This window comes from Talpa europaea (assembly GCF_964194135.1).
Source record: "Talpa europaea genome assembly, chromosome: 16".
NCBI lineage: Eukaryota > Metazoa > Chordata > Mammalia > Eulipotyphla > Talpidae > Talpa > Talpa europaea.
The window spans coordinates 44,118,843-44,246,254 of NC_140084.1; the positions used below are offsets into that span (position 1 = coordinate 44,118,843).

Consider the following 127,412-nt stretch of genomic DNA (forward strand, 5'->3'; position numbering starts at 1 on the left):
TCTCCTGTATCCCTTCCTTAATCCGGGACAACCCCCCCCCCCCCCCCCGTAGTCACCCTACTTCCGCTTTGGCCTCCCATCTGGTAGCTTTCTGGTGGCAGCATACCAAAAAGAATAGGGGCCTGGCAGTGGCCTCGGCAACAGGTGGTGCTGACCCAGAAGCCATCGCCAAATCCATTGGTGAAAGCAGAGATGGAGTTTTCAAATTTGCAGTCACGAGAGGCCACGCAGGAACCATTTCTCCAGGAAACACGGGACTGTTCACCTAAGACTGGGGAAATGTGGAGGGCAGGCTGGTGAGGAAAGACAATCCCAAGCGACCACCAACTGAAGTCCCTAAGTCCCTCTGGGTCTCATTGTTGGCATTCACCCTATCTGAGATCCCCCAATACACTCAAAACCTGTCATTGTTCATTTGGACACATATTTCAGAAAGTCTTTCTTCCCCTACCTTCTCCTCCTAGAGTTCCAAAGAAAGAACAGGATGGTTCTGGACCTATGACTTATAGGTAACTTATCTATACGTCTAACTTATCTATATATTTAACTTACCCTTGAGCACCTTGTGGGCTTAGCCAGAAACCTCTCTAGGATCCCAGAAATGTTCAGCACTATCCTATTTAATAAGGACATTATCCTTCTATTCCTATTCACACTGTTGGAAGACAAAGAGCTGGTTTCTAGTTCAATGCCTCTTCCCATTTACTCAAGAGTCCATTGTTTCCCTTTATGGGGGAGATCAACAGAGGTTTTTGAGAATTCCTGGCCCTGAATGTACAAGAAGATACCAAGATGGTATAACTATATCTCCCTTTTTTTCCCATGTGATCTTACCACTTTTTCATCAAGAGGTGGGATCTTCCTCACCCATTAAATCTGAGCTGGCCTTTTTTTTTTTTTTAAGATGTATTTATTTATGCATACAAGATTTGGGGTGTAGGCCAGAGGTGCAGGGGTGTGGGGGTTGAGCAAATTCACCAGAAACAGAGTTGGGAGCAGGACAGGCAGATCTACTGAAATACACTGCTGAGGGGAGCAGCAGGTGAGACAGGAGAGGTCTGCTGCGCCATGTGGGTCAGCTCCCTGGTGGGGATCGAACTTGTGCTGCAGTAGCTATGGATTGCTTCACAGTGCTGAGACTTAACCCATTGTGCTACCAGGGAGGTCCCCAAACCAGAGTTTGACTTGCTCTGATCAACAGACTGTGGCAGAAGAGACACTGCCTGTTCTGAGCTTATCTCTTAAGAAGCTGGTGGTTTCCAGGTCTTCCTTATCAGATGTCAATTGCCATATTGGAGGGAAACTCAATTAGGCTGCTAACTGATGGGAGCCACACGGAAGGTGAAAGTCTGAACTGAATATTCTAGCCCCAGTCGAGCTCCTGCTGAATGCAGCCTCACAAGTGACCTCAGCCTTCACCACTTGGAACAGAAGAACGTAGCTGAGCCCAGTCAACCCACAGAAAGCTGAGAAATAATAAATTATTGTTGTTTTGAGCTATAAAGTTTATTTTTTAATTCAGGTAAAAAGCACATAATATAAAATGTATCTTCTTACCTATTTTTAAGTGTACAGTTCAGTAGTGTTAACCGTTGGGTAACGGATCTCTAGAATCTTCCTTTTGCAAAATAAAAACTATCATCATTCCATTTTCTTTCCATTTGATTTTAACTACTCCAGATTTTATTTAAAAAAAAAAAAGGGAGGGCCTCCCCGGTGGCGCAGCGGTTGAGCGCTGGGTTGCGAAGCTACCTGCGGCCTCTGCGGCGCCGGTTCGATCCCCGGCTGCTCCCTGGCCACCGGAGGAGGGTCCCACACGGTGTGCAGACCTCTCCTGCCGCCCGCTGCTCCCCTCAGCAGTGTACTTCGGTCCTTCTGCTTGCTCTGCTCCCTGCTCTGGCTCTGGTGAATTCTCTCACCCTCCCGCGCTTCTGACTGTACCCAGTGCATGTATAAACCAAACAAACAAACAAATAATAAATAAATAAATAAGACATGCCTCTAGAAAATTAAAAAAATAATAATAATAAAAAAAAGGGAGATCATACCCATTTTTGCCCCTTTGTGACTAAGCCACGACATCTTGAACCAATATGTGTATAATTCAGCCATAAATAACTAAAACAAACATGTCACCAGACCAGATTTTAAACTGTCCTGCCCAAAGGGCCTCCCCGGTGGCGCAGCGGTTGAGCGCTGGGTTGCGAAACTGCGCGCGGCCTCTGCGGCGCCGGTTCGATCCCCGGCTGCTCCCCGGCCACCAGAGGAGGGTCCCACATGGCGTGCAGACCTTTCCTGCCGCCCGCTGCTCCCCTCAGCAGTGTACTTCGGTCCTTCTGCCTGCTCTGCTCCCCGCTCTGGCTCTGGTGAATTCTCTCACCCTCCCGCGCTTCTGACTGTACCCAGTGCATGTATAAACAAAACAAACAAACAAACCAGCAAACAAATAAATAAAGCATGCCTCTATAAAAAAAAAAAAAAAAAGTTTAAACTGTCCTGCCCTGCAATCAGCCTCTATCCTCTATGACCAGGAAAAAGCCACAGTGGCTGGAGTGGAGGCTCAAACAGGAGGACTAGGAGAGGTCTCATTGCACCTCAGATCCTGTCTCGGCCTCCCCTTCCCAATCTTGACTCCAGGGTCACTCACCCGTGATGCCGGTGTTCTGAAGGCAGTAGTTCTTATCTTCTGGGCAGTGGAGAGGGACGCAGTGGTAGGGGTCTGAGCAAGTGAAACAGCTGGTGATGCTGGCCTGGTCGTGTGTCTTGGTTGTATTGGAGTGAGTCACTGTTGCCCTGGTGTGGGACTCAGTTGCCCCAGTGTGGGACCTAGTAGCCTCGTGGTTCTCAGTTGCCTCGGTGTGAGGTGCAAGATAACCTGGGGAGAAAGGAAGATAAGCTGGCTGGAGGACAATCTGTGTGCGTGTCTGTATTTCAGAGGTACATGCCTTTGAGTGTGCAAATGTACTGTGCAGAGTGTGCATGCCTGCAATGACACAGCTTGCGTGTGAAAGCATCCATTTCTCTGTGTATGCACATGGTTGCATGTGTCTCTGTTGGACAGTGTGTTCTGGAACTGTCTGCAAGAGGTGGGGATGCACTTGGATCCCTGCTCAAGCAGGTATCTACATGCATATCTGTGTGAACAGACCACATGTAGTATGTACACATTTGGTGCTTATATGTAACTATGTATCTTTTTCTGGGTCTGTATGTTTCTGTGTAAGGGTGCGTGTGTGCTTTCAATACAATTTGGGTTCTTTGGGGTAGATACATTGGTGAACAGATGCAAACCTCTGTGGATGTCAGTAATGCTTCAGCATATCTGTGTGTGTTGTATGCTTTTGTATATTTGTGCATTTGTCTCTGTCTCTTTCCCAGCCCGTGTGTGTGACTCTGACAACTGATGTGTGCCTGCACAAATGTGTTAGGTGTCTGTAAAGATTATACACACAAAGGCCCTCCCTGGTGGCGCAGCGGGTTGAGCGCTGTGCTGTGAAGCTGTCCGCAGCCTCCACAGCAGGGGTTCGATTCCCGGCCAGCCAGGGAGATGCCCACATGGTGCCACAGAGCTCTCCTGCCTCACCCGCTGCTCCCTCAGCAGTGTCTTTGGTCCATCTGCCTGTTCTGCTTCCCACTCTGTCTCTGGTGAATTCTCTCACCCTCCCACACCTCTGACCTATACCCCAGTTCTTGTATAAATAAATAAATCTTTTTTTTAAAAAAAGATTATACACGCAAAGATCCCATGCCCCAGATTCCTTTCCTCTCCATATTGTACATTTTGAGTTCCCAGGTTTTTTTTTTTTTTTTTTTTTTTTACTGTGATCATTAGTTTACTCCATGATTTGGTTTTGAAAAACAAAATTCCTGGCAGCTGGTCATTGGAGGACGCAAAGGTGAGAATGTTCCCGCTTTGCCTGCAGATTTGGCAAGCAGATCCTCTTCTGCCTCACACAGCTATCTTGACGGCGCTTTTAACAAGCGTGTCCTGCATCCCCGCAGCTGTGGGAATTGCTGCCAGGTTTGAAAGCTGCCTTTCTCACCTCTAAAACGTCAATAATTCTGTTCAGTGACCTCACTTATCAAGCTGTTGCCCCAGTAAACACTATCTCAATCAGCATCTCTCTTTTCTGAAAAACAAAAATGATTGTGGATGTTCTCTGTGAGGCCAAAAGAAGATGGTTGGCAATTCGGTCTTCTTTCATAAGCAAGGAAGTGAAGAAAGAAAAGGACTGTCAAATTTCTTATTTAAACCCAGGGCAGAGCTTTCCTCTCACTTACATAACAGGATGTTCGCATTTAGAAATTCGTGCTCTTCTGTAGGTGGGTCTTGGGTGCCAGGATATAAATGTGGCTGTTTGTGAATAAGTGTGGATATGTGTCAATGAGATATTCTGCTTCCCAGTGTGTCAGGCATGGTGTGTGTGTGCACCCAAGCGCACATGCAAGGGTAATTGCACTCCCTGGGAGCATTATGGTTGGGGGAGGAGATACCCTGGGGACATATAGGCTTAGGAAGGACATGTGGGGCCCAGGGAGGGTGGGGTCTCAGGAAGTTGAGGGGTTCAAAGCACCTGGCTGGGCGGAAGGAGCCACAATGCTGCATTCAGGCTGGGTGCTGAGATGAAATCCAGAAGCTACCGGGCCCAGGATGGTGTTTTCTGGCAAGTGGCAGATCTCTGGGGTAGCACAGCCCTTCAGAGTTTGGTGATCACCTGCAGAAATAGGGAGAAGCTGCAGGGGGAGCTCAGAGTCTGAGCCTCCCATCTTCACATCTGTCTCTGTCTTAAAGCTCTTGTTTCTGTAAACAACCTCTTGAAGGGCATCCTTACCTCCACTCCATGTCCCATTGAGGATGGCGCACACAGTCTGCTTCCCGGTGCAGTTCAAGACCAAACCAGAGCCACAGGGAGCCGACTCATTCACAGAGCAGTAGGGGCACTTCACCCCATTGGGCTGGGCCTCGGTCTCTGCCCCTGGGTGAGTGGGTGAAGTCAGGGTGGGATGGGATCTGAGGAATGCCCCAGCAGGTCGCTGATCTCCTGCCTTCCCTTTCTTGCCACCTCTGCCCACCACAATCCAGAACATTTTCCTCTAGGATGGGACCAGCCTGGTCTCAGCCATCTCCTCCCAGCCCCCAACTAAAAGAACATCTCACTGAGTCCAAGATCAGGCTGGCCTCCAGCTCTTCCTTTTTCCTGAACAAACCTTCAAACTGAATCTTAAGAGTTCTTTTATTCATTTCACAAACATTTCTTGAGCATCTACTATGTGACAGAAACTGTTGTTGAAACCCTTCACCCAGACCTGAATGAAACCCTCCCTTAAAGATCTTAAAATCCAATAGTGGTTTTCAGAGAATGATCTTGTTATTTTAGGTTTTAAGATGATGTGGCATTCAGCAAAAAAGGGGGAACACTGATTTTTTGATACTCCATCCGCTGTTGAATTTTATGGGCTTTCTTAGAGATCTGAGAAATTTAAGTGCGAGTTGTTTAGACCGATTTCTTCTGGATCAAATCTAAACCATGAATCATTTTAATGTGGATTTATATCGAAAGATTGGAAAATTGCAGGGCCTCTCTGGTGGCCTACAGGCTAAATCTCAGTGCAATCACCTCTGTGGTCTGAGTTCTATCCCAGCCAGGAAACTGACCTCTCCTGTCTCACCCACTGCTCTTCTCAGCAGTGTATTTCAGTAGATCCACTGTTCTGCTCCCCACCATCTCTGGTGAATCCTTTCATCTCCCCCCATTCGCCTCTGGCCTGCACTCCAGTTCTTCTAAGCAAAAATAAATTAAAAAAAAAAAAAAGGTTGGCAAATCGCAAAAACAGACTATAAAATGAGTTACTACCCATTAACGGTGCTCTGTGACCACTGTCCACACTGGGCACTTGGACTGTGGCTGGTTCCTTTTGGGATATGCTGTGAGCAGGAATTATGCCCTAATTTTCCAAGGCTTAGTTGGGAAAAAGAAGGAAAAAATCTCATTCATAATTTTGTTTTGATTATATATATGTCGAATAATCTAAAGTAAGTAAAATATATTATTACAATGAATTTCAGGGGCCTCCACCGTGGCACAGCAGGTTGGGCACAGTGCTGTGAAGCTGTCCACAGGCTCTGCAGCGCCAGTTCGATTCCCGGCTGGCCAGGGAGATTCCTACATGGTGTGGCAGACCTTTCCTGTCCGGCCCGCTGCTCCCCTCAGCAGTGTATTTCAGTCACTGTGTCTGTTCTGCTCTCTGCTCTGTCTCTGGTGAATTTTCTCACCCTTCCGCACCTCTGGCTTGCACCCCAGTGCTTGTATAAATAAATAAAAAATAAAATAAAATGAACTTCACCTATTTCTTGCTACTTTTCAATGTGGTGACTGGAATCATTTTAATGATGACTCATATATTTCTAGTGAACAACACTGCTCTAATCCGCTAACAGAAGACTCCAAGTATTCCTGGGTATAATCTTTCATTACCCACAGGAGTTTAATGCATTTATAATCATAACTCACATTTGACATGCATTTAATATACACGCCCACCTCTTACCTTGAACCTGGATTTTTTTACTTGATTGAGGTGCACAATTTAGGAGGAGGAAAAGTCCCAACTGTTTAAAAGGATGGGATGTGGAGCAATCTCAGTGTCCCTATTGCTATACCTGTATCAATTAATGGCCTTTCAGTAAATAACAGACCACATGTACAGCGGTGGTCCCAGTAGGCTGTGCCCTTAATTACACCTGATGACCTTTGCACAAGGACAAAATCGCCTAAAGAGGCATTTCTCAGGATGTATCCCTGTTGTTAGGTGACATGTGGTTGAAAAAATTCCTTTTTTGGTTGGAGAAATAACCAGGTAACAAACTCAGGTCCATGGCTAGGGTGTGGCCACCCAGGAGGGTCTCTCTTCCAGGGTCATGCAAAGCAGGATCAGCAGCCCCCTTAATTTTGCACCTAGAGGCCTTGCTGGTCTTATCCTAGATCTGGGCCTGTCACCACCCATAATATGTCTTGTTCTGCTTGACTAGCCTCAGAGGAACCCCTCTCCTGAGGAAAAATGAGTCTCCTCTCCAGTCTTCCCAATAACTCACAGTTACAATTTTTGCAGCGTCTACTATAGCCAAACTTGCACTGGGCACACCCCGCAAAACTCATTTCATGTCCATAATCTAGATGAGAAAACTGAGGTTCTTCTTGCCCCAACCAGCCGGCAGAGCTGGAAATCAAGGCCACATTCCCATGACCCACCCCCCGGGGGGTGGGACCCCCAGGGACTGAGACAAACCTTGGTGAAAAGCTTTGCTGCAGTTGCTTTCACAGCATCCCTTGCTGAGCCAGGAATAGGGGCCAAAGGTCAGCATGTAGACACCTTTTGGGCACTCCTCAGCTGCCACACATGATCCATTCCTAATGAGAGCCCCATTTTCTGGAGACAAAGGTTGAGGAGGAGATATTAGAGACCCCAAGCTCTCCTGCACCTCTGCCCATAGGCAGCTATCCCCAGAGGGCAATCTAGGTACATTGGGACCACTCCCCCCCAACCCATGGCACCAAGTTGAGTGACTCATCCATGCCTCTCCCCTCCAATCCTGCTTCCCCTCCCCACTTTGCCCAGGCCCTACCCAATCCCCCATTGAGGTACTTCTGGCTAAGCAAGCAGGACTCCTTCGAAGATGGACAATTTATCTCGGTGCATTTTCCCAGTGGAGAGCAGGTGGGACACATCAGGGAGGTCCCTGTGGGGAGATAGGAGGAATCAGAACCTGCAATTTAGGAGGAAAGAACACACACAGAGAGAGAAGATTCAAGAATAGGACTAAAGGCTAGGGAGGGGGTGCTTTGGGGAGAATTCTGGAGGCGTGTAGGACTGACATCCGGGTGGGCGAAACAGCATGGGCAAAGGTTTGGAAGTGGGAATCACAGCTTCTCGGAGCTACAGATGTTGGCAAAGTTCCTCTAAGCTACCAGTTCTATCACAGCACTCCCTCCCCACTCAACAATCTCTCCCTCACAAGCCCAGAATCGAACAGAGAACTGAAATTCCCTTTCTCAGGCTGGTTGAGTGCAATCACGCTCCATCAATCAGATGTCTTCTTGACCTCCAAAGAGGCCCCAGTTCTTAAGAAGTCTGTCTGAAAACTGCTGACCTTGGCTCCTTTCTTCTCATTGCAAATAATGCAACTGACGCCAGAAGTGCTGAAGATCCCACATTAAGACCCTGGCGAGGTTCTTGGCCACTCAATTCCCAGCCTGGGTGGAAGGTGGCAGAATTAAAACCCAAAGATAGGGCCTCCCTGGTGGTGCAGCAGGTTTAACACTGCGCTGTGAAGCTGTCCGCAGCCTCTGCAGCGCCGGTTCGATTCCCGGCCAGCCAGGGAGATACCCACATGGCGCAGCAGACCTCTCCTGTCTCACCCGCTGCTCCCCTCAGCAGTGTTCTTCAGTCCTTTTGCCTGTTCTGCTCCCTGCTCTGTGTCTGGTGAGTTCTCTCACCCTCCCGCACCTCTGGCCTGTACCCCAGTGCTTGTATAAATAAATAAATCTTAAAAACCAAAAAACAACCAAGGACAGAGAGGCAGGGAAGGAGAAGGAATAATAATGACTGCCCCTTGATCAGTAAGAGCTCCCTGAAAGACAAGGTCACTTATGCCTGACATAGTTCTAAGCACCTAAGCTCTTAAAAAGCTCCTCAAACAGGGCCTTCCCGGTGGCGCAGCGGTTGAGCACTGGGTTGCGAAGCTGCCCTCAGCCTCTGCAGCGCTGGTTTGATCCCCGGCCACCGGCGAGGGTCCCACATGGTGCGCAGACCTCTCCTGCTACCCGCTGCTCCCCTCAGCAGTGTACTTCGGTCCTTCTGCCTGCTCTGCTCCCCGCTCTGGTTCTGGTGAATTCTGTCACCCTCCTGCGCTTCTGACTGTACCCAGTGCTTGTATAAATAAATAAATAAATCTAAAAAAAAAAAAAAAAGCTCCTCAAACATATGAATCCAGTGAATGCCCCCAACAGCCCTCTGAGGCGGGGCCATTCTCACCTGTATTTCACAGTTGGGAATTCTCCTGCTCAGGCTGGCATAGACCGAGAGGTTAAGTGGCTGGCCCAAAGGGCACACAGTTAAAAAGCAGCTTCGCTGAGATTTGAACCTAGCCCCAAACCTTCCCTTCAGTAGTCTCTGCCAGATGAAAAGCCCGAGTAGAAGGCACTGGGGTTGAGACTCTGAAACGGATGCCCACCACCCACCCACAGGACTGTGGATTAATCCCCTCCCTTTTGGAGGGGGCAGCATAGGACGTGCCTACCTGCTGGTGCAGCCAGTGCTCCCAGGAGCATCAGAACAGGGAGGAGCCCGAGCATGATCCTAACCGGAGAGAAGGAAGCTGGATGGGGGTGGCCTGGCCTTTTATTCAACGACCTTGGCTAGGGTGGCAGCCCCGTATGTGGCAGAGCAAACAGGCCCCGGGAGATAGGCGGCCCCACCCACCATCCTAGTCACAGGGATACAGCAGGGGTTGGGGTGGGGCTTATGGAGCCTGAAGGTGGGGAAACTGAGACTTGAGAGGCCTGTGGGAAAATCCTGAGGCTACTCTGTGAAGCCAAAGTAGGATGAATGTGCATGTTGTTGTTGTTATTATTATTATTTTTAAATTATTATTATTATTATTATTATTATATTGTTTGCCTATTCCTTAGAGAGATCAACTCACTGAATCCTCATGATAGTCCTAAAGTTGTTACCATTAACACTAGAAGGGGCATTTTCAAAATATTTGATCAGTTGTCAGCATAAGCCAAACTTTGCAGTGGTAAAACTCCACACCAATTGCCATAGCAGCACCCAGTGGCTGCCACTGATTTGGTGTTTCTCTTACTTGCTGGAACATGGCAGTATCCAGGAAGACCCAGATAGATATGCCGTGGGGGCACTCAGGGTCTTGAGGCAGTGGATTTTTACCAATCAAATCTGGAAGACTCCATATTTTAACAATTGGTACATTTGTTTTTTTTTTTTTTTTTTTTTTAAATATTTATTTATTTATTTATTTATTCGTGCAAGCACTGGGTACAGTCAGAAGCGCGGAAGGGTGAGAGAATTCACCAGAGTCAGAGCGGGGAGCAGAGCAGGCAGAAGGACCGAAGTACACTGCTGAGGGGAGCAGCGGGCGGCAGGAGAGGTCTGCGCGCCATGTGGGACCCGCCTCCAGTGGCCGGGGAGCAGCCGGGGATCGAACCGGCGCTGCAGAGGCTGCGGGCAGCTTCGCAACCCAGCGCTCAACCACTGCGCCACCGGGGAGGCCCCAACAATTGGTACATTTGAAATCATCCCCATGCCCCCAATTTGTAACAGGGAAGCTAAGGCTTAGCGCCATCAAGGCCCTGGTCCAAGGCCACAAAGTGAGGATATTGGCACAACTAGGGTTTGAACCCAGGCCTCTCTGTCTTGATCTGGGCTTCCCCAAGAGGAGAGAGGAGGACCTCTGTGTTGGCCTAGGGGTTAAATCTTAGCCCTGTCACCTCTGTGGCTTGAGTTCCATCGTGGCCAAGGAGCTGACCCACATGTGATGCAGCAGACCTCTCCTGTCTCGCCTGCTGCTCCCCTCAGCAGCGTATTTCAGTAGATCTACCTGTTCTGCTCCCCACTCTGTCTCTGGTGAATCTTCTCCCTCCTTCCCTGAACCTCTGGCCTACACCCCAGTTCTTATACACAATCAATAAATAAATATAAAAAAAAAGAAGAGAAAGGAAAGAAAACTATGCCCCCATCCTTACCTAAAAATTGGCCTTCCCTGGTTGGATAAGGCCTATGCTGCTCTCCTGCCCCCTCTGTGACTGGGCAGCCTTGATTTGCACAACTTTTTTTTCAAGATTTATTTATTTTTATACAAGAACTGGGGTACAGGTCAGAGGCACAGGAGGGTGAGAGGATTCACCAGAGACAGAGTGGGGAGCAGAACAGACAGATGGACCAAAATACACTGCTGAGGGGAGCAGCGGGGGAGACAGGAGTGGTCTGCTGTGCCATGTGGGTAGTTTCCTGGCTGGCCAGGAACTGAACCCTCCCTGCAGAGGCTGCGGACAGCTTCAGAGCGTTGTGCTCAACCTGCTGCACCACCGGGGAGGCCCCAAATTTGCACAACTTTTCACTGAGAATAAGATGGATGTAATCCTCCCTTCCAGCCCCATGCTTGGCCTCTGTCAGTCACCTCTTCATGGACTCTTCATGTCTCTCCCTACCTGCCTCTCCTTTGAGGTGTGTCTCTGGGAATGTCATTTCCCCTGTTGGGGGTCTCAGTGTGCTCATCCATAACATGGGCAGAACTTGGGTCAGCAGGGAACATTTGATGATTGGGACTTGTTAACCTAGGGGGCACTTGTACTAGTAGCCTCAAGAGAACCACCACCCCCAACCAGAGGGGGATGAACGCCCAGAGCTAGGTGGCCAGAGGTCAAGTTCCAAGCTGGGTAGCCTTAGACAAGACTCTTCACCTGCCTGAGCCTCAGTTTCCTCATTTGTCAAATAGGGCAATTGGAAAGACCTGCCTCAAAATGATGCCTTGAGGTTTACGTTGCCCAGAACAGTCGGTAAATTCTGTCAGATGCTCTGCTTTGTTTTCAACCACTAAATCTCTCATGTCACTTTCTTGCTGCCAGTGCTGCCATCATCATCATCATCATCACCATCACCATCACCATCCTCCCATCATCATCACTGAGCAGTATGCCAGGCCACACGGGGGTTGGCCTCTCCCCTTGGCTCAGAAGTGACATCCCAAGCAAGAGAAAGGTTGAGTCCAAAGTCATGCCACAGGCCTCCTGGGCTTCCCAGACCCCAAGACAGGGCCCTCAGGTCTGGTATACGTCAAGGAGCTGGCTTTGCAAGGCGCCAACCCTAAGGGAGAAAGACAAGCACCTAAGAGTGGCTTTTCATGATAGGGTGCTGTGGTCCAGAGCATTTTGGGTGGAGGGGTCCACATCTGTCCTGGGTGCACCCATGGGAAGGTGGGAGAGCAGGTTCCCCCAGAAGTCTGGAGTCCAAGAGGAGGGAGAGGCTCCCGGGGCTTCGTGACTAGAACCCAGTATCCCAAAGGTGAGCAGATAACTCAGGCTGGGTAAACAGACCAGGCGCCAGCACAGGCGCACCAAGCACAAGGCTCTCCAGGTAGAGTGTGAAGGGCTTGAAAACAGGGAAGGGATGTTCTCCTGCCTTTAATTTGAAATGGGGACTGGAGGAAACCTCAGAGGAGCAAATATGAACCCCCCTCCCATCCCCACGCCAGTGTTTGCCACCTGGCTTCTTTTCTGCACCACAATTTCCCTACTTCTCTGTAATGCAACCTGCATTTCATGACTTCCTCTTTCTCTTTTCTGTTAGAATGATGTACGTCTTGTACAGGGTAGATTTTCCCCTCACTTGGTTTTGCAAACTCTGTTGCAAAGAAAAGTGTTCAGCCATATAATTTCATACATCTGTGTTTCCCCTGTAAACACAAGTGGTTTTGCTCTGTCAAAACCTAGGAAGATTTGTCATGTGTAATTTTGAAACCTCCAAGGGATTATGCGAATTTCCACTTGCACCAGGCATGGAGGGGATTGTCTGTTCCCCTACGGACCCACCCACTGCTTGTATCATCAAATGGGCCTTTTCTTTCTTGTCAGTCTGTAAGTGACAGGTGAGTGTCAGGAGGCAAATGTCTGTGAATTCAGGGCAGCTCCTTCCATCAAGAGATCAAGGTTGAAGTCACCATTGCAGATGCTCAAATCAACCTTTTAAATAACCTGATGATCACTCAACATATATATAGCAAAAGAGACAGAGTCTCTTATAGCAGCATTATTGCCAATACTAGGACATGGAAGCAACCAAAATGCCCATCAACAGATGTTTGGGTCAAGATTCTGTGGTCTGTCCACACTCTAGAATACTATTAAACCATAGGGAAAGATGAAATGTTGCTATTTATAGCAAAATGGAGGGAGTTCAGGGGAAAGAGGTGGAGGAAAGCAAGTCAGAATGACAGAGACAAATGCTGGACATTTACATAGAGGATGACTAGACAGAGTAAAATACAAAAACTGATGGAAATTCATAAACACTGTAAGGGCTCTGAGGTTGAGAGGGAGGGGGAAGGGAGAAAAAGACAAGGGAATACAGGGGAGGGGAATTTAAAAAGAGATGGAATTTCTTTTTCTCCTCAATGCTGAGCCAAGCTTGGAATTTGTTTAGTCCCTAGAATGCGCCAGAAGGGATATCATGTGAGTTCTGAGTCATGGCTACCAGGGAACTTGTCATTTCTGGTATCATTTTCCTGTTGACACCTTGCAAATAAGCTTGCCACCTGCAGGAGGGGAAGCCATTGCAGGAAGGGAAGCATCCCAGTTTCGGACCTGTGAGTGAGACCAGCCAAAATCCACCAAACCAGGAGAACCCATCCGGACCAGTGGGCCGCGCCAAACCAGGAACCCTGCTGCAAAATGTATATGATTTTCAGCCACTGCACTTTGAGGGTGGGAATACAATGATACAGCGTTAAAATACACAGCCCTCCCTAACTCGGAGAGGGACAATCCCTACCTCCTTCAGGTTTAGCAAACCTTGATCTATATGCTAAACTAACACTTTGCTTTTTTTTCCTCCTTGCATTCTGAGGACAAAGGGTCTTACTTCAAAAAAACTTCAAAACAAAGCCAAGGAATCTTGCAAAAATAATATCAGAATTGCTGACCACCAGACACTGATGTTTCAAGGACAGGGATGCTACCCCTCCACCTTTTTTTAAAAAAGATTTATTTATGCGTTCAAGAACTAGGGCACAGGACAGAGGTGTGGGGGGTAAGAGGATTCACCAGAGATAGAGTGGGAACAGAACAGGTAGATTGACTGAAACACACGGAGGAGGGGAGCAGTTGGTAAGACAGGAGAGGTCTGCTGTGCCATGTGGGTAGCTCCCTGGCCAGGGAGCAAACTTGTGCCGCAGTGGCTGCGGATAGCTTCATAGTGCTAAGACTTAACACCTTGAGCCACCAGCGAGGCCCTACACTCCCCCTTTTGATCCACTCATGACTACTTAAATACCCATGTCCCAGCCTTTCTGGTGACGTAGGGGTTAAGTTTCAGCACTATCATACTATCACCACTGCGGCTTGACACCAGGGAGCTAGCTCACCTGGTGCAGCAGGCCTCTCCTGTCTCACCCCCTGCTCTCCTCAGCAGTTTATTTCAGCATATCCACCTGTTCTGCTCCCCACTCTGCATCTGGTGACTCTCCTCACCCCTGGCACCTCTGGCCTACACTCCAGTTCTAGTATGCATAAATAAAAATAAATAAATCTAAAATAAATAAATAAATAAATACATACCCCTGTTCTCTGCTAATGAGCAGGACAGTAGTCTTTAGACTCTAGTCTGTTACCTTCCTCATTTGTTGACAAACAAATGAAACTATTTTCCTCCTTCTCAGAATTCTTATTGCTGAAGCCATTCCCGTATCAATAACACAGCATATGCGAACTGAAACAAATTGAGTGTTAGTGTCCTTTTCAGGAACCTTTTGTGCTTCCTCTCTGTCCTTTACCAGTTCTTCTGTTGACTCAGGGCAGTGTTTCTCGTTTCTGGTGGCAACCACAACAAAGGGTCACAAACCCAGCAGTTGAAACAATCGAACTTTATTACCTGGAGGCTGGATTCTAAACATAGGGACCTTGTTCTCTTCTGGAGAATCTTAGGGGAAAACATTCTTCGCCTCTTCCCAGCTGCTAGGGGGGTTGCTGGCAATCCTTGGCACTGCTTGGCACCCCCTACTCTGTCTTCACATGGCTGTCTTCTAGGAAAATCACTAGTCACTTTGAATTTGGGGCCCACACCCTACCCCTCTATGACCTCATCTTATCTAGTCACATCAACCACAACCCCATTTCCAAAGAAGGTCACATTCTGAGTCTCTTTTTTCTCTTTTTTTCAGGGGTGGGGAAGCAGGCAATAAACCATCCCTAACTGGAGTTCCATGTCTTCGCCACATGGATGCTTGAATGGCAATTATTTCTACTATTGCAACTCAGGGGAGGACCCTGAACTGTGAATGTTCTAAGACGTGGAAAGCCGGCTTTTCTGCGCAGACACTACGAAGGTTTGCAGCTCAGGATACTCTCTTTGCCCCTGTTCACCCCTAAGCCCATGAAACCAGAGAGAAACACGGCAAGGAGGACCAGCAGATGGGAAAAGGCTGTAATTCTAATTTCTGGTCCTTGTCCTCCCAGGGCAGCAACCTGCCAGAGCTGTTTAAATGGAATATGGCAGAGCCAGACTGCAGAGGACCAAATCCACTCCATTTGCAGAGCCCCCGTTCTGGTTTGGTTTCCTGTCACTGCTGTGACAAACAACCACAAACTCAGTAGTTTAACATGACGGGATACAGTCACTTACAGCCCTGAAGTCAAAATGAGTCTTGAGGGCCACAATGAAGGTGTCAGCGGGGTAGTGCTCCCCTGGGAGACTCTCGGGGTGCATTGGTCTCCTGCTCCATTCCTCATATTCCTATGTGCTTGGCCTCTGCTTCCGTCTGCAGAGCCAGAGTTTAAATATCTCTCTCTGAACCTGTTTTCTATTGCTCTGTCTATACTGTTACCAGCTCCCTAACCACATTCCAAGGTGGTGGTTCCCCATGGCCGTACCTTCTAGCCTGGGGTGGGGCGGGCAGTGTCGGCCAGGTGTGTGCAATCACATTCCACGATATTCAGACAACGATGAAATGACATCATGATGGATTTCTCAGAGTGGATTCTGGTTGTCCAGTACCACAGCTGTACTCAAATGTCCTTGTGCGGCCCACTGATAAGGACACTTGCTGCTACCTTTCAGGCCCATGGAGTTCATCAGATAATGTCCCTATCTTATGACCTTTGACTTAAATCACATCTGCAAGATCCTTTTTCACATGAGGTATCGTGCATGGGTTCTGCGGCTCAGGACTTGGATATCTTTGGCCCTTCAGCCAACCAGGCCCCTCTAAACCTGTTTCCTCAACTGTAAAATGGGATACTGTGGGGACCAAATTATATTACAGATGAAGTGCCTGGAGCCGGGGGCCCTTCATCAGGCTTAGAGGCGTAGAGTTTCAGTTAAAGTCTCTAAGCACCTCAGTTTCTCTGCCTGGAAAAGGAGGGAGAGAGGCGTGGACTCAAGGGTTTTCCCAGGGCTTCTACTTTCGGGTGTTTCCTCCTCTAGTCCCCTTTTCCTCAGGGATATCCCCACAGAAGACAGCGGGGGCTGCCAGGAGACTTCCCGCATGGAAGCAGGAAAGGGACAGTCACATAACTGCTGCCTGTTAGACCTTCTGGAGCCATTGAGGAAATGGGCACACCCTGGCCCCACCAAGAGCCAGGCTAGCGTGGGGGCACGCCTCAGGCAGGTGGGGGTCCCAGCATGCACTCACACACACTCACACAGACTGTCTCTCGGTCTCTGCTTTCCTTTCTTTGCTCTCTGCTTTCCTTTCTTGGAAGGCAATTGGGTCATTCTAATTTCCTCTGTCAATCTCTCTCTCTCAGCTCAGCGCCCCCATCTGCCCTCAGTCCCCTTACACTCAGCACCCCTCTCTGCACCCCTTCTTTCCCTCTATTTCTCACTGTTTCTGTCCTCTCTCGGTTTTCATTTTCTCCATCTCTAGAGCTCTCCCTCTCTGATTTCCCTGAGTCAGTGTGTCTGTATTCTCTCCTCTCTTCCCCTCTCTCCTTTCCTCTCCCCATCTCTACCTCTAGCTCTCGCCCTGTCTCTAGCTTCTCCTCAGGCCAGGAAGGCCAAAACCCCGAAACCCAAAGTCCAAACCCTAGGGATTCCCCCAGGGAGTCAGGAGCCCAAGGGCAGGCAAGGCCCAGGTGAGTCACAGGAGGGAGGCGCTGCATTCCTACCTGCCACTTTCCCGAGATTGTGCTCTGCCAAGCACCTCGCTCACCCCCTCCAGAAACGTGTCACCAGACCTCCCTGGGGTGTGTCACTTGAGGGAGAGAGAGAACAAGTCAGAGAGAGAACGAAACTTAGACACAGAGGGGAGTGATGGAGATTTTGGGAAATCAGAGCAAGCTGAAGTGGGGCTGACCACACCACTCTGTCACCCCCAGACCCAAGCCTTTCTTTCCACTGACAGATGCCTCCCCCTACTCTGGATCCATGTCATACCTGAGAAAAGCAAGACTCTGAGCAGTTGGCCACTGGCCCAGGGCCACTGAGGAGCAAGTGGTTGAGCTCTATCTCAAGCCTGCATGGGCCAACATCCCAACTTTCTGATTGCCCAGCTCATATGCATCAATATCTCCACCAGTCTATACCACCTTCCTAAGAGGGACCCTCTTTTCTACATGAGAACACTGAAGCTGGGAAAGATGGCTCTGTGTTGGCCCAGGGTGACCCAGCCTGAGTGCTTTCCAGTCTAGCAGACGTCAGCATGACAAGAGCTGACCTCAGACCCATGACATGGCTTCCCCTCCCTTGCCATCCCACAGAGAGGAAATAGAGTCGGTCATGACCACAACAATAAGACCGGTTCATTTTCTCTTGAGCACTTGAAGTAGGTGCCAGCCATTGCAGCCAGCACCTTGGGTACGAGCACACCAACCTTGGAACAGAGGCACTGATTATCTCTATTCTCCAGATAAGTGGCTTATGGCATAGAAAGGTTAAGTAACTTACCTAAGACCACACAGCTAGTGAGTAACTTCGAGGTTGTCCACGTACGTGTTGCGCAACAACATTTTGGTCCCGATAGGTGACAGGTTGTGCCAGCTAGCCTAGGTGTGAGGCAGGCTCCACCATCTAGGTTTATGTGATCATACTCTGTGACGTTGCATGTAACAATGAAATCACCTAAGGACACATTTCTCATCCTAAGCAAAGAATGCCAGTACTGCCTCTTACAAAGAGGTTTTCTTTGGGACTTTTCTTACCTTAAATGATTAACTCAAGGCTTCAATGAATTAGTCAGAATAATAAGTGTATAACACATCACCAGAGAGGAAGAGGCAGCTACTAGTTACTTCTCGCTTACTATACCCTCCCCTATGCTGTTCCTAGATCATCTCATTCGGTAACTCCCACCTCAGGGTCTTTGCACAGGTTATTTCTTCTCTCTGGAACTCTTCCCTGTCTTCTTCCCTTATGGCAGGCAGCCTCTGTTCAAATGCCACCCACTCAGGAAAGTCCTCCCAAGCATCTAAAATTGTTGGCTAAAAGATTTCCAGATAAGGGCAAAATCCATTGACAAAACTAACCGTACCCGAAACTGAGCAGCCTGCCTGTATACTCGCACTTCCTTCCACGTGGTTTGTTTTTCTTATTTATCACAGCCATAGATTAGATAACACTTATCCACTCCCCTCTGTCATAGGGCTGGGATTTTGCTTTGTTTCCTGCTGCTTCCCAGGCCCTTGGATCCGTGTCCAGCAAATGTAGGTCCTTGGTAAATGCTGAGGAATTTGTTGAGCCTTCTACGTGGGGCAGCAACTGTGTCAGGCAGTGCACCTGCTTTCTTATTTTTTTTTTAAAGATTTATTTATTATTTATACAAGCACTGGGTACAGTCAGAAGCCTCGGAGGGAGAGAGAATTCACCAGAGCCAGAGCAGGGAGCAGAACAGGCAGAAGGACTGAAATACACTGCTGAGGGGAGCAGTGGGCAGCAGGAGAGGATCTGCGCGCCATGTGGGACCCTCCTCTGGTGGCCGGGGAGCAGCCGGGGATCGAACATGCGCTGCAGAGGCTGTGGGCAGCTTTGCAACCCAGCGCTCAACCGCTGCGCCACTGGGGAGGCCCTGCTTTCTTATTTTTTTAAGGTTTATTTTTTATTTATTTATACACACGAGAACTGGGGTGTAGGCCAGAGGTGTAGGGGGTGAGAGGATTCACCAGAGACAGAGTGGGGTGGGGGCGCAGAACAGGCAGATCTACTGAAATACACTGGTGAGGGAAGCAGCAGGCAAGACAGAAGACATCTACACCATGTGGGTCAGCTCCCTGGCTGGGGATCGAACTCATGTTGCAGTGGCTGGTGCTAGCTTAATAGTGCTGAGACTTAACCCCTTGCACCTGCTTTCAATGGCTCTGATTAGTCAGAAGTATCCTGACCTGGAGAGATTATTTCCTCTTCTGATTATGAACCTTTTCAAACACAGAAAAGGAGGCAGCATGGCATATGTTACCTTGGTATAATTGCTACAAATATTTTACTCTTTTATCTTTTATCCTAAAATATTTTAAAGTAAATGCAGAGCTCAATGACATACACCTCTAAATATTTCAGTAAGTATCTGTAAAAAAATAAGCACAATTTTCCCTGCAGAACTGCAAAACCATTGTCATAACATCTACTTTGTGCCTGATTTGTTCTAAGGTAGAGACATGATATTGTTTCACTCCCAAATATTCCACCAAGCATCTAAAGGATGACATTTTCCCAGATAACCATTATCCCTCTTAAGCGAAACAAATAAAAATCTCACACTATCTAATAATAAGCCTATCTGGACAAGTTTTAATCCTAGCTTAAACAAGCTCCTTTGTTTAAGGTCCCATAGCAGGAAGAGAAAGAATAGAATTTGCACCCCGGGATCTGGGGACCAAGGTCCCATGAGTCAGAGAAGAGTCAGCCCCCCTACTCCGAGCAGACCCGCCCTGGTAAAGGATATTTTTGAAGAGAGGGGGTGACTTGGGGGAGAAGGGGGAAGCGCCCACGCATCTGGAGGTGACTCGCTCTTTCGAAAAATTTCTGGGAGGAGCCTGTGTTACAAAACTGTCTCCTTAAGAGAAGTTAGGCTGAGAAGTGAAGCGAGTCTGCGGACAGGAGCCGCTGCCGGACATGGGCCGCCTGGGGCTGCTGCTGTGGCCGCTGCTGCTGTTGGTTCAGATCTGCATTCCGGGTAGGGGTCGGGGGCCGCGCGCCTGCCTGCAAACTGGGTCTGATATCGGCGGATGGGGCAGGGTCCTCGGAGTCCGAGGTGTTGCAGGAGGAGGGCTCCTCCCCAACACCCCAACCTTTGCCAACAGCCACCGCTTACGGGGAGTGCTCTCTTTACTCCAGGGGCTCTTCTGGGCGTCTTCCCAGTAATTTGAAAATGGGCGGGGGTAACAGTTTTAACCCCGTTTCACAACGGAAACTGAGGCACAGAGCGGTTAAGTGACTGGTCAAAGGTCCCCCAACCAGTCCTTTTTTTTTTTCTTTTTTAAAAGATTTATTTATTTATGCATACAAGAGCTGGGGTACAGGCCAGAGATGTCGGGGGTGGGGTGAGAGGATTCACCAGAGACAAAATGGGGAACAGAACAGGCAGATTGACCGAAGTGCACTGCTGAGGGGAGCAGCAGGCGAGCCAGGAGGGGTCTGCTGTGCCATGTGGGTTGCTCCCTGGCCGGCCGGGGATCGAACTCGTGCTTCAGAGGCTGCGGATTGCTTCATAGTGCGGTGTTCAACCCCTTGCCCCACAACCAGTCCTTGAATGAGTGGGATTCTGACCCTGCTGGGGCGTCCACAGCGCTCTCCACTTGGTAGGGTCCCGCACCCCGCTTGGAAGACAGGGGGGGACAGCGCCTCATTTTACATAAGGTCTAAAGAGAGCTACATAAGGACCGAGAGTCGCAGAGCCAAGGGCTAGGGAGTGTCCCGCGACGACACTTGCCTCTCACTGCGCCCTAGACGACATGACTCTCGGTTCCTTTCCAGGGAAAATTTCAAGCTGGGAAAGAGTTAAACAAAAGAGAGGAAACTCAGCGGGAACTGAGTCAGGGCGGCCGGAGCCGCGCGGGGCCGGCGTGGTTGGGTAATGCATAACCCGACAATGAATAACCCTGAAAGTAACCGCCGGCACCGCTGGAGGCCAAGAATGAGCAGACTCCGAGGTCTCGGGGTTTGGGCTGGGGAGTGACCGCAGGCGCCCGGCCAGCGGGGCTCGGTCCCAAGGAAGAGCTCCGCGCTAGTTGCTATAACAACGCAGAGTCGCTGGGGGCGTGGCCAGGATCTGGGGGCGGGGCTAGACGGCTCCTGGGGAAGGTCCGGGAAAACCACGGAAGTTCGGCTTTGGATCTCCTGAAGGCTGTTGGGTCCGAGCTAGAACTTCGGCATGACTGACGGGCGAGAGGAGCACGTTGGGGAGAGGCTAAAGACGGGGTACACTCCGAGGGGGAGGCATGGCGGGGGGTGTGGATAATGAAGGAGGCATCTGGAGTGGAGGCAGAAGGTAAGCGTGGACTGGAGTCTAATGAGGCTAGAAACCCCCTAGGAGAGCTTGCGAGGTAGCGGAGACCCAGGACCAACAGAACTGGAACTGGATTAGAAGGTTCCCCCCAGGTCGACCCCAGGGGGCGAGGTGGAGGTAGGCATGGGGGATGAGACTTTCAGGATAGGACCGAAGTTGACGGGAAAACCATCAAGGACAGGACTTTAAGGCGGGAACAGAACTATAGATTAGAAGTTCCTTTGGACCCAGCGTTGGAACCCAGGGACTAGCAGAACGTGGAGCAAGAACCTAACTGAGCCCACTGGGTATATGTGTGTGTGTGTTGAGGGGAGAGCTATAGAGGGAGACCCAGGCACCGAGTTTAACAACCTCCTCTCTCCTTCTCCCTCCCCCAGCCTCCTGGGGCCTGCGCTGCATGCGGTGTGAGAGGACAGGGTACTGCCTCCAGGAGGAGTGTGCCCCTGGCCTGGAACTCTGCAGGACCACAGTCCTGCGGGTATGGGAAGGTGAGTTACCCCACTCCAGCTCCACAGGGAACCTTATCACACTACTAATCAGGGAATTGCAAATGAAAGAGATCAGAGATGCTGTTTCTTGCCAGATGGGCAAGCTTTTGAAAATATGACAATACCCGGGGAGGATGTGGATGTGGAACTGCAGACCCTAGCTGGTAGGGGGTTAAATTGGTGCATTCGTGGCACAGAGCGATTTGGCAACATCTAGTAATCTAGTACAGATGAAAATGAGCATCCCTACAGCCTGCGGTTTAGCTCCTAGGAATATAGAAATCCCAAAGAACCTTGGCCAGGTGTGCCCAAGGTCACACGTGGCAAGGTCACATGTGTAAGAATATTCTAAGCAGTAATGTTTGTGCCATGGAAAAATGGGAACAACCTGCAGCAGAGGAGAAGCATGACATAATCACATAATGCCATGCTCTGCAGTAGTTTAAATGAAGGATCTGGAACTGCAGGTATTAAAGTGGATACATCTCAGAAACATGAGAGATAAAAACATTTTGCAGAGTCTACTTTTTAATATAAAGGGTAAAATATGTAAAACAATAATGTATAATATTCTATATACATATTGTAAGAATTACCTGCCAGTGGTTTTCCTCTGGGCTTGAAATAAGGGGAACAGGATTTGGGGGAGGTGACCAGGAGTCTTTAATTGTACCCTTTAAGTTTAGTTTCTTTTTTTAAAAAAAATTTGAAATTATTTGAAACATATATTGCAAAATGCTAATATTTTTTACAAAGTTGGGTAATGTATACATAGTAGTTACATCATTCTCTTACAGCTTGTTTGTAGGTAAGCTTGATGTTCTAATAGATATATTAAAGTATCTATTAAAGGCATTTCCTTGCTGAGAACACTAAGCTGTGAGGGAAAGGCTGATGGTTCTGGAAAGTTCCAGTGATAATGTTGGCACTAAGAGAGAGTAGGCTCCCTGTGGGAGAGGGGAGGGTGGGAGAGTGAGGTGGGAAGACAGCTCTACAAAAGACTGTTGGACCCTTAGAGAAGATGCCTAATAGCAATCAGCCCTGGGAATGAATGACCATAAGACCAGGAGTGTCAAAGGCTGGTTGCACCCAGGGAAGCCTCTGGAGTGATGATAATACCTTCCTCACAGGTGAGGACAAGCTGGAGGTGGTGGAGAGAGGCTGTGCCCACCCAGAGAAGACCAACAGGACCATGAGCTACCGGACTGGGATGCAGATCATCACCCTGTCAGAGACCGTGTGTGGGTCAGACTTGTGTAATCAGCCCCACTTAGGTAAGTAGGCTACCCCAACCTTGCCCCCCAGCCCCAAACCATGGCTGACTCAGCTTCGTGGTCATTTCAACCCTATGCCACTTCAACTCCAGCTCCACGCCTTACCCCAGGATCAATGCAGCGACACAAACCCTTCTCCCAAGCACATCTCCAGTCCAGCCCAACCCCATCCCCATCCCCATCCCCAATTCAACCTCACCTCCAGCGCTCCCCCCAGCTATTGATACACTTTACCCCCAACTTTTTCCAACTCATAGTGATCCTTATTCCAAATATTTCTAAAGTCAAATCAACACCATCTCATGGCAACTCTCCCCCAATCCCAACCCACCACTACAGATTCAAAACCCATCCCTAACTCAATTGTATCCTATATGTAAGCTACATGCACACATAAATGGTGAGTTACCCCATCTACTTGGGTATTTTTTAAGATTTATTTATTTATTTATATAAGCACTGGGTACAGTCAGAAGCGCAGGAGGGTGAGAGAATTCACCAGAGCCAGAGTGGGGAGCAGAACAGGCAGACTGACGAAGTACACTGCTTAGGGGAGCAGCGGGCGCAGCAGGAGAGATCTGTGCACCATGTGGGATCCTCGCCTGTGGCCGAGGATCTAACCGTGCTGCAGAGGCTGCAGGCAGCTTCGCAGCCCAGCGCTCTACCGCTGTGCCACCAGGGGAGGCCCCCCATCTACTTCTGGGTGAGGTATCTCACCAATGTTCTGTGATCTCATTTTTCCTTGGGCAGGAGATGGTTCAGCAATAGCTGCTAAGGGACCAAGATACTAGAGAGAGAGACTGAGACTTAAAAGTCCTTAAGGAAAGTGAAAAGAGCATAAGTGAGCTCAGAAAATTCCTGGGAGTAGGTAGCACTTGACTTGGGCAGTAAAAAGGAGATGTGAAGAAACTCTCATAAGCCTTTTGTTCAATCGCATGACTTTAGCTTCTGGTCTGTTTAAGAAAAAGATTGTTTGAAGGGCTCAAAAATTCCCCCAAGTTCTGACAGGAGAGGAAAGAGAAAGGGGAAGGATAAACCCATGTAACTCAGTCAGGCAGAAATTCCTCTTCCCGGGCTTGGTAAGAAAGGAAATGGTTTAGGCCATTTAGACGTCACAATGACGTCTGTAAGCAGAACATCTGTGTATGCACTATTTTTTTTTCCTTGTTCTGCATCCACCCTGATTTTCATCTGTTGGCAGAAACTGAATAAGGAATTTATTTTCAAGGAAGTGGCAAGAGAGAAGACACCAGCTTCCTCTCTTGGTTACACATGCTTCAAGAAATCACTAATAATTGAGTCTAAGTGTTGCTTCTAATCAGAAATAATGTTAAAAATATTTAACAATATTAGTCAGTAAAAAAGGTATTGATCAAACAGAACAGACCTTTGGAGGGCCCCTGTTGAGTCTGGTATTATCCCTTTTCCTGGTGGATCTCAGGACATGAAGATTCTAGTGAGGAAGCTGGCAATGGGCAGAGGGAGCATGGGGGAGCATCTGTCATACAATAATTCAACAATTGATATGCCTATATCAGGCCCATGTCTAAGGCCATTTTACTCTGTTTATGGTGACTAGATAGTTGGTTAAACCACATCATGTACTTATATGACACTGAGGACACAGCAGTGAAAGATAGCCTTGGGTCCTGTCCCCACACGACCCACAGATTAGTTTTTGGTGGTGGTGGGGTGCAGCAATGATAGACCCATCTCCAGGCAGCAACTGCTCCGATTATTTAGGGCTGGGATGGGGGATGCAGAGGATAGAGGAGTTAGAAATGGGATGAGTGAAGTGTAGGAGCCCTAGAGAAGACAGCCTGACTCAGAGAAAGGAGAATTTTCTAGAAGCAGCAGCAGCTAAGCTGGATTTTGAGGGATGAGTAGGAGTTCTACTGTTTAAGCAACAGTGGAAAAGGTCTTCTAGGCAGAAGGACTAACAGATACAAAGATCCAGAGGTGGGTGAAAGTATGACTGGAGGAAAGAATAAATGGGCTAGCCAAGCCACTGAAATTAACAGGATCATGTTATGCAATGCTTTATAGACCATAGTGAAGAATATAGACTGTCCAGGAGTGTTTTAAGCAGAGTATCATGATCTGATTGCATTTGACAAAGCATTCCAAGCTCAGAGTGGAAAGCAGATGGGTGGAAGGTAGATGAGGGGAAACCAACTTGAAGGTGAGGGAGGTTATTCAGATAGAGAAGAGGGTGGCTGTGTGGCAGCCCTGAAGATAGAGATAAGTGGTGGACTGAAGAACTGTTCAGCAATTAGATGAGCAGGGCATGGTGATGGATTCAATGTGATGGGTGGATTTGTAGCGCTGGTCATGATGGAATTACTTGTGTTAGACAAACTCCCCTTGCAATGACAACTATGAAAACTGGACAAATTATAAATGAATATTTGAAATCACTCACTAGAGAATAGCTAATGAGAGAGAAAACTTGAGCGCTGCAATCTTTCAAATGAGGGAAACACAGAAGTCCAGTTCCACAGAGACAACCTGGCTTTTTTTACCTTGTGTGCCCTTTCTACTTCACTACTGTGCATGGGAAACAGATCCCAAGCAGAAAGAGGTTGTCACGAGACCAAGAAGATAGTGGTCGGAAACTATGTCTGGGGCTACCAGGGTGTCTGGAAAATGAAAGGTAAAATCCTAGAATAGATGGAAGCTCAGAAAAGGGAGTTCCTATATCTGCAAATTTTCCTCAAGTCATTGGCAAGCTGTACATGCAAAGAATTAGATGCCAGAAAATAATAGCTGGGAAGCTATAGCCCAGAGCAAGGATTCCAGCAGGCATGTGATGCCAAGGAGACTAAGGTTGCCAAGTTGGCAAGGTCCCTCAGGCTTTCCTCTTAGATCATACCCTTGTAGTAAGGGCAAAACTGAAATAAACCAACCCTAAGGAAGCTTAAGTCTGATCCTCAACGGAAGAAAACCTAACCCTCTTTGGAAGGTGATAACATCATTTAGAGCCTTTACAAATGTTCATGCGTAATTCTGGCATCTGATAAAAACTTATAAGATAGCCTAAAGAAAATAAGGAGAACCAGTCGACCAGAAACCAAGAGAAAAATCCAACAATAGAAAAAGCCTCATAATGATTCAGATGTTGGCATTATTAGGGAAGGACCTTTGAAACAGCTATGATCAGTATATTCAGTATAATAGAGGAAGAACTACATTTTGGCAGAGATCTGGAATCCATTTTTAAAAAGAATAAAACAGGAAATACAGAACAATGACCGAAATTAAGAAATCAATGGACATACTTAATAGAGATCAGAAATAGGGAGAGCCAAAAGATTGAAAAACTAGGAGATAGAGCAGCAGAAGTATCCAGATTAATAATTGATGGTACATGTGGAATATGCCAGGATTCTGCCCTGTGGGGTGGGATGGAGCCACTTATAGATGTGAAATTCAGGAGAAGTGGGTCAGGGAAGAAGATAGAGACTTTCACTTGGAGGGGGTGGGGTAGAGATTCAGGGAGCATTCAGGAAGTTGTGGGGTCAGAGAGAAGTCTAGGCTGGAGGGGGATTTTGTGAGTGACCTGTGGATAGTTGGGAATGAAGCCCTGTCACTGGATAAGATCCCCTAGGATGGAGTGTGTGCCTTGAGAAAATTAAAGGGCCTAAGACAGACCATGAGGATCACCCACATTTAGAAGAATTCACAAAGGAGACTCATGAAAGGTGTGAGGCAGCAGAGCTTTTGGCATGATGGCAACTCATGTTTGCATTTTCATGAAAGTTCATGTAAAAAGACATGGGTGGTTGGCTTTTTATTAATTTCAATTTTGGTGGGGACAAAGCCTTTGGGTGTAAACAATTCATTAATTGCCGATGCCAGGTTGCTAGTTGACTGCTGTGGCTGAGATAGACCTTCTCTCTCTCTCTCTCTCTTTTTTAAAGATTTATTTATTTATGCATACAAGAGCTGGGGGGCAGGCCAGAGGTGTGGGGGGGTGGTGAGAGGATTCACCAGAGACAGAGTGGGGAGCAGAACAGGAGGATTGACTGAAATACACTGCTGAGGGGAGCAGCGGGTGACGCAGGGGATTGAACTCCTGCTGCAGTGGCTGCAGATAGCTTCACAGTGCTGTGCTTAACCTCTTACACCACCAGGGAGGCCCTGAGACAAGCCTTCTTGAAGACTTGGCCCACACTCAATTTGAGTATCTGCAGTTAGGTAGGGCAGGGTTTGTCACCATGGGAAATGGTGTGAGTCAATTGTTCCTCTGGGCAGAGGAACAATTCTAGTCCATTCGGCCTAGATGGGAAGAGCTCTGTGAAAGACAAAGTTATCACAGATCAATCACGTAAGGCTTTGGCCCCTGACACTATTGAGCTGTGTATTAATGACTTCTTGCTGCATTACTGATTGCCCCCAAAGCTTAAAACAAAAATAAATAAGTATACATCATTTCAAAAAGTTTCTGAAGAGCAAGAATCTAGGAGTGGCTTAGCTAGGTAGTTATGGCTCTTTCATCTGGAGGCAGTCAAAATGGTGGCTTGGCTGCAGACACCTGAAGGCTCTCAATGTAGCTTCACTTATGTTGGGAGACAGCTGCCCTAAATGGAGTTGAGTTTTTGGAGAATACCTGTTTACTCTGCACGCGGAGTTCCAGGTCGTTAGAAGTTCTGCAAACAGAACTTTTTCCCAGAATTGACTCTTGTTGTCTGAGGACATACTGGCTTGTGCACATGTTCCCTACTAACGAGAAAAACTGGTTTTCAGTGGTAATTTATTAATCTGTATAAGCAAAACCACAATTGTGTGCTATTTTCATGTTCCTTTTTTCATATCTTTAGTGAAAGCTTGGACTGGGAGAGTGAAAGTGAGAGTTGCTCTCGATGGCACTCCTAGCCTTCCCCTGCTGCAAATTCATTTAGACTCCAAGTCTTCATGAATGGCAGAGAACCTCATCGGCTGTCCTGACTGCAGCACACTTACATGCACGGTCTGCCATACAGACCTCGCCATGGGGCTGCTTGAGCCTCTTTACAACATGGCAGCTGACGTCCTCCAGCTCAAGAGAACCAGGAAGAAGTTGAAGTGTCTTTCAAAATCTAGTCTGGAAAACTCACAGCATCTTTACCATAATATCCTATTGGTTATATCATTTAGTTCTATTCTTTTTGGAAAGGGACTGTATAAGGGTATGAATACCAAGAAGCAGTGATCATTGGAGGCTCTTTTGGAGATTAACTGTCGTGGGGAAAAACAGAAGGATTTTAAATAATTGTTCATTCACTCATTCAACAAATATTTTTTGGATAGCTTCTCTGGCTCTAATCCTGTGCTACCTGGTATTGGAACAAAGTAGTGGCCAAGATAGTCCTAGTCCCACCATGCTGGGGCTCAGAGCCCATTCTTAAATTTTACTCTGAGGGCAGTGGAGAACCTTGGAGAGGTTCTTGAGAAGAAGAGGGATAGGGTCAGATCTGAGTACTAGAAACATCTTTTAGGGCCAGATGAGCATTCACATTTAGGGGTGGGCGCAAGAATGGAAACTGGGTGGCTGGGCTTAAGCTGGTAATGAGGGTGGTCTGAGCTGAACCTGGTCATGGGGCTGTAATGATGGGAATGGATTCTAGAAAGAATCACAATGGGTTGTGATTGGCTGAAGGGTGGTTGGCTGAAGGGTGAGGTGAGCCCTCAAGGAAGATGGATCTTTGGCACTCTCTCCATGGAGTCTTACCCTCCTCCTGCTTCTCCCCAAACAGGCCGGGCACCTACTTTTCCCCGAAGCCGTTACCTTGAATGTGCTTCCTGTGCCTCATCAGACATGAGTTGTGAGAGAGGCCGGGACCAAACCCTACAATGCCGTAACCCTGGAGAACAATGCCTGGAGGTGGTGACCCACCGGAGCCTAGAAGGTAAGTGCCAGCCTGCTAGCAGCTCCTCCTTACTTTGCTCCTTCCCCAGCCTTCAGTTAACAATGACACCCAAATAGTAGGGATTTAAGCAAGATAGAGTTAGTTCTCTCACACAAAATGTCCAGCAATAGGAGCTTCAGGACCACTAGGCCAGTTTCACAGCTACCAGGAACCCATTTCTTCCATATTCATTCTATTCCCAAAATTGCCTTATAGTACAAGATGGCTGCCAGAGCTCCAGGCCTCGTGTACAAGTTCCAGGAAGGAGGAAGCGGGAAAGATGGGGGAAATAAAAGACCTTTTGTAAAGGTTCTTTTTTTGGGAAGTCTCATATAACACTTCTATTTCTATCGTATTGGTCAGGACTTAGCCACATCACTATACCCAGGGAGACTAGAAAAATGTGTCTTTTGGCTAAGTGTGTGGCTGCCTCAAATAAAACGAGGGTCCTATAATGAAGGGTGAAGCAGAGAACAGGTGGATGATAACTGTGGTGGGCAAATTTCAGGCTCTCTTTAATCAGACTTATCTCCTCTGCCCCCCACCACGATTCCAGGAAGTCTAGCAGATGAGCAACACTCCCGTGGCTGTGGCTACCTTCCTGGCTGCCCAGGACCCACTGGCTTCCACAACAACCAGACCTTCCACTTCCTGCGTTGCTGCAACACCACCAAATGTAACGCGGGCACAGGTAAGGAGCAAGGCACCCCGAGTGGGAGGCCTGGGATGGGGGCAGGGAGATGACAGAGGCAGAAAGCACCATGCTTGTAGGCAAATCCCTCCTCTCTAGGTCTCCATGTTCACCTCTGAAAAAAATGGAGATATCAAACCCCTCCCCAAAGAAGGATTTGGCCTTCAATGAGAACTTTTCAAGCCTACAGGAAGACCCTCACTTTCTACTTCCTACATTCCCTGAAATCTTTCACTGCCCACCTCCACTGTCTCCTCCATGGTTGAAGCCCCATGACCTCTCACCCCATGATCTGCCTCCACTGCTGCCATCCTAACTAGAGTTCAACACAGTCAGCAAGAAGGGTTTTTTAAAAATGTAAATCAGATCATATCACTGTCCTTTTCTTTTTTTAAAAGATTTGTTTATTTATTTATACAAGAACTGGGGTATAGGTCAGATGCACAGGAGGGTAAGAGGATTCACCAGAGACAGAGTGGGGAGCAGAACAGGCAGACTGACCGAAGCACACTGCTGAGGGGAGCAGCAGGAGAGACAGGAGAGGTCTGCTGCCCCACGTGGGACCCTCGCCGGCTGGCCGGGATTGAACTGGCGCTGCAGAGGCTGCAGAGAGCTTCACAGTGTGGCGCTCAACCACTTGGGCCACCAGGGGAGGCCCTCACTGTCCTTTCTTAAGAATAAAATCCCTCCAGGGCCTCCCCAGTGGCGCAGCGATTGAGCGCTGGGTTGCGAGGCTGCCCGCAGCCTCTGTAGCACTGGTTCGATCCCCAGCCGCTGGGCGAGGGTCCCACATGGTGCGCAGACCTCTCCTGTCGCCGGCTGCTCCCCTCAGCAGTGTACTTAGTCAGTCTGCCTGCTCTGCTCTCCTCTCTGGCTCTGGTGAATTCTCTCACCCTCCCGACTTCTGACTGTACCCAGTGCTTATATAAATAAATAAATAAATCTTTAAAAAAAAAAAAAAAGAATAAAATCCCTCCTTAGAATAAACTCCAGGGCCTTCCCGGTGGCGCAGTGGGTTAAGCGCAGCACTGTGAAGCCGTCTGTAGCCTCTGCAGTGCCAGTTCAATTCCCTGCCAGCCAGGGAGATTCCCACATGGCGCGGCGACCTCTCTTGCCTCTCCTGCTGCTCCCTATGCTGCTGCTCAGCAATGTACTTCGGTCCTTCTGCCTGTTCTGTTCCCTGCTCTGTCTCTGGTGAATTCTCTCACCCTCCAGCACCTCTGGCCTGTACCCCAACGCTGTATAAATAAATAGATCTTTTTAAAAAAATCTTTAAAAAAAAATAATAAACTCCAGAGACCATGCTGTGGCCTGTCATCTACCACGTGGCTGCCTTTCATTTCTAAGGCTGGTCTTCCTTTCATTTCTAAGGCTGTCAAACTCCATCCTGCCTCAGAGTCTTTGCCCAGGCAGGACCCTCCCCCAAGAGATCATCTTGGCTAGCTACTTCCCATTCTCAAGTTTAAAGGATTGTCTTCAGGGAAACAATTTCCCTGCACTTCCTCTCCTCTCCTCCCAATATAATCTAGATCCTTTGTGCTATTCTTATTCTGTCTCTGTAAGCTGGTACTGTCCAACAGAACTTTCCACAGTGATGGAAATGTTCTGTATTTGCACAGTGCCATGGGGCAGCCACGAACACATCTGGTGACTGAGCTCTTGAAATGTGCTCAACTGATTTTTAAAACTCTATTTAATATGAATTCATTTCAATATAAATGTAAATAGCCACACGTGATCAGTGGCTACCATATTGGGGAATGTAGCTCTAAACTGTGCATTCTGTGAGGGTAGGGACTGTTTGATCTTACACAGCTGCTTTCCCAGTGCCTGGTCAGATAGGGACTCACTGGGAGGTGGGAATTGGAATTTTTCTCAAAGGCTCTAGAGAAGGCCCCACCTCCCCTTCCAACCCTGACAGAAAGTGTAGTTCCAATGCCTGACCACAGTGGGGCTCCAGGACAACTCAAGCTGGAGTTTGGGGGATAAATGCAAGGAAAGGAAAAATGACACCCCTCCATCCCTCCACCATCCCCACCCCCATGCTAATTTCCTTGGTCTATCACTTTTCTTTTCCAAAGTCCTGGAGCTTCAACACCTGCCACTGAATGACGTCCAGTGTTACAGCTGTGAGGGGAACAGCACCCATGGATGTTCATTGGAAGAGACCTCCCTGATCACCTGCCAAGGCCCCATGAATCAATGCCTGGAAGCCACAGGCTCTGCTGGTGAGGCATACTTGGGGGTGGGGTAGGGTTCCCCTTAAAAACCCTTAAAAAACAGGTTTTTGTTTTTTAAGATTTATTTATGCATGGAAGAACTGGGTGTAGGCCAGAGGTGTGGGGAAAGGGGGGGGAGAAGATTCTACAGAGACAGATTGGGGAGCAGAACAGGTGGATCCACTGAAATACTCTGCTGAGGGGAGCAGTTGGCAAGACAGGAGAGGTCTGTCGTGCCCTGTGGGTCAGCTCCCTGGCCGGGAATCGAACTCAGGCCACGGAGGTGATAGCATGAGAGTGCTGAGACTTAACCTAGTTAAGGTGGATTTCATTGAGGTGGAGCTTCCTGTGGGAAAAGTTACCTTCAAGGAACAGGCAACCAAGCCAGAAGAAATCTGAGAAATCTGACTGCAAGAATTGAGGCTACCAGAGGGGGAGTGGAGGGTTAGATGCTAAGTGTAGAAGATCCTCAAGGGACTATGATGGAGGACAGTGTGTGCCTTGGTGGTGGGTATGGTGTGGTAACACGCATCTGAAGAGGTATGAACCTATACCTCTGAATCATACACAGTGTTGTAGACTAACATTACCTCAACAAAATATAATACATTTTGTATAAAGAGGTACCTTCCTATAGGAGGGTGCAGATGATAGTAAGGGATGAGAACTTGTCTGTTAGGAAATGGCCATAAAACTGTTGGCTTTTTTGGAGGGGGGACTTCCTGTGAACAGCACTGGGTTGTCATCCTATGATGACCTGGGAAGGTCTCTCTCTTCCAGTTGTTCTCAGAATTTTTGGTCTCAAGATTTCTTCATGCTCTTAAAAAATCATGATGTGTGTCAGTTATATCTATAGACATTTACTGCATTAGAAATTAAAACTGAGGGCCTCCCTGGTGGCGCAAGGGGTTAAGACACAACCTATGAAGCTATCCGCAGCCACTGCAGTGTGAGTTCAATCCCCGGCTAGGGAGCTACCCACATGGCACAGCAGACCTCTCCTGTCTCCCTGCTGCTCCCCTCAGCAGTGTAGTTCAGTCAGTCTCCCCAGTCTGTCTCTGGTGAATCCTCTCACCCCCACCCCACACCTGTGGCCTGTACCCCGTTTCTTGTATGCATAAATAAATAAATCTTTAAAAGAAAAAAAAAAGAAATTAAAACTGAGCACTTTTGCCAAGATACATTTATTCATTCATTTTAAAATAAGAAAAACTCATTACATGCGAACAGAACATATTTTTATGAAAAAAATGACTGTGTTTTCCAAGTGAAAAAAATAAGTAACAAGATTGGCCTTGTTCTACCTATTTGCAAATCTCTTTGATGTCCTGCTTAGACGACAGCTGGGTCCTCATAGCTGCTTCTGTTTTCAGTCTGTTACACCAGTGTATGTCCTGGGGTGTCTGCGAAATTTCATCAAATGCTTATGAGAGCAAAAAAGGTCAAATGACATTTTAGCATTATTGGGAGAATAATTTTGACTTCACAGTTTCCCTGGAAGTGTTGGAGGTACCCTCAGGGGTCCCTGGACCATACTTAAAACTGCTGCCCTCTTCAGGTGGTATGTCACTTGGTGAGAATTCCAGGCCTAGGTCCAAGTGCTGAGACTCACAGTCTTCTTTCTCTTCCAGGGCTGGGGACCCCAGGCTACATAGTCCGAGGCTGCGCAACCCCCTCATGGTGCCAAGGCCTCCATGTGGCTGAAGCCTTCAGCCTGACTCATGTCAACGTCACCTGCTGTACTGGAAATGGCTGTAACCACCCAGTCAATGATGTTCAACCCCGCATGGGGGGTGCCCCCCGGGCTGCCCCTGCCCACCTCAGCATCGCCTTCACCCTACTTATCATGGTCAGACTATGGGGAGACACTCTCCTCTGAACCTGAACCCCCATTCACCCTACCCTGGCTGGATCCAGAGGACGCCTTTGACCTTCCCTCATCTCCCAGTCTTGCAGACTTGCTGTGTGACCTCAGGCCAGTGTGCCACCCTCTCTGGGCCTCAGTTTTCCCAGCTTTGCAAACAACTATCTCACCAACTTTTGAGAACTAAAGGGAAAACCTGGAAAAAGTCTATGGGCCAGTGGGAGAGCTCTTATTGTTAATATTGTTGCCACTATTATTATTATGTATTATTTAATATTTTATACATAAATATTGTTTTTTTACTAGTGAACAAGACCAGATCTTTCCTTCCCCATAGCATCTGTCCTTGAGAGGATAAATGGGGGGCACCCTTCTGCAGGTTCCTGGAATTAGGCCTCACATTTTAGGATCTAAGCATTCAAGTACCCCACCTCGGAAGTCATCCCATGTCAGCTTCCACCTTAAGCCACCTCCATATCTACTTTTTTTTTTTTTAAAGATTTATTTATTTATTTATACAAGCACTGGGTACAGTCAGAAGCACGGGAGGGTGAGAGGATTCACCAGAGCCAGAGCGGGAAGCAGAACAGGCAGACTGACAAAGTACACTGCTGAGGGGAGCAGCGGGCGGCAGGAGAGGTCTGCTGCGCCATGTGGGACCCTCACCGGCGGCCGGGGATCGAACCGGCGCTGCAGAGGCTGAGGGCAGCTTTGCAGCCCAGCGCTCAACCGCTGCGCCACCAGGGGAGGCCCTATATCTACTTCTGGGCTCCAAATGCAACCTTCCAAATCAGCCACCTAAACACTAACCTTCCAATGTCTTCACCAAACTCCAGAGGTCAGGACTACTTTGTCATTCTAAGGAGACATGGCTGCATTTCCAGTGGGGCTCTGAGACAGGAGATAAGCACATTCCTTTGATACACTTCCATGAGGAGTAAGGATGGAACTACATTTGCCCTGATGCTCTGGGGGCAGGCGATAAAGGCTGGGCTGTTTGTTTCCTAAGCTGCCCTGGGACTGATTGAGAAAAGACATTTCAGTGCACAATATGGGGAAGAATTCATATTTCCATGTTCAGGGAGGCAACCCGCAGAGACAAAATTATAGACCCCTGAGGCCCTATAGCTAATGAAAAAAAAGAAAAGAAAAAAGATAGGACATCTTCCATGGGGGGACAGCTGCAGGACAAGGTTTCTTCCTAAGACATCCTCAAATCCTCTATCACCAACTGTCACTGTGATGGCTTAAAGAGGTGAGGCCTTTATCTCCACTTCTTGGGGGGGGGGGGTGGACGGATTGGGGGAGGGGGTTGGGGGGGCAGGCAAGGAGGGTGACTATATGCTTCAACCAACAGAATGTGGAGGAAATTATCCTGTCCCATGTGAGGGTTCAGGCTTGAAGAAATTCTGTTTAGGGAAGCTCACTGCTATGCAAAAGACATCCTGCCTTGAGCCTGCCATGCTCTGAAGAGCCCCAGGTAACTGGTGCCTGCATGGATGCCACATGCAGAGGGAGCATCACCTCTGCCCAGCTACCTCAGCCCAGGTGCCAGCTGGATGAGCAAAGGAACCACGATGGACGTTGCCACCCCAAGGGCAATGCGATACCCAGTTGTTTTCATTTCTTGGGCTGAGGTGACACCACATGTTGGCTTTTACTAACAGAAAAGTATCCTCACAGAGTTCTGGATGCTAGGAGTCAAAAATCAAGGTGTTGGTAGAGGTATGCTTCTCTTCTCTGGGAAGAGAAGAACCTTCTCTGTCTTCTTCCTAGCTTCTGGGGCTTGCTGAGAACTCATGGCTTGCAGCTGTGTCACTCCAATCTCTGTCCCTGTTATCCCAAGGCCTTCCTTGTCCCTGTGAATGTGACTATGTGTCTCCAGATCTCTCTAGGACACCAGTTATTGGAAGTAGGGCCCACCCTAACCCAGTAGGACTTAATCACATCTGCAAACATCTATTTCAAAATAAGGTCATGTAGATCCTAGGGGCTAGGACTTCAACACATGTTTTAGGGGGACACAACCCAACCCACAATGCCAGCCAACAGCCCAAACCCAGGTTTCAGTTTTATGGCCCCAAATGAACCATCCCATCCAGCTCCAGCTGTGTGAGCCAGCTCCCTGCAGCCCTGTCATTGTGGAGCAGATATGTATGGATCCTGCTGTGCCTGCTCAGATTCCCCACCTGCAGAATCACAAAATGAAAAGGCTGAGCCTTGGGATATTTTGGGATAGATTGGGATATTTTGTTGTTTTTTTTTTTTGTTATGTTTTTATGTTGAAGCAGTTAACTGAAAACAGCCATTCATTTGTGTGTGTTTTTTCCCCTAAATCTCTTTACAATAATTTCCATAAAGGGCAAAGCCTTTTATTTGCTCATTTTTTTACTTCCAGCACCTAAATTAGTGCCAGGGACATGACCTGTGATGAACGAAGAAGGAAGGGGGAGAGGCAAACAGGAAGGAAGGCAGGCAGGAAGGAAGGGGGAGAGAGCAAGAGAGGGAGGGAGAGAGGAAGGTCCGGAAGGGGAGAGGGGAAGAAGATAGTGATGGAGAGAGGAAGAGAAAGGAAAGGAGGAAGGGAAAAATCACATCTTCTGTGATGTCTTACAACAAAGTCTGGGCTAGGATCCTATCACTGTGATGCACTTTAGCAGAGAAGAGGCCAAGATGACATCTGAGATATCCTCCATTTTTGTTTTTATTTATCTATCTATCTATCTATCTATCTATCTATCTATCTATCTATCTATTTATTTATAAAGTGATTTTTTTAAAAAAAAGATTTATTTATTTATTTATTTGTTTGTTTGTTTGTTTGTTTGTCTATTTATTTATTTATTTATTTATTTATACAAGCACCCGGTACAGTCAGAGGCATGGGAGGGTAAGAGAACCCACCAGAGCCAGAGCAGGGAGCAGAACAGGCAGACTGATGAAATACACTGCTGAGGGGAGCAGCGGGCACGGCAGGAGAGGTCTGTGCGCCATGTGGGACCCTTGCCGGTGGCTGGGGATCGAACCAGCGGTACAGAGGCTGCGGTCAGCTTCGCAGCCCAGCGCTCAACTGCTGCACCACCAAGGGAGGCCCTGTTTTTGTTTTTAAATCAAGGTACCATTGGTCTACAACACTATATGATTTAGGGGAGTAGGTTCACAGATGTATTTTACCACAGAGGTAGTTCACCACACCCATCATCAAAGCACCCATAGTCCTTTACCATAGACCATGAGGACCCACTCCCCCCTTTCCTTCCTGCCTTCTCTCCCCTCTAGTAGCCTTATTCTGCAATCATATTTCTAGAGTTTGTTTTAGTTTAGTCAGTTCCTTTGTTTTATTTCTCTTATATTCCACAGATTCCAGAAAATTAAAATCGAGGATCCTTTTACCTTTCCCACGACTCCCTTCAATAGATATTGGAGTTTAGAATTGCATCCACCACAATGCCTTACAGCAGAGATTGGAGGCTAAGGATACATTTTCCATGCAGCAGGAATTAAGCTAGGACTGCATCTTCCATGAGACCTCATGATAGAGGTCAGAGGCTAGGATTACATCTTCCAAGATGCTCCATGGCAGAGACTAGGGATGAATTTCTTATAAATTGAGGCTAGGAATAAACGTCCTACACCAGCACTTGTGATCAAGATCTCATCTTTAACGGTTCCTAAGTTTGCATTCAGGGATCTTGGTTACAAGAAATAAAATCTATTTAAGCTGACTTAAGCAAAAACTACAATGGTTATTGGAAGTTTAGAATCCAAGCAGGAGCTAGGTCTCTGGGCCTCACTAGGGCCAGGAAACAGCTGAAAATCAAGGATGTCTCTCTGGATGTATAGTTTCCCTCATGGGCTACCACTTTATTATTCTTTCCACAGACTGCCTTCTTCTACTTTATGTGTTATAGCTAAATCTGCCCTTGAAATGTCATGTACCAAGAACTATTGTGCCCCACTTCTAAAATTTTAGAGGGTAAACTCTGATGGGGTCAAGTTTGGGTCAGGGCTCTGCCTATGATCCCCTCTGCTACAGTCAGGGAAGTGCACACCAAAGTCACTATATACAGTTGCTCAGGTTGCTAACAGACATCCAGTGCTCTGGAAATGCTCGTGGCATACAGCCCACTTGGCAGAGCTTGGAAAATAACCTCTGTGAAAGAGATCCTACAAGAGGATGAGGGAGCACTTGAAAAAGAAAAATACCACTCAGAATGCTTTAACCTGCAAATAGGGCTCCCTCTGTGTAGTATATGTGAATCACAGGCAAAATGGTGGCAAAGGTTGGCTAAAACAGGATTCCCAACTCAAAATGGTTGAAACAAAGAGAAGCTATCTCACATACTGAGAGATCATGAGTTAAGGCAGTTGCTGGGTTGATTAATTCAGTGTTTCTACCATGTCCAAAAGGATCAAATCAAGCTTGTCTAACTCATGGCCTCAAGCTGGCTGCTGAAGAGCCAGACATCACACCTACATTCAGAGGCAATAACAAAGCCCATCTTTCAGTAGCCTATATTTTTTTAAAAACAAAGAAAGCTTGGGGCCTCCCTGGTATTGCAAGGGGTTAAGACGAAACCTATGAAGCTATAGGCAGCCACTGCAGCACAAGTTCGATTGCTGGCCAGGGAGCTACCCACATGGTGCAGCAGACCTCTCCTGTCTCGCCCGCTGCTCCCCTCAGCAGTGCATTTCAGTCAATCTGCCTGTTCTGTTCCCCACTCTGTCTCTGGTGAATCCTCTCACCGGCACCCCCCACCCCACCCCGCACCTCTGGCCTGTACTCCAGTTCTTGCATGCATAGATCAATAAATCTTTCAGGGCCTCAGTGCTGTGAAGCTGTCCGCAGCCTCTACAGTGCCGGTTTGATCCCCGCCAGCCGTGGAGATGCCCACTTGGCGAGGCAGACCTCTCTCCTGTCTCACCCGCTGCTCCCCTCAGCAGTGTATTTCATCAGTCTGCCTGTTCTGTTCCCGGCTCTGTCTCTGGTGAGTCCTCTCACCCTCCCACACATCTTGTATAAATAAATAAATCTTTTAAAAAAATAAAGAAACGTGGATGTCTAAGTAAAATCAGGACTTTCTTAGGAAGAAACAAAGGGGGAGTGAATGATACTGAAGGACCAACTAACAAAGTCTGTATCATCTAGAGATTTCCAAAACTCAAGAATGATTAGTTGATGATGTGCAATCCATTCCCTCCTTCAAAAACATCAAACACAGCAGCTGTCTCTCCAATATCCATGTCTGTTTGGGAAAGATGATTTCATTTCTGACCTGGGGAGGAGGAAGATGCTCACATCTAACTTACTCAGCATGGTTACATTACCTGGCCATTGATAGAGGTTCAGCGATAGACAGGTGACATCATCTGGACCAATGAGACCCTTAAAAGGTTTTCCAGAAGTTCTGGGGGAAAGTGTTTTCCTACTTTTCTGAGGGAACTTCTTAAAGTCTCTTTGTTCTCTCCCCCTCACCCCACTCCTCATCCTACCTCAATCTGTCTGCCTTTTTCTCTCCGCCTTTCTCCAAATGTGAAGGAAAAGTGGGGCCACAAGGGTTTTTGCTAGCTAGCTTGCACTGTGAGGAGCATCACTTATCCATAGGGCAAAGGGATGGACAGATCACCCGAAGTTAGCCACACTTGGCACTTTTTTACATATAAAACAATTCTCTTCCTCTTAAACCAGTTGGGTTGGATTTGCTGTCACTTACATGAAACCCCTTGTGGATAAAATACTGTGGAGTGGGATGGGGACAGAACCACCATTCTCTTTCTAGAAGAAATGGTGGGACTCAAAGAGAACAGATGAGACCCAAACCAATATCTCCCAGGGTGTCATGCAGCTGGAACAGGAGACATTGAGTAGAGTCATAAGCAAGGGGACCTATAGTTAATGATTAGCTACCCCCCCCTTCAAACCAGTGTCCCAAATCCAGGTCAGACACCTCCAGGTCAACTCCTCTCTGCCACCTATCCTAACTCACAGAATGTGAGCTTGCAAGGAGGGTGATCCAGCCTGACTACCTCATCCCCTAACTTGCAGAAGGGTAAGCGAGAATGGTAAAGGCAAGGAGTCGCTCCAAGCTGTGGTCTTGGAGATGCAGGGGTTGATGGGCCCTTGGGTCCCTAGGACAGAGAAGATAGAATGCTGGGAACCAGGGAATGCAGCCAGAAAAGATGTCAGGAGTTGAATTTCCTTGGGGGCCCAATGTAGAATTTTTGGTAGTGATGGAGATAAAGAGCAAGGGTTTTCATATCTGGCACATCTCCTTGTACCCAACTGTCAAAGCAACATAGGGGAGGTTACGGTCATCTGCCTTCCATGGTTTCTAAAAGTAATAATCCTGCACCAGGTATACAGATCCACTCTCTAGGAGGCAGACAGCACCCATCCATGTCTGGAAGAGCATCAACATCAGTGATGGGAGAGCAGGAAAGGGAACATAGAGAGATCAGGTCACAGAGATGGGGCAAGAGCAGGGAAGTGGGGTGGGGAAGCTGAACCTAGGGCCAGGGAGGAGTCCACAGGAGCCTCTCCCTCCTGGGAGTGATGCAGAAACTCTGAGTTTCCGGTTCAGGAGTGGAGGGAGGGTGGCACCCGACCCCAGCCCAGCCCAGCCCAGCCCAGCCCTGCCCTGGAGATCCTGGACTTTCCCAGACAGACACTGGGCTGCCGCCTTCCCTCTCTCGGTGGTTCCGCTCACAGCCTCTAACGTGAGACCTTCACCCTCACCTGTCCACAGAACACCTCTGGCTCACCTTTCCCAGACCACACTCCCCCCTCCAGGCTCTCACCTTCGCATACACTCCCTCTAGAGCCCGGGCACACCTCACCCAGGCCTTCACCCACGCTTGCCCGCGACAACTTCACTTTCGCTCACCTGTCCGCAGAACACTCCCGCACTCACCTTTCGCCCTAAACAGCGCGCCCCCATGCTCAGGCCCTCACACCCTCTCCTTCCCTTCACCCCGCCCCGCGCCTCCGCGCAGCTTCCCCCCCCCCCGCACCCTCACCCCCTCACCTTTCCTGACACACAGCCGCCCGCACACCCCCACCTCTTCGCACAGCCCCAGCCTCGCGCCCTCACGCAGGGCCCTCAGCCTCCCCCTCCCCGCCACGGCCACGCTCACCCACGCCTCGCGCGCCCTCGGCCCCGTCCGCCGCTTCCCACCGGGGTGCCGCAACCCCAGCGGCGCCCCGCATTGTCCAGCGGCCGCTCCGGGGTCCCGGGGCCCCGCCCCTCCGCGGCCCCGCCCCCGTCGACCCGAAGCCCCGCCCCGGCCCAGAAGCCCCGCCCCGGGCGGGCAGGGGGCGGGGCGAGGGGCGGGGCGGGCGGCGCGGGCGGTGCAGGTGCGGGGCCGGGAGCGAGCGGCGGCGGCGGCGGTGTCGGCGGCACCATGGGCCGGGCCCGGCGCTTCCAGTGGCCGCTGCTGCTGCTGTGGGCGGCCGCGGCGGGGCCAGGTAGGGTCGGGGTCCGGGGCGGGCCGGCCGGGCCGGGGAGGGGGCGCGCCGCGGTCGCCGCCCGGTCGCCGCGGGGCCGCAGAGGCCGAACAATGCGCGCGGGGCCGGGCCGGGCCCCCTCCCCGGGACAAAGCGCGGCGCCGCCGGGAGCCGGGGCCGCGGGCGGGCGGGGGAGGGGGCGCGGGCCCGCCGCCGTGCCGCAGCACCCCCACCCCGCGCAGGCCCGGCGCCCGGCGGGGACAAAGGGCCGGAGAACATCCCCCCGCAACCCCAGTCCCCAGCCCGCCTCTCCCGCCCGTCCCGCTGTCCTTCTGTCCCGTCTCTGCGTCCCTGGGCCCGGCTGCCTCTGAGTCCCCCAGTCTCTCGCCTCGTCCCTCCACCGTTGTCCTCTGTCCCCCGGTATTGAAGTCCTCTCCCTCTGTCCCCCCTGTGCCCCCACCTCCCCGGCTCCCACCTCTCTGTCCTGTCTTTGTCCCCCACCTCTGTCCCCTGGTCTCTGTCCTTTTTTATTGGGTCACTCTGTACCCCCATCATCCTCTATGCCCCTTTTTCGTCCCCTTGTGTTTTTGCCCTTCCTCGTTGCCCCGTTCTCCCTCTCCTAGTCCCGCTGTCACCCTGTTTCTCTGTCCCCTGTCTGTCCCGTACCGTGGTCTCTGTCCCCCTATCTTTCTGTCATGCCTGTTTCTCTCACTCCCCTGCCCCATGGCTCGCTCCTTCTATCCCCCTTCTTTCTGCCCCACGGTCTCCCTGTCCCTGTCTGTCTGTCTGCCCTCTCTAGCCTTACAGCCTCCATCCCAGGATCCCCCGTGCCATCCTTCATTCCTCCATCTCCCTATCCCTCTGAGCTCCTGAGGAGAGAAATGAAGTCAGGAAGGGCACCCTAAAGGGCCCTGGAAGGAAGTGTGTGTGTGTGTGTGTGTGTGTGCGTGTGTGTGTGTGTGTATGTGTGTGAGTGTAGGAGTATGTGGGAACCTCAGCATGTGGGCACACATGGATTCAGCAGTTGCCTCCCGAAGGCTGCCCTTCCCCACCCATTCACACACCCAGGCCCTGACTTTCAGAGAAGTCCCCTTCCTGCACATCCTGGGAGTCATACACAGACCCTTTATCACATGCTGTGAGAAGCTGGAGACCTCCAAGATAGGGTGACCCTGAGACTGGGGACAAGGTCAGGAAATGTCACCCACTCATTCACACTCTCACACTGTGTGAACCTTGGACCTACCACAGGTCACCCTCTCCCTGGTGGGCAAAGTCACTCTTGAGAGGAACGGATGATGGGGAGGTGGCAGAGCAGAAGCAAGAGGTTCCAAAGAGATGTGGGAGAGGAGTGTAGCCTGATGGCACAGGGCTGGGAGCCGGGATCACATCCTAACTGTGGCTCCTTGACCTAGCGATGGATGACCCGCTCTCGGGGTCGGCTTCCTTTCCTGTAAAGTGAAGAAGTTGAATTCAGTGACCTGAAAGGGAACTCCAGCTTCTGGCATGTTGGGTGTGGTTATCTCTTTCCCCTCCCTTTCCCATCCCTGCCCAGAGATGCACTCAGCAGAAAAGGACTCAGGACCAGGAATTGGATGGGACAGAGGAGCCAAGGGAACAGGGTAGGGTTTGATACAGAGCCTCCCTCCTCTCCTCTGTGGACAAGGCAAGGGACAAAGCTGACCTTGCCACCCTCTGACCTTTCTTCCTTCTATAGTCTTCTGCCATTGCTTCAGAACTTTCATTAGCTCCTTTCTTTGAGGCAGCCTTGGCATCATTTTCCAGATCAGCGCTTTGGTATCTTAGCTACATTTTCATCCAATTTTCTTTTGTCTTTATTTTCTAAGTCTCCCACCCCACCCCAAGCCAGGCTTCTAGAATCCGAGACCCAGTGAACAAAGACCCTGACAGTATTTTAGGATGTCGACATCTTTAGGATACCAGAATCTCAAAGTCTTTAGAATAAAGACACATTTGCAGTTCTAGAACCTTGATGGCATTAGCATGCCAGCCTCTTGGACAACTTTAAAATTCTGAAATCTTGACCTCTTAGAGATGCAGAATCTTGACATCTCTGCCAACTAGCATCTTGACAGCTTAGAATCATGGGCCTTTTAGGTTTTCCAAATCAGAAGACAGCCTAAGAGGACCACCCACCAAGTTCCAGCATCTTTTCTCCAGCACTTTTGGAAGGTAGCTTGCCTCTTGTGTAATTTTCAAGTCACTGCTTTTAAACTGGCCCCCCCAATCCCTTCTTTAAATTTTCTCTAAATTTAATGGCGTGGGGCTTTAAATGTTGGGCAAGAGAGCTACTGTCATGGAGGCACTTGGCTGGGAGGCAAGGGTGTAATTTTATGTCTACCCCTGCCCTCTCTGGGGCTCACTTTCCCCTTCCATAAAGCCTGGAGAGCTGGAGTACATGGTCTCAGAGGGCCCTGCCTCTTTTTCCTTTCTGTTGGCCTTGGCCACCAGATTTTAGGGGATATCGATGGTCCCCTCATTTTCCTCTTAGTCACCCCTCTTTCTCACTCACCTTGTCCAATCAGCAGGTCTTGGTTTGGGACATGAGGTCAGAAACTTACTCTGTCTTTCCTGGTTCACCCATACATCCGCCAAGAATATCAGAAAAGAGTATTGAGATTTATGCCAGAAGAAGGAAGTGTCCAGGGCAGGCAGGCGAGAGGAGGTGAGAAGGATCTGGCTCCCTGCCCAGAGATGTACCCAGCAGAAAAGGACTCAGGGCCAGGAATTGGATGGGACAAAGGAGCCAGGGGAAGAGATATGAAGAAAAGATAGAGAAGCTCTTAAGAGTTGGGGTGGCTTTGTAGAGGGAGAAGTTGTTGATCTAAGGAATGGTTTCCTCCCAAATGACTCACTTTTCCTTAAAGTGCTAAAGTTCGGACAGGCTGATCTGAGATTAGGGGGACCTTCTCCCCATCGGGAGTCACCCCAAAGTACAGGTCTTGGGAGGTTTCCATCATGGACCCCCATTTAGCCATGAGCTAGAGGCCTGAGTCCTCAAGAGCCTGGAAATAGGGCTCAGGTTCTGTAATAAGGATCCCAGGATCTTACACACAGCAGGGCTGGGGCCTGGGGTGGGTTAATGTTGTGCGAGCCTGGCCTGTCCCCATCTTGGGGAACACAAAGGCAGCTTTCTTTCTCAGGGTGGGGGGTGGGGGGGCCTTGGAGGCAGTCAGACTCGCCAGTGCCCAATGGCCTGTGGCACCAGGACCCAAGCACCCACTGGTTCCCACCCAGGCAGACTCCAGGTCCATAGATCCTCAGGAGCCAGGCACCAAGGCTCCTCCGCACACACCCAGTGGGACCAGAGGCAGCGGCAGAGCCTGGGCCTTTCTGGGAAGGGGTAAATAGAGGGCACTGGGGGTGGAGGAGAGGACAGTGGGAGCTCAGTGCAGGCTTGCACCCTTCTCAGAGCAGGAATTCCTCTCCTGACCCCATGTCACAGGGGAACCTCCGAGGACTCCCCCACCCTCTGGCTGGGCCTGAGGCCCAGAATCCAGGGAGTTCTGAATATCCCAGGAACGTGTGCCCACAGGGGGGGCTTTGTGTGTGAGGCTGCTGACTCACCCCTACACCCCCCACCTGATGCCTGGGCCCCAGAGAGGAGGGGGCCAGAGGGCTAGGGGAAGGCAGGCTTGTGGTTCTGGGGGTTGAGGACTGTGAACCCAGAGTCAAAGTTTCTAGGAGAGGAGGGACCTAAGGGCCTGGATTCCTAGTCTGAGGAAGAAGGGGCAGTGGGGTGGGGGGAGGTTGGGGGCCTGGACTCCTGGGTCTGAGGGAGGAAGGATGGGGGTGGGGAGGGGGGGGAAATGTCTGGAATCCTGGGTCTGAGTAAGAGGGTCTTGGGGGTCTGGACTCTGGTCTGAGGGTGGAGTGGCTGGGGCCTGGGATTATAGGTCTGAGGGAGGAGGGATGGGGGGTCCTGCACATGTGTGTCAGTGAGAGTAGGGGACTGGTGTCCCAGACTTCTGGGTCTGAGGGAGGAGGCTGTGGGTCTGAACTCTTGGGTCTGAGGGAGGAGAGAGCTGAGGGTCCATAAGCCTAATTCTCGAGGGAGGTAAAGGGAGCGGGGGTGGGAGCACAGTCTCCTTAATCCTAAGAGAGGAAGGGGCTGGGGGTCTCACTCTAGGTTTCTGCGGGAGGAGGGGCTGGGACCTTAATGCCTAGGTCCTGCGAATACAGGCTCCTTCACAGGCTTGAGCTGGGGGAAGAATTGATGCTTTGTGCGAGGATGTTCGGACTCCGCCATTGATGGGGGGTTGAGAGGGGGTTCGATCAGGATGTAGGGATGTACCACCTCCCTAGGGGAGGAAGTGGGGGAAGGAGGCAGGATGCCATGAGCCCCCTGGGAAGTGGATACTAAGGGGGTGGCTGTGACCTTCGCAGAACTGTGACCTTGAGACTCCCTTGGGTATGCGCTGACTCAGGACCCAGGAAGTGCTCCCCCACCTCTCTTAGTCTCCGTGGAAACATCCACCAGCTGTGTAGTCTGGACCCCTGGCTTCTGGGTCCTTAAGGAGGAGGGGGCTGGAGGCCCAGACTCCTGGGCTTGAAGGGGAAGAGGGTAGGGGCTTGGAATTCTGGGCTGAGGGAGGAGGATGCTGGAAATCCAGATTCCTGGGTTCTGGTGGAGGAGGTCCCAAGGGGCCTGGACACCTAGATCCTGGGAGAGGAGACAGCTGGGGATCGCATTCTTAGTGGAAGGGAGGCGAGTGCTGGATTCTGGGTCTCCACATATCACCTGCTTAGCCACTCTTTCCCAAACCTTCCCTTATGCCTTTTTCCAGGCACCATTCCCATGACCGACTCTAGGCTGTCAACACAGTTTAAAGGGCCAGTGCCCCAATCCCCAAAGCTCAGCCCCTCTCTGACCAGCAAGTCCCGCCTCACCACCCCCCAACCCTGAGACAAAAGCTCCTGGGACATTAATATTCCAGGCACAAACACTGTTGGTTACTGACTCCTCGGGAGGGGGAGGGAATAAGACAAAAGCCCCCCACCCTCACCCCATGTGCACCCTCAAGCTGAGAACAAGGTATAAATTGGGGGGATCAGATCTAGAGGTCCTGATGGCTTCCAGGAGATGTTGAGCTTCTGCCACTGACTTGTTTGGGACCTCAGAGCCTCATTGTCCACATCTGTAAAATGGGGGGTTAGCACTGGACTAGCCCTGAGGTTCAGGATCCATGGATAGGCTTCGAGGTGTTTTTAAATGTGCCAGAATGTGCAGGCTGGTCAGTTTTCATGGGTACAGGCGTGCTTCTGGAGGTTGTAATAACAGCATTATTGTTATTACAACCCTCCCTGAGTTTGGGCTACTGGGCAACACTAGCATCATCCCCATTTCACAGATTGGGTAGTCAAGGCTCAGAAAGGTGAGATCACTTGCCCAAGGTCACATAAATGGCCAGTAGTCCAGCTGGGATCAAACCAGGTGTTTGGGAGAAGAAGAATGATGTCACAAAGTTGTTGTGAGGCTGAATGACATACTGCCTGATGTGTACTTGATTCACTGAGATCCCCAGATATTTATTGAGCACCAGGTACTCTTCTAGGAATTAGGAATGCCACAATAGACCTGATGGATGATGTCCCTACCTTCGTGGACTCTATGTTCTAGTGATAGAAGACAGACAATAAACAAGTAAGCAAATTAGTGACATTTCCATAGAAGAAATAAAACAAAATGATGATGTAGAACGTCTTCTGGAGGTGAAGGGATCGGGAGTAAGAAGGTCACTAAGGAGGTGTTGATATGAGCAGAAATCTATGAGAACGGGAGGTGGTCCTGGGATGATCAGGGCAGAGGGAAGAGCAAGTGAAAAGGCCCAGTGGTAGAAATGAGCTTCAGTGTGTTTGAGGGACATCAAGGCTGGTGAGCCTACAGTGAAGCCAGTAGAGGAGGGTGGCTGGAGCTGTATTCAGAGAGGAGCCAGGCCATGCAGCACGTGCCGTGAAGATCCAGGGAAGAAGTCTAGATTTTATTCTAAGTATAATGGGCAGTTTTTAGAGGCCTTAAGTAGAGAGGTGACTTGATTTGATTGATCTTTTTGATAAATACGTATGATTACTGTGTGAAGAATGGCTCTAGTGGGGGTCAGGAGAGGCAAGCATGGAAACAGGGATACCCAAGAGAAGACTCTTAAAGGATCCAGATAAGAGATGTCGTTGTTGGACCAGGGTGATGGTAGAAGAGGTAGACAAGTGTGAAGAGATTTGGCAACTGTTTTGGAGGAAGAATAGATAGCTGTTACTGATGGAATGGATGTTAAGAGGTGAGGTGAAAGGTGAAAACTTGGATGATTTCTAGGCTTTTGGCTTGAGCAATTGGCTGGATGATTGGCACCGAGATTGGGAAAGCATGGGAGAGGCAAGGATTAAATGTATTAAACTTGATATTCCAGGAGGTGCTAGATAAACCCCTAATTGTGGCTTAAGTGCACAGAGCATTATATGAAAACATAAAGGAAGTCCAGAAGTAGGCATCCAGAACTTTTATGTCAGCTCCACATCATCACCAGAGACCTGTGCAACTTACAGTTCTTGGCAGCCCTACTGTCCTGGTCCTCAGGTCCAAGATGGCTGTTAGAACTCAGGCATCACATCAGAGTTCCAGGCAGCCAAAGGTGACCTGGTGGAAAAGGCCTTTCCCCTTTCTCTAGGAATTCCTCCCAAAATTACTACATGACATTTTTCTTTATATCCAATTGGACACAAGTTTATCACACAGTCCCACTTAACCATAAGGGAGTCTGGGAAGTATCTTTCTGCAGGACATAGGGTAACTATAAAATACAGTTATTTTACTAAGGGAAAAAGGAAGCATGGATATGGGCGTAGAAAGCTCACTGTCTCTTCTTCCACCCTCCAGAATTAATCATTTCCATCCCTCAGCTCCCAAATAAGATTACCTATGCTTTTATAGGGAACACTTTTGGTGGGATATTACAGTGATTTCTGTCTACCGCCTCATAAATACTGAAGGCCTTCCAGGGCAGGGATCTCATCTGACTCATCTCTGGGCATACATTCCCTGAAAACCTATCTACTGTTCAGGAAATACTTGAATGAATGAGACTCTGAGCCAGAATATAAGATACACGAACAGGTAGTTATCCCTGTATTTAAAGGTCAATCACCAGATCTGCTCAAGGCACTGTCCTGCCTTGGAAGCTCCACTGACTTTGAGGACAAGAGCTAATAGATTGGCACCTGAAATCTCTGGTCAGGACATCTCCCAGTGCCTCACCGATGCTGGACACTTTTTACCCAGGCAGCCTAGAGTAGATGTGGATGCAGAATATGGCATCAGAATGGTTTGGATGCAGATGCTGGCTCTGCTACTCTCAGGCTGTGGCCTTGGGCAAGTCATTTTCTCTCTCTGGGCTAATGTTCTCATCTCTAACATGGGAATTGGAAAAAAAAGGGGGGGATTGATAATAGTGCTTACCTTATTTAGGCATTGTGATGAATAAATTGCTAATGCCCTTAGCACAAGGTCTGGCATAGCAAGTGTCTAATAAACAGTAGCCATTGTGGTTATTGCTTAGAAGGTGATAGTGACAATGATGATGGCGATGCTGATGCTGATGGGTCTCAGCTTTGACCTTTACTCGAGGCTATAAATCTAATCTCCTACCTTGTTGCTCTAATGGATCAATCAGAGTAGGTTAACTGCTGTAACAAACAGCACTGAAATCTCAGTGGCTCATGTTACATTCCTGCGTAGGCAGGTCACAAGAGACAGTCACACAGGACTCTGGGCTCTGTGAAGGCCTCTCCATGCAGCCAGCAGGAAGGATTGTGAAATGAGGCAAGCTAGAAGGTGTATTTCTTTCTTCCACCTATATCCCCTTGGCCAGAAATCAGTCACATGGCCCCACCTAAAGACAAGGGATGCTGGGAATGGTAGCCTAATTGTGTGTGATACCAATTAGCTTTGGTGGTGTAACAGAGCCTCCAAAACTCACAACTCTGGGGGTCAGCAATTTCAGTTGGGCAGTTCTGGAGGGAGGGGTATGTGTGAATGTAGTCACTTGGTGGTGCCACGGTGGTGGATGATCCAGGAAGGCCTCACTCACATGGCTGATTGTTAGTGCTGGCTGTTGGGTTGCTTTTCTCTCCATGTGGTCACATCCTCAAAGAAGCTGCTCTGGGCACCTTCACCTATATCAGGGCACAACAGGAGTTGCCAAGCCTCTAGAACTCACGCAATATATCACTTCTAGCAAATTCTGTTGCTCAACGTGAGTCACAGGCTTACTCGGATTCAAGGGGCTGGTGTGCAAGGGCAAGGAGCAGAACAGGCCATATTTGCAGGAAAAGTGTAACGTGTACCCGGGTATGGAAGATGGGGTGTGTTGAACACATAGTGATACCCTACGCAGGCTGAACAACTGCTCACTCTATAATACCTGAATGTAGCAGATCTTTCTTCCAGAATCTTCTCTGACCAGAAGTCTTCCCTTCCTCTGGGCTCTCAGTGTGCCCCTGTGCTGCCTCCATAAGAGCACATGCCCCTGGCTCTTGACTCCTCTAGAGCCCCAAGTGGAGTTTCTCCAGCTGCAGACTCCAGCTGCAATTGTTGGGTGTAATGAACTGCATGGGAGGGGAAGGAGAGGGGTTGGAGGTTTGGTGGGAGAGGGAGAAAGAAAAGACAGAATTGCAGCCCTCCATGAGTCTCCTATGTTCTCTCTCTGCTGGTCCAGGGGCAGGACAGGAAGTGCAGACAGAGAATGTGACAGTGGCTGAAGGCGGGGTGGCGGAGATAACCTGCCGTCTGCACCAGTATGATGGCTCTATAGTTGTCCTTCAGAACCCAGCCCGGCAGACCCTCTTCTTCAATGGCACCCGAGGTGAGTCTTGAAGAAGGAGAGGACTGGGGCTTGACTCCAGAGTCCTAAAAGAAAACAGAGCTGGGAATCCCAGGTTCCTGTGTCTGAGGGAGGAAGGAGCTAGGGGCAGGAGGACTGGAATCATTCTGGGTCACCAAGGGAGTAAAGAGGTAGGGGCCTTAGACTTGCAGGTGAGTCTGGAGAACAGGTGAACTCCTAAGGCCAGGATTCCCGAATTCACTCCTGGTCCACTCTCTCCAGCCCTGAAGGATGAGCGTTTCCAACTCGAGGAGTTCTCCCCCCGCCGGGTGCGGATCCGGCTCTCCGATGCCCGCCTGGAGGATGAGGGGGGCTACTTCTGTCAGCTGTACACAGAGGATACCCACCACCAGATTGCCACACTCACTGTGCTGGGTAATGACTCCCCTCTTCTCCTGCCCAGCCCCTCCTTTCTCATCTGCTTATTCCTTCTTCCTGGACATTTAACCCAGTAAATAACGCTGGCTTTCCCGACCTCTGCCACCCCTGGGACTTGACCCTGCCACCTGGGACTCTTGTTCCCTTCGGTCCCCGGAATCCCATAGCCTGGTCGCTTAGAGCCCACCTCCGACCCTGCCTTGATGACCCTTCCTTACGCCCTCCCCGCCGCAGTGGCCCCGGAAAATCCCGTGGTGGAGGTTCGGGAGCAGGCGGTGGAGGGCGGTGAAGTGGAGCTCAGCTGTCTGGTTCCGAGGTCCCGCCCAGCTGCTGTCCTGCGGTGGTACCGGGACCGCAAGGAACTGAAAGGTACTGCCTGGGTTGGGGACAGTAGGGGCGGGCCTTGAAAACAGGCGGGGCTCTGGGCGTGGTTAAGGAAGATTGGTTTTCCTGTGGGTTTTCCTGTGGAGAAAAGCCCTGGTCTGACAGACGGGCCTTTCCACCTGCAGCTACAGAAAGAGCTGGTAGAGGAGGGGGCGGGGCGGTGAAAGGGGGCGGGGCTGTGGGCGGGGCGGGGCTTGGAGGACAGGTGACACCTGCGGCCCAGGGGTGGGGCTTAGCAAATAGCCTGCTTTGGGATTGGCGGGGGAGGAGCTTATCCCCTCGACGGGCGGAGCCTGGATTCGGCTTTAACTCTGGGCTGGCCTGGCGGGGCAGGCATGAGCAGCGGCCAGGAAAATGGCAAGGTGTGGAGCGTGGCGAGCACGGTGAGGTTTCGTGTGGACCGCAAGGACGACGGCGGTATTGTCATCTGTGAGGCGCAGAACCAGGCGCTGCCCTCCGGGCACAGCAAGCAGACGCAGTACGTGCTGGACGTGCAGTGTAAGTGCCCGGCGGGTCGGGGCCTCGGAGAGGGGGGTATCCCAACGCCAGCTGCCCGCCCCTGGGAGGCTTCCTAGTCTCTTGGGGTGACCTGGACAACCACGCTCCCTTCTCACTTGTGCCCGCAGACTCCCCCACAGCCCGGATCCATGCCTCCCAGGCTGTGGTAAGGGAAGGCGACACCCTGGTGCTGACTTGTGCTGTAACAGGGAACCCCAGGTGAGCAGTGGGTCCTGAGACTGCTGGATCCTGAAGAGGAGTGGACTGGGGGTCTGGACCTGTGTCTCAGGAAAGGGGAGTGTTGGGCAGAGGGTCCCGGACTTCCGAGTCCTGAGGGAGGAGGTTGGGACTTGGACACCTAGATCTTGAGGAAAGCGGCTTTGGGAGTCCCCACTCTTGAATTTTGAGGTGCAGGGACTAGGAAGGCTAGGATTCCAGAGACCATGGCCATGAGTGGAGACTGAACTTGGGACTGTTGGTCTTCCACAATAGGAAGGGGTCGGGATAGGAGGGGACTCTCTTATTTGGAGAGCTGCACGTCTAGATGCACAATTGGGTGGTGGCACCTGTGTCTCTAACTCACTGTTCTTTACCCCCGCCCAGGCCAAACCAGATCCGCTGGAACCGTGGGAATGAGTCTTTGCCCGAGCGGGCCGAGGCTGTGGGGGAGACACTTACGCTGCCGGGGCTCGTGTCTGCGGATAACGGCACCTACACTTGCGAGGCGTCAAACAAGCACGGCCACGCGAGGGCGCTCTACGTGCTAGTGGTCTACGGTGAGGGCAGGGTGCTGCCGGCTAGGAGGCGGGGCGGGGCGGGGCGGGGGGCGGCCTCCCCTGGCCCTCGTGGGCGCCCCTTGGGAATGGGCTTGCTGGATAGGACGATCCTAATGCAGTGGAGCTGCGGGCCGGGTCTGGGCAGAAAATTATTCCGGAATAACCAGCCGAGTTCTTACAGTATCTGGGTTCAGATTTGTCTCTGCGGCGTCCTTTTGCGGGTAGCTGTATACGACTTCGTTTCCTCTTTGGTAAAATGGAAATAAACAATAGCACCTATCTCATAGGGCTGTTGTGAAGAGTATATGAGCTACATAAAGTGATTCGACCTAGAACAAAATAAGTTATATGTTTATGACGTGGGGTAGGAATTTTGGAAGTGGTTGGGTCTTAGCCCAATATTTTAAATACCTGGAGCATTTTAGACGAGATGGGAAAGGATTTGGACCTGAGGTTCCCCCAAGAGAAATGAGTCAAAAGAAGAGATGTGGGCCGAGGCAGGTGGGGAAACGCTTACACTGCTGGGGCTGGTATCAGCGGGAAGTGGCACCTACACTCTCAGGCGTCAGACTAGCATGGCCACAAGCTCTCCGTGTGCTGGTGGTCTGTGGTGAGGGCAGGTTGCGGCTGTCCTGGGGAAGCAGGAGGCTCGAGAGAGGCAGGGCAGGTATTAGCAAAATGGCTCAAGGGTGCTTTTGTATTTCTTGAGTAAATGGATTATCTGGAAAGAGTGGAACCCTGAAAAGGGGCTACTAGGTGGCTATACTTTTTGAGGGGTGTGGCATGGTGTGATGTGGTGTGTAGACATGGGGCCGGGACTGTCCTTGATGTGCTGGTCCTGTGCCCTCTCCCTCTGGCAGACCCTGGTGCGGTGGTAGAGGCTCAGACGTCCGTGCCCTACGCCATTGTGGGCGGGATCCTGGCGCTACTGGTGTTTCTGATCATATGTGTGCTGGTGGGCATGGTCTGGTGCTCAGTACGGCAGAAGGGTGAGTTGGGCAAAGGGTGAAATCGGCGAGGGGTGTGGTTGGTTGTAGCTTTCGGAAGGGGGAGGGGCGTACAGTCGGGATTCGAAAGAGGGAGGGAATAAAGCTGCCATCAGTAGCAAGGGGGAAGCTCAGAATCAGGAATTAAAAGCCGTGGCACTTGAGGCCACGATTCCAAGAGGGGTGCATTTTTCAGCCCTTGACTCAAAAAGTGGTGACAGTGGAAGCTGAATTAAGTTCATGGGTTTGAATAAATTTTATTTCCCAATGCTGGATTCGTTGGGAGCAGGGACATACCATCAAGGGAATGAATATGGGTTGATATTTCCAAACTTTTGATGGAGTCTTCCTAATTATGCTTTTATCTATTTCTCTGCTCCTGTGTTGCCATTCCCTGGACTTGATTCCCTCTCCCTGTGTGTTCTGTCTATCCTTTGTCTTGCCTGCCTTCCTCTTCCTTTATATTTGGGTCCAATGCCTGGGTCCACATGTATGTTACTTCTTTGTCATCCCTGGGGGTCTGTCACCCCTCAGGCTCTTATCTGACCCATGAGGCCAGTGGCTTGGATGAGCAAGGAGAAGCAAGAGAAGCCTTTCTCAATGGCAGCGATGGACACAAGAGAAAAGAAGAATTCTTCATCTGACCCCACATTCACCCCAGGTCTGGGCCTGGGCAGGGGTCCACCCCACTGCCAGCTGCAAAGACATTTACCAGAGTCTGGGATGGTGGGCATCTCCCCCCACCACTAACACCTCAGACGTTTGGGCAGGAATGGGGGTGTCCGATGCCTGGGTCTCTGCAAGAGCCAGAAGCAAGGGCCCAGAGGTCTGGGTCCTCCAGGGGGCAGGGGCCAAATGTCCAGACCCCCTAAGTCCAGGGAGGGCACTAGGGATTGGGTTTGGGGAAGATAACTGGGGGAAGGCCAGAGCCCCTAGCAGCAGAACCAGGTCTTGTGGGGAGGGGGTCAGATTCTGGGAAGGGCAGGGTGGGCAGGGAAGGGTAATAGATTTCTTTGGGGGTCCCAGACCCCATGCCAGCCATTGTAGGAGTTCCACAGAGCTCTGGGCACCTCTTTGCAAAGCCATGTTTGCACGGTGGGGGTAAGGGTGGGGGGGAGGGCGTGGAAACTGGGATTGTGTGTCTTTGTGTCATAACTTTGATGGGGGTGGTGAGGGAGACAGCCTGAACCCTTTTCTCCAGTTCCCCTTCCCCAGGTTCCCAGATTCCCTTTTTCTCCACCTCCTTCCCTTACATCTCTCCCACCCGTATTTGTCTCTCTGTCCACCCAGTCCTTAGGGGGGCCTTCCCCATCTCTCCTCCAGGCCCCCAAGGGATGGGGAAGGGAGAAAAGGGGGGGTGCATTGGTCTCTATGGTTTTATATATAATATATTAAAAAATCAAAAATCTGTATGAAAATATCAGATTGTGCCCCCCCCCATTCCTGGCTTTTGCCCCCTTTTTCTTGTTTTAAAAAAAAACACATTTTGTACGGGGCGGGGTGGGAAGCGGGGAGGGGGTTTGGCAATCCCACTAACCACCATTAAACTGAGGAGAGAACAAGTGTTTGGGATGGCTGTGTGTCTGTCACTCTGCTCAGAGCTATAGCATGTTGGGAGGGGGAGAGAGTGGAATGAGATGGTTGCCGGTAGACAGTGGAGGTCAGGAGAGGGTCCTTATCTCTCCAAGGGCACCTCCATTCACCAAGGATAGTGGGGTTTGCCTGGTCACCCATTAGCCAAATAATCACATCTCTTCAGCAGCCACTGAACTATCCCATTCCCAGCCAGTGACCTGGACCATCCTCCTCCCTCACTGAAACTCTGGGACATCAATCTTCACGGAAGATTTCTCAACTATTCATATCTTACCCTGTCAAAACCTCCACCTAGCTCCTGGTCACCTCCTTAGTCCAGCATCCCACACAGCCCCCATTTATTCATCTAAATTTTACATGAGTGATTCTCATTTTCAACTCTAAAATATATTGGCCTGTTTCTTTGTGCCAGGTGTTGCTCAAAGGTCTGCAGATGCCCTGGTGAATAAAACAGGCAAAAGTGAGGTATTCCAGACAGCTCAGCACTCATCTGAAAATTGAACTTGTTCTATACACTGAGGACCCAAAGTGAGAAGGGATGACTGGCTCCATTCTTACCCTCAGGAAGTTTTTTTTTTAAAGATTTATTTATTTATTTTATATAAGAACCGAGGTATAGGCCAGATGTGCGGGAGGGTGAGAGGATTCACCAGAGACAGAGCTGGGAACAGAACAGGCAGACTGACAAAATATACTGCTGAGGGGAGCAGTTGGCGTGACAGGAGAGGTCTGTCATGCCATGTGGGACCCTCGCCGGCTGGCCGGGGCCGGGATGGAACTGCAACAGGGTGGTCCCCAGGAAAGGGGGCTGCCCCTCTCCCTGTCCTATAACAGAACCAGCACTGCAGAGGTTGTGGACAGCTTGACAGCGCTGCGCTCAACTGCCTGCGCCACCAGGGGAGGCCCACCCTCAGGAAGTTTCATGAGGAAAAAAGACTAATACCAAGGAAGCCAAAAATTTTTTTAGATTGCCATAAACATTAAGATAAAATGCAGAGTAAGGGGATGAGAGAGAGATAATATTTTAACTTATGGAAAACTTTAAACTTATATTAGTAGAACTGGGCAATTAAATTCCATAGATCCTTCACACCAGCTTTGACAACCGCCACTTCAAAGCCATTGCTGATTTATCTGTACCCTACTCCTCTCAATCTGGAGGTGCTATTTTCGAAAGGTCAGGGAAAAGTCTCTCAGATGGACATCTGTACCCAGATGTGAATGGTGAGCACAGAAGCAACTATTCAAAGATGAGAAAGAAAAGCATTTTTTAGGTAAGGGGAATAGCATGGCAAACGCCTGAGATTGTAGAGATTGTGGAGGTTGAAGGCAGATGGTACTTGACTGCAGGGGATAAAATGGAGAGAGGTGGGTGAGGTCAGACAGCAGGGCCAGACCAGAGTACAGCCCCTGAGGGCATAATAAAGAGGTAATCAGACCCCTTTGAGAATGTTAAGCTGGAGTTGACAGTCAATTTCCCCGGAAGACCAGGAATGTTTCTACCACTTCCTATTCCCTCAGCATGAAGTCTGAGCTCTTAAGGTCACCTGTAAGAGCCTCTTCAATTGTTCCAGGTTTAAACTGCTTTCACTTCCTCAATCAGAACTAGCACCTTTTATTTTTTTGCCCCTAGGCCTTTGCCCTTGCTGTTTCCTTTGCCAAAAAGCCTTCTTAAAAAAAAAAAAAAAAAGCCTCCTTAGTTGACTTCTATCCACCCTTGGCCTAAAGAGTACCATCTTTTGCAAGACTTTCCAGGGAGGCAGGCGCCCCCATTGGCTCCCAGAGCTTCCTATGTTCCATTCATCCCAGGTCTGACTCCTCTGGAATTGTGGTTCTGCTTTTGTGTGGCTCTTCTTGGAGTGGGGCCCCTTGAGGATAGGGGCCAGGTATGTCTTGTTCACAGCGAAGACCATAAATCCCGTTAGCACGGAACCTGACACATTAGAGAGCGATAAACATCCGGGGGCGAGAGAGGAGTAAAGGACTGAGGGGCGGCATGGGTCTCGGCCTTAGTGCCTCCCCTCTGATTCACGACTAAAAACAAGGCCACATTCGCGCCAGTCCGCAGTCTGAGTGCGCAAGCGCTTTCCTCAGGCGCGCGAGCCCCCCCCATATGCTAATCACTGCGCTCGGGAGTCAGGTCTCTCCGGGGAATATGCAAATCACTCCTTTCAGCGCCCGAGGCCTCCCATTGTCCCGCACCAAGATTATGCAAATGAGCAGGCAAACGGTCCAGGATCCGGGCCGAGCCGGCGCCCCCCACCCCCAAGGCATCCCGTTTTCTATAAAGGCGCGTTCGGGCTCCGCTCACGCACGCGCAAGCCCCCAGTTTCTCGTTTCGTCAGGCCGCGGACCGTACCAAGTAAACCCGGACGGCCAGGGGCAGAGCCCGGCGCCCCTGGCGCGGGCCTCGTCTCCGGCCGGCCTCGGCGAGCCCCTCTTCCCACCGCGCGACAGGAATGGTCCGTAACGCCGCGCAGGCGCCCTAGGCTCCTCACGCCCCTCGCACTCCCTCCTACCCCATTTGCGGCGCAGGCGCAGAGCCCGGGCGTGCAGCCGCCGCCGCCGAGCCGGAGCGGGGGCCGCCAGCACCGGTGAGTGTCCGGGGCCAGAGCGCGCGGGGCATGCCGGGAAACGGGCGCTACGACCCCATTGCATGATGGGAGTGATGGCTCCCGGAAAGCCGGCCGCGGTGTCGGGTCGTGGTGGCCTGAGGGCGAGACCCGGGCTTCCCTTTCTCCCCCCACGCGGCTCTGGGCTGGCCTGGGGCATCCTGGGAAACGGGATCCCCCCCGCCCTAAGGCATTGTGGGAAGCGGCTGGTCGTTACAGGCCTGGTGCATTCTGGGAAGGATCGTCCTGGGTCCTTGTGGACAGCTGGTCCCTTTTGTCACACCTTGCACTGAGCATCCCGGAAGCGTGGAGGGCTTCGACACAGAGCACCTTGGAAGGTGGTCGTTATAGGTCTGAGGCATCTTTGGGAAGAGCTTTCCCAGGGCTTGGTCCTTATTGCTCCCTCTAAGGTTTTGCTCTGGCCTCCTTGCCCCAGCTTTGTGGGGATGGGTACCTATTGTGTCCGAACAGGGCATCTTGGGAATTGGTTGCTGTAGGCTCTGGACATGGTGGGGTCTTGGGTACCGTGTTCACCTTATTGTAGTGAGGGAGCCTCATTTACGTCCCTCAGATCATGGGCGCCAGTCTGGCCCCCATAGTCATTGTAGGAATGGGACTTGTGCACCAAGGAATTCTACACCTAACACGTGGGATACTCTGTAAGTGGCCCATGCAATGCACGGGGAGAAGGCTGAACTGGTGAGCGATGTCTCCCGGTAACCTCATAGGAAGTCCTGATTGTTCCTGTTGTATGCCATTTAAACTAGAAAACGTCCAGTACAAGTCGAATTTCCGATAAACAAAATCTTTTAGAAATACACATTCCAGGTGTTGCGTGCACATCCCTTAACTGGGCATGTTTTTATTTACTAAATCTGGCTACTGTATCCAGGCCTAAAGCAGAATTCTGAAATTAAATGCAGGCAATAGGGTATTATAAGTACTCTTCACCTGCCAATTATGAGGCCTCTCTTCCTTAAAAGTTCCGATCCAGGTGTCTTTAGAAAGCTTCCCATGCCAATGATGCCCAACCTCCAATGCCCTAGCCCAAGCTTCCATCCTAGTCTTTATCTTCTTTGTCTTCACCATCCCAGTATTAAAGTTGACATCTGGGCTTTGAAGGGACTGTTTATTCTCCACCACTGTCTCTACTTACTGCGCTCAGCACAGGCTTTGGCATATAAGAGGTGCAGCTAAAGCTGCCAGCCCCTTCACTAACTTGCTCTGTCCGGCTCTGCTGTCAGGGAATGAAGTGGGAAAACATAAGATGTCTTGTACATGTGAAGGGAGGTGAAGAGGGAAAGATGCCACAGTAAACTTCTTGGGAGAGGCAGAAGCTGGTGGGATTTGATCTAGGAAGTACGGAGGTGCTTGTGTTTGAGGTGGGTTTTGAAGGGTGAGTAGAAGTTTCTCCAGGCACATGAGGGAGAAGGAAGACATTTTAGACAAAAACAAAGTTTGTGCCAAGACCCATAGATGTGGAAAGGTCTGGCATGCTCAGGGGGAGATGAGAAGCCTGCAATGGCTGGAGTTTATAGAGGGTCGGGATGAGAGTAGGTATCACTAGTTAGTAGAGTACCTGCCCTATACCAGCAATTTATATTAACAAGCCTACCTTTTTATGAGAGAAGTAGGATGGCATGGCTTTAAATCCTACAACCTTGGGTTACTTGTTATTCCTCTGCACCTCAGTTGACTGTGCAAAGGAGATAATAATCTGTCTCAACATGGTTTTGAGGGGTACTGGAGTTAAGCCCTGGAATCCCCTTTCTGTACAGAGAAGGAAACACACTAGAGAAGTTAGGTCATTTGCTTGAAGCTACACAGCTAGAATGTGGCAGGTTTAGGATTCTACCCTAGACACCATCTTGCCAAGGTGTAACATGATACAGAACTAGGGCTGGCATTCAGTAATTTTAAATACTGAAATACTTCCAGACTGGCTGGTGTATCTTGATTACCCTAAGTAATCCCTAACCCCAGCTGTGACTTTGTTTCTCCCCCAGCCCCAGATTTTCTCACAGTTCAGCAACTGAAGGGTTAATTCCTGGCAGAGGACCATGTTCTGCTCAGAGTTCTGACTGGTGCCATGCTATTCCTGCTGTTAAATATTTAGAATGTTACCCCTCTACACCCCATTAAATCACAGATAGCTTTGTTGCCCAGAAGGGGAAATAAAAAGCCTATAGTAGGGCCGGGCCTGCCACCAAGGCCCTTTAGGCAGTCAGGGACAGAGCTGGGGCCATCTTTACTCTGCCCACAGCACTGAGCACACAACTGGGCCTGGGGAGGCAGATGCTATGTAAAAATTTATTGAGTCACCAAAGGCCTTTCCTTTCTCCTGTCCAGCATCCCTTTCTACCGGCTGACACTTTGCGTTAGAAACTTGTGACCGTGGAGAGCTGGCAGGGGAGGGACACTGCCCAGCTGTTGCTCTGCTCCTGTCTCCTGTCCTCTCCCCGGCCATGACAGAGACCCGTGAGCCAGCTGAGACTGGGGGCTACGCCAGCTTGGAAGAAGATGATGAGGATCTTTCTCCAGGTGAGACAGTCTTAGAGGTAGTGGTATTGGCTTGATTACCATATTGGCTTGGATTGGGGGCTCTGCTGAGATATTTTGGGGGGGAGTGGCTCCTTGTCTTGCTAGGGGTGCTATTCTGACTGGAACTCTGTGTCCTGCTGGGGGACCTCTTCCAGCTGAGACTTCTGGGGACTGCAGTTTGACTGGAATAGCTTTCCTTGCTCGAGGATCTATATTGGCCGTAATCTTTCTCCTTTCTGAGGGTTCTGGATTGGCTAGGCTCTTTTTCCTTTCCAGGGATTCTAAGTAGCTTGTTCTCTGTCTTGCTGGAAGATTGATTGTGATATGTCCACTTTGTGGGGATTCTAAATTGACTGTGAGCTCTTTCATTGCTGGAGGGTCCCGATTGGCTGCTACTGCTCTCCTTGCTGGGACTTCTGAATTGTCTGAGACTCCTTTCCTGGCTGGGACTCCTAGATTGTCTGAGACTCCTCCCCTTGGTAGGGCTTCTAGATCGTCTCTGAGTCTTCCCTTTGTCAGGACTTCTGGATTGTCTGAGAACCCTCTCGTTTCTGGGGCTTTTGGATTGCCTGTGAGCCCTCTCATTGCTGGGGTTTATAGATTGTCTGAGACTCCTCCCCTTGCTGGGGCTGCTAGCTCTCCTGTGAGCCTCCTCCTTGCTATGGCTTTGAGATCTGTGAGCCCTCTCCTTGCTGGGGCTTCGGGATCGCCTGTGAGCCCCTTCCTTGTTGAGGCTTGGGGATCGCCAGCGAGCCCCCTCCTTGCTGGGGCTTGGGGATCGCCAGCGAGCCCCCTCCTTGCTGGGGCTTGGGGAACGCCCGTGAGCCCCCTCCTTGCTGGGGCTTGGGGATTGCCAGTGAGCCCTCTCCTCGCTGGGGCTTGGGGATCGCCTGTGAGACCCCTCTGTGCTAGGGCTTCGAGATCTCCTGTGAGCCCTCTCCTTGCTGGGCCTTCGGATTCGCCTGTGAGCCCCCTCCTTGCTGGGGCTTGGGGATCGCCAGTGAGCCCTCTCCTTGCTTGGGCTTCCGGATTGCCAGTGAGCCCTCTCCTTGCTGGGGCTCCAGGATCGCCATTGAGCCCTCTCCTTGCTGGGGCTTGGGGATCGCCAGTGAGCCCTCTCCTTGCTGGGGCTTGGGGATCTCCTGTGAGCCCCTTCCTTGCTGAGGCTTGGGGATCTCCTGTGAGCCCCCTCCTTGCTGGGGCTTGGGGATCGCCAGTGAGCCCCCTCCTTGCTGGGGCTTGGGGATCGCCAGTGAGCTCCCTCCTTGCTGGGGCTTGGGGATTGCCAGTGAGCCCCCTCCTTGCTGGGGCTTGGGGATCGCCAGTGAGCTCCCTCCTTGCTGGGGCTTGGGGATTGCCAGTGAGCCCCCTCCTTGCTGGGGCTTGGGGATCGCCAGTGAGCCCCCTCCTTGCTGGGGCTTGGGGATCGCCAGTGAGCCCCCTCCTTGCTGGGGCTTGGGGATCGCCAGTGAGCCCCCTCCTTGCTGGGGCTTGGGGATCGCCAGTGAGCCCTCTCCTTGCTGGGGCTTGGGGATCGCCAGTGAGCCCCCTCCTTGCTGGGGCTTGGGGATCGCCAGTGAGCCCCCTCCTTGCTGGGGCTTGGGGATTGCCTGTGAGACCCCTCCTTGCTGGGGCTTGGGGATCGCCAGTGAGCCCCCTCCTTGCTTGTGCTTGGGGATCGCCAGTGAGACCCCTCTATGCTGGGGCTTGGGAATCTCCTGTGAGCCCTTTCTTTGCTGGGGCTTGGGGATCGCCTGTGAGACCCCTCCTTGCTGGGGCTTGGGGATCTCCTGTGAGCCCTTTCCTTGCTGGGGCTTGGGGATCGCCTGTGAGACCCCTCCATGCTGGGGCTTGGGGATCTCCTGTGAGCCCTTTCCTTGCTGGGGCTTGGGGATTGCCTGTGAGACCCCTCCTTGCTGGGGCTTAGGGATCTCCTGTGAGCCCTCTCCTTGCTGGGACTTGGGGATCGCCTGTGAGCTCTTTCTTTACTGGGGCTTCTAGACTCACTGTGACTTCTCTCTCTTCTTGGGGTTCTGGGTCGGTCATAACTCTCCCCCTTGCTGCTGGTTCTAGACTGGCTGCGTCTTCTCATCTGGCTGGGCGTTCCCTTACGGGTACGGCTTCTTGCCCTACTGTATTTTCTCATCCACTCTACCACCACTGTGTCTCTCTTCCAACTGTGACTTCTTGGTCTTTGGGGCATTCTCGACTTGCTGTGGCTTCGAGACCTGCTGTGGGTGCTAGAATGACTGTGACTTCGGGTCCTGCTTGGCGTGCTAGAATGGCTGTGACTTCGGGTCCTACTGGGCACATTCCCCTGTTTATTATCATTGACCCTGCTGGACACATCCGTTGGACTATGACTCTGTTCCCTGCCAGGGGTGGTCATCTTGCTGTAACTCTTCAGCCCCGGTAATGGCAGAGACTGACTGTGACCTTGCTCCTCGAAGAGAAAGCTGGTGGGGCTGTAACTCTTTGCTCTACTGGATGCTGCAGCCAGCTTGGAGCTCTTCCTCAGACCTGAGGCTCCTGGTGGGCTGTCACTCTTCTCCCTGCTCACATTTCTAGGCTGGCTCTTACTCCTTTCTCGCTTGTTGCTTCTAGGCCGACTGTAACTCTTCCCCCTGTGCTGTTTGGGTTGGGAAGTAGGAGTTCTTGCTCTGCTAGGCACACCTGGTTTGGCATCAGGAGTTCTCAGCTTGCTGGGAGTGCTGGGTCTGCTGGGTGACCTCTTGGCGCCGCGGCTCCCTCTCCTGCCAGGAGTTCTGCCCCGACTGTGTGTGCCTCTCCGCTGGTGGCGTCTTACCCCACTGACCTTGCTAACTTTGCTGGACCTGGTGTCAGTGCTGGCCCTGCTGGATGTTCTTGCCTGGTTGCGCACTTGGGACTTGTTTCTTGGCCGATTGGAAGAGGTTGTCTTTGTTCTTGCCCGTTTAGTAGACTTGGTACTGCCTGGGCTCGTGACGGAGTTAGGAGCTGTTGAGGGGCTGTTGGGTGTTGCCAATTTGGCGGTGTTCAGGGAGGCATGAGCTTTGGGAGATGCTGTGGGTAGGGAGGCTCCAGTGGACTCGGGAGATGTGCTGGGCTTTGTGGATCTCATGGGTGGAGAAGGCATGGTGGGTGTGAAAGGCCTTGTGGCCCACAGTGGACGTGAAAGCTCTTGTAGTCATCATGGAGGATGCTGACCTTTCGCAGGCCAGCTGTGTGAAGTCATAGTGGGCATTGAATACCCTGGAGGGGGGTGGTGTGAAGTCAGGGGTGGGAGGAGAAAGAGGGCTAGAAATGTTTCCTCTGTGTTTTGCAGCCACTTGGCAAATGTCCCCTGAGGTTGACTGATGCTCAGCATTGCTGGGAACATGGAGATAGGTCAGGTCCAGGCCCTGCCTTCCAGGAGCCCACAGCCAGGTGTAGCAGGGTCACTGCCCAGATGGTCAACGTGTGTTAGAGGGGGAAGGAGAACCCAGATGAGAGAGACACTGACCACCTGGGGAGTCAGGGAGCACCTCGTGGTGGAGGTGATGTGTGCGCTGGCCTGAAAGAGGAGCAGGACTTGCTGATAGAGATGGCAGAGGCCACCCCAGGCAGGACAAGGGCAGAGGCAAAAGGCCTGGAGGAGGAGGTCAGGGCCTTGGCACCAAACTGGTCCATTCAACCCACATTCCTGCTCTGGGCAATGTGGGGATCCCATGATGAGTCAGATCTGCCCAGGAGAGGGTTCCTATTCTGAAGGGGGAGACAGGCTGGGGCCCAGATGGCTACAGTCTCTAGGGCAGTGACGAGGGGGGGTCAGGGTGAGGGACCAGAGAGAGGCCTCAGGGTGCAGCCTTCGTAGAGGACAGGGCCTGTACTGGGTCCTGAAGGAGGAGGAGTTGGTTTGGCAGACAGAGTGGGGACCAGCATTCCAGGCAGAGGGACCAGCCCATGCTGAGGCCTCTGGAAACTTTGGTTAAATGGCCGGGAGGCGCCAGGACTAGTACAAGTTAAGGGAGAGCTGCAGGAGGGATGTTGGTCAAACATCTGTAACCCGTTCTCCTGGGCTGGGTGATGCTGAGGCCTCAGGGATGAGTCATGGCAGGCTTTCCCCCGGTCTGGTGGGGAACAGACTTTGGATAGTTCCAGCCCAAAGGCAAAAGAAAAATGACTGACTTCCTGGGATGAATAGATCTGGGGTGGCCTCACCAAGGAGGGGTGGCCTCCTACTGAGTCCTAAAGGATGATGGGGGAAATTAGAGCAAGACCTTCCCAGCAGAGGGAATAATGGCATGTGTAAAAACCTCAGAAATGGATTGTCTGTGCCAGTCACAAAGATTGTTCTAGGGATGCAATGAGCCAGAATCCCGGGGCCTCCCTGGTGGTGCAAGTGGTTAAGCGTCAGCACTATGAAGCAATCTGCAGCCACTGCAGCACGAGTTCGATCCCCAGCCAGAGGGGTGACCTAGATGGTGCAGCAGACCTCTTCTGACTCACCTGTTGTATTTCAGTAGATCTGCCAGTTCTGCTCCCCACTCTGTCTCTGGTGAATCCTCTCACTCCCCCTCCCTCGCATCTCTGGCCTGTACCCCAGTCCTTGTATGCACAAATAAATAAATCTTTAAAAAAAAATGAGCCAGAATCCCTGCTGGGGGTGCAGACAGCACACATACCAGAAGGTGTTGTATAAAATGAGATGAGAAGAAAAACAGCAGAGTATGGATAGTGGGAATGCTGGGGGCGAGGGGCGGGGGGTTGCTGGTTAGATAAGGTGTCACTTCAGAGTTGGTTACTTGAATATGGCAGAGAAGAAGGGAGCAAACCTTGGTCCATCTGCAGAGAGGGTGGCAAAGGCCAGGAGGCAGGTGCATGCGGAACCCATGTAACGGGCTCAGTTGTAATAGGATCCCTCTGGGCTGCTGAAAGAAACTGAGGAAGGGACCTAGATGAATAAAGCGCAAGGCTGTGGCAGCCCTAACAGATGGTCTGGCCGGCCCCTGTCACTGCACTGAAGAAAATGGTATTTCTCACACTGCTGCCACTGTGAGGCTCCCCAACCCCAGCCGGTGCTTGTGTGCCACACCCCGAATGGACTGCTAATGTCACCCTTTCCTGTATATCAGAAGTTTTCTTCTTTTTTTTTAAGTTTTTTTTGGGGGAAAGATTTATTTGTTGATGCATACAAGAGCTGGGGTGCGGGCCAGAGGTGCAGGGAGTGAGAGGATTCACCAGACTCAGTGGGGAGCGGAACAGGTGGATCTACTGAAATACACAGCAGCGGGCAAGATGGGAGAGGTCTGCAGTGCCATGAGGGTCGGCTCCCTGGGCGGGGATCCAACTCATGCTGCAGTGGCAGCCAATAGCTTCATAGTGCTGAGACTTACCCCCCTCGCGCCACCAGGGAGGCCCTTCTTCCTTTCTTTGAATCTAAACTTGTCCTAGACATGTCCTCCCTGTCCATGAAATAACAGTGTAAAATATTTTTAAGTCACTTAACCAGGTATTTCTATTCGAAAACCACCTATACTTGTCCAAGCGTTTACCTCCCTAGAATGACCCATTGTAGGTCTTTACCCATATTTAGCTGTTCCCTGTTAGCTGTGTGACAGTAGATGAGTGAGTCACCCTAGTCTTTCTATGCCTTGATTTCCCCATTTGTCGAGGATAGTAATATAATACTTCCCTCAAAGGGTAATTGTAAGGATTAGATGAGTTAATAATAAAAACAGGACTTAAAAAAGCAGTGGACACTGTTGCTTTATCATTAGTAAACTCCCAAATGGCAGCTTTTGCAAGACTTTCATTTGCTTGCTGCCTGGATGCTGAGCCTCCCCTTATGGGGACCCATCCGTGGGGAAGGACAGGCTTGTGCCCCAGCTCCCTCCCCACACTGGCTCAGGGCAGGGACAGCCAGGCAGGCCCGCTGTCTTCTGATGCCATTCTCTTTCCAACTCTGGCCCCCTCCAGGCCCCGAGCACTCCTCTGACTCCGAATATACTCTCTCAGAGCCAGACTCCGAAGAGGAAGAAGATGAGGAGGAGGAGGAAGAGGAGACCACAGATGATCCCGAATATGACCCTGGCTACAAGGTGAAGCAGCGCCTAGGGGGGGGCCGCGGGGGCCCTTCCCGTCGGGCCCCCCGTGCAGCCCAGGCCCCGGGCCCCCCGGCCCAGCCCTGCCAGCTCTGTGGCCGCTCACCCCTTGGGGAGGCCCCTCCAGGCACCCCACCTTGCCGGCTCTGCTGCCCTGCTACAGCCCCCCAGGAAGCACCAGCCCCTGAAGGCAGGGCCCTCGGGGAGGAAGAGGAGGAGCCGCCTCGGGCTGGGGAGGGCCGACCAGCTGGGAGGGAGGAGGAGGAGGAAGAGGAGGAGGAGGAGGGCACCTACCAGTGTACTGAGTGTGAGGATTCCTTCGACAACCTTGGGGAGCTGCATGGCCACTTCATGCTGCATGCCCGGGGGGAGGTGTAGGCAGAGCCCCCCCACCCAGGGAGCTTGGCTGAAGGAGCGGGGTGGGAGCAGGGGGCTGAGGAAATTGGGGTGTTCACGGTGGTCATGGGGGTTGGGATATCTGTGTCGTCTTAGAGTAGATGTGTGAAGGCCAGAATAAAAGCCAAATTCTGTGTGTTGGCCCAGCATGTGTTTGGGGGGTGTGTGCACCTGTGTGTACGCTTGTGTGTGTGAAGCTCACTCTTGGGTGTTTATGCCACCATCCCCCTGGGTCCTTGAGGGAACTTGAGTCATTGTTGCCAGTATCATTAACGTTTACTAAACGATTCCTGTGATTTATTCATAGAGCCCATAATGTAAAGGTTCAAACAAAGGAGTTTTGTTTCTTGCTCACGTAATAGTCCATGTGGGTGTTTCAGAGGTGGTTTGGGGCTCTAGGCCATCACTTCAGCCTTCTGCCATCCACATGGTTCTGGAGGGCTGGTGGTGCCTGGGAAGAGGCAGGAACTGGGAGCAGCACTGTTACAAAGTCCTCTGACCAGCCTGGGCCAGAAGTGGCCAGACTGCCTCCATTCTGCTCCTTTGTCGAGAACTTAGTCAGGTGTCCGAGCTCACTGCAAGGGCATCTGGGCGGGTGGCTTAGCCAAGTACCCAGAAGCAGGAAAGGTTTTGTGGAGGACAGCTCATGCTCTGCCACTTTGCCTAAGAACCGTCACAAAGAGGACTTTAATTATAATCATAGCTGTGCCTCCTGAGAGGCAAGTGCCAGTCCCAGAGCTTTATATATATTGACTCGGAGAAGTGCATCTAGGAACTTACGAAAATAGAACCTTAATTATAATCACAGCTGCCGTTTTCCCAGCACTCAGAGAACGCTGCACTTTATTTGCATGAGATCATTGGGCCTCACAAGGACTCGGTGAGGTAGGGACTGCAAGCCATTAAATCATTTAACAAATACCTTTTGAGGCCCTGCCGTGTGCTAAACATAGGGACTACACCAGGGAATAAAATAAAATCCTTGTCCTCACAGTTTATATGGGGTGGGAGGATGCAGAAAGGGATCACTGGTGGGTACAGACAGTAAACAAGATGTACCCTCTGCTGGGTGATGGTAAATGCTGTGGAGAAAAATAAAAGAAAAATGGAAGTGGGGTGTAATTTCAACTAGTGTAGTCCTCTCTGAGAGGGACCCAAGCAGAGATCTGAAGTGGGGGGGCGTGTATCCCTCATGGGCAGTGTGTTCCAGGCGGGAGTCTGCCCAGTGTCAGGGAGGCCAGAGTTGGGGGGGGTGGGGGCAGGGCAGGCAGTGCTGTAAGGATGAGGTCAGAGAGCAGCTAGCAGAGGGCGAGTTCATTAGCCTTGAAACTTCGGCTCTCTACCGCTTTCTCTCTGTCTCCTAATTCACAGAAGCTTCTTCGGCTCTCTACCGCTTTCTCTCTGTCTCCTAATTCACAGAAGCTTGGCTCTGCAGTTCCTCTGAAAATAGATGCCTGATTATAATGACAGCTACCATTTACTGTGCATCACCTGTGTCCCAAGCCCTGTTCTCATGCCCTTTACCTGTGGTAACTCAGAAGCTTGGCAACTAAGAGCCTTTAAGAATAAACCTAAATTACTGCAATGGCCATCATTAAATCAGTGCTCACAGTGGACCAGGCCCACTAGATAGACAGTTGCTTGGGGTCCTTATGAGGTTGGGACTGTTTTGTTTTGTTTTGTTTTTCCCCCACATTAATTCAACAGGGATTTATAGAGCATCTACAAGATACAGGCACTGTTCTGGAAGCTGGGAATAGAGTAGTGAGCATTATAAACAAAAAACTCCTTGCCTTGGTGGAGGTGAAGTATAAAGGGGAAGACAGATAGGCATTTATAATATCGAGAATGTGGGAGGTAATGAGTGCGGAAGAGGACAGGGAAGGGGAGTTGGGGGAGCAGTTTCAAATAGGTCAGAGAAGGGTTCACCAAGAAGGGGAGATACCAGAGCAAAGACCTAGAGGAGGGGAGCAGGCCCCATGACTATACATTAGGTATAAAGGCTCTGAGGGGGAAGCCTGTTGGGGATGTTTGTGGAAGAGCACATGGAGCCACAGGGCAGTTGCTGCAGAAGGCATGGGAAGACTGGCGAGAGATCAGACAGGTGCCAGGCTGTGTAGGCCATTATACTGACTTTGGCTTTCTCTGCAAGAGGGGTGTAGAGGCTGATAGCGTGACTGTTTCACAACTGCTACCGCTGGGCACCGAGAGTGGGTTACCACTAGAGGTCACACAACTAGTAAGAAGCAGAACCCATGTTTGAATGCAGACAGCTGGATGCAGGGCGCACATTCTTAGCCACTAAGCCACACACCAAAAACGGCAGTCTGGCCAGAGGCACCATCTGGCTGCAGGAGTGTATTTAGTCTCCAGAGGTGAGGTTTTTTGATCACATTTAAAAGTTGGCAGGTCTCAAAGAAAAATGGAGGTTTCTCACTTCTCTTGGGAAATTGTGAGCTCTGGATTGCTGAACCCACAATCCCATGGGATTGATTAGTAGGGGTTATCTGTATTTGGGGAATTCCCACATGAGCTGTCTCCCCCATTCCCCACGGCCTGGCATCTGGACCAACCCTAACAACCTGCTTGCTTCATTTACTTATGGTACCTGCTTGGCCCCAAGGAGTATTTGCATTTACTCATTTCTTACATCTTTGTTAATTTTTGGATAGTACTTGATTTCTCTCCTCAGGGGTCATTCCTGTGGTTCTCCCACCAGTATATGTATTTTTGATGCCTGTTATAGTATCTTAGACCAAAGCATTTTTCAAAACCCACTTTTTTTTTTCCCAAAGATTGATTTATTTATATAAGAACCGGGGTACAGGCCAGATGCACAGGAGGGTGAGAGGATTCACCAGAGACAGAGCCGGGAACAGAGCAGGCAGACTGATGAAATACACTGGAGGTCTGCTGCGCCATGTGGGATCCTCGCCAGCCGGGATCGAACCGGCCCTGTAGAGGCTGCAGACAGCTTCACAGCGCAGCGCTCAACCGCCTGCGCCACCAGGGGAGGCCCTCAAAACCCACTTTTAATCCTAGAATTTCAGAATCCCTGAATCTCAGAAACTTGACATTTATCCACTCTTTGAGCTGAGACTTTCATGCCCACTTGGTCTAGCAGAATCAGACATTCACAGCAATTGGATGGATTTGATTTCCCGGGGTGGCATGTCTGAGCCCTCTTCTGCTCTGAGAGGGCTTTCTAAGCACAAATGGAGAGAGTTGTGCACCCACTGGCAAAAAGTCCTAACGACCATGAGAGAGACACTGGGATCAAGAGACCTGGTCTGTTGCCAGTGGGGTCCCATTTACTCAGGGTCCCAGTCAGGATGTGAGAACCAAGCCAGGGATTGCAAAGAGAGGGTTCGATACAGGGAATTGGCTACATAGGTGTTAGAAGGCTGAAAGAAGAAACTTGGAAAAGTGAGGTGCCCAGAAATTGATTATGTATAAGAAGCTCCCACCTCTTGGACTAGGATGTGAAAAAGGAGAAGTGACTTGACCAGGATCCAACAGCAGCTTGGAGGTAGCAGGCAGAGCAGTTTGGAGACTGAAGGCTGGGGTAAGCAGTAGTAAGGCTCAGGAATTCGGAAGTAGAGTGTGGGGTTAGCTAATAACACAGCAGTTTATTAGGGAAGGGGCTGCCGAGTCATGTTGACCCATTTTGCAATTCCCTTTGTCATCCAAGCAGCTGTTTCTCATGGAGGAAGTCTGGGGTTTGGACTGATAAAGATTTGGAAGTCACCAGGGGTGCTATTTAGAGTATTAGGAATCTATGACATCTGGAGAGTGTGGAGAACAGGAAGTCAAGGGTGTACTTGGGCAGGCTGCTGTCTGTCTTGGGAGCATGTATGGGATTAGATACGCAGGTTTCAGATTGGGGGAGCCTTTTTGGGAATGGTGGGAAACATCTGGGTCAGAAACCTTGGAGCGTTCACGTAATGTCACAGGAAATAATTTGGCTTTGAAGTTGATATTTTAGGAAAAATGATGGCAAGTGATTCCATAAACCCATATCACTCCAGCAGAGATGTAAGATAGCGGACCCTACCCCAAATCTCTCTCTCCCCCTCCCCACACCTTTCCCCCTGCTAGCGGTGGTATCCTCGAGCAGGAATCCCTGCTTCTATGCTCAGAGTGGGTTGTATGTCTATCAGTTAGACAGGGATTGGCTAGCTTGTTGTAGAGGGCCAGATGGTAATTATTTTAGGCTTTGATCCAAACTACTCAAATCTACTGTTCTACATAAAAGCAGTCATAGACTGTACGTAAATGAATGAGCATCACTGTTCCAGTAAAACTATTTGCAAAACCAGGCAACGGGGTGGAGTTGGCCATAGTTTGCAGGTCCCTGCTTAAGTTGTAAATCCTGCTTCACATGACAGACTCAAAGTAATGGAACTTATAAAACAGCATGGAAGTGGGTATATTCTAGGGCTGGTTTGGGGGCTGCACACTCTGATGTTGACCAGAGACCCAGGCTTCTGCTGTCTTGTTGCTCCATCCCATGTGTTGCTCTCATGGCCCAACTCATGGACATGGTTGGATACTGTGTTCACATTCCAGGCAGGAAGACAGAGGAAAGGCATGTCCCTTCCTGAAGCTTGAGAACTCTACCCAGGAATTCAGCCAGTACTTAGTCACATGGCCACATCTAAATGCACAGGAATCTGAGAAAGTTACTCTTTGTAGCGCCTGTGGGCTTAGCTAAAAATGGAGCACTAGCTATCACCCTCTACTACATCCATCTCCCCTATGGGCTTTAAAAATAGCCCTCAATCTAACTAGCCTCTGATTTTTTTTTTTTTTTTTAATTTGTACAAGCATGGGGTACAGTCAGAAGCACGGGAGGGTGAGAGGATTCACCAGAGCCAGAGTGGGGAAGAGAACAGGCAGACTGACGAAATACACTGCTGAGGGGAGCAGTGGGCATGGCAGGAGAGGTCTGCACGCCATGTGGGACCCTCTCCGGCGGCTGGGGATCCAACCGGGGCTGCAGAGGCTGCAGGCAGCTTCACAGTCCAGCGCTCAACCGCTGCGCCACCAGGGGAAGCCTGTAGCCTCTGATTATTGTATGCGGGGCATCCACCATTGTCTCTAGGAACAGGGCAGGTAGTCAAGGGAGGAAAACTGGCCTGGTGGGACTAGTTTCCAGTCTGATGGGAACACCCAAGGCTCAGCCTTAGCTTGCTGTTGCTTCTGCCTTGCTCCTGAAAATAATAGACACCCAGGGTTGTGCCTTTCAAGAGCTGAAAACAGGATCTTCCTGGGAAATCGCCAATGTAGGCCAAGTACAACAGGAAACAGAAGGTATCTCTGTTTGATTCCAAACCAGTTTCTCCACAGGGCTAGGCCAGCTCTGCCCAGAGCTTCCTTGCTCCCTGTGCCCTTCATATGCTCTGTGGGAATTGCTGCTCAAAACCAGAGATCCCTGTGTATTTAATATAGACCTTCTGGGTTTGTTTTTTTTTTAAATATAGCAACTTTATTTTTTTTTAATTATGATAATATATTAAAAAAGTCTGCAAGGAAATTTACTAGAACATTAACAATGGTTATTTCAGAATGGGTAATTTTTTTGGTAGCACAGCAGGCATTGGCATTTACTTTTTACTTACACCTTTCCTATTTTTAGATACTACTTCTGTTATTCATGCCCTCTCACCTACATATATAAAAAATAAAATTCCATGACCAGAATAATACACAAAATTATTTAAATGGGCAATAAGTTATCTGGAGGGCCCAATGCCCTGTCCTCTCCTTAAGAAAGGCTGGTGGTGTGGGGGGGTTGGGCAGACAGGGACTGAAATTGCGACTCCCAATGGTTCAGAGCATAATTCCCAACTTTGCTGTCCCATCCTCAAAGGCATAAATTGTTTCACATCTGGGACCCATAGGTGGCCTTACAGGCCAACAACACCTCGCCTTCCCTGCCCCCATCAGGCAGAGCCAGGACAATTCACTTCCATAGCCCATGGCATCCATCTGGGAAGAATTAAAGGTGATTACACAATCTGCAGCTAGTTGTAATTTCAACTATTTAATTGGGAACAAGGGAAATACACAGAACAGTTTTCCTTCTCTTTCTTGCTCATTTTTGAAAACAAAAGATCTCACTATTGTCTGATTTCAGAGTTTCCCTGAAGGCCTGTGTGTCCTCCAAAAATTGAAGCACAAAAGAATATCATCTAGGTCCTGTTTATCAGGAGCCCTTTGCTTTTTCCATGGAGGGAAGCAAATCTCAAGGTCCCCATCCCATATCACAGGAGGACCCCACGAGCCAGAGTCTCCATTGTCCCGGGGAAGTCGTAAGCCCCACTCAGAGCTCCCCCCTGGCATGCCGGATGTAGTGTTGATGCAGCCCAGCTTCCTGGGCAAAGTCCTGGCCACATTCAGTGCAAGCAAAGGGGCCAGGAGGGGTGCGGGCCTGGTGCGCCTGGCGGTGCCGCCTCAGGGAAGCAGCCTGCCCAAAGGTCTTACCACAGTCGGGGCAGGGGAAGGTGGGCTGGGCAGAGGTAGGTGTGGCTGGCAGGGAGGGCCTGGTGAGTGGACCGTGGCTGCGCTGGTGGGCGATCAGGGCCTTGGAACAGGGGAAGGATCGGGCGCAGGTGAAACAGATGAAGAGGGCCCCCTGCAGCTTCTGAGCCACGAAGTCCGCTGGGTGCTCCCGCTTCAGGTGACGCTCCTGGAACTTGGAATCAGCGAAGGTGATGAGGCAGCGAGTGCACTGCAGGGCCCCCAGGTGGCCTGAGGGATGTGGGGAGAGGTCGGGGAAGGCCCCAGGAGTCTCCAGGACCTCTCCTAAGCTCCAGAATCATGCCAACAATTAACAATGGTTAGTATGTGCAAAGCTCAGTAGTGCTGAACAGTATGGGCAACTATTACTGGACCTGTTCTATAGATGAGTAGATGGAGGCTCAAGAGGTTAGGCAACTTGCCCACAGTCACGAGGCCAGTGGAGTCAGAATTGGAACCTGGGGGTCTGCCCTTCCAAGAGAGCCTTATAATTAAAGCACAGCCTCTGGAGCCTGACTGCCTAGAATTAATCCTGGCTGTTATATGTCAACGTGGCTACCTTCATCAACGGCAAGCTTTCCCCTTTTGTAGAACAGCCAAGGTAAGGACAAGGCTCCCTAGCTGGAAAATGGAATAATTATCAGTATCTACTTCACAGGGTTGTTGGAATTAACTTGCATAAAGCGCTTAGAACAGTGCTGCACAATGGTTTGCAATTACTATCCAGAAAGAGGAAAGCAGCCTGACACATGGGATCAGGCCTGACACTCTGTGAGGCCTTGGTGTTCTACTGAGCATCGAGTTTCATGGAACATTGTCACAGAAGGCTGCGCTATTACGAGTAAATCAAGTTAAGACCATGCCATAGTAATACTGCACACAGACAAATCATGGGCATTGTCCAAGCCACAAAAGTGACCAAACATCCCCCTCTCCTGGCTACTGATAAGAAGTGGTGGCGGCTGTCGCTTCAGTTTTTCCAACCCTGACTTTCACCTTGGCTAGTTTCTTCCTCCTAGATGTATTAAGGTAGTCAACCACACAGTTGCCTCTGCTTCCTGGCAGCATCCAATCAAGAGCCAAGCCCTTCTTCCTGGAAACCTTCCCCATACCACAAGCCCAGGGCCTTTCATAAGCCCGGGCCCTCTTACTGAGATTGCCCTGGGTTCCCCCATGTTATCTGTGCTTCCCTAGGGCAATGAGTAATAAACCCAACTTGTTAACTACAGATGTGCTCCTGCTGATCTCTGGCTGCAGGTGTGGGGGCTATGGCCCTCCTCTCTGCCTCAGTTCCCCCATCTGAAGGCGACAGACCCAATTCCACAGAATCTGTTAGGACTGAATTAAATAATGAAAAACTCTTAGAACACCTCCAGCACATAATAAACATTCCACAGACTGTTATATATCAAAGTGGCTACCTTCACTAACAGCAAGCTTTCCCCTTTTGAAGAACAGGGAAACAGATCCAAGTCACTCAAAGTCTGAGGCAGAGTTGGGACCAAGGCTGGGGTGCCTGTCTGTCTGCCCAGTCACCTTTCCCACCCCAATCCTCTCGATGCCACTCTGAACTACATACCATTCCTGCTCATGTGGACAGAGCTGAGTGGGTACATCCAAGTCTAGTGTAGGTTATGAATGGGAGTGGCTGTTCATGGTAGGGCAGCTCGGGGGCCACTGAGCCCCTTTCCAACAAGCAAGTCCCTGCAACACCTTGGACGTTGAAATGCTAGAGAAATCCTTTTAGCATCAGCTTCTGCATCCCACCCTCCTATGGCCAGAAGTACTCACAGATGTTGCCTCCTGGACTGCGGGGATTCCTCTCCTTGGATGAATCCTGCTGTTCTCTGGTCTCTTCCGGGTGCGCACCTTCCATAGTGACTGGGACCCTTCTGATGAAGAGAGGAGCACGCAAGACAGAGTAATAAATGAAGTCGCTCATCTGTCCCCAACCTTAGAAGACCTTCGGTCCTATGACCTCTGAGAGGCTCTCCTGCCAGCCTTTCACACCTCTGGTCCCCACCCTCGAGAGAGATCATCTCCTGGAATTCTAACTTGATGAAACTCTTACCAGAGAAGCTTCGACCCTCCCCCCCAAAATTGAACTTGGAGCCTTCTCACCTGTAGGAGACCTATGACCTAAGTCAAGCTCGCTGAACTCAGCACTGGGCTCTCGATCTTTGACACCATCGCCCCTTCTCTCACATGTCTTGTGGCAGGTAGTGGTGTCCAGGTTTTAACCAGCCTCTTCCCGGGAGAGAGTCTTCTCTGACATCCTGTAACTCTTCCACCCAGAGCCCCAGTCTCCCACGCCCGTTTTCAGTCGCCGCGTCCTGTTGCCCTAAGCACTGCCCTCGAGTCCCAGCGCCCCAGGCCGCTAGGGCAGGCCTCTTTCTGCCGACGGCAGAGGGCTGCCCTGCGCTGCGCTGGTCAGTCGCCGGTCACAGCGCCGCCAGCTGGAGGGACGCGGGGTAGCGCGCACCGAGCCTCAGGGTCCCAGCGGTTTCCACACTCTTTTGCCTGACGAGGCTCTCGGGGCCGAGAACCCGAATTACTATCCGGCAGTGACTTAGTCGTGCCCACCCGGTCCTCAAACTAACGGGAAGGGGCCTTCTCTGCACCGGGACGCGGTATGATGACGTTGGCCACCTGTGCCGGACACTTCTCCCCTCGCAGCGCTGTAGGTAGTCGCTCCTGATGCGCAGGCGCCTAGGCGCCTTTATTGTTCTGCGCCGGGCGGCCGCCGGAGTTCGGGAGCGAGCGCTCCACGCGACACTGCGCACGCGCTGCGGGAGGCTGCGGTCCTCCCCAGCCACCCCTAGATCTTGCTTCCAAGACACACCCACTCCTAAGAGGGGTGACGTCAGATCAGAGCCCCCGCAACGTGCCGGGACGACCCCATATCCCAGCTCTCCAGCCTCGGCGGCTTCCATCCGCCCGACCCCAACGGCGGCTTCTTTAGCGGGCGCGTCGGCCGCCACTCGCTGCGCTCCGCGCTGCCTCTGCTCTTCTGCTCGGTTGGTGATCTGGAAGGGAGGATAAAACCTCTGTGCCCCTGGGGGAGGAAGGGACTCGATCCCGGATTCCTGTTTTGGAAGAAGGGAAAGGTCTTCGGGACTTGGGGTGCCTGAGGAATAGGACCCGGGCGCCGGATTTCTGCGCTCTGGGGAGTGACACCTGCGCGGGGGAGAAGGGGTCAGGGTGGGGGACTGAAGTCTCAGACCAGGGGGGGCGGCTCGGGAAGAAAAAGGCTTGGTGCCCCCTGACCCCGGTCTCTCTGACCCCTTCTTTGCAGCTATGCCTACGCCACGGGGTGATGTGACCGCCTTATTTCTGGGGCCCCCGGGCTCAGGAAAGTCGGCGTTGATCTCAGCGCTGTGCAGCAGTGATGTGGAGACGGTTGAGATCCCCGAGGGACGGCCGGAGTCGGGGATCCCCAGCTTGCGAGCTGCGGGCCCAGGTCTCTTCTTGGGAGAGCTGAGCTGCCCACCCGCAGCGCCGGGGCCTTGGGCAGCCGAGGCCAACGTGCTGGTCCTGGTGCTGCCAGACCCCGAGGGGAACGCAGAACCCCTAGCCCCGGCGTTGGGAGAGGCAGCGCGGGCAGCCCTGGCTCGTGGGACCCCACTGCTAGCTGTGCGGAATCTCCGTCCGGGGGATTCACAGAATGAAGCCCAGGCCCGGGACCAGACAGCGGCCCTTCTGGACAGCGCGGGGCTGGGATCCGCGGCTCTCTTCGTGCTGCAGGCGGACTGCAGCAGCAGCAGTGACGGCTGCCAGGAGCTGGAGCGCCTGCGGGCTGCGCTGCGGAACCGGGCGGAGCCGCTGCAGCGGTGAGTTTCTTGGTGAGCTGGGGAGGCCTGGTCCTTGGGGCTAGACTTCACTCCCCATCCCTACCCCGCCCCTACTTGCTCTTTAGGGTACACAGACCCCGCCCCCAACGAGTTGGAGGCACGGTATCTGCCCATCTCCCTTATCCAGGTTACTGCCCCATCATTTTGTTTTCTTTTGTTATTTTAGGGGCTATAATGGGCTTTATTAAACAATTCATAGACAGCATCTCATCTAGCAAGTAGAAAGGCTCTGCAAGGATTCTACCACATGGAAGGTTTTCTTGGTACGAAAAAGGGCAGAACCAAGGTTATTAGCCAAAAAAAAAAATATGTATTTTGGCTAGCTGTACTAGCTGTACAAGCCACCTTCCCTTAGGGGAAGGGAAGGGATCTTAATCTGCAGATTACCTTCTTACTGCAGTTCTGGAAACTCCAGATTGATGGGTTTAAAGTTCTGCTTTTGGGAGAGGCTAAAACTACAGTTAGGTTAGGTATTAAGTCTTGGGGGGCCTGGGCACGAAGGGCCCCATTTTAGGCCAGTTGTTTCTTTCATTTAAAAAAAAAAAAAAAGCAATCCATTCCTTTTGATTAGACCTGTAACCTGAGAGATTTGTTCAAAATTTAAGGCATCAGTGTCACTCCCAGCTACCTCTGAAGTTCTCAGAGGTTTTGAGGTCAGGGAGACTCCACCCCAACCCAACACTCTTAGTTTGACCCTTTTCTGTCGTTTAAGCCCCACTGCAGTTTAGGGTCAGCTGAAGGACCTACCCTATCCTCATGACCCTGCCTCTTGTGAGTGCTCTGAGTTTTGTTTTTGTTTTGTTTTTTAAGATTTATTTATTTATGCATACAAGAGCTGGGGTATAGGCCAGAGATGTGGGGGTGCGGGGAGTGGGAGGATTCATCAGAGACAGAGCATGAAGCAGAACAGGCAGACAGACCGAAGACACTGCTGAGGGGAACAGCAGGCGAGGCAGGAGAGGTCTGCTGCGCCATGTGGGGTTCTCCCTGGCCGGCGGGGAATCGAACTGGCGCCGCAGAGGCCGTGGACAGCTTTGCAGCATGGCGCTCAACCGCTGCGCCACCGGGGAGGCCCTTGCTCTGAGTTTTAAAGTCCATCTGCCTAGCTAGAATTCTAGGAGTAGCTGGAAATTATCTCCCAAATACACTCCCCAGGCAAAAGTTTGAAGAGTTCACTCGCTGTACAAGCTGGTGATCCCTGTAAAGCCACACCCTCCATGAGTTTTGTTTTTTCTGAATACCCTGCCCCATCCCTTTATCATCCCCTCTTTTCTGTACCCACTCTGTGAGTGGGTTTTGTGAGCTCTGCTCTGCCTAGCATTGCCTTTTTTTTTTTAATGTTTATTTTATTTATTTATACAAGCACTGGGTAGTCAGAAGTGCTGGAGGGTGAGAGAATTCACTAGAGCCAGAGCGGGCAACCAAACAGGCAGACTGATGAAGTACACTGCTGAGGGGAGCAGCGGGCGGCAGGAGAGGTCTGCGTGCCATGTGGGACCCTCGCCCAGCAGCCTGGGATCAAACTGTTGCTGCAGAGGCTGCGGGCAGCTTTGCAGCCCAGTGCTTAACCGCTGCGCCACCAGGAAAGGCCCTCATTGCCTTTTCTTAACCCTGCGAGTTCCTCCAAAAAGTTCTGTCCCCAAAGACTGTGTTCCTGAGAAGACTTAGCCAGGTTCTCATTGTAGGCTCTGTGGGAAACCTGTCCCATCCCACTTTAAGCCCTTCCCTTTTCTTCATAACCCTAGTTTCTGTCTGCTGGGCCATCAATGTCACCCAACCCTATCCTGCTTCTGCCTCACTGGGGATTATTCAGGACCCTTTACCCGGGTTATCATAACCTAATTCTCTCCCCTTTGCCATTTCTCCAGTTTAGACCTTCTTCTGCTTTTGACCCCATCCTTTCTTGTCCCCACAGACTTCTGCCACCAGCCCAGGATGGCTTTGAGGTGCTAGGCGCTGCCGAGCTGGAGGCTGTCCGTGAGGCCTTCGAGACTGGTGGCCTGGAGGCTGCTCTGTCTTGGGTTCGTGCCAGCTTGGAGCGACTGGGCAGCGCACGGCTGGACCTGGCTGTGGCCGGCACAACTGACGTGGCCCTTGTATTGAACCTGCTACTTGGGCTGGATCCCGGCGACCCAGGTGCTGTGCCTACTTTGGTGCCTGCGGGGCCCACGCCCTACCCAGCACCAGAACGCCCCAATGTAGTGTTCTGGACTGTGCCTCTGGGCTCTGCCAACACTGCTGTGGCACCCCACTCAACCCATTTCGATGCCCTCATCCTTGTCAGCCCGGGTCCCCCCACTGAGAAGGACTGGGCCCAAGTCCGGCCTTTAGTGCTACCAGATGCGCCACTGGTCTGCGTGCGTACAGACGGTGAGGGCGAGGATCCAGAGTCTCTGGATGAAGAGGAAAAGTCTGAGAGGTCTGGCCTTGAGAGCTTAGGGGGTGCTGGTGGAGAAGGCATGCAGAATGCTCACAGTGAGGAAAGGGAGAAACATGGCACCGGGTCGCAGGAGGTAGGCAGTGGGGAAGATTCAAAGAAAGCAGGCGCAGAGAAGTTGCCGCAAGTTGGCATCAGTGAGAAGAAATCAGGCACAGGGGACCCAGAGCGTGGGGCTGCATTAAGCCCTGAGGATGAGACGTGGGAGGTGCTGGAGGATGCACCGCCCCCCGTGTTCCCTCTGCGGCCAGGAGGACTCCCGGGCCTCTGCCAGTGGTTGCAGCGCCTGCTTCCCCCAGCGCAGGCTGGGGCGCTTCTCTTGGCGCTGCCACCTGCTTCTCCCCCAGCTGCCCGAAAGAAGGCTGCAGCGCTGCGTGCAGGGGCTTGGCGGCCAGCCTTGTTGGCTAGTCTGGCGGCAGCGGCAGCACCGGTCCCGGGCCTCGGCTGGGCGTGCGACGTGGCCCTTCTTCGAGGTCAGCTGGCTGAGTGGCGGCGGGCGCTGGGACTCGAGCCTGCAGCTTTAGCCCGGCGGGAGCGTGCACTGGGTCTGGCTCCTGGGGAGCTAGCAAAGCGCACGTGCTTCCCTGGCCCAGTGACACGCTCGGAAGTGGAGGCGAGGCTGGGTGCCTGGGCTGGAGAGGGCACTGCAGGGGGTGCGGCACTGGGCGCACTCTCCTTCCTGTGGCCTGCGGGCGGCGCGGCAGCCACCGGTGGCCTGGGCTACCGGGCAGCACATGGTGTCCTCCTGCAAGCGCTAGACGAGATGCTGGCAGATGCCGAGGCTGTTCTGGCGCCCCAAGTACCTGCCTAGTGAGCCATGGGATGAGGGCTGGGACCACCGGGGTGCCCAGCATCCTGGCTGCTTGGCTCTGCCAGGGCCTGAGGACTCCAATACCCGGTTAGAGGGAGTGGGTTAAGGTGTCCAGACTCCAGTGTGGGACGTCTGGGCCTCAGATAACAGAGCAGTGGCCACCACTCAAAGTCTTGGGTGCTTGAATGGGGTGAGGGCACAGACTCTTGGATGGCTTTGTGACGTTTAGTTACCTGGATCTCTGAGTCTCCGGGACAGGACTCCTGATATCCCAGGGGACCACAGGACATCATACCCATATTCTAAAGGGAGTGGAGCGGTTGGCTGCCTAGAAGAAAGTAGAATGGAGTTGTTGGGGAGGGGATGGACACCCTGCCTCATGATGGAGTCTGGGGGACTAGTACTGCAGGTAGTTAGAGCCCTTGGACTTCTGAGCCACAGTGGAACATAGGGTCTAAGTTTACACCTACACAGTGTGGCCTTCTAGTTTCTCAAGAGGCTGTGGGCTTTGAATCTTCAGGGGAGGGGCATGTCTGGGGTATCAGATCTGGCTCCTTAGTTCATAATCCCTGGGTGATGGAAGTTCTACATCTGGAGGGATTGGGGCTGGGAGAGCTGGAGAAGTTGGTCTTGTGTGAAGGAGAGGGCTGCCTAACATTTGCCCGCTAGGGGCCTGGTGAGGTAGACTCTTCTCCCAGCTGTTGTGGAGAGAATGGTCCCACAATAACAGTGGGCTCTAGGTGTAGCTAGAGACTGGAAATCAGGCCTTCTGGGTGTGGAAGAGTAGAAACTTCTACCTCAGAGGTATCTCTCACAAATCCCCAAGGAATTTGGATCCTGACAACTGCCCCCTCTCTGAGTTTGACTAGGAAGGGATGTGACTGCCCCCATTTTATAGGTGCTAGGCAGTTCAGAAGCTCTCTGGGGAGTCTGTACCTCTGTCCCTCTCCTTTGAGGGTATCTATCTTTTTTTGGTCTTGGTTTCTTCTGTCATTAAACCTTAATCCTCTCTGGTCTTGGTACTTTGTTCACCTGCCTTTTTGGAAAAGCAGTTGTCCTGCTGCACTGACCCAAGCATTTCTGTGTGGGCTCTCTTGGGCGTCCCCAAGAGGTTCTGCCTTCTGGTGTGCATACAGAATGCCACAGTGAGCCTGGGGCCCACAGGACAGTTGGGTGGGTGTCCCAGACTCTGGGAATGTGCCAGAGTAAGTAAGGCAAAGGCAGAAACCACAGTGCCTGGAATGTTCTAGACTGCCAGCTACATGCAGAGAAGCCACAGGTCACAGAATTCTTTGGTGTCAAAATAGGAAGGATGGACCTGAGTCAAATATTTTTGGGGATAGATGAGAAGAGCAAAGCAAAGCCTAGAGGCAGGCTCTAGGCCCAGCAGCACAGAGCAATGCCTTACATGAGTTGGCCCCTGACTATTCTTATTCTCTGTCTCACTGCAGCCCCAGTCAGCATGAGAGATCTTCCTTCTGATTGCCTTGGGTCCCGCCTCAGGACCTTTGCACTTGATGCTCTTTCTGCCTAGAATGTTCTGTCCCTAGATCTTCCCAAGATTGACTCCTTGTCAACCAGGTCTTGGCTCACATACCCCTCAGAGAGACCTTCCCTGACCATTCTAACATGAGCAGTCTGCACGCCCTCACTATCCATCTGGCCAGATTGATTTTCCTTGTAGCAACTATTACTGTCAAAAATTACCGTATTTATATGTATTTATTTATTTACCTGTTTTAGCTGCTATTATGTCCTTGTCTGTCTTATTCCCTCTGTATCCCCAGCACCTCGAACAGTGCTGACACACAGTAGATGCTTAGTAGATCTTTATTATTTTAATTTCTCAGTCAGTGGCAGAAGTCAGGCTGGAATTTAGATGGTCCTCCTCTTGCCGCAACAGGGAAAAGGAGTGAGTATTGAGTAGGAGAGAAAGCCCCAGTCTGAGGTCAGGGGGCCAGGGGAGCAGGCACGCGCTGCCATCTGTCCCCATGTGTGACTCCGACCAGTGCCTTATATTCCCACCTATGGAATGAAAGGACTGAATGAGAACCATAAACACTACCCCCCACCTCCAGCTCCTGTTTCCTTTGTCAACTGAAGACAAAAAATAACCCAACGGAGGGGCAAATCCTCAGAGGATGGTACCTCCATCTCCAACTTGAACTGATAAAATTTGTCCCATCACAGTTGAGATAGCCAAGATGGGAAAAACGTGCTGACCTGCAGGGCGAAGCTACAAGAAAGACCAGAGCCACAGTAGCGCCATATCTGGTAGAAATAGAATGTCAGTCACATGTCATTTTCATTTTTCTAGTAGCCATGTTAAAAAAGCAAAAGGAAGCATGTGAAATTAATGTGTCAGCCCAGTGTATCCAGAATACCAGCTCAACCTATAATTAGCATAAAATAAGTATTCATGAGCTATTTTATATTCTCTTATCCTAAGTCTTTGAAATCTGGCGTGTGGCTTGGACTTAGCAGCGCATCTCAATTCAGACACTAAGTTTTCATCAGACACATTTGACTCCTATTTAGATTTCATAAAATTCATGTTTGGAGATATAAATTCATATATCCAGGTTGTCCCAATTGTAATGAATAGTTGTCCAGCAACTGAGACGAGTATCCATTTTTTAAATTCATTTTCCCAGTTGAATGTACCGCATTTCAAGTGTAATGAGTAGCTACAGCATTGCACAGCACAGACCTAGAACATTTCCTTTACCACAGGAAATCCTATTAGCACAGCTCTAGGGTTGGACGATCCTACTGACTTTGGTGGAGACCTCAGGCAAATCATTTGTACGGCGCGTACATCATAGGGATACCGTGAGCATTTAGTATGTGTATGTACCTCATGCATTCTGTGTCGTACATACGCACTGTCTGGGTAGCCAGCTGCACTGGGAGCTCAAACGTTCATCGAGTTGCCCTGGGTGCCCACACAATGCGCGCTGGGCAGCACCAAGATGACCCCAGTCTGGACACACCATCTCACCCCCAAGTCCTTGTTTGCAAAGTGCCCTCTTTTCCTACCACTTTGACACTGCCTCTGACTCGGTCTGTCTGACAACCTCTGCTCTGCTCCGAACTTCTTCTGCCCTCACTCAGCAGGAGAAGCAATTTTGTTTGTATGTGTCTTGGTGCTGATTGTATTTATATAGTTAGATATTGGCACCCTTGGGTGTCATGACTGCTTTGGCGAGTGGCTGCCTACTTTCTCAATGGGATTGAATTCTAGGCCTTGTGGAGGAATAAGGTTACTAGTGAGGCATATTTCTGGGATCATCCAAGCAGAAAAGACTGAGTCCTTGCAGATGGCTCACTGGCTGCCCTCAGGCTAGAAGTCCCTTGGGCAAGGATTCGAGGGAATGTATGATTTATCTTGGTGTTGCCATCATTGGAGGCAGAACAGGCACAAAAATTTCAGTGGATGAGACAACTCTAGCACATTGGCTGAGTTTTGTACATTTCTGGATAATGATGGAGAGACTTGTGTCCATTGGATAGGGGAACCATGAAAAACAAACTGAGGGTATGGTGGGCCTGTGGTGCTTTTGGAGGAATGAATAAAAATTAGTAGAATACCCATTGTGTGTTCTTTAGTGGTTTGACTGAAAAAAAGATGCTTGGGGTTTTGAGTGGTGCTGGAATCCTGGGCTCCTGCATCTGAGGAAGGAGGGGGCCAAGGATGGGGACTCCTGGGCCCTGGGAGAGGAGACCCAAACAGAATAGAATGCCTTGGGCTGGGGTCAAGAGACTTCATTTGTGAGCTTTGTTGCCTGGGGCCTAGGGATGACAGATAGATAAACTGGGTGACTGTTTAGACCTTGGAGGATTATGATAATAAAGCATCTGGAATCATCTTAGCCCACTGGTACCTCCAATTTGTTCAGCTCTATGTAGCCAGACATCATCTCTTCCTTTGACTAGGCTTGTCATGTGATTAGCGTAGCCAGAGGGAAAACAACCAACATAATGTAAGCAGAGAAGTGAAAAGTGCTCCTGTACTGGGGGCCCTCCGATGCCCTGGGAACTTTCGCCACAACAAGAAGCCCCTGGAAACTTGCTGAGTCATGTGGCCCCGCCAGCCTGGATACCCACACAGCCAGACAACCCTCTGAATGGAGTTGCTTAGCTGCCAGGCAGCTGAACCCAAGCAGCCACCAGCAGAGAACCACCCAGTTGAACCCAGGCAAAGCTGCCAACCTCAGAATCTTGAACTATAAAGGTGATTGTCCTAAGCCACTCAGTTACACAGTGGTTTGTTATGTGGTGAAAGATAACTGCTAGCATGTGAGTGTTCTCCCACCTCAACCGACCTCAACGATTACAATGTTCTGCCAACATGACATCCCTTCTGGGCCTCAGATTTTTGAAAACAGGGATGAGAAGAATCATGCCTATCACCGGGATTGTGATGATAAAAATGAGAATCAGCCTTGAACCCACAGTTAGGAAAGGCAGCCATGTCTAGGGGGCAAGATGGCACTTCATGCCCCCTGTGTGCTTTGGTGGGGCCACGTGACTACCTCCAACCAATGACCTGTGCCAAATCCCTGCTACATTTCAGTATATTCAATCGCCATAGGAGACTCCCTGGCCTGTGTGCAGAAATCCTGTGCTCAGAATATACTTCTGAGTTGATGGCTGATTTGCCTGTGAGGAACAGATCGCCCTGTGGGTGGTGCTAGACACATACCGTGAAGGAAGAATCACCCATTTGTGAATAGATACATGCTCAGCAAATTCCACTCCTCTCCCTCCCACTGGAGGGGCAGTCTTTTCCATCCACACCCCCACACCGGTGATGTTGACTTTGACTATGATTTTCTTTACTCAGTGGCGTGTGAGCTGACCTGACCTCAGCGAGGATCTCAAGTACACTTGGCTTACAGACTCCTGTAATCTGCCATGAGAACATTAATCAGGGAGCCACTGTGCCCACAAAACTGTGGACCTTCTCAGAGAACTTCAACCCTTCTCCCCAACTGGGTCCAAATCAGCCAACCAAGGCACAGCTGGAAGCAGAGCCACCCTCGCCACAAAACCTTAGAAGAATACTTGTGGCCTCAGTTTAGGGATGGTTTGTCACACAGCATTATGGCGGCATTAGTGGACTAATTCAGTTTTGTTGTTTTAAACCAGAGATTACTACTGTCTGTAACTGTAGCATGTTCTAGTCTTCCCTGACTGATGCCAGTGTGGAGCACTGCTAGCTAATGGCTGCTTAGTAAGGAGCAGCTATTAGGATGATTACTATTTACTCAGACATTCTGTCTCTAGGACCAACACTGTCTTAAAGGAGTCAGGCACTGCGCTACATGATTTTTTTTTTTTTAAGTTTTCTTTCTTTTGACTAGCATAACCACACTAGGAATCTAGAACTATTATCTCCTCCATTTTGCGAACACTGGCAAAAAAGAGGGAGAGGTTCATCAGGAGAGTTGACTGTCATCTCTGAAGTCTGGTCCTCCCTGGTTGTGTTTCGGTTTATTCATTGGCAAAATGGGGGAAACGGCCAACTTTATAGAATTGTACCTAAATGAGGTACAGCATTTAGCACAGGGGCCCTGCAGGAAGTGATCTCTTAATAAAAGCGGGGTCTTCCCTCCCTTCCTTGTAAATGAGATTCCCAGAGTGTTGAGACCCCTGCTTTCCACATCCCACCTCCCTGACATGTATCACATCACAAGGACTCAGGCTGACTCTGTTGACCTCTTTAATTCATGTGCACATGGGCAGCTGCAGGCCGAGGCTAAATGGAGACCTCAAGTCACACATCCTCAGCTTCTCACTCAGCCCTGCTAGGGGACCGGGGGGCTGGAAGGCAGTCGGCCCGACGGAGGAAGTAGAGATAGGAGGCTGAGGGCACCTGGGCGCCAGGTCTGGAGTAGCAGGCACTCTCTGTGGCACAACCCTGAGTGGCAAATTTGGTCCTGATGATACCTGGGAAGAGGATTTCAGATGTGCATCAGAGCCCTCCACCCTTCCTTCCTCACTACCCAGGAGTCTGGGCCCCTGCCACCTCCTCACCAGGCTCCCTGGAACCACCATCTCCCCTAGAATCTGTAAGTAGAAGCCTCCAGTTCTGGGCCCCTTCCCCACCCCTCCCCCAGAGATCCAGGCGTTCCTCACCAGCCTGCACATTGCCAGCGAAATAGACACAGCGGGTTTCCTGGCCCACACAGCGGGCAGCCTGGGTCCCAGCGCAGGTCTCCTGGAAGGGCTGGATGCAGGCTGGGCACTGAAGGCCATTCTCAGTCCGATTGTTCTGGGGAGCTGGGGATGAGGGTGAAGCAGACGGTACGTAGAGATGTCAAACTCCCCCTGCCCCCCACCTCACAGCCACCCTGGAGAACACCAGTCGCTAATGGACACTTCATTTTACAAGTGAGAGAACAGCGGCTCCTAAGGAGCCAGATGATGCCCCATTGGAGCCAGGTCAGTGGTGGCTGCGAGGGATTCCTGATTGGGGGGCCCAGCTAGCACTTACGGGGCACAGAGCCATGGTTGCAGCTATCGTCCTGACAGCAGTACGTGTTGGATACCATGTAGTCCTTGGGGCCCATGGTGGTGGAGACGAAGCCCGAGTAGCAGTCGCTGAACTTCATGCAGCCCTTGTAGGTGTTTATCGACAGGTGTCCCTCTGCAGGTGGTGGAATGGGGGATGGGCTGCAAGGGCGGACCCAGCCTGGACTCCGGTCTCTCCCAATCCTACAGTACCCCACTCCATGACTGTCCAGGGTGGTCTCTTCCAGCACCCCCAAAGCCATACCCCTTCATCTACCTGGGATACAGTCTGGAGGGGTTATTAGGCTAGCCCCCCATCCCACCCCTTCCTAGTGGCTGTAGCCTCCATTCAGCCTTGGATGGTGTCTTGAGTCCCCCAGTGCCAAGTTCAGGTGCCTGCCCAGGGAATCCTTTCCACCCCACCCCGCCCCGTAGTCATCCTCTAAGGGTTCTGCAGCGTGGTGCTTTTCAGGTCGCCTGAGGCTCCCCCCAAATCTGTGTGTAATAGCCCCTGCCAACCTTGAAGACTTTGGAGCTCCTCCCACTGCACCCCACCCAAGCCCACAACCGCCAAATCCCTCTGTGTCCAAGGTGGTCTCTTCCAAATTTGCCCACGTCATTCCCACCAAGAGTCTCTTGACACCCTCCTAGGCTATTCCCGGGTCTTGCCTGAAGTGGTCTCCTCCAGTCACCACTGCAGGGGCGGGGTCTCTTCCAACATGATCCTAGGGTTTCCCTTCTTCATTCCACTGAAGGGTGTTTTTTTCCCCCTAGCTTCCTGTCTCCCCACCCCAGCCTCTGTCTCTTCCTCCTCTATGTGTGGTGTGGTCTCCTCAAGTCTTTTAGGTCCTCCCCCCACCACCAATGCTTGCCATCTTCCATCCCATCTTCCTTACACACACCCTCCGTCAGTGTTGGATGGTTTCTTCCTATGCAAGAAGTTGCCCGTCTCTCCAGTCACTGCCTTCTCTCCCACCCCATCTTCTCTCCCCAACTCCAGCAGTCTTTTTCAGCTTTAAATGAACCCCCCCTCCTCACGCACAGTGTCTCTTCCATTGCCCCCCTTCTCCTCATCCTCTCTCGGGCCTGGGATGGTTCCTTCTTCTGAAGTCATGTCCTTCCTCTCACACTTTGCTCATTGCCCTTTGCCCCGCCTCTGCCCTTCACGATGAGTTGCTCCATACTTCAGGATTATCTTCACGCTCCGGTTTGGTGTGGGCCCTATTATGTCTCTCCCTGCACTCCAACATCGACACTCCTCTTCCTGTCAGGAATCAACGCGGCTCTTCCTGCCCACACTACCCCGCCGGGCCTGGGGGAGTCCCTTCTACCTTGTTTTGTCAATTCCTTCCTTCTACCTAAATGACCTTGCTGGATCTGGTTTCCTCTCTTCCTCCATACCTCCCCCTCCGTCCTTTACCCCCAGCACTTGCCTAAAGGCTCTTCCCCTCTCATGATGTCTCCGTTCCTCATGTCCTTTCCTCACCTCCTCCTGCCTAAGAAAGTCTCTATAAGAAAGTCTGCCCCCTCCCATTTTCTCATTTGGAGAACCTCATTTTTAGAAATTCCTGACCACAGTGGCTTCTGAGAGCCCACTGAATTCACTTCCTTCCATCCATCTGGAGAATGAGCATCTTTCCCTCTTCCTTACTCCCCCCATCATGCCATCCACGCCAATAGTGAAGCAGCCTCCCTTCTGAGGTCGGTGATCTTCTCTATCCTGAAGGCCTGCTAGCCCGGAGTCAGGTCCCACACCCTCGTACTTGTGCTCGACTCCCCCACGACCACCACGCAGGCGTCCTTGCCCTCTTCGCAAGTCTTCATCTTTCCACTGCAATTGGGCCCGGAGCCCTTGCACACCTCACAGCTCAGCGGGTATCCTGCAGGACAGAGGGTGGGGCTGTTGTCAAGGTGGTGAGGTCTGAGGACTGGCTGCTACTAAAGAGTACAGAGGAAGAAAGGGGGTAAGTGGGGGTGGGTTTGGGGGTCCAGTGGGAAGCAGGCCAGGTGTTTCCCTGATGGTTCATGAGAAGGGCGGGACATTGACCGCTGTCCAGGGAACTGTCTAGAAATCTGACTGGGATGTGATGGTGAAGCCATCAAAGCGTCTTCTAGGTGAGGGAAGTGACTCCACCACAGAGCCTGTTTACCTAATTACAAGGCTAGGGACTCGATGCCAGGGTCCTTTGAGAAAGCTGGGGGGCTGGGAGGAGTTCTGTGGCTTCAGGCTCAGCTGGCTCTTGGACATAAGACCCTCCTCTTTGTAGGTGCCATATGTAGGTCTTATAGCCAGAAGGAGCTCAGGCAGGGGTAGCTGAGCCTAGATTCTGTACCCCAGGTCAAGAAGGGAGAATGAGAACTGGGAGAGTATGAACTCCTTGGTTCTGAGGAAGGAGGCAACTGAGGGCCCAGACACTTGGTCCTGGGGAAAGTAGGGCTTGCTTAAACTCTTCCCTCTAAGGGAGGGGGGGCATTGCTCCCCCCCGACCCCCCAGTTCTTTTTTCAAAGAGTTCCCTTTCTAGTCATGATCTCAGCTGATTTTCTAGAATTCAGATGCCTTCCTCAGACCCACTGATTCCCCCTCCTCTCTCAGGGACCCAAGCCCATGAGCTTTGGAGCTTCTCCTTCCTGGTGGATCCAGGTTTTTGCATCTTTAACCTTTGCCTTCACCATGAATCAGAATTCCAGACACCCCTTCTTTCCCCCTTGAGGACCTTGCTAAATGCTCTCTCACCATCCTCTTTCCTGAACGTTCCTGGAACCCAGGCCCCTCATCACTTACCAAGACCCAGGAGGGTGCAGAGCAGTATGCAGGCCAGCAGGCAGGTGCCCGGTCTCGAGAAGGGCCTCATGGTGAGTGAACCTGCAGTCCCAGGTCCCCAGCCCTTATAGGAAGCTGAGGAGGGGCGGGTCTGGACCCACCTTCACCCTGGGGTGAGAAATAGCTGAGGTAAGATCTCAGGCAGGCCTCTGTGGCTTTGGGTTGGGGGAGTGGGGGCGGAACCAGAATCCAAAAGGGAACTGGGTACCTTGTGCTCAGCCCCTTTTTCCCAGTGGACCCCAAGAGGCTGGATTTCCAGTCACCTCCTCCATCAGGACACAGAAGGTCACTTTCCTGGTTTCTCACATTCCCACCCCCACCACTCTCTTTTTTTGGCCTATAGCCCAAGGTAGGAGTCAGACCATTTGATTCCCTTTAAGGACAGAGCACCTGCGAGGACTAAGATCCCCAATTCCTTCTCTCCTTCCCAAGGAGGCGCCTAGCGTGGGTGGGGCCCTACCTGGGAGTGCCCAGCAGGTCCAAGCTTGTTCTGCGGGGGCACAGGCAGCCTATCTCCTTTCCCTTCATTTTCCACTTAGCTCCTACTCCCTGTTCTGTGTCCCCCGTTGTCTTCAGGTCCGACTACGCCCCAGGCTGCACCCTGGGTCTCGCAGGCTGAACAGAGGGATGCCTGTCAACAGCCAGGGGAGGGCGTGGTAGGAGACAGATGCCCACAGGTCACATTGGGAAACTGAGGCATGGGTGGTGAAGTTGTGTGCATCTGGTTTGGGCGCATGCTTTGTGTTTTATTTGGGTCCTTGGGCTCGGGCATGACCCTGAGAGAAGTCCGAGAGTTTTTTCGTATGTGTGTGTGGTGGGGGGTTAGGGAAGAAGAGTGTAGCCGTAGGAACCGGTGGAGGGGGACCCTGCTGCGGTGGCTTCCAGCTCCCTATGAAAATCTACTTAGTGGTCTTGTTTTCTAGGCTTTAGCTTGAGCGATGACTGCGTCGTCCAATGAAAACGGCAAATTCTTGTAAGGACCAATCAGGGAGACCGCTCCTGTTGCTAGGTGCCCATTGGAGGCGGGACTAAAGAGTGGTAGGGCAAGAGGGAGGCGGGACTAAAGGGAAGGCTGGTTGCCTAGGGAACTCAGCGCCTCGCTCCGGACTGGCGCGACCGGGCTTGCGCAGAGTCGACGCGAACGCCAGCGCGCCGCGGTTTGAAAGGACCAAGCCTCGCGCGCCTGCGCACTTTAGCCCGCTCAGGGAGAACCCCTCCGTCCCTTCCCCGCCCCCCAAAGTCGGACCCTTCTTCAGCGTTGGGGCCAGGCGAAGCCCGCGACGTTGACATGCCCGAGATTCGCCTCCGCCATGTCGTGTCCTGTAGTAGTCAGGACTCGGTGAGGGACTGGCGTGGGGGAGGTTGCAAGACGTAAGGGCCTCTTGGGGGAGGGAGGACGGGGGCTCTATATGAACTTTCGAAATGTAAAAAGAAACTTTACGGAAGTCTGCGGAGGGTCGTGGGGGGAATTTCCCGGAGACTGTAAGTGAATTCTGTGAGATGTGGAATAGGGGAACTTCCGGGTGTCTGTGGAACTTCCGGAGAGAAAAGGAGGAATGGGGGTGGGTTTCATGGGAGACGCATAGGTGAGCTCACGGCGGGGAATGTTGCAGGGGCCTCAGGATAGATTATGGTGGCACTGAGGGGAAAACTTAAATCTGACAGGTCACAGAGGATTTATAGAACACAGAATACATGGGCGACCTGGGGACTTAGCTCGTCTCTGTAATGCTAACTTCACCTTTCCCATTCTTATCTCCAGACCCACTGTGCAGAAAATCTTCTCAAGGCAGACACTTACCGGAAATGGCGAGCAGCCAAGGCAGGAGAAAGGACCATCTCTGTGGTGCTCCAGGTGATCCTGCCCTCCCTCTAATCTCATTGAAAGGAGTCTGGAAACCCAGGGTCCAGACTCTTGACCCAGCTGGCAGTGGGTTGAGGCACTTCCCCTTCTGATACTCAGCTTCCTTGCCCGGAAACTGGGCAGCATGATCACTATGGCCCTTAGCAGAGGAGAAAGGTTTTTTCCAAGGAGTAGGCCAGGGATGACCATAGGAATGACCAGGTAGGCCTCGTTTCCTCAGCTGGAACAGAGTCAATCACTGCTTTGTATCTGCCTTTCTAAAGTCAGTGGACTCAGGGATGGAAGGTGTCTCGAAGATCATCCAGACCAATCACCCTCATTTTAAAGATGAGGAAACTAACCCATAAAGAGGGGAGGAGTGAAATGGTCAGTCTAAGCTACTGTTTTTGGAATGTTGACCAGCTTCTTTGAACATGTGATCACTGAATCTGTACCATAGCCACTTGGTGTTGGCAGCAAAGAGGAAAGGGTGGTTTGACCTGAGATGTTTACAGAATTTCAAATAGGGGCCTCCCTGGTGGCCCAAGGGGTTAAGACACAACCTATGAAGCAGTCCTCAGCCTCTGCAGCATGAGTTTGATCCCCAGCCAGGGAGCAACCCACATGGCATAGCAGACCTTTTCTGTCTCACCCTCTGCTCCCCTCAGCAGTGTATTTCACTAGATCTGCCTGTTCTGTTCCCCCACCCTGTCTCTGGTGAATCCTCTCACCTTCCCACACATCTGGCCTGTACCCCAGTTCTTGTATGCATAAATAAATAAATCTTTAAAAAAAAGAATTTCAAGCAGGATGTTCCTTTTATGGATAAGAAACTGTTGGGAGAAACGAGCTAAGTGTGTTGGAAGCATCTGGTTTTGCCTGGTGCTCTTCTGGGTGTTTTACCAGTGTGATGTAGGAGCCATTATCGTGCCAAGATAATGGCTGTTGGTGCTCATAGCTGCTTTGTCATTCTGCTTTGTGTTTACATATTTGCCTTCTTGATTTGGTTATATTCCTTAGGTTTGTTTTGTTTTTAAAGATTTATTTATTTATGCATACAAGAACTGGGGTATAGGCCAGAGGTGTGGTGTATGAGAGGAGTCATCAGAGACAGAGTGGGGGACAGAACAGGCAGATCTACTGAAATACACTGCTGAGGGGAGCAGCGGGCGAGTCAGGAGAGGTCTACTGTACCATGTGGGTTGCTCCCTGGGCGGGAATCGAACTTGTGCTACAGCGGCTGCGGATAGCTTCATAGGTTTTGTTTTAACCCCTTGCGCCACCAGGGAGGCCCGCTTTAGTTCTGATTGTAAAGTTGTTGGGGAGGGGGGAGGTTGTGGGTCTGGCTCATGTACTTGTATTCAATACTGACCATATTCTTGGTCTTTCTTTTGCCCATTACTTCTGTAAAGTTTTGATCATAGAATCTTTTAAGTATTAGAAGCTAAGGATTTTCTCCCCAGGAAAAACACACAGATCTACAAGGTTTCTTAATGATTTTGGGAGTTTAAACTCCTCAGTCACTAAAATAGTAATAATAATGAGTTAACATTTATTCATTGTTCCAGCTGCCAGTCACCATTCTAGACTTCATATGGATTAACTCATTGAATCCTCATAAAAACCCAGTGACCTAGAGTCCATTATTATTCTGTTTTATAGATGAGGAAACTGAGGTCCAGAGAAGTTATGCAACTTGACTAGAGACAGTGTTTTACACTTAAGGAGATACAGGTTGCTGACAGCTGGGGACAGGACTTGGATTCAAGTCCCCAGTTCTCCCTCTTACTCACTCTGTGTCCTCAGGCAAATTGTTTTATTTCTCTGAAGTTGTTTTTCATCTGTTCATTGGAATAACCCAAGCTCAGGGTTGTTGTGAAAAGTGGGTGACATAATGTCTGCATAAAGGCTCTGTCAACATGAGGGTGTTTGTATAAAGGGAGGAATCCAGGTTTTTATTGCTGGGTGATGAGTCTCCTGGACTCTCTTAGGATCAGGTGACCCCAGGAAAATTACATTCTGTTATATACTTCAGTTGTAGTGGGAACAGAGAGACTGGAAGCTGCAGAGATAGGACATGGGGGATGAGGTAGCCAGAGGGACCAGAATTAGGCCCAAGAATTTCTGACCTGGGAGACTGGAAATAATGCAGCTATTACCAAAATGAGAAAGGGGCTTCTTGAGGAGCTGATCAGCTGAGTTGGGATGTCGAGGTGTGCTGTGATTTTGGGACATCAGCTGTGCAGAAGGCAGTAAGAGATCACACATGGCACTAGACATAGAAGTGTGCGAGCTGTCAGCACAGAGACAGAACCTGTGGACTTAGTAATGGGGGATTCCTATGTTAGTTCATTCATTCAACAAGCATGGATGCAGCAGGGTCTATGTTCTGTAGACTAAGCACTATTGAATGTACTTGGGCTAATAGCAGTAAGAGTGCAGCCAATATGTTCAGCCTGTGGTACTTTGACATTTGTAGGGAAAGACTGACAAACCAGTGAGGAAGACAAATGTCAGGTGATGAGTGCCATGGAGGAAAATTAAAGGGAATGGGGAATGCCTCAGCCAAGGGAGGGGCAGTGGCAAGAAGTTTTTATTTAAATGAAGAGTCAGAGAAGGCCTCCCTGAGAAGGTGGCATCTGAGCAAAGTGAATTATGAAAATATCTGGAGAAGAAGCGCAGACTCTGAGGCAGGCTTGTGTCTGGCATGTTGGGGAACAGCAGGGAGGTCAGTGCAGGTGGAGTGGAGTTAGCCAGGGAACAGGGGTAGGAGAGGAGCTAATGGGGTAGGGACGAAGATTCCCTAACACACTTAGGCCTGAAAGCCATCATAAAGGCTTCAGCTTTTTCACTGGCTGAGTGAGGAGCCGCTGAAGGGCTCTGAGCAGAGGAGGAATGGAATCTGACTTAGGTCTCCTGGAATGCTGGTTCCCATGTGGAGGATGAGTGCAGGGCAGATACAGGGGAAGCGGTGGTGCACTGTTCTTTACTTGCCCCATGTCAGAGCCTGAGAACTATCATTGCATTTGTGGTTGCCAATATCAGGGTGAGTCCAGATTCACTGAATACTAATTTTGATTCCTTGCCAAATGAGTTATAAGGCAGAAATTTCTGGATACCAAGACATGTGAACTGATTTGTAGGGTTTGTTTTTTTTTTTTTTTACTGCCCTGGATTTTCTCCTCCAAACAATATTTCGCAACATCTGGATATTACCACACTTAGGTTCAACCCTCTGCTCGTGACAACTCCACACACCTTTTTTGTTGACCTTGGCCACAGGAAGCTCTGTCACCAGCCTGTCACCTGCTCCCAGGAGGGGCATTTTAACCTCTTTGCTGACTGCTCCTGGGCTGGAGGGGATGGCTGGGTGACCATCCAGATGTCATTCCAGCGCTTCATTGGAGGTGGGTTCTGTGAATTTCTATTACTTGGTTTGCCATTGTGGTGTTTTATGTTGGAACGCCCCTTCTTCTTCTTCTTTTTTTTTTTTTTTTTTTTTTGCTATTTCAAATGCATTGGATTAATTCCAGGATTCCAGGTGGTGCACAATTCAGGGTAGAACCAAGACTGAAAACAGCACACTTGGGCATGATTTCCCCTGACTTCACAGCTCAGGTAGACATGACTGAGTCGGAAGAGCCAAAGAGAAGATGAGCCAGCCTGTGATTTTTTAATTTTTCCAAAAGTTTATTCTTAAATGTACAGCATTCTCCAAGATACTTCATTTTAGTTTTTAGTAGCAACAGATGTTACGGCAGGGAATCCAGACATTCAAACAGGAATGGACTTGAGGACCACCATTTTCTCAGGCACAAGCCAATAGCTAACATTTTGCAGCTTTCTTAGTTCTACCTGAAGTCAGGGGGCTTTTCCCTACAGCTTTTGCTTTTAGTTTCTTGAGTTTTTTTTTTTTTAAAGATTTATTTATTTTTTATTTATTATACAAGCACTGGGTACAGTCAGAAGCGCGGGAGGGTGAGAGAATTCACCAGAGCCAGAGCAGGAAGCAGAGCAGGCAGAAGGACCGAAGTACACTGGTGAGGGGAGCAGCGGGCGGCAGGAGAGGTCTGCACGCCATGTGGGACCCTCCTCCGGTGGCCGGGGAGCAGCCAGGGATTAAATGGGTGCTGCAGAGGCTGCGGGCAGCTTTGCATCCCAGCGCTTAACTGCTGCGCCACCGGGGAGGCCCTTAGTTTCTTGAGTTTCTTCTGCTTTTTCTGTGTCTCCTTGAAGGCCTTATCTTCCTCATCCATCTTGGCCTGCTTATTGGGCTGCTTCAGGGGCTTCTTGCCACCTTTGCAAGTGAACAAAGCACCTACCAACCCTTCCTGCATACCCCTACCCTCCTCTTCTTTTGACATGTAATGTGTATGGCAAAACACACAGCTCAGTGAACCCCCACAGACTGAAGCCTGTGCACCACACAGCCAGGTCAAGTCATAGACCATGCTCAGCTACCGTGACCCCACATGCCCTTGAGCTCCTTCTCTTGAGTGTGCTCCCACCCTTCCCCAGGGGTAACCACACTCCTGATTTTCAGTACCAGAGATTTAACAGATTTTGTCTGGTTTTGCATTTCCTATAAATGGAGTCATGTAGTCTATACTTCCACGTCTGGCTGCTCTCACTCAGCATGGCTTCTGTCAGTTCCAGCCATGTCATTAGTGTAGCTGTAGATTGTCCTTCCTTGTTTCCGTGTAGTCCTCCTTTCTGTGCAGATAACCACTGTGGTTTTGTTAACTTTTTGGATGCGTCATTATATGCATGTGGTTTAAAGTACAAGAGACCAAAAAAAAGCCGTACCTGAAAAGGTAATCCTCCTACCCACCTGCTGCCCCTCTTCTTTCCTTCCCTTGACTTATACTACCCAATTCCTCCCTGTAGGGGAGATGACAGTTAACAGTCTCTGCGAGGCCCTCCTGGGTCCTTCTGTATCTGTATAGCATGTATATGGCCCTGCTACCTACTTTTTAAAGTTCATGGTAGATTAAGCTGTTATCCTCCTGCTTTCTAATATCTGGAGATTTCTTTATAATATCTTGGCGATCCACTGTTGTTGCACAGGGTTGGATCTGTTCTTTCATTTTTATTTATTTTTTTTTAAAGATTTGTTTATTTATACAAGTACTGGGTTCAGTCAGAAGCACGGAAGGGTGAGAGAATTCACCAGAGCCAGAGCGGAGAACAGAACAGGCAGACTGACGAAATACACTGCTGAGGGGAGCAGTAGGCGTGGCAGGAGAGGTCCATGTGCCATGTGGGACACTCACAGGTGGCCAGGGATCGAACCAGCGCTGCAGAGGCTCGGGCAGCTTCGCAGCCCAGTGGTCAACCACTGCACCACCAGGGGAGGCCCGGATCTGTTCTTTTAAATGGTGTGTCACATTGCCTTTTTTTTTGTGGGACCCTCGCCAGTGGCCGGGGAAATGAACCAGCGCTGCAGAGGCTGCGGGCAGCCTCGCAGCCCAGCGCTGAACCGCTGCGCCACCAGGGGAGGCCCTCACATTGCCTTTTATGTGGACCAGCTTTTAAACAGAGTGTCTAGGGACCTTGTTGTCCCACTGTTACGAATTGTGTGGGTGTCTTCCTAAGAAACGTGCACACAGAACTGGGCCACAGGTGTGTCAGCTTGTGCTTAAACCCTTCTCATACTTAATGAACACTCACTTCCTATATATTTTTTTGAGATAAAATCACATAACATTCACCATTTTAGCCATTTAAAATGTTTATTTCAGTAGTTTTTTCAAAATATTGATGGTGCTCTGCAACCAATATCTAATTCAGAACATTTTCCTTAAGTCATAAAGAAAGCCCATGGCCATTATTCAGTTACTCACTATTCCTTCCTCTCCATGTTGCCCCTGGCAAACACTGATATCTGTGAATCTGTCAATCCTGCTGTCTATTCTGGACATTTCATATAAATAGGATCATATAATATGTGGCCTCATGTGCAGGCTTCCCTCACTTATAATACCGCTCAATCTTCTTGATGTTGTGGAAGGAATGATTGGTACTTCATCCCTTTTTTTTTTTTTTTTAAAGATTTATTTTATTTATTTATACAAGCACTGGGTACAGTCAGAAGTGCAGGAGGGTGAGAGAATTCACCAGAGCCAGAGCGGAGAGCAGAACAGGCAGACTGACGAAGTACACTGCTGAGGGGAGCAGCGGGCGGCAGGAGAGGTCTGCGCGCCATGTGGGACCCTCACCTGGCGGTCGGGGATCGAACTGGCATTGCAGAGGCTGCGGGCAGCTTCGCAACCTGTTGCTCAACTGCCGCGCCACGGGGGAGGCCCGGTACTTCATCCCTTTCTATGGCCGAATGCTATTCCGTTTGTGTGGGTATACCTTGCTTTATATAACCATTCACAGTTTGATGGACATTTGGGTTATTTCCATGTATAAGCATTTCATCAGAGTTCATTTTTTATCAAAAAGAAGAAATACAATGTAGTATATGTGTATGTTTAAAGTATGAGTAGTTACTTATGAAGTAGGAATTGCTCTTTTACAATACTAATATATGTAAAACAAACAAACAAAAAAATCCACATCCTACTACATGTAGGGGAAGACCTGTATTTCATATAGTAGAAGAGGTAAAAATGTGGAGGTTTTACCTCAATGATTGAAATTGGGGAGTTGAGATAGTGTTGGTTTATAGTCAAGTACTTGGTGAAAATTTCTGTGCCAGTCATTAGTTGTGTGTGACACATGAGCTGCTTGTTTAACCTGCCTGAGCCTCAGTTTCCCCACCAATAAAACTAGGACAGTAATAGACCCACCTTACTAAGGTGATTGTGAAGATTCAGTGACGCCTGGCCCAGAAAGAGCTTAGCCAAGTTTGGTAGACAGGAGAATGCTCCAGTAAAGAATGTCCATGTCCTAATCCTCAGAACCTGTGGGTATGTTACTTTACATGGCAGACGAGACTTGCTTTGTGCATGGCATGGAGTTAAGGATCTGAGATAGGGAGATTATCCTGGGTTATCCAGGTGCGCCTAGTGTAATCCCTGTAAAGGAAGGAGGGAGGCAGGAGAACAGAGAAGGAAGCATGAGGATGGAAGGAGAGATCCAAGTGAGGTGCTTGCTGGCTTTGAAGATGAGGAAGGGGCCGTGAACCGAGGAAGGCAGGAAGCTGCTGGGAACTGGAAACAAGACAAGTAAACAAAATGCAGCCCAGCCGATTCCCTGATTTTAGCTCAGAGAGATAAAATTTCAGACTTCATTCCTCCATATCTGTAAGGTTTTTTTAGTCCCTAACTTTGTGATTATTTGTTGGAGCAGCAGTAGCAAACTTGTATACAAGCCCTGGGCACACGGGAACAATCTGGAGGTGTTAGCCATGATTAGCCCTTTGTAACACATGGGGACACTGGGGCAAGTGACTCACCAAAGTCACTTGGTCAGGGAGGGCAGGGCCAGAGTTACAACTTGGGGCATTTGTTTGTTCAGCAAATGGTTTATTGGGGGCTTACTGTCCTTCTGTCCACCCAGCCCTGAGGAACGTGTTGAAGACCTATCATAACAATATCAGCTGACATCTAGGGAGTGTTTGCCTGGTGGCAGGCACTGTGTAGGGGCTTTGTATTTCTCTGAATCTTCACAACAACTTTATATGGTGGAAGCTGTTACTTGCCCCAATTTAGATTAGGAGACTGAGGCCCAAGGGCGTGAACAGAAACCATTTGCTCCAGATCACACATCAGTAAGTAAGCAGAGCTGAGAGGAACCAGACCCTATTCTTGGTGTTGTGGACACAGTAGGGAATGACTCAGACATGTCCCTGCCCTCATGGAACTTAGATATCTAGTGGGGAAGACAGATACTGAACAAAAATCAAATGAAAAAACATAACAAATATCAAGTGAAGACAACGAAGACAAATAAAGCAGCATTAGGGAATAGCCAGTAGCATATAGGGAGGCTACTTTGATTGATCTGAAGAGGTAGCATCTGAGCAGAGACCTGCATGATGGAAGGAGCCAGCCATGGGAGAGTTCAGAGGAGTGGTCCAGGCAGGACAGTGGCAGGTGCCAAGGAATGTGGTGGGAAGGAGCCTGCCTGTTCTTGGGACAGAAGGAAGACTGGTGCGGCTGGAGGGTGATCAAGTGTGGCAGAAGGCTGAGAAGTCAGACTGGGCCTGCTGCGTGGCTGGGCAGCACCACATACCATGCCAGAACCATCTCAGAACCGGAACAATGGTGGGGCTGAGGCAATCACCAGGAGGCCAGCTCTACTCCCCTTGGGGAAAGCCCTTCCCTCAGCACCCCCCTCTTCACCACCCCCACTCTTCAGCACCCCTGTGATGTGGTGGAGGAGCACCAGCCAGCCTGCCTAGGCTCCGTCTGGCTCTGCTGCTCACCAGCTGTGTGACCTTGAGAGACTTATATAACCGCTTCCTGCCTCCGTTTACTCACGTGTGAAATGAAGATAATAATAACCCCTGCCTTGCAGAGCCGTTGTGAGGGGCGGAGATACCAGTATTACCTGTCTGGAGTACAGCGAGCACTTAGATGTTCACTTCAGGCTCCGTGGAGGGTATAATTCTGTGTCACCTCAACTCCCTTCAGAAGGAGGCTTATTGGGATGACTCTGCTCTTTCATACATGAGGACACCACCGCTCAGAGAGGTTGTGTTTGTCACCCGGGAGGGCATAGGTTGGATGTGCAGGCTGGCCTCATCCAGGCTCTGGCCGTTTCAGCCCCTTCCCCTCAGGGGGCTGTCCTTTTTCCAGCCATGGGCATGTGATGCCTGCGCCACCTCCTGACTGATTGTTGATAAAGCTGAGCGAAACCTCAGATGACCTGGGGTGGGAACAGTGTAAGGTGATGGCCTGGCTACCTCTGAGGTTTGTGATAACCTGTCATCCCAGGATCCAAGAACTTGCAACCGGAGGGCAGGGACTCGTCTCAGCCTTTACCACCTTCCACCCTCTCAGCTCTCTGCTGCAGGAGTGGCAGATCCTATGGAGGGAGGCCTTCCTACAGATAGTTCTTTCTTTCTTTTGACAACTAAGTGTTGAGCAGGGGTGGTTATGAATGCCTCCTGACGACAGAAGTAGAGCTCCTGCTGATGCCATGCCCTATGGCCCTGGTATTCACGTGCATGATCCTGGATAATGGCCATGGTCCCTCTTTTCCTGAGGATGAAACTAAAATTCCAAGAGGTTATCTGACAAGGCCATGAAGCCAGCATGTGGCAGGCCAGAGTTACAACTTGGGGCATTTGTTTGTTCAGCAAATGGTTTATTGGGGGTTTACTGTCCTTCTGTCAACCCAGCCCTGAGGAACTGGGATTCACACCCAGGAGTCAGTGTCGAGTGAAACCAGACCAAGTCCTTGTGTCAGGATGCTCCCCTGAAGTCCTGCGCCACTGGGCCTTTGGGTCTGCACCATTATTGGAATAAATGAAGTGGCAGCTCTGGCAGGTGCTACCAAGGCAATCCCCTTGGTGGCAACGTGAGAAGCTCATCAGGCTGTCTGGAAGGGTTCTATGCCTTTACTCTGAAGAGTTTTCGAGCTTTGCTGTTGGGCCAGGCCCAGTGCTGCATGCCAGGGGCCTGGTGGCCCCGGTGTGGGGTGGGGGGGCATCATCTGAGGTCCCACAGTGAGCCCAGGAGTAGAGCAGACACTGACTATCTTTCTATCCCCCGCAGTTGGAGAAGGAGGAGCAGATACACAGTGTGGACATCGGGAACGACGGTGCAGCCTTCGTGGAGGTGCTGGTGGGCAGCTCAGCTGGAGGTGCCGGGGAGCAGGACTATGAAGTAAGCAGGGCCTTGCGCGGGGTCCCCCTGCTGAGCACACTGTTGGGGGGGGGGCTGGTTTCTAGGGTGCCAGGCCAGGGTGGTGATGAGTCACACTGGCCACTGCCCTCTGGAGGAGCCTGGTGGACCAGGAGATAAAGCAGCCACAGGAGATAAACTGCAGGGCAGGGAAGGGATCGCATGGACTGGTTGTTGGCATAAACAACCAAAGGCACTTGTTTGTTCTTAGATTTTATTACTGCTCGCTAGCAAGTTTTCTTCTCCCCACCCCTTCCCACCCACTGTGTGCACCTGGACGTTCTCCCAGATGTCCCAGCAAATTGAGATTCCATTTCATTTGGGATGCCTCTGTCAATCACTTTACTTGACAGAATTTACCAGAAGAAAGAAAACCTTTTGCTCTGCTGTGAAGATTTTAATAAGTTGGGACAGTCCTCTTTTTTTTTACTGGCTGAATTAATTAGAGCTATATTGGTGAGATCATAGCCAGTGGGTAATCAACAAAATGTGACAGGATAAAGATTGGGACAAAGTTTATAATTTACGTGAATAAACCAATTTTCCATGAGATAGGTTCTTTTCTTGCATTGAAAAATGATTTGTAATTCAGAATATCTTACATACAATACAGTGCTTGGCCAGTTTTGCAAACATACATTTGTGTGACCATCTTCCAAGTAAAGACACGGAGCCTTTCCAACATTCCTGAAAGGTGCCTTCTGTCCCTTTGCTGTCACGCCTCCCACCCCCAGCTCAAGCCAGCTCTGATCTCTTTTCTGTTACTACAGACAAAACTAGTTTTGCTTGTCCTAGAATTTCACCTAGATGGAACGTTACCATGTGTCCTCTTTCTGTGGCTCGCTCCTTTCACTCAATGCAACGTTCTTTGTGATTCTTCCCTATTGTGCGCCCCTCATGGTTTGTTCACTTGCCTACCTTGTAATGCCCCCTTGTCAGCGTCAGCCACAGGGTTTCTTCCTTCTCCTGGTGATGGCCTCTAGGCTGTTGCCAGTTTTTGTTGCTGCCAGTTTTTGACTATTAGGAATAATGCCGTTGTACAGGTTTCTGTCTGGGGATTTCTTAGAGTAGTTGTACCATTTTATATTCCCTTTGGTGTAAAAGTTCTAGTTACTCCACACCCTTATCTATACTTGATATTGCTGGTCTTTTTTAATATGCATTTTCGTGACAAGTAATGGCACTGTGTAACCTTTCCCATGCTTATTAGGCATTTATCTATCTTATTTTATGAAGTGTCTAGTCAAGTCTTATTTTTTATTGGGGTGTTTATTTTACCATGGATGTTAGCCATTTATTTTTTTCTAGTCTTTTTTCCCCCCAAATATGTATTGTAGATTTTTCTCCTAGTCTGTGATTTGCTTTTTCAATATCTTAACAGAGTGTTTTGATGAGCAAAAGCTAATGAAGTTCAGTCTCTCAAAGTTTTTTTCCAACACTTAGTGAGTGACTTTCGTGTCCTAGGAGAAATATTTGCCCATCCCAAAGTAATGATAATAGTCCCTGTGTTAGCTTCTTACTGCTGCTGTAACTAATTACTACACACTCAATGACTCAACTCAACATAAATATATTAGCTTATAGTTCTGGAGGTCAAAAGTCCAAAATCTACTCTTCCTGGGCTAAAATCAAGGTGGTGTCAGGGCTGCGATCCTTCTGGGGAATCCATTTCCTTACCTCTTCCTGCTCTAGAGGCTACCTGCAACCTCTGCCAACCAAGTTTATTACTCTAAAATCTTCCATCTTTACTTCTCTGACTGATTCTCAGGCCTCCCTTTTTCTTAGAAGTACTTGTGATTATACTGGACCTACCTGGACAATCCAGATAAACTCCCCATCTAAGCAGCCTTGACTTCATCACATCTGCAGAATGCTTTTTGCTATATTCACAGGTTTTGGGAATTAGGATGTGGAGATCTTTTATTGGGGAGGGGTTAGTCTACATACCACTATCCCTATGTTTTCTTTTTATTATTATTATTATTTTTTAAAGATTTATTTATTATTTATTTATTTATACAAGCACTGGGTACAGTCAAAAACACGGGAGGGTGAGAGAATTCACCAGAGCCAGTGCGGGGAACAGAACAGGCAGACTGACGAAGTACACTGCTGAGGGGAGCAGCGGGCATGGCAGGAGAGATCTGCGCGCCATGTGGTAGGTACCGGCGCCTGCAGAGGCTGCGGGCAGCTTCGCAGCCCAGAGCTCAACCGCTGCGCCACTGGGAAGGCCCCATCCCTATGTTTTCTTTTAGAAACTTTATGTTTTCAACTGGATCTCTGATCCAGCTCAGATGAATTTTTGCATATGGCGTGACGTAGGAGATAAGGGTCATTTTTCCTTTTTGTTTTTTATGTTTATTGAAAATTTTTTAAAAAGCAGCTCTTTTTCTCACTGAATTATTTGGGTTCTATTGTTAAAAATTACTTGACACGTGGGTTTATTTCTGTACTCTCTTTTGTTCCATTGACACATATTTCAGTACTACTCTGTCTGAATAGTAATAATGAAATCAGTTTGTGTTGGATTTCCAACTTTGTTCTTCAGGATTCTCTTGATATTACAGATACTTTGTTGGAGACCCACTCCAGCTGAATGTCGTGTCAGGAGTCCCTGAAAGGAGAGGACAGCGTCGGCGAAAACTTGGGGGGCTGAGGGGAAGTGGAGTGAGGTGGACACAGACACTATCTCTGGTGCAAGTATCTCCTCCTGAGGGTCTCAGCAGGCCTTTATTTATACATCAGAAATTCTTTATGTGATCATTACATCACACAATCATGTGATTTCACTTTTACATTGTTTCAGAAATTATTAATGATCATTAACAGTGCACAGTTCTTTTTCTAATATTCCCAGTATATGATTAACTTGGTTGCTTGGTTACATTAACATGGCTACATATTTTCCTAGGTGATGTTTGTTATTCAGAAAATAGAAACAGGTACTACACACAACGTGATTCAAGCAGTCAAGCTAGGTAACTCAAACAAGGCTAAGTGGGCATTGTAAAATTGAGGGCGGCCTTCTGTTTCCTGTATAGAACCAGGGGGTCCCTGTGTCATGAGAACAGCATGTGGTGTGTGCTTTTCGGACCCTTTTGCCTCCTGGGGCATCTCGGGGACTTTCTCTTGTGGGGGGACTTTTGCCAGGCTCGATTCCAAGAGCTCTGCCAAGCATGGCTTGCTAGAGAACTCAGTGTTACTCATAGTAACAGAATTATAAATTGAGGGGCGTGGAGAATTATAAATTGAGGGGCATGGAGAATTATAAATTGAGGGGCGTGGAGAGTTGTCGGGAGTGATTTCATGTTAGAAAGTGCTTTTCTCAAACTACTGAAGTGTGCATTACTGGCACTAATGCCAACATTCATTGTGTTATTTTGAAGCTTATAGAAGAGTTCCATGGTTTCAATAACTGCCACAAACAAATGAAAGGAAGCAGCAGGAGCCAGCTATCGAGTTTTCTGACTTTTCAGAAATCTTCCCCCATGCCCGGACCTTTGTCAGACAGCATGAGTATCATGGGCCGCGCCAATCCTTTGTATTTACTTCTGTATAATAAAACCAGCTTGTTGGTAACTCTCAGACATATAGAAAAGTTGCAGAAATAGTCCTCTTCACTTTATATTCCCTGCTAAACATTCCCGGATGTTAACACATATGTACATTTTATTTTTTTACTGTACTGAAAGTAATTTGTGTATGTGATGTCCTTTTATCCCTGCTTCAATGGATATTTCCTAAGAACAAAGACCTTTGCTTCTTGAACCTCAGTACAATTATCAAAATTAGGAAGTTAACTTCGATGTACTTTTCTATCATCGGATCTCAGGTCTTGTTTGCATTTTCTTCATTGCCGCATTAATATTATTCATGGAACCAGAAGATTCAGGATCATGCATTGCATTGATTTGTCACATCTCCTGGTTTCCTTTTTACTGGGAACAGTTCTTGTGACTCTCTTTGTATTTTATGTCACTGACATTTTGCAAGAGTAAAGGTCAGTGGTTTTGTAAAATATCACCCATTGTACAAAATGCCTGATATTGCCTCATGATAAAATTCCAGCTCTGCACTTGGGGCCAGAATGCCACAGAGTGATGTTCTGTTCTTCCCAGTGTTTCGGATTGTGAGGCGCAAGCAGTCGATTTGCTTCACTACTGAAGACATTAACATGGGTCATTGGTTACCGTAGTTTCAGCCAGGTTTCTCCACGGGAAAATTACTATTTTGCCCTTGGTAATTAATAAGTATGATGTGAGGAAATACTTTGAGACTCTAATCTTCTTCTCAAACTCACTAGTTTTAGCATCTGTTATTGTGGTCTCAGTTGTTGATGCTGTTTTGTTTTTTTTTTTAAGATTTATTTACTTATGCATACAAGAACTGGGAGTGAGAGGATTCACCAGAGACAGAGTGGGCAGCAGAACAGGTGGATCTACTGAAATACATTGCTGAGGGGAGCAGTGGGCAAGACAGGAAAGGTCTACTCGCCTTGTGGGTCACCTCGCTGATCGGGAGTTGAACTCATGTTGTGGTGGCTAATGATAGCTTGATAGCACTGAGACTTTAACCCCTGAGCCACCAGGGAGGCTCTGTTGATACTGTTTTAATGATATCATGTCAAGATTTCACTTTCCAGTTTTTGGTAACAGTAACAAGTGATTTTTGTATATAGACGTTGTATCTTGTCATCTCGCTAAAGTCACTCAATTCTTTTTTTTTTTTTTTTTTAAAGGTTAGAATGAACCAGAATGGATATGTCCAGAGGAAATGAACAGTTGAACCTAAGGGTGTTTTTTTTTTTTTTTAATATCATTTTTCCAGTACTATTCTTTTATTATTATTATTATTTATTTATTTATTTATACAAGCACTGGGTACAGTTAGAAGCACGGGAGGGTGAGAGAATTCACCAGAGCCAGAGCAGGGAGCAGAGCAGGCAGAATGACCGAAGTACACTGCTGAGGGGAGCAGTGGGCGGCAGGAGAGGTCTGCGCACCATGTGGGACCCTCCTCCGGTGGCTAGGGAGCAGCCGGGGATTGAACCGGCGCCGCAGAGGCTGCGGGCAGCTTCGCAACCCAGCGCTCAACCGCTGCGCCACCGGGGAGGTCCAGTCACTTAATTCTTGTCAGAGAATCCCTTGGGATTTGTGTCGCTTCTTGGATTTTCTACATATATAATCATATCGTCTGTGAATACAGTTTTCTTTCTCTTTTATCTATATGTTTTGTTTTTTAAAAAACCTTTTTCTCACCTTATCACACTGACTAGTACCTCTAGTATAGTAGTGAGGACAGGTGGTGAGAACAGACATCCTTGTCTTTGTTCCTGATATTAGGGCGAAGGTGTTTTGATCTTTCACCCTGTTTAGCTATAGATTTGCTTATAACTGCTCTCTGTTGAGTTGAGAGTGTTTCCTAAACCTACATCGCTGAGTGCTTTTTGTCATGAATGTGTGTTGAATTTTATCAAGTGCTTTTTCTGTTCCACAATCACATCTAAATAAATGAGGTTTTCCTATAACAAATACTCTTATTCTGAGGGTTATGTAAGTTGTAAAAAGGTAAGTTGAGACACATTAATTTTTTTTTTTATTTTTTAATGTTTTTTTTTTTTTTTTTTAAAGAGGCACGTATTTTATTTATTTGTTTTGTTTATACAAGCACTGAGTACAGTCAGAAGTGCGGGAGGGTGAGAGAATTCACCAGAGCCAGAGCGGGGAGCAGAGCAGGCAGAATGACCGAAGCACACTGCTGAGGGGAGCAGCGGGCAGCAGGAGAGGTCTGCGCGCCATGTGGGACCCTCCTCCGGTGTCCGGGGAGCAGCCGGGGATTGAACCAGCGCCGTGGAGGTCGCGGGGAGCTTCGCAACCCAGCGCTCAACCGCTGCGCCACCGGGGAGGCCCGAGACACATTAATTTTTGAAGCGTTTATTTGAGCAAACGATTTGAATCCAGCAACACCGATTAAAATTGAAAATGGTTATGGGAGCTCTGTGGATGGGAGCTAGGGCAGAACTCTTTATAGAGAGATGTGGAAGCCAAGATATTATTTAATAGTCTATAGGTTAAACGGTTGCCTTACTGTGAAAAGTTAGTTATTTGGATGTTATGATAGTTCTTGAGCTTCATTTTCTCCTATTTAAGAAAATGTAGTTGGCTGTTTATGATTGGTGGTTTTGCATTTTATTTTTTTAGATGTAAATGCATGGACTCTGGCTTAGACATTGGTTTGCTGATGAAGACTACCCAAGGAACTAGAGTCCTCCCAGTGTAAAGACATCCTTGTTGAACTATATTTAAAAAGCCATTAGTCTTTGGGATTATTTTTTAAAAACTTCCTTGTTTTTTTTTTTAAAGATTTATTTATGCATATAAGAACTGGGGTACAGGCCAGAGATGTTGAGGGGGTTGGTGAGAGGATTTACCAGAGACAGAGTGGGGAGCAGAGCAGGCAGATCTACTGAAACACACTGCTGAGGGGAGCAGCAGGCGAGACAGGAGAGGTCTGCTGTGCCATATGGGTAGGCTCCCTCACCGGGGATTGAACTCATGTCTCAGTGGGTGGCAGTAGCTTGATAGTGCTGTGTCTTTAACCCCTGCGCTAGTAGGGAGGGCCCTCCTGTTATTTTTGGCAGGCAGATTTGGGTCAAAATTCTGCTTCATATTGATAAAAACAGAGTAAGTACATCTGTAGCTTAACTGTTATCATATCTAGTGTGTGAATATTTATTATTCACCCTCTTTTTTTATCTAGCAAGATGGGCATGACTTACTCAGGGCTTCATCATTTCAAAGTTTGAAAATGCCCATGCCAGCAGCCTCCTGTTCTTTCAAAGTTTTTACTTAAACTTCTGTTTGAGTCTAAGATTTTTATTTTGACTTGTAGCTATGACTGAGTCAAAGACTCTGGGATATAATCTTTGACTTCCACTCAGGGAATAAATAGGGCTGGAATAGCCAAGAAAGAAAAAGAAAAAGGGCAGAGCGGTCTGGGTGGCCAGTGTTGATGTCCCTACCAAATCAAGTGTAAAGCACATACTGTAATAACTAATATCATTTTCTACAAAATCAACATGTTCTTTTTTTAACCCCTCTAACTTCCTTTTTTTTAAAAAAAAAAAAGATTTTTATTTATTTATTTATACAAGCACTGGGTACAGTCAGAAGCATGGGAAGGTGAGAGAATTCACCAGAGCCAGAGCGGGAACAGAACAGGCAGACTGACGATACACTGTTGAGGGGAGCAGCGGGTGGCAGGAGAGGTCTGCGTGCCATGTGGGACCCTCGCCCGGAGGCCAGGGATGGAACCGGCGCTGCAGAGGCTGCGGGCAGCTTCACAGCCCAGCGCTCAACCGCTGCGCCACCGGGGAGGCCCTAACCCCTCTAAATTCTATAAAGGATTTATATAAACTTCCAAGGTTAATGGAGTCTAGAGATTGAAGGTTGAATTCTTAAACCTCAAAGTGTTAGTGTTGGATAATAAGACAGTTTGATAACCAGAGTTGTTTTGACTTTACAATAAATGGAAGCGTATATGCAAAGGCAATCTACCACTTAGAATGGTTAACAGCTGCCAACTACAGTTTGCATTGCCCTTCATTGTAATCACTAGAAGGAAAATTCACCTCCCCTGTCAGCTCAAAATCAGGCCTTTTGTAAATACTGTAGTCAAGGCTGGGGGTATCTCATCCCTTCTCTGTAATTGTCTTTGTCTTTATTGTTTCCTTTTCATAATAAGATCTGAGACACAGTTATAGTCTACCTTTCAGCCAAAGGCTTTTTAAATTTCACACGTTTTATAGCTTGTCGGTTAGAAAAGGGACTAGGTAACAGAATATACCCAACTACAACTGGTTTACTGCATAACATTACTGTTTTCTTCGGAGGAAACCTAGCATTAGGCAGACCGGAGTCTGTCTGGCAGCCCACTACAGAGTACCTTTTGAGTCTTGTGGACTTGTCCTGGCAGTCACAGATGATTGCTGCTGGTCCATGAGGAAGGAACAGCACAATCCAAAGCAGGAAGTGGAGTCTAGAAATTGAGTTGCTCTCTTCTGTCCTGTTTCTCCTTAATGAAGGAAAATCTTTCCCAGAAATCCCCAGCAACCTTCCTCTTAACATCACCTTCGCCAGAACTGCGTTGTATGGTTGTCCCTGGACCACCCACTGTCATAGACCTATCATGGTTCATCCCCTCTTGATGGGTGCTCAGATCTTCCACTGTTTCAAAATGCCCAGTCAGTTTTGATTGTCCTTTCTTCCTTCAGCATGTGGTCAAGACCGCCATTTAATCTTTAAACTGTTAAACACACTTTTATATTGTGTGTTTCATCATTTCAGTATATGCAGCGTGTGTGGGTCTGTGGTTTCTGGCGACCCTAAGTTATGGTCACTGTTTCTTTATGCTCCATGGGTGTGTGGGGGGTGTGTGTGTGTTTAATTGCTAACTTCTGTTTTTTGAGGATGTACCTGTGGGAATTCTTTGAGGACTTGGTTTGACCTATCTCCCTCGAAAGACGATTTGCTTGGGGCCAGACAGTGCTACTTAGGTGGGACCACTTAAAGATTTTAGGGGCCTCCCTGGTGGCCTAGGGGTTAATTAAGTCTCTGCTCTATCACTACGATGGCCTGAGTTCAATCCCTGGCCAGGGAGCTGACCCACATATAGTGCGGCAGACCTCTCCTGTCTCACTTGCTGCTCCTCTTAGCAGTGTATTTTAGTAATACACTGCACCCCACTCTGTTTCTGGTGAATCCTCTCATCCCCGCCACACACACCTCTGACCTACATCTCAACTCTTCTATGCAAAAATAAATAAAATCTTTTTTTTTTTTTTTTGTGGGACCCTCGCCGGCGGCCAGGGAATCAACCGGTGCTGCAGAGGCTGTGGGCAGCCTCGCAGCCCAGCGCTCAACCGCTGCACCACCGGGGGAGGCCCAATAAAATCTTTTTAAAAATTTAAAAATTAAAAAAAATAAAGTCTTTTGCTTGGGTTTTTCCATGCAGATAGCTAGTGTGAAGTTTTGCTTCCTTGAGCCTATAGACTTGTGGTTAGCTCTCCAGAGAGAACGTTCCATCTTTTCTCTGCTGCCCTCCAGAGGTAAACCCTCCCACTGACTCCATAAGGCACCTTTCCCTGTAAATTACCCCCAGAGGTTGTTGCCCCTTTTGGGGCCTTGGTCTCTTTTTCCTTACTTGAAACTCAGGCTTTATTTTCTGATTCCTGCTCCCCTCTCCTCCCACTACCACCAATGGGACCCTTTAAAATCTAGCTCTATGCCACGCAGGGTCGGGACCAGAGCAAACCATACCATAGTGCTTCTGCTGTGTGTCAGCCAGGGTCCAAGGCCAGGAGATGGAAGCCATACCAGTTAAGCAGAGAGAATTAACATGCAGAATAGAATTAATGATGAGGTACTGAGCTGAAAAGGCAAGTCAACTTGGGTACGATGAAAAAAGGCAACTGTGGGAAGTAGCTACCACCCCCAGGATTGGGGGAACAAAAGGAACAGGCTGGAATTATTGAAACATAGATGTCTAGAAGCTTGGAGGTGGTGTTCCACAGCTCTCCAGCTGGCGCTGGTGTCTCAGAGAAGGTGATGCCAGGGGACCGGTTATGCAGGTGTTGGTCTGCTGTATGTCATCTGGGGCCCTGGGAGGGAGCCCCTGCAGAGGCCGGAGCAGAAAGCACAAAGGGTCTGTAAGAAGGAGCAGATTCCTTCTTCTGCCTCAGCCTGGCAGCCTTTGTCTAGTGCCCCTTGTTGGCAGAGCCTGAGAAGGAGCCTGGCGAAGCAGATCTGACCCCACCCTAAGCTGAGCCTGCCTGGGTGGGTTTGAGCTGAGAGATGGTCACTTAATAACTGGCACTGATCCCTAACGCATTGTATTTTGCCCTCGCCTTTCAGCTTCCGAGAATTATCCTTGCCTTGCCCCTCTCAGCCATGTGCTCCCACAGGTGTTCTTGTTTCTCACCAGTCTTCATGAATATTCTCAGCTGGGAGGGCTCCCTAGATGGGGTAGCCTGCCATATGGCCAGATCTGGAAGACTCTGTGGGAGAATTTAGAGAAGGATATTTCAGATCTGGCAGTAGAAGCCTCCCTCTGGGTCTGTGTCAGGGACAGACTGACTAGAGGCCCGGAGATAAGCTTACAGTCCAGGGGCACATCTGAGTAGGAGCTGAACCTGACGGTTCCCTCCTTAGGCCCCTACCTTCTTCAACCCTTAAGAGGTACCATTTCAACCACCCAATCCTGTTTCTCATTCACTGTACCTTCTCCTAGGTTCTTCTGGTCACCTCATCTTTCATGTCTCCTTCTGAGAGCCGCAGTGGCTTAAACCCCAACCGTGTTCGCATTTTTGGGCCTGACAAGTTGGTCCGGGCAGCAGCCGAGAAGCGCTGGGACCGCGTCAAAATTGTTTGCAGCCAGCCCTACAGCAAGGTACCTAGGATGGGAGCTGGGAGTGTGAGGTCCTGGGCCAGGAGGGATCCGAGGGGCCAATATGGAGTCACTAGGGCAGGGAAGACTGGACTCCGTCTCCCCTGGGATCTAGAGGGGTTGGGTCCTGGAGTTCCGTGAAGTGAACTTGCAGTCTTCCCTGTATGTGAGGCTTCGTCTCCTGGAGGATGTCTAGGAAGGATCTCAGACCACAGAGGGGATCAGGGGAGGGGCTGCTGCCTTGTGAGAGGAGTGGCCTGATAGAGTGGGCCTCATAGTTAACATCCTGAGAGCTGGTTTGAATCCTGGCTGTACTACTTCTTTGTTATGTGACCTTGGATTTGTGACTTAACCTTTCTGGCCCGAGTTTTTGGTCCTTATAGAGTTGCTGTAAGTTAGGGTGCTAAGCTGGGATAACAAGGCTCGAGTATGTAATGAGACCATGCACTGGAGGTTTATTTCTCACTCATGGGAGGGTCTTGGGGGTGTTCAGTTGGTCATCCAGCAGGCTCCTTCCATCTTAGGGCTCTGCATGCAGCTAGCAGAGAGGAGGGCGCCTGGAGCATTTCTATGTTCCTGAAGCAGCACAGCCCTCCCTCCCTTTCCGTAGGCAGGAATCTGGGTGAGTGGGAGTGGATTCTCTTGGACTCTTTGCCACTTGCTATGAAGCTAAGGGACTAATGCAATAGAGGGCTTAAGCTGAGCCTGACCCAGAGTTAGGGCCTAGTAACCGCGCGATGGTATTGTTATTCTGTCCCAGTCTCCAGGGTGTGCCCATAGAGGGAAAGAGCTGGGAAGGCAGTATGAAGGGTGTTGAGCCAGGACTCCTCCTGGTGCCCCTGACTCCATCCGTCCTTTCCCAGGACTCCCCTTATGGCCTGAGTTTTGTACGGTTTCACAGCCCCCCAGACAAAGATGAGGTAGAGGCCTCACCCCAGGTAAGTGCTACCTGCAACCCCACAGAGCCTCCTCCCTGCCTCTTCACATCCCCCTGCCCTCCTGCCTGTAGCTTTCCCATTGCATGTGTTTGCTGGACCTTAGAAGGTGACCAAGCTTGGGCAGTTCCGTGTGAAGGAGGAGGATGAGGGCGCCAGCTCCCTGAGACCAGGGGCCCTCTTCTTTAGCCGCATCAACAAGACCCCCGCAGGTGAGTAAGGAAAACTTGGGCTCTGAGTGAGTAGGGGGTTTGGGCCCAGACTCCTGTTTCTGAAGAAGGAGAGGCTGGGGGCCTGGACGCCCAGGTCTTGAGGGAGGACTGAGTCAGTGCTGGGTTTGGGGAGCAACACTGTGTCCCATGGGTAGGAACTGAAGGGTCTGAGGACCCAGCCTTTTCTCCTTGATCCACTTTCTTCCTCTGTAGCTACAGCCAGTGACCCAGCAGGGCCCAGCTATGCAGCTGCCACACTGCAGGCCTCTAGTGCTGCCTCCTCAGCCTCTCCAACGCCCAAGGCAGTAAACAGCACCTTCAAGGTGAGATCCTCGATCTGGGGAGAGTGGAAAATGAGGATCAAAGCTAGAGGTCTCAGCTCATCTCACTCCTTCAGCCTCAGGAGTCCTCCAAAGGAAAGAGGAAGTTGGATATGAACCAAGAAGAAAGGAAGACCAGCAAACCATCAGCCCAGTCCTCATCACCTGCCCTCAAGAGATCTAAATGTGAGTGACTGGATCCCCCATAGGAACCCGTTCCCATAGGAGCCTGTGCTCATGTGTCCTAGGGAAGAAGAGGTCTGGACTCCTGTGTCTGAGGGAGGTGGGGTTGGGGGTTTAGTCCCGCTTGTGCTAACTGAATCTACCTTTTGACTTCCCCAGTGTCTGCTCCCTCTCGTACCCCAACCACTGCTCCAGTCCCTGCCCCCGCAAGGGGGACGATGTCAAAGAAGCCCCAAGGAGAGGGCACCGAGCCCAGAGCACCTCATGCTGGTCCGCAGGAGCTGGGGAAGATCCTGCAGGGTGTGGTGGTAGTGCTGAGTGGCTTCCAGAACCCTTTCCGCTCGGAGCTCCGGGACAAGGCCTTAGAACTGGGGGCCAAGTATCGACCAGACTGGACTCCAGACAGCACCCACCTCATGTAGGCCTGTCCCTCCTCCCCCAGCGCTCTCCATGCTTCTCCACCACCTGGCTGTCTCTCTTTTCCTGTCTGCTTGTCTCTTCAGCTCTCTGTCGTCTGCTTATTTTCCTCTGATACCTGTAATTTTCCCACGTGCATCTCTTTTTCTCTCTTACTCAGCTCTCTCTCATTCTATCTGTCCCTTTTGTCTCTTTCCACTTGATGCCACAGATCACATCTGACTGACACTCTCCATTTTGTTCCTCCCCCAGTTGTGCCTTTGCCAACACCCCCAAGTACAGCCAGGTCCTCGGCCTTGGAGGCCGCATTGTGCGTAAAGAGTGGGTGCTGGACTGTCATCGCATGCGACGGCGGCTGCCCTCCCGGAGGTAAGTCCTCACTGCATGCCTGTAGCACACAAGAGCACACCAACTCTGCCCCTCCTCTCCCTCCTGGTCAGTGCCTGGGATGGGGAGAAGTCAGACTGGTAGAAAACACGGACCCAGCCACCATCAGCTGACTGTTGAGGGGAGGAGGCCGTGGGGCGGGGCTGGAGATTGCAGAGGCGAGGGAGGGTTTGTTTTTCGGTTCTTAGAGGGGAGTCTGCTTAACAGAGGGAGAAGGACTTTGCAGGCTGGAGAAACAGCAGGCTCAGATGGAAGAAGCGAGCTATGGGACCTGTTTTTGTTCATGGGGAGCAAGACCCTGAAGCCCCTGCTGGGTGCCAGGCTGAGCTGCACCACACTGGACACCCAAACATTAGGACCTGCCTTTAAAGGCCTCTCTTTGATGAGAGTGTCAGACTTGTATAAGTCAGTATGGAGGAAGGCCCAAGGTCAGGACTGCAGTGAACGAGGGGTCTTCAAGAAAAACTAGCCATTAGCCAGAGAACACAAAGATGAGAACATTCAGGGCCTAGCAGCCAAAGGTGGGTTACCCTGGAGGAAGCACAGGTGGGAGGCAGGAAGGAGCAGGACAGTGAGGTGGGGCAAGCAAGAGCTGGGGAGGGCAGGGAGTGGCCACATCCTGTCGATTGGAGGAGAGACCTGAGTGTATTGGGGCTGCGGGGGAGGGGGCGAGAACAGGCCAGACTGTTCAGAATTGGGGCTGGGCCTAGGAGCTGCTCTTTGCTGGGGAAAGGTGGAGGCTGCGGGGTGGGTGGGATTAGCTCCAAAAGAGCTTCCAGTATGTCTCATTGTGAGATCACCTGCTCCATAGACCCCCTCATCTGTAGTTCAGGAAGCAAACACATCAGGAGGCCCCAGTGCTTTTCTCACTTCTGCACGAGTGCACTGGCCAAGCAGTCCTGAGCTGATATGAGGCTCTTTGTGGATTTGATTTATCCCATTGAGTGTATCGTTGTATTTCTTACAGAAATGTTAGTGGGTTTGACTTACAGGGCACCCCATCAGGCCCCACTGAGGGGTGTTATATAGTCTGTATGCCTGCCATTGGCCTCTCTAACATCTTAAAATTCTAAACTCTGAGGCCCATCTATTGATGATTCAGGTTCTCCTCTGTGAGCAGTGGGGAGCCATGAAATATTTGAGAAAGGCGGGGGCTGGTTCTGTTGAGGGGTAGAATTTCAAGGGGAAATTGCAAGTGGGGTCCCTGGAGGAGGCTGGGGTCCTGGGGGCAGAAAGAGGGGTGGATGGGGGATATATTTTTGCACAGAGGAGCGGGATCTGGATTGTTGTCTGTCTGTGAGGTGAGTGAGCATGGAGGGAGAGGCAACCACAGTGTTGGATTTGGGGGTTTTGACCCCCCCAAAAAAATTCAGAAATCACTTTTTAAAAATCTCTGACTGAAGGCAGGTTCCAGGGGAAATTACTCTTCCCACAGTAAGCACAGCCTGAGTTTTTTTAATCTTTTAATTCAAAGCACTTTAAAGATAAAGCTTAGTAAACATATATCATTATTCCTCATTCAGCCGCTACACTTTAAATCCTCTCAGCTTTCCATGAGCCACCACTTTACTGTATGTGTGTCTTACCTCAGTGAGTATGTGACAGCTTTGAAGCAGCCGAGGCCTGCTTCCTTTTCCAGCAAGAAAAGGAAGGGTAGTGTGTTTGTTCCCTTCTGCTCATGCTTTGTCCTCTGACCGGGGGCAGATTGACTAGTCTCCCTGGGCCTTAGTTTGCTCATCTGCAAAATGGGACTAAAAATAACACCCACCTCAGGTTTTAGTGACTCCTTAAGAGTCAAGTATTTAGACATATCTGGAAATCCTATGTGTTAGCTGCTGTGGTTAATATCAGACCCAGGAGAATTACGTTCCAGCAGTGTCAGTGGCTTATTGATCATTGTATTGAGGTCTTTCAAAATGAATTTGCTTTTGGCCCTCCCCGGTGGTGCAGCAGGTGAGCGCTGGGTTGCGAAGCTGCCCGCAGCCTCTGTGGCGCCGGTTCAATCCCTGGATGCTCCCTGGCCACCAGAGGAGGGTCCCGCATGGTGCACAGACCTCTCCTGCCGCCCGCTGCTCCCCTCAGCAGTGTACTTCGGTCCTTCTGGATGCTCTGCTCCCCGCTCTGGCTCTGGTGAATTCTCTCACCCTCCTGCGCTTCTGACTGTACCCAGTGCTTGTATAAATAAATAAATCTTTAAAATAAATAAATAAATAAATAAGTTCACCAGTAGTTTACATTTAAAAAAAAAAAAAATTTGCTTTTGAGAACTTTCTCTTAATTGGTAGGCATTCTTCTAATGAGCAGTTGATCTTGATTTTCTTTTTTTTTTTTTTTTTTAAGATTTATTATTTATTTATTTGTACAAGCACTGGGTACAGTCAGAAGCGCGGGAGGGTGAGAGAATTCACCAGAGCCAGAGCGGGAAGCAGAGCAGGCAGAAGGACTGAAGTACACTGCTGAGGGGAGCAGCGGGCGGCAGGAGAGGTCTGCGCGCCATGTGGGACCCTCCTCTGGTGGCCGGGGAGCAGCCGGGGATCGAACCGGCGCCGCAGAGGCCGCGGGCAGCTTCGCAACCCAGCGCTCAACCGCTGCGCCACCGGGGAGGCCCGATCTTGATTTTCAAAGGGGAAATTCCTTCTGCATTTTTTTCCTTTTTGAAATGGGGCATTTCTTTGCCACAGGGAGAGGAAGCCAGGAAGTGCTAGTGTGTATGGTGCAGTAGCTGGGGTGACTGGGGGTCTGTGGGACCTTCTGGAGTTAGAAAGAGGGGCAGGGCAGTCTGAGAGAGGCCATGACTGAGACCCCAAAAGTTTATTTAGTAAATGCCAGTGGTCCTGAGCACCCACACCCCCTCTGGAAGATTTGAAGTGCTGTTTGTCTGAGCCCTATTCATTCCCCCAGGTACCTCATGGCCGGGCCAGGCTCAAGCAGTGAGGAAGAGGGGGGCTCTCACAGCGGCAGCAGCGGGGATGAAGCCCCCAAGCTTCCCCGAAAGGTACAACCCCCTGCCCAGGTGGGGGAAGGTGTAGTGGGAGGAGGACCTGGCTCTCTTGTGACATTCCACACTCTCTACTCCTGCGTCCTGCAGGTGTACACACACACTGCCCCTTCCTTCCTCACTACTCCACTCTCCCTCCTCAGCGCCCCCAGACCAAAACCAAGACTCCTCCTCAGGCAGCAGGACCCAGCTCACCACAGAGACCCCCAACCCCAGGAGGGATCAGACCACCTTCCCCAGCATCCCAGGAAAATACCGACACCGAGGGGGAACAGTCAGGTCAGCCTGAGGAAGAGGCTGGGGGTCCGGGTCCCTGGGACTGAGGGAGGAGACACTGGGGTCCTGGACTCATGGGTCTGAGGGAAGAGGGTTGGGATTAGGGTCTCCTGGGCCTGGGAGAGGAGAAGGCTGGAGGCCAAGACTCCCTTTTCTAAGAGGGAAAAGGCTCAAAGCCTAAACATTGGATCTTTTGGAGGCAGGGCTGGATCCTGGACAGTGGACCTGGGGCCAGGGAAGCAGGGAGCTGGCTCACTGGACCTGGAGGGCAGTTGAAGTGAGGGGTCGGAGTGTCTGTGTCTGTGCTGGGACGTGAGACTGGTCGGAGGTTACCAGCCTCCCCTTAAGACAGTGTGGGCACTGCCTGTTAATTAAGCTTCCTCCACTGCAGGGCAGGACAACGGGGCAGAAGACTCTGGGGATACTGAGGATGAGCTGAGAAGGTAGGCCTGGACCTGGGGGTCAGGACGACCTCAGACTTGGGTGAAGGGGCATCTGGGAAGCATGTTCCTTCCCCATTCTTGGCTCCCTCAGGGTGGCTGAACAGAAGGAGCAACGGCAGCCGCCTGGCCAGGAGGAGAATGGTGAGGACCCGTATGCGGGATCCACAGATGAGAACACAGACAATGAGGGTCACCCGGAGTCTCCCAGCCTGCCAGTTCCTGAACTCCCAGGTAGGAAATCTCCCCCTCCCTTCTGAAGTGGGACTCATCCCTCACTTCTCAGCTGATTTGCCCCAGCCCCCCTGCCCTGGATTGCTGCTGCGCCCATGGCTTGTCTCCCAGCTCCCCCTGCCCCACCTTTGGCCACTTCTTTGTTCTCTTAAGCCTATTTCCTCCCCTTGGCATCCTTTCCATCACTTCCCACTGCCCCCTCCTGACTTCCCGCTGTGGCCACCTCCGTCACAGTTCAGTGTCAGGTGTGATCGTGAATGTCCCCTCCCTCACACCACTGCTTCATCCTCCAGAGATTTCAGGATCACTTGGGGGAGCTTTTAAAAGTGTCATTGCCCAGGTCCCACCCCAGGCTCAGTTTCGTTAGTGTGAGTTGGGTTCTGGGACACCAGGTGACGTGGGCACTGATGTCTCTCGGGATCTATGTGGTGGTGGCATCATTTGTTGTCACCCCAGACATGAATTTGGGGTGTGGGCTGGGGCACAGGGCTCAGAGCTTCTGGTAGAGAAGAGGGAGAGGCAGCCAGTCAGCCAAGGATTTGAGTGGGGATGAGGCTTTGTGGAAAAGCCCTTCCACCAGGTTCCTCGTGGACTTCTAGCCTCTGAAGTCCCATTGATGGTCGTTGACAATTGATGGCCTGGTAGGTGATATTAAAATGTCACCAAGAAAGCACCATCCAGGGCCTCCCCTCGTGGCGCAGCGGTAGAGTGCTGGGCTGCGAAGCTGCCTGCAACCTCTGCAGCGCCGGTTCGATCCCCAGCCGCCGGCGAGGGTCCCACGTGGTGCACAGACCTCTCCTGCCACCCGCTGCTCCCCTCGGCAGTGTATTTCGTCAGTCTGTCTGTTCTGCTCCCCGCTTTTGCTCTGGTGAATTCTCTCACCCTCCCGTGCTTCTGACTGTACCCAGTGCTTGTATAAATAAATAAATAAATCTTTAAAAAAAAAAAAAGGAAAGAAAGAAAGCACCATCCATAGGTCAGAGCCTATTGGAGAGAAGGTGGCAGGCTGTGAAGTGTGCTTCCCAGCCAGGCTACCTCAGTGAGCCATGTTTCCTACCAGAAACATGCGCAATAGTGTCCTTAATTTGCCCAGCACAGCCAGAGCTCCCTGAGAGCGCAGCTGGGCTCTGAGGGAGCTGCTGCACAGTGGGTGTTGTTTTAATATGCACTCACACACCAGCTGCCGTGCCTACTGCCCTGTCTGGCCTCCTGTGTCCTGTGACTTGGCTCTCACTATCTGTCTTCCCACAGACTTCTTCCAGGGCAAACACTTCTTCCTGTACGGGGAATTCCCTGGGGACGAGCGGAGGCTGCTCAGCAGATATGTCACAGCATTTAATGGGTCAGTGTCCAGGGGACGGCTGGGTGATGTGGGGTGGAGGTAGGTGAGGGGGAGGAGGGAGGAGAGGAGCACCCTGCAGGGTGGGCATGAATCCTGGAGTCCAGAGCTGGCCCTGCTCACTTGTCCGGGCAGCCCTAGCTATACCCCTTTCCAGTTGGTTTCCTATTCTCTAAAGTGAGGTGACTACACCCTTTCAAAAAGATTAGTGACAGTGGGGGCTGCCATTACTGTGGCTGTGGCAATGATACGGCAATTTCCCAGAGAAATCAGATAGCTCTCAGAGAGGTGGAGAGAGAGATTTACTTGTCACACTGGCGGGCTCAGTGGGATCGCTCCCAAAAGGCTGAGCACCCAAGAGTAAAAGTGGCAGGGTTTTACACAGTTTGTTTGAGGAAACTTGCTATCCCATCCTTCATAGCATAAGCATTCTTTATTGTTTGGGAAGAGGGTCAAGGTAGCCATAGCTACCACTGTGAACAAGCAGTGCAGTACAGCCAGCAACTTCTCCACTCCAGCACGCAGCAGAATCTAAGCAGCAGACTTGGAAAACTTCCTGCTTCAGCAAGACTGGGAGAATGGGTGGCCTCCAGGGTCATCGGTGGGGGATAGAGGGAGCTATGGGACTGGCTGGGGAGCAGGATGCCATGAGAGGGGACACTGGTTCTTGACCTGTTCCTGCCTCTTCTGCCAGGGAGCTCGAGGACTACATGAGTGACCGGGTCCAGTTTGTGATCACGGCCCAGGAGTGGGACCCCCGCTTTGAGGAGGTGAGATCCCGGGCACAGGGCAAGGGAGGCCCTCATCCTCCTTTGCATCCCTTCCAGCCCCTGATCACATGTTCCCACATGCACATCTTCCCCCCGGCAGGCCCTGATGGACAACCCCTCCCTGGTATTCGTCCGTCCCCGGTGGATCTACAGTTGCAACGAGAAGCAGAGGTTGCTTCCTCACCAGCTGTACGGGGTGGTGCCGCAGGCCTGAGTCTAATAAAGATTATTTGATTTTGGAGTAGCCGTCCCTTCTTGCTGGAGACTGTCCCAGAACTTCCAAGAGGCTCCCAGCATTTTGTCTGATGTTTGGTTTTTGCTTCTCCCCTGAGGGCTAGGTCTCTGTGTGCCTTCAGGCTGCTATCCTCATGTCCTGGAAAGGATGGGGGACCAGTGGGTTGAGCGCAGCGCTGTGAAGCTGTCTGCAGCCTCTGCAGCGCCAGTTCGATTCGTGACCAGCCAGTGAGATTCCCACATGGTGCTGCAGAGCTCTCCTGTCATGCCCGCTGCTCCCCTCAGCAGTGTATTTTGATCGTTATGCCTGTTCTGCTCCCTGCTCTGTCTCTGGTGAATTCTCTCACTCTCCCGCGCCTCTGGCCTGTACCCCAGTGCTTGTATAAATAAATAAATCTTAAAAAAAAAAAAGAATGGGGAACCTCTGCCAGGGGTCTGGTGGGGAAGGAGCTCTTTTTGTCTCTCCTCACTGATCCCGCACCCCTCTGGTGGCAGGGGGCAGGGAATTGTGAGCCTGACTCTCAGCTGGGTCTGACCCTCTGAACCTATTGTGGTGTCTTGTGGCCCCCCTGGTTCTGGGGCTAGTGGCCTGGATGCGTGTGAGATGTCCCCTCATAAAGTCTCGGCTCTCCAGGGCCAGGATCACTCCCTTTTTCTAAGACCTTCTGAAGTCGCCCTGTATCATCACCAGTAGGGTTTACCATCACCTCATTTGGGAGGTTGAGGGGGGAAGGGTCATTTTAATCAGCCCACCCAAGCCTTGGAGCCCTGTGAGGGCTCTGCACATTTAAGGTGGGAACTTACCTGGGTGTTCGAGACTCAGGGCAGAAAATAGGTTGGTGTTTTAGGCAGGGGCCGTGACAAGGGCCAAGGCCAGAAGGCCTTGAATAGTGTGCTTGGGGGCAGCTGAAGGAGCAGTGCCCCCTTGGGTGAAGCAGCTTTAGGGGCACAACCAGCTGGAATGGTGCTGTCCGGGGCAGCGACCACTCACAAGTTAATGAAAGCCGCTCACTTCCTCAGCCTCAGGCCATCTTTCACGTGCTCGTAGCTCCTGTACAAAGAGCACAGAGAGAGAGCATTTCCCCCACTGCAGAAAGCGGGACACAGCGGTCCTCTCAGCCTGTGAACATCAAGCTGAGAAACTTGGACTTTATGCTGGGTCAGAAAGGATTTGAGCAGGGAAAAGGATAGAGGCAGAGCTGAGTGGGAGGTATGATCTTGAGTTACATTTTCTAGGACATTCCTAGTCCTTTGCCAACTTTTGTCTCATCAGCCAGTCAAGAGCCACCAATCTCAACCCTTCCCTTTCTCACCTCTGAGGCGGTGCTGTCAACTGCACGCTCTCCTTCGTTCACATATGAACTGACCGGTAACTTTACCATGGTGCCGCCACCAGTTCCCACAACTGTGTCTCCAAACAACAGCAAGATGTAATCTTACAGGTCTGGAGGTCTGAAAATGGAAAAATGCTCTGGAGGCTCTAGGGGAAAATGTGATTCCACACTGCATTCCCCTTTCATGTTCACAGCTTCCCCTGCTGTGTCACTCTGACACTGGTGCTGTCTCATTTTCCCACCTTCATTTTATTTTTTTTTAAGATTTTTTTATTTATGCAAGAACCGGGGTACAGGCCAGATGCATGGGAGGGTGAGAGGATTCATCAGAGACAGAGTGGGGAGCAGAACAGGCAGACTGACAAAATACACTGCTGAGGGGAGCAGCGGGTGAGAATGGAGGGGTCTGCTGTGCCATGTGGGGCCCTCGCCGGCCTGCCGGGATCAAACCCGCGCTGCAGAGGCTGCGGACAGCTTCACAGCACCGCGCTCAACTACCTGTGCCACCAGGGGAGGCCCTCATTTTCGCACCTTTCAAGAGCCTTGTCATAACACTGAATCCACCTGGATGATCTGAGATAATGCCCCTGTTTTAAGGTCAGCCGATTAGCACCCATAGTTCTGCTACCTTAATATTCCTATGCTACAAGGCCTCCCTGGTGGCGCAGGGGTTAAAGTCTCAGCACTATCAAGCTATCGCCAGCCACTGCGGCCAGAGTTCAATCTCCAGCCAGGGAGCTACCCACATGGCTCAGCAGGCCTCTCCTGTCTCGCCCGCTGCTCCCCTCAGCAGTGTATTTCAGTGGATCCGCCTGTTCTGCTCCCCACTCTGTCTCTGGTGAATCATCTCACACACACCCCCAATACCTCTGACCTATACCCCATTCTTGTATGCAAGAATAAAAATAAATCTTTTTTTTTTTTTTTTTTAAGGATTTATTTTTATTTATTTATACCAGCACTGGGTACAGTCAGAAGCGCGGGAGGGTGAGAGAATTCACCAGAGCCAGAGCGGGGAGCGGAGCAGGCAGAAGGACCGAAGTACACTGCTGAGGGGAGCAGCGGGCGGCAGGAGAGGTCTGCGCGCCATGCGGGACCCTCCTCCGGTGGCCGGGGAGCAGCCGGGGATCGAACCGGCGCCGCGGAGGCCGCGGGCAGCTTCACAACCCAGCGCTCAACCGCTGCACCACCAGGGAGGCCCAAGAATAAAAATAAATCTTAAAAAAAGGATTCCTATGTTACATAGTGTGTTCATAGGATTCAGGGATTAGGATGTGGGTGTCTTTGGGAGGCCATAATAATTCTGCCTACTACATCCAACGTGTGTGTGAAAACACAAATGCCTGGTCATGGGGATGACACTCGCGGAAGAAGAGAGTTAGTGAGAGAGGTGCAGTCTGGCAGTGACATGCCCTGGCAGTGACGCAGAGGTGTTCCCTTTGCAACTTAGCATAGTTGCAAATGAGTACATATGAGGCAGGGCAAAGTCGTGAGTGGGATGGGGCAGAGTGGGGAGTTTAGATAGAGTCAGGGAGGGCTCAGAGGACTTACCTCTGCTGGGGCATGGGAGAAGTAAGATGTCTGGGGGAACCATTCCAGGCAGAGGAGAAGAAAGGCCTTCAGGCAGAACCTGTGCTACGAGCAGCTGCTGGACATCAGAGTATAAGCTTAGACCCAGGACCCACCCCAACTTGGCACTGCCCCCTCATTTGTTGCAACTAGTCCCATCTTTCCTGTTGTGGGTTCGCTATCTGTACCAGGTAAGTTTGGACCAAATCAATACTTCTCAGATGTTTGTGTCTTTTGAGCTTTGGTGGGGGTGGGCTTGCTCTGGGGGAAATCTTTCAGGACAGCTTTGTATGTAAACATGAATAGAGGTGCCCAGCCTGGTTAGGAGGTACTTCTCCCCCTCCCGCAAGGACTGCTGAGTAGTCTGCAGTCCATTTCCATATGCCTGTTTGGTTCCACTCTATGCTGGGTACTTTCCACAAACCATCTCCAATTCTGTCCCCCTCAGTTTCCAGTTCAAACACTGGAAGGCCTTTCCTAACCTGTGTAATGGCATAGTTATAACTTGACTTGTTTGTGGTAAAATTTATCATCCTTTCCTATTTTGTGTGTGTGTGTGTGTTTTTTTTTTTTTTTAAAGATTATTTATGCAGGGCCTCCCTGGTGCCGCAAGGGGTTAAGACGCAACCTATGAAGCTCTCCACAGCCACTGCAGCACAAGTTCGATTCCCCGCACTGGCCAGGGAGCAACCCACACGACGCAGCGGACCTCTCCTGACTGGCCCACTGCTCCCCTCAGCAGTGTACTTCAGTCAATCTGCCTGTTCTGTTCCCCGCTGTCTCTGGTGAATCCTCTCACCCGCCACACCTCTGGCCTGTACCCCAGTTCCTATATGCATAAATAAGATTTGGAACTGGGGTACAGGCTAGAGGTGTGGGGTGGTGAGAGGATTCACCAGAGACAGAGTGGGCAACAAAACAGGCAGACTGACCAAAGTACACTGCTAAGGGGAGCAGTGGGTGAGTCAGGAGAGGTCTGCTGTGCCATGTGGGTATCTCCCTGGCTGGCCAGGGATCGAACTCATGCTGCAGAGGCTGCAGGATTGCTTCATAGTGCAGTACTTAACCCTTTGTGCCTCCAGGGAGGCCCCTGTGTTACTTTCTTTGACTGTGGTAACAAATGAGCACAAGATAAGTGGCTTTAAACAATATAAATTATTTTCTTACCGTTCTGAAGGTCGGTAGTCCAAAATCAGCCTCAAATCGAGGTGTCAGTGGGGCTGGGTTCCTTTTGGAGGCTTGGGGAGAATCATTTCCTTGCCTTTTCCAGCCTCTACCAGCTGCCTGAATTCCATGATTGGGCCCCCCCCCCCCTGCATTCCAATCTCTAGTGCTGTTCCTCTCTGACTCTTCTGCTTCCTTCTTTCCCCTGTAAGGACTCCTTTGTTTATTCAGGACCCACTGGGATAATCAAGGTAATCTCCCCACCTCAAAAAAACAGGCTCCTTGTGTCCATAAATTTCCTTCATATGTAAACTAACAAACTCAAAGGTTGTAGATATGCGGATAGGGATATCTTTGGGGGCCATTATTCTGTCTACCACAGGACCCCATTTAATTTTTTTCCATTTCAACTGATTTACTGATTAATTTATACTCTCCCACTCATTACAATGGGGGTTGGCAAACTACAGCCAACTGATACAATCCTGCCCAGCTACTATTTTTATAAATAAGGCTTTACAGGAACACATCCAACATAATGTGCTGCTTTTGCATTCCAGTGGTGAGCTGAGTAGTTGTGGCAGGTGCCATATGGCCTACACAACCTACAAATATATTCTATCTGCACCTTCACAGAAAAATATTGCCAACCTTTTATCTATAGGTAGGGTTGTCATCTGTCAGGACCTCCAAGCACAGCTGTTTCTGAGCTCTTAGTTCTTTTGCCCTGGCCTACTCCCAAGCCAACACTCCAGATTTCATTGCTACAGCTTTGTAATAAATCTTGGTATCTGTGTGGAGGGAGAAGGGAGACAAGGCTCCCCTACGTGTTCTTCAAAATGGACTTGCCTTTATTTTTTTGGCTGGACACTTGATTAGTGTCTACTTCCCTCACTAGACTAGATCTCTCTTACTGTTGATTTCCTAGTGCTCTGTGTAGGACCCAGCATATAATATGTGCTTAATCTGTAGAAGAGCCATCTAATGTTCAACTGAACATTCTTATTTTAGAGCTGGAAGAACAGGCTCCAAGAGGGAACCGTCTGCCCCGGAGGACACCTGTACCCTTAGAAAGGCTGCCCAGTGCTCCCAATTAACAGCTAAGGCACCTGAGTCCAAAGATGTGACAGTGCTTGTCCTAGGGCCTGTGTCTTGTAAGTACTGGGCTAACTCCAAAGCTTGACCTTTACTTATTTATTTTTTAATATCAGTAGGACACTCTTTGGTTCCTGCTTTTATCATTTAGTATACCTTGGGAATCATCCCACATCAGTGCAGCTAGAGCTGCCTCCACCCCCCCACCCCATCCCCACTAGTACGTCTTCCCTTGCATGGTGGACCTGGTCCCTTACTGCTTGACTCTTGGCGTGGTTTCCCATCACTCTGTAGTGAACATCCTTATGCTTTCTTCACTGGCTTGAGTTTATCCACAGGATAAATTCCTAGAAGTAGGCTTGTCACAAATGTGTGCATTTTAAATTTCCTATAGCTACAAGCAGCCAAAATGGGGGCACTAATTTAAACTTCACCAAGGAGAGAGCCTATTTCCCCATGCTCCTCACCAACCCACGATGATGCTGGAGGACTTAACCTTTGCTATGTGAACAGGTAGGGAAAAAACCAGAGCCAAGACTTTCAAACTACAAGTCAATGTGGTTTGGGGGCCATGCTACTCTGTGGGTGACATAGTCACCTTCCCTAAATGGGTGAGCAGATTTCCTCCCCCTTTTAAGTTTAAACCCAGCGTGAGCAGCCAGTTTCCCTGCCACCCATCTCTGGGAGAGGCACATCCATACAGCCTGGCTTAGAAATGCCACCTATTTATTGACTGGGGCCAGTGGCAGAGGGGCCGGTGAGCCAAGCCAAGGGCTCCCTCCCACTGCCCCTGGCTCTTAGCCTGATGGTAGCTGTGTTGGTGAAGGTTGCCTCAGGAGGCACCTCTGGCCAAAGGCTATAACTGGAGCAGTGATGCCGGGCAGGGACTTAGCTGCCCAGCACAGTGGGGGGATCATGACATAGGCCATGGGCAGTCAGTTTGGAGGTTAACATAAAAGCCTTGGAACAGTGTGAGCAAGGATAGGGGCTGGTGTCAATGGCATGGTATATGTGGTGGTGGACCTCCAGCTTGGAGGAGTAACAGAAGGATTTGGGGCAGTTGGGGTACTCATGGGTAGGGGCACTCATGTCCAGAGGTGGGCTGAGGGCTTGGAATGGTGGCTAAAGGGCTTTGGATGGGGGGGCCACAGGTGGGGGCAAACACCGCTGTGCATGATGTGGTGGACTGCCAGCTTGGTGTGGTAGGAGAAGGTCTTGTCACACAGTCAGGACAGCCAATGGGCTGGGCTTTTGCAGTGGGCCCTGGTAGAGAACTAGGGGACAGGTGGGCTGGTGGGATCCAGGCAGCAGCCAGCGCCCTGAGTCTAGGCCAGGTTCTCTCCTACCCTGATATCTGAGTGTATCTGGACATTCCCCAAATACCACATTACTGCCATGCATCATCCTAAGGGACTCCAAGAGCTTACCTGGAGCTCCAAACTGAGGCTTCCCCAGAGCTACTTAGGTGCCCGTTTCTGGTAATCTTCCCAAGTGATCTCTCTAAAACCCCACAAGTCACCACTCCTCCCTGACCCTGCTGTCATTTCCTCAGCCCTATAATTGATCACTGAGGGCTCTCCAAAGCCAGCCAGGAAGATTCTCCAAAACGTCACATTTGAGTGGGCCCAAGTGGTCTTCGCCCTGGGCTCTCAAACTTTCAACCTGAGATTCCTTCAAACTGATTTTCTGAGCCCCAACTCTTGGAGAATCCTCCCTTACTGCTCTCATCTCCTTTAATCACTGGTTCCTTGTAGTGGACCCAATTCGGGAATGGGAGGATCGAACAAAATAAGACCCAAATCTCGGCAATTCAGCCCCGGGGAGGGGCCTTCTAGCAGAGAGGGCGTCCTGCAACTCAGAGCCACGGAGGGCCGGGGGGAGGGGGGGGGGGCGAGCGCTCAAGAGCGGCTGGGCGCAGCCTTATTTCCACTCCCTCCACCCACGCCGGGCAGTAGAGGGGGCAGAACGCACGCGCATTCGCGACCCGAGCTCCTGTGGGGGCAACCCAAGGGAAGGAGGGCGTGGGTGCCCAGTATGGGGAAGCTGAGTGAGCAAGCTGAGTGAGCAAGCGCAAGGCTTTGGGCCGAAGTGAAGGGCACAAGCGGCTGGCGGCGCCGACGGTGGCTGGCTGGAGTCAAGCACGTGTGGGAGCAAACACCGAGAAACTTCACTTAGACGTCCCCGAAACAGCTCCGAACCTATGCACGTTCCCTTCCTGTGTCCACTTTCTTTCCCACTGG

At 50.4% G+C, this 127,412-nt stretch overlaps 8 protein-coding genes across 8 annotated transcripts; 5 read left to right on the forward strand and 3 right to left on the reverse strand.

Annotated features, from left to right (window-relative positions):
• Positions 1–19,839: 19,839 nt before the first annotated feature.
• PLAUR (plasminogen activator, urokinase receptor) lies at positions 19,840–35,521 on the forward strand (the record flags this gene model as incomplete). The annotated part of the gene is given in 9 exon segments (XM_084256938.1): positions 19,840–19,900; positions 21,610–21,720; positions 22,851–22,994; positions 28,730–28,882; positions 29,439–29,573; positions 31,655–31,801; positions 33,424–33,581; positions 33,583–33,641; positions 35,503–35,521. Coding segments are annotated over 9 exon segments (987 nt in total).
• Positions 35,522–41,057: 5,536 nt separating this feature from the next.
• On the forward strand, positions 41,058–53,660 carry CADM4 (cell adhesion molecule 4; the record flags this gene model as incomplete). The annotated part of the gene is made up of 9 exons (XM_084258000.1): positions 41,058–41,121; positions 49,830–49,976; positions 50,217–50,369; positions 50,607–50,741; positions 51,090–51,254; positions 51,383–51,473; positions 51,858–52,030; positions 52,891–53,019; positions 53,551–53,660. 9 exons carry the CDS (start codon positions 41,058–41,060, stop codon positions 53,658–53,660), a joined length of 1,167 nt encoding a protein of 388 aa, XP_084114126.1.
• A 3,521-nt stretch (positions 53,661–57,181) lies between these two features.
• ZNF428 (zinc finger protein 428) lies at positions 57,182–66,205 on the forward strand (the record flags this gene model as incomplete). The annotated part of the gene is made up of 3 exons (XM_084258010.1): positions 57,182–57,206; positions 59,574–59,765; positions 65,703–66,205. The coding sequence occupies exons 2-3, from the start codon at positions 59,690–59,692 to the stop codon at positions 66,203–66,205; spliced, it is 579 nt and encodes a 192-aa protein (XP_084114136.1). The 5' UTR covers positions 57,182–57,206; positions 59,574–59,689.
• On the reverse strand, positions 60,674–62,880 carry SRRM5 (serine/arginine repetitive matrix 5; the record flags this gene model as incomplete). The annotated part of the gene is made up of 2 exons (XM_084257850.1): positions 60,674–61,591; positions 61,708–62,880. The coding sequence occupies 2 exons, from the start codon at positions 62,878–62,880 to the stop codon at positions 60,674–60,676; spliced, it is 2,091 nt and encodes a 696-aa protein (XP_084113976.1).
• A 6,343-nt stretch (positions 66,206–72,548) lies between the features above and the next one.
• ZNF576 (zinc finger protein 576) lies at positions 72,549–74,687 on the reverse strand (the record flags this gene model as incomplete). Its single annotated transcript, XM_084258012.1, has 2 exons — positions 72,549–72,976; positions 74,537–74,687. The coding sequence occupies 2 exons, from the start codon at positions 74,685–74,687 to the stop codon at positions 72,549–72,551; spliced, it is 579 nt and encodes a 192-aa protein (XP_084114138.1).
• Positions 74,688–76,042: 1,355 nt separating this feature from the next.
• On the forward strand, positions 76,043–79,844 carry IRGQ (immunity related GTPase Q; the record flags this gene model as incomplete). Its single annotated transcript, XM_084257972.1, has 2 exons — positions 76,043–76,575; positions 78,512–79,844. The coding sequence occupies 2 exons, from the start codon at positions 76,043–76,045 to the stop codon at positions 79,842–79,844; spliced, it is 1,866 nt and encodes a 621-aa protein (XP_084114098.1).
• Positions 79,845–85,641: 5,797 nt separating this feature from the next.
• Positions 85,642–89,213, reverse strand: PINLYP (phospholipase A2 inhibitor and LY6/PLAUR domain containing; the record flags this gene model as incomplete). The annotated part of the gene is made up of 5 exons (XM_084258011.1): positions 85,642–85,796; positions 85,986–86,129; positions 86,344–86,496; positions 88,124–88,240; positions 89,144–89,213. 5 exons carry the CDS (start codon positions 89,211–89,213, stop codon positions 85,642–85,644), a joined length of 639 nt encoding a protein of 212 aa, XP_084114137.1.
• A 1,257-nt stretch (positions 89,214–90,470) lies between these two features.
• Positions 90,471–119,990, forward strand: XRCC1 (X-ray repair cross complementing 1; the record flags this gene model as incomplete). Its single annotated transcript, XM_084257989.1, has 17 exons — positions 90,471–90,521; positions 90,945–91,037; positions 100,694–100,804; positions 111,110–111,268; positions 112,129–112,203; positions 112,307–112,412; positions 112,626–112,735; positions 112,810–112,918; positions 113,075–113,333; positions 113,585–113,701; positions 116,621–116,714; positions 116,861–116,996; positions 117,385–117,436; positions 117,528–117,667; positions 118,919–119,013; positions 119,705–119,776; positions 119,877–119,990. 17 exons carry the CDS (start codon positions 90,471–90,473, stop codon positions 119,988–119,990), a joined length of 1,893 nt encoding a protein of 630 aa, XP_084114115.1.
• Between the last annotated feature and the right edge of the window lie 7,422 nt (positions 119,991–127,412).